The sequence below is a fragment of the Marmota flaviventris genome, chromosome 7 (assembly GCF_047511675.1).
Source record: "Marmota flaviventris isolate mMarFla1 chromosome 7, mMarFla1.hap1, whole genome shotgun sequence".
NCBI classification, from domain to species: Eukaryota; Metazoa; Chordata; class Mammalia; order Rodentia; family Sciuridae; genus Marmota; species Marmota flaviventris.
Window position 1 is genome coordinate 33562111 of NC_092504.1, and position 118543 is coordinate 33680653.

Consider the following 118543-nt stretch of genomic DNA (forward strand, 5'->3'; position numbering starts at 1 on the left):
CTAATTTTATTATATTACAGACGAGAATCTCAGGTTCACAAATTAGGCAAGTAATTCCCAAGTGCGTACTTCTTGCTTTCTTGATATTGATTACACAATGGTGTTACAAGGAGAACGAAGTACCATGAGTTCGAGGACTTCTGAGGACAGTACTGAGGAAGACTCCTTCTCACCTTTCCTCCCATTTCCAACACCATGGCTCAGGCTACAAAGCCCAGTTAAAAGAAAGTCAAAGAAAGAAGAAGGCATCGTTCCCAAAGGCCGTAGCTTCTCTCACGTTTTCGTGGCGCTAAAACGCAAACAAGGGGAGGGATGATTTCCAGCCCAGCGCAAGCAAAAGCACTGGTACGAACAGAATACAGGGCGACGCCCACTTCCACCGATCGCCACGCCCTCCCGAGCGGGCGGTTTACATCGGGAAGGCTCGCGATTCGCGCTTAGCGCGTTACGTCATTTCCGCTGTCTCAAAAGCGGGCGTCACTAAATATCATTGCGATTTCCGGGTCGTTGAGGCCGCCTTCGGCGGCGCAGGCATCCGTGTTTGCTGGTGTCCAGTCTATGGAGGCAGTTGGTGCTGGCGGCGGCGCCGAGGCAGGAGGCGGTGTCCGAGTAGGGGCCTCTGCCCCGCCAGGATGTTACCGGGCTTGGCCGCCGCCGCTGCGGCCTGCAGATGTAGCTGGTCCTCTTTCTGCCGGCTTCATCTGCGCTGCCCGGCAGCGGCCCGTGGCTCCAGCGACCGCCACGGTGAGTGTCCCACGCTGGCCGCTGGTTCCGTGGGCCGGGCCGGGCCGGACTTAGGCTCGGCGCGTCACTTCGGGCAGTGATCACCTTGCCCTTTCCCATCCCCAGAACCTTTCTTTCCGGACTCCGCCTTTAGGGGTCAGCCTGCCCATCCCTCAACCGACATGACAGGTACTCCTGATTCTGGTGCCGCCTGCAGCCCCAGCCCCGGCCGGCCTGGTCCCTGAAGCTGACCACTTTGTAATAAACAAAAGCTTAACGTGCGCTTCGTGGTGTCGGGTGATGAGCCCCTCGTCAGTGGGAAATGGCGGATCCGCAGAGTTCCTGAGCTTTTTGATCTCACGGACTCACCTTCACTTAGCACTTTTGACTGAGAGATTCTTTCGCTGCTCTCAACTTGTTTTCTTAAATTTCCTAAAAGAAAAGTGGGGGATGTCACACAAAATTACGGATTAAGAAGTATGAGGGCATCCCACAGGCATTGAATGAATCCCATTTTGGACCGCAAAACAAAAGAACTCAGTTCATCTAACAGTCCCACTGGTGAAATGTTTCCTGGAGCAGTAGTAACCTAGGAGAGGGAAAAGGTGGTTCAGATTTTTTTTTTTTCCTTACTTAAATTTGTTAGAGAGGTTTCAAATGAACATTGAGCTTGTAATCAATCAGTCATACCCTGTTTTTGCAGTAGCTTGACATCAGGAACAGATGGGAACCCTGAGGGAGAAGATAGAACTAAATTTGTCCCTAATAGAATCCTCCAGATACTTGGGAATGCAAGGATTATTTACAAAAACATTTTCAAAAAATTAGTGTTTGAAAATGTGTAGCATGTTGCGACCTTCTAATAGAAGATGGAAGTCGCAGTAATTGGGTTTGTAAATTGGCTTAAGTTGTATGCTGTGAAAATAAATTAGAATATATTTGTCTTACAAATGTAATAAATGTAAAACCTAGTTCTTAAAATATTAAACGGATTTATTTTAACAGTATAGTTCTTGGTGCATTTTGTTAGTGATAGAAAAGTGTAACTATTGAGTTTTTTTTATAGTGACAATATACCTGACTCGCTAATGAACATAATGAATCATCTGGTTATATACTATACTCCAAAAATCCTCAAGTAATTGTTTCTATTAATCAAACAGTTTGGCATTTTACAATGAAATTACATTTATTGGTTGTTAAATTTAATCTAAACTTAGTGTTGGTAAAATATTGAAATAGTGTAATTTGAAATCCCTGTTCTGTTTAGCTGGAAATTATGTACACTCTTTGTCTCATCCATCTGTGAAACATAGATAATAATTACCACTCTAACTAGTCAGGATGACTTTGCAAAGTTCTTTGAAATGTTTAGTACTACAACAATTAAAGTGGGTTGAAAACACTGGGTTTTAAATATAACCATGTTTGTGGGAATTTAGTTTAATACTGAAACACTTTTTAAAAGGGAACCATAATTATAATAAAATTTAAAAACCATAGGCTGCGATTGTGGCACCGAGGCAGAGTGATTGCCTCACATATGTGTGGCACTGGGTTCAATCCTCAGCACCATATAAAAATAAATAAATAAAAAATAAATAAGTAAAAGTATTAAAAAAAAGACCATTGGGAAAAAATACTATTTGAACTGGATGCCTGTGAGAAGAAAAGACTATTTGAAGAACCTTTTTTTTGGTTGGGAGGAAGGGATCCAAAAACAGATGTTTTACAAAGTCAATTTTTGCTTCGAAAGTGCCTATGTGCCTATGTTGCTGAGGCAGAGAGTAAAGAGAGGAGGAAAACAGTTGCTTGATTTGAAAAAAAAAAAGATGAGGCATTCCTTTAAAGGCAAAATAGTATTCAAGAGCTTTCCTATACAAAAACAATGAGAACCCCATTCTGAATTGTCTGGTAGCCACATTTAAAAATGTAAATATAAATTAAATTAATAAAATTTCCCAGTATGTTCAAAACATTTCAACCATACAATCATTTTTAAAATTGAGTTATAGGGGACAGTTCTCATTTCAGGCATGGGAGATTGCAGGAAATCAAAGGGCAATTGAAGCCTTTATAAACTTAAAAGTATCTGAATCATGAGTTACAGAGAATGGAAACTCCAGTTTTCTTCAATAACTTGATGTCACTACTCTGAGTTTGAAAATTAAGTCAGCTGTTTAAAGGGTTCTGTGTATACTTTACACATTCAGAAGCATTTTTAGCCCCTTCCTCTCTCAATTATTAAGCTGTTTTACATTTTCTTTTTATATTAAGTCTTCAGAATCCAGTATTTTACACTTCCAACAATTCTCAGTTTTGATTAACCCACACTTCAAATGCTCAATACACAGAGACTATTGGATAGTGTATTCTTGAGTCAGTATCCCTAATTTATAAGAATTTTTACAGCCGAGCATGGTGGTGCATACTTTTAATCCCATCTGCGTGGGAGGCTGATGCTGGAGGATCATAAGCTCAAAGCGATCCTCAGCAACACAGCAAGACCCTGTCTCAAAATTAGGAATAAGCACCCCTGAGTTTAATCCCTGGTACCAAAAAAAGAAAAAAAAATAAGAAAGAATAAAAGAAACTTGTGAACATTCCAGTAGAAAAATGGTCAAAGAAAATAATAAATCAGTAAAGAAATTTTATCGGCCGATAGGAATGTACAAATGCTCCAAACACTGAAAAATGTAGACATATACCTTTGAAGAATTTACTACTTATTGGCTAGTATGTACCTCATAGGGTATTTGTTGAGTGGGGATTATTCTGCAGAGAGATGCTAGGCATTGTTTTTGTAGGTAGTATTAGTCCTGAGCAAGACAGTTTCCATCTTTATTGGTCAGATACCCAAAATATGAAATCTAAACTGCTGTAAAAGAAAAAAAGCAGAATGATGGACTAGAAAGTAACCAAGAGGGGCCATTTTGTTAGTGCTGGCCTTGGACTTTTCATTTCGTGAAAGATGAAAATAAGCAAGCCAGGTTAAAATCTAGGGGAGTGAGCAGACCAGAAAGCAACGTGGAACCATGAGTACTATTCTGGAGCAAAAAGAAATCTGCTGTGCCTGGGGTATAAGGTAGGTGGAATGAAATGAAGTTTGAGAGTTGTTAGACCCTTTTAGGCCACTAGTTTAAAAACAAAAGGTAGTGTTATAAAAATACACTGTGACTACTGGGTGAAGAATGGATTGGAAAGGGTGGAGTATGGATAGAGGAGATAGGGGACTATGAAGTTATTGAGGCAAGCAGGGTTGTGTTAGGACGATGCTGGTTAGCAATGGAGATGAGAGAAATAGATTTGAGATATGTTTTGGAGAATTAAGTTGATAGTATGTTAAAAGCCTTTAGCAGGATGTATAGTACTTAGTAAATCCTCAATGGTAGATGTTTTTTATTGTTTTTAGTTTTTCTAAATGTCAAGAAGAATTAAGATAATAGCGATGCATGCCAAGATGCAGTACGGGAATTTGTTAGCATCACATGTTGTTTCCTTACTCAAAAAATAAAAAATAAAAAATGACCTGTTCCTTACTGTGTCCTAGAGAAGTCACATCATAGACGGTATTATAAGTTATGATGATGATGTTAAGACCTTGAAGAATTTCTAGATAATTTAGCAATGGATATATTTTTAGTTTATTACTATAGATATTTTTTAGTACGGAATAGTAGAAGGTATAAAGTAAAAATTATACATAATCACGATATTTAACTAGTCACATTTTTAGTAGTCAAAATCATAGTGTATTAGTCTCTTGCTTTTTTCCTTCTTATTAGAAGTTTTTAATGAAAATATAGGGACCTGCCTTATGTGATCATTTTTCTGCTAGGGAACATTTAAGTTGTTTCTGTTTCTTCTATAATAAATAATATGAAGAATAGTCTTTGCATTCTGTATGTATTTCAAATTCACACTTAGTAACCTCTTTAATAAGAATTATAACAATTATTTAATTTTTATATGTCAGTGATTTCATTGGGGTAAAAAAACTACTGAACCAGTTTTCTTCAGTAAGGAGACTGACATCTGGAAAACAGGCTACAAGCCTGATTCATGTCTTGAAATTAGCCAGAAATAAGCTCAAACTCCAAGCAATAGCTTGATTCTTGTCTTGCAATTAGCCAGAAATAAGCTCAAACTTCAAGCAATCTTTTTGTTTTTAGCTAGTGTTTCTGTAGAATCAACATATACCATAGATTGTCACTTTGGGAAAAAAGGAATTTCTTTTTGTTGTTGTTTGCAGTCTAAACACAAAGGCCAAATTTTTTTCCCCTGAAACCTGGAGTAAGTGATGGGTGACAAACCAGACTGGAAAGAGAGGACAACTAGTGATCAGTAGCAGTGGTCATCAGAAGCTATGGAGGAAATAACAGTAAAATAAAAGCAGAGAATTGTTGTGATGTTTGTGACTGGATTGATATTCCACAATCTTGATGAAAAATAGCCCTTACATATCCAGCAATAAGAAAGGCCTTGTCCAGTTTGGTAGACTACTGAGTGCCAAATTAAGGACTGATATTCCATGCATAGCTTATTTTAGATGTCACCTACAAGAAAGGGCAATGATAGTGGTAGTATTTTTTACTACATTACTGCGTACTAGAATTAATTAGTTCATAATTCTTACAACAAATGGTTGGTTCTGCTGCTGCTGCTGCTGCTACTGCTTAGTTAGTAACTACATTTGTTTGATAGTTTGACTCATATACGGTCCTGTATAGTTTTTAAAATATAATCAGTTTTGTGTCTTGATGCCAAATATATACTTTTAAAGTTGCAGATACCTGAATTTCTACTGAGGGTAAAAATTAAGAACTTTCAGAATAGTTCATTAGGAAGTTAAGATTACTAGAATAGTGTCAAAAGATTTGAAGAGACCCCTTACTGGCTAGGAATGGGACAATTTTAGAATTACTCTGGATAATGATTGAAATGGATTAAAATATATCAAATAGGTTAAACACCACTTTACGAATTCAGTCCTTAGGATCTGAATTCTAAGAAACTACCAGGACAAAAATTCAAGACAACGGGTTCAACATAAATATGTTCAGTTAAAAAAAAAAAAAGACATTCTGTTGGGTGCCATGGTGCACGCCTGTAATCCCATTACCTCAGAAGGATGAGACAGGAGGATTGCAAGTTCAAAGCCAGCCTCAGCAAAAGTGAGAAGACAAGCAACTCAGTGAGACACTGTCTCTAAATAAATGCAAAATAGGTCTGGGGATGTGTCTCAGTGGTCAGGTGCCCCTGAGTTCAATCCCTGGTACCTCCCCATCCACACCCATAAAAAAGACATTCTGCAACTGTAAAGAGAATTAAAAAACATCTTAATATGCCTCTTAGATATATATACTAAAGTATTTATGAATGAAATTATTTGCTGTTTGAGATTTGCTTCAGTTTAATATGGTAGTGTGTAGATATTGGTACAATTAGACATGTGGCAAAATTTCCCATGAGTTTATAATTGTTGAAAGTTGGTAACAAATATGTGAAAGTTTATTGTACTGTTTTTATTATCTTTGTGTATGTTTGGACTTTAACAAAATATTTTAAAAATGAATTTTGAAAAACTCTAGCATCAGGTCATAAGAAAAAAGTCATCTTCTGAGGAAGGATTATTTTAGGCTGTGGAGTAATCCCTTTTTAAATACTTTAGCACAAACTCTATAAAAGTATTTCATTAATGGATGAGAAAAAGTGTTGGTGCCATATAGTCCTTGTTGAGGAACAGTTATAAAAGTTATTTTGAATAGGACTGAAAAGTCAGAATGCCAGCGTCCCCAATGAAGAAGAAGCTTTTCTAGAGCATGGGTTTCTTAGGGGGACTTCTTTAGTTCTTGTGTCACTAGTTAATTTTGCTAGCTGGTTACATTGTGCAGGAATCTTCCATAGTTATGTTTTGTCTGCTCAGCATTTAGGAAATAGATGCAAATGGCTAAAAATATACTGGACCTCCAGCAATTTGCCAAATAAGTGAAAGTGCCATTGTGGAATAGATTTTCCAAGAAAATAAATTCCAAGCCCAAAACTTGAGTGAATAATGTTGCCTATGTCCTTTGTGCTCTTTAAATTATCTTCAGCATTCACAATAAACTGTATTTCTGATGTATTCTCTGTGCCTTTAAGAAAAGGTTTTTCTTTATTTCAGAAGGTAAATATTTGCATACACACATACATGAATTAAGATTTTTGCATGGTTATTATTAAGTTAAAAATTTCAGTTCTGAACTGTTCAACCCTTCATTTTGAAAAACTAGATTATCTATAATATGACTTCATCTAAAACTTCAAAGAATATGAATTGTGTCTAGACAGAATTTTTGAGTTCTTTCTAAAAGGGGAATTCTAAGTACTCATAGTAAAAAAGAGAGTCGCCAGAATGTAAAGACATTGCTTTTCTATCACTTTAGTGCAAAGTGGACTATATTCTCCTTTAGTCCTGCAAAGCCCACGGTCAACCCAGATGCAACAACTGAAGTACTTCATAATTAGTTTTCTTATTCTTTCCTCAATTAAAATATCCATATACAGAGACAGCTCACCAAATGTTGATCTAATTATCTGATTAGAAATAAGTGACAATATGAATTAATTAATGTTTATAATTAATTAATGTAATTATAATTACATTAATGAATCTCCAGCAAGTGAAAAGAGGGCAGGGAATAATTTTGAGTAGAAAGCTCTCCTGACACCCTACCACCTCCCTGGAGTCTTCTATTTTGAAAAATATGCCAACTTTAAAAAAAAATTTATTCATATATGACAGCAGAATGCATAACAATTCCTATTACATATATAGAGCACAATTTTTCATATCTCTGGTTGTGTACAAAATGTATTCACACCAATTCATGTCTTCATACATGATAATAATATCCATCACATTCCACCATCATTTCTAACCCCATGCCCCCTCCCTCCCTCTCCCACCCTTCTACCCTATCTGGAGTTCATCTATTTCTCCCATGCTTCCTTTCCTTACCCAGCTATGAATCAGCCTCCTTATATCAGAGAAAACATTCGGCATTTGGTTTTTGGGGATTGGCTAACTTCACTTAGCATTATCTTCTCCAACTCCATCCATTTACCTGCAAATGCCATGATTTTATTCTCTTTTATTGCTGAGTAATATTCCATTGTGTATGCCACATATTTTTTTTTAATCCATTCGTCTATTGAAGGGCGTCTAGGTTGGTTCCACAGTTTAGCTATTGTGAGTTGTGCAGCTATAAACATTGATGTGGCTGTGTCCCTGTAGTAGTATGCTATTTTTAAGTCCTTTGGGTATAGTCTGAGGAGAGGGATAGCTGGGTCAAATGGTAGTTCCATTCCCAATTTTCCAAGAAATCTCCATACTGTTTTCCGTATTGGCTGCACCAAGTTTCAGTCCCACCAGCAATGTATGAGTGTACCTTTTTCCCCATATCCTTGCCAACACTTATTGTTGTTTGTATTCATAATAGCTCTCATTCTGACTGGAGTGAGATGAAATCTTAGAGTAGTTTTGATTTGCTCTTCTCTGATTGCTAGTGATGATGAACATTTTTTCATATATTTGTTGATTGATTGTATATCATCTTCTGAGAAGTATCTATTCGGGTCCTTGACCCATTTATTGATTGGGTTATTTGTTTTTTTAGTGTTTATCATTTTGAGTTCTTTATATACCCTAGCGATGAGTGCTCTATCTGATGTGTGAGTGGTAAAGATTTTCTCCCAAGATGTAGGCTCTCTATTTAACTCACAGATTGTTTCTTTTGCTGAGAAGAAACTTTTTAGTTTGAATCTATCCCATTTATTGATTCTTGATTTTAATTCTTGCACCATCAGAGTCTTACTAAGGAAGTTGGGGCCTGATCCCACATGATGGAGATTAGGGCTACTTTTTTTTCTATTAGAGGCAGGGTCTCCGGTTTTATTCCGAAGTCCTCGATCCATTTTGAGTTGAGTTTTGTGTATGGTGTGAGATAGGGGTTTAATTTCATTTTGTTGCATATGGATTTCCAGTTTTCCCAGCACCATTTGTTGAAGAAGCTATCTTCTCTTCAATGCACGTTTTTGGCACCTTTGTCTAATGTAAGATAATTGTAATTTTGTGGGTTAGTCTCTGTGTCCTCTATTCTGTACCGTTGGTCTACCAGTCTGTTTTGGTGCCAGTACCATGCTGTTTGTGTTACTATTTATGCCAACTTTTTTTTAGTATGCAACCAGCATACAAAAAAAAAAAAAAGTATCTGTCTAGATAGATAATTTTTTTCAGAATACCCAAATATGAATGTTTTGCCTTTAAGTGTTTTTTAAGTTGCCACATAAATTTACAAATTAGAGGGAAAAAATTTAAAATGTATTTTTTCTTTACAAAATGTTCCTCTATACTTAGGGAGATACCTCCAGTGAAGGCAGGTTGTTATTGTGCACCTAGGAGTTGGTTTGAAATTAAAATATATTTTTTTTCTTTTAGAATGGTGGAATTTAGTGACAACTGGAAGTTTTGCATACATGGTTCCCTATAGTCACCCACATATTTGTGTACTGAGTCAAGTAAAATTGTACTCTACAAATGTTCAGAAAGAAGGACAGGGATCACAAACTCTCAGAGTGGAAAAAGTACCATCATTAGATGAATCAGGTATGTATAAACTTTTAGATCTTTTTTTTCCTGTATGCTTGAATGGTTTGTGTAAAATTATATGCTCCCGGGGGCTGGGGATGTGGCTCAAGCAGTAGCGCGCTTGCCTGGCATGCGCGCAGCGCTGGGTTCGATCCTCAGCACCACATACAAAGAAAGATGTTGTGTTCGCCAAAATCCAAAAAAAAAAAAAAAAAATTATATGCTCCTTGAATATCTGATAGAGTTTGTAAAAGTAGCTAGACTGGTATTTTCTTTGTGGGATCTATTAAACTGCTGCTTTAATTTCTTTAGTTTTTCTATTTATTTTTGATTCAGTTTTGGTAAGTTATATTTTTTTTCTAGGAATTTTTACATTTAAACTAAATTTTTAATATATTGGCATAAAGTTCATAATATTCTGTTCATCCTCAGTTGCACAGATAGTTCTTTTTTCATTCCCAATATCTATCTTATTATTTTTAAATAAATTGTGTCAAAGCTTTGTTTTTTTATTATTTTTCTTTTTTAAAAAAATATTTAGTTTTTAGTTATAGGTGGATACAATGTCTTCATTTTACTTTATGTGGCGCTAAGGATCGAATCCAGTGCCTCACGCGTGCTAGGCGAGTGCTCTACCTCTGAGCCACAACCCCAGCCCTTTTTATTATTTTTCAAGTATTAATTTTTTTACTCTGAACCATCATATTGTATATTTATTTCTTTTTATAATTTTTTTAATTGTAGTACACAATACTTTTATTTATTCATTTATTTATTTATGTAGTACTGAGGATCAAACCCACTGCCCCATGCATATAAGGCAAGCACATCACCACTGAGCCACAACCCCAGCCCCTCATATTTATTTTTTATTTCATAATTTCTACTCTTTATAGACTCATTTTTGCTTGCTTTAGGTTTATTCTATCATTCTTTTATTAACAATAAAATACTTTGCTTATTAGTAATGAGCCTTCCTTTTCTGAAGTAGGCACATAAGCTGTACACTTTCTACAAGTTTTGACAGATATTATTTCTTACTACTTCTCTATTATCTTTCTCTGGAACTGCAATTAGAAATATGTTAGATTTTCTAGAGCAGGTGCAGTGGAACAACACACGTAATCCCAGTGATTGGGGAGGTTGAGGCAGGAGGATCACAAGTTTGAGGCCAGTCTGGGCAACTTAACAAGACCCTGTTTTAAAAAAAAAAGGGACTAGGGATATGGCTCAATAGTAGTGGTACTGGGTTTAAACCCCAGTACTGCAAAAAAAAAAAAAAAAAAGTTAGATTTTTATACTTGTTTTTTATGTCTCTAAATTCTTTCTTCATATTTTCTTTCTTTATCTTTTTGCCTGCATTCTAGATTATTTCCTCAGGTCTACTGAGTTCACTAATTTCCTCTTTTTTTTTTTTTTTTTTTTTGGCACTGGGAATTGATCCCATGAATGCTTAACCCCTGAGCCACATCCTCAGCCCTTTTTATAATATTTTTATTGGGGACAGGGTCTCACTGAGTTGCTGAGTGCCTCGCTAAGTTGCTGAGACTGGCTTTGAACTCTTGATCCTCCTGCCTTAGTTTCCCGAGCTGCTGGGATTATGGGACGCTATTGTGCCAGGCTGATTTCCTCTTTAGTTGCCTCTAATCTACTGGTTAGTTATGTATATTAGGTTTCCAATTTCAATGACTATGTATTTCATTTCTAGAAAAAAAGTTTTTCACCTTGCTTGATCTGTCATTCCTTGTGTATATTTTCAAGTTTCTCTTTTTATTACTTTATCAAATGTGACTGAAAATTGCTATGTAAAATTCTGATTCTCACTATATTGTCATTTTCCCTCTCTATCTTGCTTTCATTTTGTATCTGTTTCCTAACTGTGATTTGCTTATTTTCCATGCAGTTATTTTATTTTGAAACAATATATGATCTTTACCTGGATAGAAGATGCTGTCTTTGACTAGAATGTTTATTTTTGCTTCTGCTTCTGTGTAGCTGCTGGGTACACAACTTGGGACAATATTAAGTTAGATTCTCTGCTTTAGATCTTTTAGACTCCATTATTGGCGCAGATTCAGACTGCACATGTGAAGGTTTAGGATTGCTTGTTCTTAGGATTTTCAGGAGAGTTTTTGTTTTTTCCTCCCATACTACTTAACACCAAAGTACAGATAAGCCTAATTATTATTGCTTTCTGTGTATGCTATTTATTTCTGGCTCACAGTTAAATTATGTATGTAGCTTTATATCTGGGTATTTCCTGTTTGACCCCCACTTTCATGTTTTTATTTTAGTTTTTTACTTTTTGGTACTAGAAATGGAACTCAGGGATACTTTACCACTGAGCTATCCCTAGCCCTTTTTAATATTTGTTTTGAGACAGGTCTCACTAAGTTGCTGAAGGCCTCATAAGTTGCTGAGACTGGCCTCAAACTTGTGATCCCCTTGCCTTACTCTACCAGAGTCCCTGGGATTACAGGTGTGTGCCACTGTACCCAGTACCCAACCCCATCTTCAGCAGAACCTAGTCTTATTCTTGGCCTTCTGCATCCCTTCTACAGCAATGACTGTGGAAGCTCAAAGAGTACAAGATTCAGTAGAAACCAGGAGAAAAGGTAGTTTTGGTTACTCGTTTATTCTGTAGAGATCTTGCTTTTATTTCATTTTTCTTTTTTCTGGATTATTTTTTGCTAGATTAGTGATGCATTTTAAAAGGTTTTGTTCCAGGTATGTAGTATGCCATGCAGCATTAAAAGAAAGTACTTTGTTTATTGATTTATTCATTAATTCACTCAGGAAATATTGAGTACCTCTTATATGGCAACAAAAGGAGTAACTCTGAGTTTATGTGTTCTTTATTACTAAAGCAGAAAATTGAGCAGAAAGATATTGTATGATAAGTACTGTGGTAGGGGAAAATTCCCTTTGGGTTTAATTGTACACTTTAAGCCAGTTTCTTCTTTCTTTTGCAATACAGAACTGCTGGGATAAATATTGTTTGATAGTTGGGTATTATAAGATGAAGGAGTATAGAATGTAATGAGTCTCTTAAGTTCTAGAATTAAGTAGTTATAACACAGTGAATAAAGAAGAACCAGATGATGAAATAATATAATTAGGGGTAAAATATAATGCTCTTCTCAGGTAAACAGACTCAGACAAAAATATTAAGTGTTGATTTCACTGTACAGAATCTTTAAAATTGACATCCATGACTAGTTTTCTTTTTACTCTGTTTACTGGAATAAAAAATGTTACATTATTTTCTTATATTAAAAGTAAATTGTTTATTGATGGTTATATTTGTGGTTCTATTTTTTAAGATTTGCTAAGGCAAAATTAGACCTTGTTAGCCATCACATAGGCACCAAGTAATTGCTTGATTGAAAGATAATTTGTATATTTAAGGATTTGAGATTGATTTTTGAATAATTCAAAGCACATGGTAAAGTTAGGAACAGCTCATTAAAAAGCAGAGACCTGCTAAGGCATCCTTAAATTTTTAAGGATCATTGAGATGTTTTAAATTTTAGTAAAATTAGTTTTAATTTTTCTAATGACAGCAGATGTGTGTTGAACAGCTAGGATTTGAGCTTAAAACAAATGTCTGGAGATATTTGTGGATAGACTATTTGGTTACTTATTGAAATCATACAGATTCTACTCTAGTGATACAGCATGAGTTTATTAAGATGGTGGTATGCAAAATAAGTATTCATACCTGTGTTTGAGCCATTTACTAAATAAAACATTCTTATTTGTGCTTCATAACACTAAATATTTAGTAAGATCTAGACAGTTTGCAGTGAGAAAAATATTCAGAAGTATCCATCTTAGAGCAACTCATTTTATTTTATGTGATTTGGTTAATTATTGTGAAAAGGAGGACTTTTCTGAAACCTTTGATGATAGACTTCAGTTTTTCAGACACCAATGTATTGAAAACTTAACTACTCTACTCTTCCCTCTACTTGTCTCTGCCTTGCTCTCTGTTCCCAAAACAAATTTTTAAAAAATTGATAAGTAGATTCTGTAGAGAAAGATGCTTTATTTAAAGTTTTATAACTTTATAGCAATAACAGTCATAATAATTATTTAATTCTTTAATGTCAGATGTTATGGGCTTCAGTTATTAAGAAAGTAGAAGTGTTTTTAAAGTAGGCTTAAGCCTATTTTAATTAACCAAATATGCCATCATAACCCACTTAAGATTTAGTCAGTAGTTAAAACCTTTTAAGAATTTTTTGAACATGCTTTAGTAATTGAAACATATTACATACAGTCATTTCCCCTATTATTTTTACTGAAAAATAATTGCCAAGAAATATACCAAAAATTACATGTAAGAGGTTTTTGCTTTTATTTCAGTTTTGCCTTTGTTCGTGCTTAGTCTGTTAATTCTTTCATATGAGTCTTGAAAGAAGGTAAGTCAGTGGATAGGTAGAACTTCTGATGAAAATATGAGTACATGCTTTGAGGCACTCATCCTATTTCTCACTAGAGTGATAGGTAAAATATAAAAAGAAAAAAAGAAAATGGAAACTATATTCTGTGCTAAAAAGAAACAGCAGCAAAAACCTCATGTTATATCCAAGAAATTGAACAGAAGTATCTGGGTTCTGGGTCTGTAAGCAGGTAGTGGTAGCTAGGAATTTGGTTTATTTAGGGTGATGGATCTACAAGTGCTGCATGAATAGCCAAGTACCGGAGTCACACTATTTGAACTTACCCATGTATCCCTATACACAAGGAGGCTATTCCATTTGCTACCACAGAGGCTGTGTCATATAAGAAGATACAGGTCTAGGGAGGAAGAAAGAAGACTGTTAACTGAAACCTGCTATTTGCTGGAATGGAGACTGAATTGAAGAATAGGACATCCCCCAGCACTGGGGATTGAACCCAAGGTCTCACACATGCTTATCAAGTGCTCTTGTACAGAGCTACCTTCCTATCCACTGCCGGCCCAGCACAGGGGTAAAACTATCTAACAGGCGATATGTGATCTGGTTCTAGAGAGAAAGATCAGATTGAGTTCTGAGTTTGACAGCATGAAGAGGGGGTGAACAGATATATACTAATTCTCAATGAAATAAAAATAATAGCAGGGGCTGGGGCTGTAGCTCAGTGGTAGAGCACTCTCGCCTAGCACTGGGTTCGATCCACAGCACCACATAGAAATAAATAAATAAAGGTATTGTTTGTATCTACAACTAAAAAAAAAAATAATGGCGGGCTGGGGTTGTGGCTCAGCGGCAGAGCGCTAGCCTTGCACGTGCAAGGCCCTGGGTTCGATCCTCAGCACCACATAAAAATAAATAAATAAGATAAAGGTATTGTGCCCAACTAAGAAATAAATATTTTAAAAAAATTAAAAAATAATGGCCTGAATTGCTTTAAAATAAGTTTAATATCCTCAGTATAAATGAAGGACTCATTCATTAAAAAGAATGAAAAGTTTTGATACACTAACTAGTCAAAATAAAACCAGAACAGATAAATATGAATAAGAGACAGCTATAAATCTTAGGAATGAAAATATAGTTACTGAATAAAAAATAAGTGGATTAAATAGTTATTGTCAATAGGAGAATTAGTAAATTAAAATTCACTTGAAGGTGCAGGGAAAAGCAGAAAAATTTTCAAAAAAATAAGAGTACTTAAGAAGCAGAGGGACTGGGATTGTGGCTCAGTGGTAGAGTGCTTGCCTAGCATGTGTGAGGCACTGGGTTTAGTCCTCAGTACCACATAAGAATATACAAAGTATTCTGTCCATCTACAAAAAAAAAAAAAAAAAAAGCATGAAACTCTAGTTTATATTTAATAGGCATTTCAGAGAAAGAATAAGAATTGGTAGGAGAAAATGGATGAAAATTTTTGTGAGTTTGGGAATAACAAATCCTTAATCAAAAGTGTATGTGTGTATGCGTATATATCTATACAAACACATACATACGCGTGTTTATTTTTTTTTTGGTAGTGGCATTGAACCCAGAGGCAGTTTATTCTGAGCTACATCCCCAGCCCTTTTTATTTTTTCATTATATTTATTTACTTTTAAACAGGGTCTCACTGAGTTGCTTAGGGTGTCACTAAGTTGCTGAGGCTGGCCTCAAACTTGTGATCCTCCTGGCTTAGCTTCTCAAGTCACTGAGATTACAGGCATGCACTCCCATGCCTGGCCAAAAGTATGTTTTGAATATTAAGCAGGATAAGTAAAAAGAAATGCACACTAGGCACCTTGTAGAATAATCACAACTTAAAAACCCAAACAAGAAACAAAACAAAAACTGCCAAAGAGAAAAGTTGAGAATGCTGTGTGTATAGTTGTTGCTCTTTTTTTTCTCCCAGTTGTTGCTCTTTTCAAGTAGACTTTTTATGTGCAACAGTGTGCAGCAAACAAAAGAGGGGGAATGATTTGGAGTATTATCCATGAAAGAGAGGAAAAATGAATGCTATCATAGAATTTTATAATGATCTAAATAATCATTCTAGAGTGAAGGCAAAATCAACATATTATCACACATATAAAGATGAATGTTACTGACCAACCCACACACATTAGAAAACTATTAAAGCATATATATCTTTAAGAGGTGGAATAAATCCAGGGGGAAATATAAAAGAAACAATGAAGAATAAGAAATGGATAAAATGTGTTGAAAAGGTTAAGTATTGATAATAGAAATAATAAATGTTCTTTTAATATTAAATACCAAAATTTTAATCCAGAGTAGTAAGGCGGGGCTGGGGCACCTCATAAAAATAAATAAATAAAGGCATTCTGCCTCTATATAACTACCCCCCAAGATGAAAGAAGTGTTCAGTGGTAAAGTTTTGTTTTCTTGTTTCAGAGAAAGGTAGAGATACTGAATAAGTATGTAGTTGCTTAGAAAATATGTTCAATTAAATAGTAGAAATATAATCTTATAAATTCCAACCAGCAATTGTGGGGATAGGGTGGGTGGAAGATATTGAAAATTTGATCAATCTAACAAATGGCAAAGTCGAAGTAAAAATAAAAGCAAAGAAAAAGGGATGGTAAACTGAAAATAGTAAGATGTATCACAAGTACAGATGTATCACAATCAAGTGGTCAGACTTAATGGTGTTCCATATTTAAATACACTCATGTTATAAATATGTATATTTTTTAGTCAACTTTTAGTGTTTTAGTCAACTTTTGGTCACTGAAACCAAAATACCCAACAAGAGCAACTTAGAGGAGGAAAAGTTTATTTTGGACTCATGGTTTCAGAGGTCTCAGTCCATGTTGGTGGACATTGATGCTCTGAGCCTGAGGCCAGGAGAAAGGAGGAAAGCTGCTCATCTCATGACTGCAAGGATGCAGAAGAGAGTGAGTAGCCAGTAGGACAATACATGATCCCCAGGGATACGCCCCCAAAGACCTCTGTTGCCTTCAGCCATACCCCATCTGCCCATAGTTAACCACCCAGTATAGTGGTAATTTCAAATTATTGATATGCTGATTAGATTACAGCTATCTTAATTATTTAACCTCTGAATATTCCTACATTAACACAGGAGTTTTGGAGGACACCTCATATCCAAACCCTAACAGAGTTAATTTTTATTTCGTTACATGTTTTCAGAGACTTTGTTTATATTCTGGATCCCGTGTTAGCTCATCAGCTCAAGGATTTTGTTCATGTGATTATCGTCTTAATGTATTATATACACCAACATTTATCCCCCTGTACTTCATCACTCTCACCTGTACGTCAAATACAGTCAACCTTTTCTTGATTCCTTTTTTCCTCTCCTGTTGAAAGTCTAGATACTTCTTTTATTCCTACTCTTCCAAGGGAACTACTCTTATCAAAAAGTTCCAATGATCTTCTTGTCACTATTAACACGATTCACTTCTAACCTCTTATTTTTTTAAAATAGATTTTCTATACCTATTTATTTATTTATTTATTTTTATGTGGTGCTGAGGATTGAGCCCAGTGCCACACATGCTTGGCGATTGCTCTATCACTGAGCTCTACCATGACCCCAGCCCCAACCTCTTCTTTTTTTCCCATGAGAAAAATAAACAAATACCTACTTATAAATCTATTTATTTATTTAGTACTGGGGAACAAACCCAGGGCCTCACACATGCTAAGTAGGCGAGCTACCACTGAGCTAAATCCCTTGAGGATTGCTAAATTGCTTGTGCTGGCCTCTAGCTTGAAAATCCTTCTGCTTCAGCTTCCCAAATAGCTAGTATTACAGTTATGTACCACTATGCCAGCTTAAATCAAATATTATTTTAAACATAAATATAGGAAAGTGGTTAAGAGTGGAGTCTAATCAAAATGACCTGGTTTTCAATCCTGACTGTGTCTTGTGTTTAAAGTACTACCTGTTTGGCTTTGGGGGGAAGTTATGACCTCTCTGTGCTTTGGTTTCTTCACAAGACTTATCTCTTGATTCATGACTTATGTCAAAGTGATTTTCTGCTGGTTAAATGAAATACACATAAAGCACACAGGAAAACACATGACGCATGTTACATGCTGAGTAAATGTTAGCTGTGATTAAACTCTGAAATTTTTTTTTATTATTGAATGAGAATATAATTTTAGCCATTTTATTTTACTTTGCAGTACTGGGAATCAAACCCAGGGCCTTGTACATGCTAGGCAAGTGATCTACTGTTGATCTATATTCCCATCCTCAGGATATAAATTTTAATAAAGGAAAATGTTTTAAAATTTTTTACAGGTATAATATTTGATACAGGTATACTATAATATTATTTTATTTGTAAGTCAGAAAATAAAATCATTATCTTATAATTTATCACTCAGCCTAACAACTTTCCCTTTTTTTTTTTTTTTTTTGGTACTGAGGATTGAACTCAAAGGCACTTAACCACTAAGTCCCATCCCCAGTCCCTCCCCCTTTTTAAAAAAATATTTTATTTTTTTAGCTATAGGTGGGCACAATATATTTTATGTTTATGTGGTGCAGAGGATCGAACCCAGTGCCCCATGCTAGGCGAGCACTCTACCACTGAACCACAACCCCAGCACCCTCCCCCTCACCCTTTTTTATATTCTGTTTAGAGACCAGTTCTTGCTGAGTTGCTTAGGGCCTCACTAAGTGGCTGAGGCTAGCTTTGAACTTGCGATCCTGCTGCCTTAACACTGGGCAGTAAAACACTGGGATTACAGGCATGTGCTATTTGATCTCATTCTTCTCACATCTCCATTTGTCCTGTGTATTTCTGCCATCCTGATTCTTGTGTTTCAGTCCCTTGATTTAAAAAGGGGGGAAGGGGGTGCTGGTACTATAGCTCAGTGGTAGAGCCCCTGCCTTGCACACTTGAGGCACTGAATTTGATCCTCAGAATCATGTAAAAATAAATAAATAAAGACATTGTGTCCATCTACAACTAAAATTATTTTTTTAAAAAGGCAGAGAATATAGCTTTGCATATTTATGTGCATGTCAGACTATTTAGTTTTGTCTGTTTTCAACTTGGTTGTGATAACTTATTTATTGTATGATTTTTTCATTAAATTTTGTTGCTAAGATTTATCCTAACTATTGGTGTATGTGTATGGTTTATTGATTTTCATGGAGATGGTTATAACGTGCACTGTTCAGGTCCATAGTGTGATTTAAATGAGTTGGTATTTGTAAAGTGCTTAGATAGTGTTTGGTACATAGTAAGGGCCTAAAGAAAGATAACTATATCATGTTTATTATTTTTCACTGCTATATGAGGTGATATATGAATATAACATGATTTGTTTGTGTATTCTCTTATGGATGAGCATTTGGGCTGTTTAACACAGAAAAGAATACTTCTCTGAACATTCACATACCTCTTGTGCCCTTGTGCAAGGGTTTCTTGAAGCCAGATATATTGACCTAGAAGAATTGCTGTATTATAACTAATGCTTGTGTTCAATCATATTAGATAATGCCAACTTGTTTTTAGTAAATATTTTTTAATTGTAGTGGACACAATACCTTTATTTTTATGTGGTGCTGAGGATCAAACCTAGGGCCTTGCACGTGTTAGGTGAGCGCTCTACCGCTGAGTCACAACCCTAGCCCCAACTTTTTTTTTTTTTTAAACCAAGGTAATTGTGCCTATAAATTTATCAGCAATGGGTTCTGTTTCCTCCTACCTTTACTGACATTAGGTAGTATCATTGTGTTACTTAGGTTTTCATTGCTGTGTGACCAGAATACCTCACCAGAACACCTTAGAGGAGGAAAATTTATCATGGGCTCATGGTTTCAGAGGTTCAGTCTATGGTCAGTCAGCTCCTTTGTTGTGGGTCCAAGCTGAGGAAGAACATCAAGGCAAAAGGGTTTGGTGGAGGAAAGTTGTCAGTTTATCGCAGCCAGGAAGCAGAGAGAGAAGGTGAGTATCCAGGAGGACAGGTTATAATCCCTAAGGGCACACCCCTAGACATGTACTTTTTTCAACCATGCCCTATCCACCTATAGTTACCACCCAATATAGTAGTCCTTTCAAATTACTAATTCATCAGATGGATTAGTCCATTGGTTAGGTTATAGCTCTTATAATCTAATTATTTCACCTCTTGCATTAACAGCAGCAACTCATCTCTAAACCCTAATGGTCATGTTTTTACTTTTCCTAATCTGTGGTTGTAAAATGGCATTCTGTGGTTTCATTTGGATTCTATTAATAATGAAACACTCAGGTTTTAATAAATTTTCTAGTTATTTGTATTTCCTTTTCTGTGCAAGTTTATTCACATTTTTTTCTAGTGTGCTGTCTTTTTCTTATTGATCTGGGTAAGTCTAAACATTCTTTATTCTAGGGGCTGGAGTTGTGGCTCAGTGGTAAGAGCACTTGCCTAGCATATGTGAGGCCTTGGGTTTGATTCTCAGCATTACATATAAATAAATGATTAAAATAAAGGTTCATCAACATCTAAAAAAATATTTTTTTAAAAAAACTCATTCTTTATTCTAATCCTTGTCAGTACTATTTGTTGGAAATATCTTCTTCCAGTTTGAGATTTTTTTCTTTCTTTTTTCTTATTTTTAATGGAATCCTTTGATGAATAGATTTCTGAATTTTAATTAGCAGTATGTGTCCATTTATGATAAAAAATATTCTCTGTTGTCACCATGAGGCTATTAATGCACTAATATTTAAGTAATTAATTGACCTGGAATTTCCTTTTGTCTATGGTAGGATTCCAGTTCATTTAAAAGAAAATTCATTCATAAAAATGAGTGATGGAAGATTAAACAGTTGTCTCAAAACTTTATTAGTCATCTTTTCTACATTGAATAATGTCTCTAGAACTGTTTTAAGTGGAAAGACTCTGTATTTTTGTTTCTTATTTTATAGAAATGCATGTAAACTTTTACCATTGAATACAGTGTTATATGTTTGTTTTTCGATTGAAAGAAATTTCTTTTGTCCTTATCTTCTAATAGGGTTTGATATTTGTACGATACTGAATTTTATTAAGTGCTTTTTCTTTAGTTTGTGAAATGATTTTATAGTTTTTCTTCTTTGTTAATGAGGGGAATAGATAGCTTTTTAATGTTTAACTACTTTTTATATCTTAGAATAAATCTAACACAGTCTAAGATATTTTTTATCTTTTTTATATATTGCTAGATTCATTGGGCTAATATTAATTATGCTTATAGGTTTGTGTATGAAAGTACTTTTAATGTAAACTTGTTTAATAAACTTTACAGCAGAAAATATTGGCGCAGAACTCAAAGCCCCACTTAAGCAAGAACCTCTCCAAGTAAGAGGTAAATATATTTTATTCTATATTTTTATTTTATTGATGATTTGAATTAAATATATAACATTAACTTATGGAGATTTTTATAGTTATATTATTTTAAGAGCAATACTTCTATTTTGCTTTTATTTAAATAGATTGACCGTAAGAATTTATTCTATTTAAAAACTTATTTTCTACAGAAGTTAATTATTTTGCATGTTGGCCAACATCTTCAGCTACATCTTTTTCAAATCCTGGTAGAGTTTGGCCATTCTTGTATGTCTTTTCTAGTAATAATTGAGTTCTGAGGAATTTGTTTGCAGCTCCGTTATGTGAAACAGACTGTTGGTTCCCATCTCCAAAGCAGCTGTTTTGTGGAGGTATCTCTTTGTGATTAGGAGCACTATGGTTTTCGTGTCAAACAAAACTTGGTTCCGTTTGTAACTCTTGAGTTTATTAGTTATTTGACTTTGGGAAGTTTGACTTATCTGAGCCTTAGTTTTCCCTCCTATAAGATGGCAATAAAAAATGAGACCTCTAAGCCGGGTATGGTGGTGCACACCTGTAATCCCAGAAGCTTGGCAGGCTGAGGCAGGAAGATTGAGAGTTCAGAGCCAGCCTCAATAAAAGCAAGGTGCTAAACAACTCAGTGAGACCCTGTCTCTAAATAAAATACAAAATAGGGCTGGAGATGTAGCTCAGAGGTCAAATGCCTGAGTTCAGTACCTTGTACCAAAGAGAGAGAGAGAGATCGATCTAGCTGGGCACAGTGGTGCTTGCCTATAATCCTAGCAACTTGAGTGGCTGCGGCAGATTTGAAGCCACTCTCTGCAACTCACTGAGACCCTGGCTTAAAATAGAAACAAAAGAAGGCTAGGAATGTAGTTCAGTTGGTAAAATGAGCCTGGGTTTAATCCCCAGTATCAGAAAAATAAATAAATAAATAAACAAACAAACAAATAAATAAGAGAACTCTTTTTTAGGGTAACTTGGGAAAATGAATAATCGGTATCAAAATAGCAGTATCCCAATGGGATGATGTTTCCCTTTTCTCCTCCCTCATAATAACATCCTTCATGGTATGGTATCAAGATTCCCATTAACAGTAATTTGGGCCATGATAAACAACAGGAATTTCTAGATATTTTGAAGGAATTTAGAAAAACAATTAAAAAAAAAAAAAACAACAAATCTTCTAAACTGAGATGTGATTTTGAGTTTTAGGGTTATTAGAGCAAAGCAGCTTAGACACCTGGAACTTAGGCAAAAAGAAATCTAAATTTCCTTATATACTTTTCTCAGGTAAGGTTCTGGGTTTTTGTTTGTTTGTTTTTAAAAATATTCTTATTTTTAAATTTAATTTTAGTAGTTAATGGATTATTACAGGAGTGTTTTTGCCCACTGAAGTGATTGATAATTTTAGGTTTGATTGTGTTCTTTCAATTTGGAAGTAGAACAGAAAACTAGGAATCACTGGATAAGAGCATAGAATATGAAGTAAATAGGTGACAATTTGAAATGGAGCTTATGAGGAGTTTTTGTTGTATTGTTCTGGCTTTTTTAGATGTTTGCTTAAGTTATTTATTTTTGTCGCATGTCTAATAAAAGTCTTGCTTTCTAAGAACTTGCTAACTTAGAAGAATGTGTAATTTTTAACTCACCAACCATACATAATTAATGCCAGATTGGTATCTTGTTATCGATGTCTCTGGCCATTTTTTTACTTTTTATGGCAGTTTTAATACTTGACAATAGGAAATTTACCATAAGTTTTAATTGATAAAATTGTTCCTTAGTTTACTTCAGTTTTCACAGTTTACAGTATGTGAAATAGTCCAGTGTCTTTTAAACATTTTTGACTGCAAGTCAAACTACTCCTTAACCTAGAAGACAGATTTTTATACATAACTGAATCAAACTTCACAAAAGTACTTATTCTTAAATATATTAAATATTCTTCATTTACATTCTATTTTGACTTTATAAAATGCTGGTTTGTCCCACAGTTTGAAAACACTGAACTAGACTATAATTTTTTCAATTGAAACTTTATTTTTAGTTAGACCCTAAATAACTTAATTGTTTCCATGTTTTAGACAGTTCAGTTTCACAGCTACAAGGTATTCATTAGACAAAAAGGTGGGCATTTGAACATAAATTACAAATGAACTATGGAGATAAAAACTGGATGGCTACAAGTGCAATTCTATCCTATTCTGCACTTGGATAATTTTTTTTTCTGATGCCATTTGGTGCATCAGGAAAATGATAACTTCCTATGGAATTTATTAGTGAGGCCCCTTAAGAATCAACATGTATTCTTCAAATATGACTTTCAATGTGCATACTTACATATTTTTCTATGTTTTTGATTTAGTCAAAGCAGTCCTTAAAAAAAGGGAATATGGATCAAAATACACTCAGAATAATTTCATCACTGGAGTCAGAGCAATGAATGAGTTCTGCCTTAAGCCCAGGTACAATATATTTTTTTTTTTAAATGTAGTATTGCGCCCTATCTAAACAATCTGGCCATATTTTTCTTATAGTGTGTTACCTGCTACTATCCATATGTGGAAAATTTCTCCTTGGTTCGTCCTAAATTGAAAAAATATTTTTGTTTCAAAAATGTTAAAGTTATTAGCACCAGGAATTGTTATGCACACCTGTAATCCCAGTGACTCAGAAGGCTGCGGCAGGAGTATTGCGAGTTTAAAGCTAGACTTAGCAACTTAGTGAGGCCCTAAGCAACTTAGCAAGACCTGTCTCAAAATAAAAAATAAAAAGGGCTTGGATATGGCTCAGTGGTTAAGTACCACTGGGCACAATCTCTGTTGCCAAAAACAACAACAAAAATTAAAATTATTAACTTACTAAACTGAATTCTACCCTAGCATGAGCAAATTCAGACTTTCTCAGCTTCTTAAATTCACAAAGGCAAGTTTTTCAGAACCTCTGTATCACCAAAGAGTCTATTGTTATGGTTTGTTGAAATTGTATTTGTCACAGATTTCAAAATTTCTCCCTCCTTTGTGGGCTAACTGGAGAAACAAGATGATATATCCCTTTTCCATCCCCTGTGGTATAGTATCAAGAAATAAGTATTCCTATAATACATTTCATAACTTTCATAATCATTAATATAACTGATTATAACATTGATGTAAAACTATATTTTTTCACATAGAATATTTCATTTGGTTCTCACAGAAATTTTGTGAATTAATTGAATCAGGTATTGCTATCACACATTCTAGACTAAGTTTATTTAGTGAATCAGTAACAGAGAGTGAGTTAGAATGTATATTTTTTCAATGCCTGGCCCAAATATTTTTACTAACATGTTGTGGTTGTTCATTTGTTTTAAATCTAGATTTAATTTCTAGAACTTAATGACGTTCTCTAGTCACCAATTTTTATTTGTAGGTCTTTCCATTGCTATTACAAAATTTCCTTAGGAAGACCAGTGATTAAATATAAAATATTTAACAGTGACTTGATGAATATGTAAATTTCATCAAATAAATTTGTACTTTTGTAAATTTTTAATTTAAATTCTTACAGGATGATACTCTAAGCCATATTCTTTTCACTTTTAACTTTTTTTTCATACATTAAAGATTAGCAGTGGTGTGCCCATAAACAAAAAAATACAAACACCTACAAGGGAAATGAATTTCTACACATTATGCTCTGATGTCTGTACTGATCATCAAGAATAATTCTTTTTTTTTTCCTTTTCACTGTCTAAAGACCATTTTTGTATATACGAATGCCACCTTTAAACCTGTCTTCAAAAGATGTCTCCTCATCTTTTAAGATGAGGAGAAGTATAGTTGCTTTTATGTGCTCTTAGTAATCCTTTTCTCCCTCCATTTATTTATTTATTTTAATTAGAGCTTTATGGTTATATATAGTAGTTGGGTTCATGCAGAAAAACTCATACATACATAGAAATCAGCTTCAGTTCATTATCTCCCCTTTTCTGTCCTGCCTTCCCCCCTGCCTCCCTTTCTCCTTCCTCTACTAGACTTTCTTTGATTGGTTCTTTATGTGATCTTATTATTTCCTCCCCCTTTCCTTTATTTCACTCTAGCATCCGCATATGAGAGAACACATAGTAATCCTTTTAATCTATAAACAATATGCACTTTAAATAAATTCAACATGTTCCTTTCTTCAGTGATCTAGAACAGCTCCGAAAAATCAGACGACGAAGTCCCCATGAAGATACTGAGTCCTTTACTGTGTACTTGAGATCAGATGTGGAGGCAAAGTAAGATCATGTGTCTTTTTTTTTTTAAGTATTTATTTTTTAGTTATAGTTGGACACAATACCTTTATTTTATTTATTTATTTTTATGTGGTGCTAAGGATCGAACCCAGGGCCTTGCACATGCTAAGTGAGTGCTCTACTGCTGAGCCACAATCCTAGCCCAAGATCATGTCTTTTTTTTTTTTGAGAAATTTTATTTTATTTATTTTTATTGGTTGTTCAAAACATTACAAAGCTCTTGATATATCATATTTCATACATTAGATTCAAGTGGGTTATGAACTCCCATTTTTACCCCAAATACAGATTGCAGAATCACATCGGTTACACATCCACAAGATCATATGTCTTTTAGAATAAAAATGAAGCCAAATTTGGGATTAATAAAAACACATTTCAGATAAATTCAGGATTTTTTAAATGACATATTTTGGAATAGAATTTTATATTTCCTAAATTTTTACTAGTACGTACTAGTTACCTAAATATATGACAGAATTTATAAGAAAATTTGTTGTTGAGGTTACTCTTATTGTTTAGATTTAATTAGAAAAGTTCCTAAAGTGTGTATTTTTCCAAAAAGACCTTATGCATTGTTGAAAGATTCTCATATTGTTTATTTAGATTTAAATATAATTACAATAAAGCCCTTAAAATAGTTAATTGGTGATGACAATGTTTTTATGTAACAGATCCTTGGAAGTTTGGGGAAGCCCTGAAGCTCTTGCCAGAGAGAAGAAACTGCGTAAGGAAGCAGAAATCGAATACAGAGAACGTAAGTATATTCAACTTAAAACTAAGTTAATTAAAAAGTAATTTGGGGGGCTGAGGTTGTAACTCAGTGTTAGAGTGCTTGCCTAGCACATGTGAGGCACTGAGTTCAATCCTCATCACACAGAAAAATAAATGAATAAAATAAAGGAATTGTGTCCCTCTATAATGAAAAATATATATTTTTTAAAAAAGTAATTTGTTGGTAAGAATCATGTTTGTGATAACTCTGCACTCTTTAGTGCTGGTATATCCTGTGTCTTTGGCTTTATTGGTTCCAGCAATCACCTGTTTTCATTTTGGGTTTTAATTTATGAAAAACTGGATCTATTTTTTTTTTCTTGATAGCTTTTTAAAGATGAAGAGAGGAAGAGAAGCCACAGTTTGTGGTTTTCATAAGTTAAAGGACTGTTAAAACTTATTTGATTTAAAGATTATACTTGTGATAGAAGTAACAGAATAGAAGATACCTGCTTTCTTACAGAAAGGTCTATTAACTACCACGTTAATTAATTCATTCAGTAGATATTTATTAAACACCCACAAGAAGCTGTGCTTGGTGCTTGAGATACAGATACAGATAAGACTCTGAGGTTACTTAACAATGTAGTAGTTTAGTAACAAAATAACTTTAGAGTTTAGATTTAGGATAAGGTAAAATATGTCTTAGAGAATTGATTAATTTACATAAATATGTATTATTAATGATAAAAGGGACACAAGTATGATTAAAAATGAATAAAGAAACAAAAAGAATAAGATGACTCCTTTCATTTTCTATAATATTCTTTTATTTTCCTGCCTGGAGATGACTGGTGTATATCTATTTCCATTGCATTTTTAAATTAATATATACTTACGCTTGTGCATTTTATTCTTTATAGATGTCAGTGTAATAACTATTTTTCTATATTTAGAAATATATATTATTTATCTTTAAAAAGCTGAGTGGGATTCATGTTTTACAATTTTTTTTTTTTTAACTTTATAAAGAAGGCATTGATGGCCAGGTATGGTGGTGCATGTCTGTAATCACAGTGGCAGCTTTTATTTTTTAATATTTTTTTAGTTGTAGATGGACACAATACCTTTATTTATTTATTTTTATGCGGTATTGAGGATCAAACCTAGTGCCCTAACCCAGTGCCTCATACATGCTAGGCAAGCGCTGTCCCACTAAGCCACGGCTCCAGCCCCATCCTAACTTATCAAGATCCTATCTTAAAATAAAAAGGGGGTGTGGAGGATGCTGGGGACATGGCTCAGTGGTTAAGCATCCCTAGCTAAGTTCAATCCCTGGTACCAAAAAGAAAAAAAGAATATGAATACATTGGTGAATTATTGAATGTCATCTGACTTTTTCCATTTTTTTTTCTTTTTCTTTTTTGTGGTGCTGGGAATTGAACCCAGTGTCTCGCACATGCTAGGCAAGAGTACTACCACTTGAGCTATATCCCTAGCCCATCTATCTCCCCCAACTTCCACTTTCTTTTTTTACACATGAGACTATTGTGAATATTTATATAGAACTGTTAATAACAGAATTTTTAGGGTCAAATTTTATATGGAAATTTTAAAATTTGATTGATCCTGAAGAATTATTCTTGAGTTTACATCACACTCATAGAATATTAGGGTGCCTATTGTACCCTTGTCAATGCTATGTACTAACAGTATTTTAACTTTTTGTGCATTGATTGGTAGCAGATGACACTTGTTTAATTTTGAATTTCTCTAGTTACTATTGAGGTTGATTATCTTTTAATCTGTTTACATTTTCTTTTCACTTATCTATTAGATTGTGTGTCTTTTAAAAATCTTTTTAGCGAGCTTTGGTGGCTTTTAACACAGTTATAAATGTTCTAAATATGAAATATTCTGACTTCAAAATTTGTTTTGCCTTTTCCTTTTTAGTGGGGAAATTTCAAATATATTCAGAAGTACAGAGGAAAGTATAGTGATCCTTCAAGTATTAATAACCTAGCTTTACAGTTATCAACACATGGCCAACTTGGTTTCTCTCTTATGAGCCCTCATCTTACTGGATTACTTTCAAATCAGTTCCAGAAACTGTATCTTTTCATCTGTAAATATTTCAGTATATAACTCTAAAGGTCAGGGTGTTTGTTTTAGTCACTTTGTGTGATGGCAATGGTTGAACTGTTTTACAAAGTTTACCCACTGCTTGCTAACCTATCAGTCTTAATAATCCTCTCAGTTGGCCCTTGGTTGAAGTTCCAAGGTACTCTCATAGCTTTAATTCTGTCAAAGAAAGTGAGTGACCTTCTGCGCTGATTTCTTTTCTTGTCAAAATTGAAAACATTTGTGTATTTTTTTAGCCGGTCCAGTTGGGAGGAATAAGGAATATATGTGAGGTACTTGTGGACTGGAATATGTAGTAGTCATTTATCTACATATTGAATGTAGATTTTCTTGCAAAATCCAAGTCCTTTAAGTCATTGGTTTGGCATTTTAAAAAGTATCAAAGGAATAAGTAAATCCTAGTATCTAAGAGCTTTGGTATTTCAGAAGAAGCAAACAGTTGTTGACTACCATAAGTATGCTGCACCTAACAGTCACAGAAGTAAAACACTTAATTTCAGTGGAAGAAATACATATTGGGGTCAAATAGCACCAGAAATTTTGATATACTCTTCAGTTATTGGGATTTTTTAAATAGGTACTATTGATACTGGTGGGGTGTCTAGTAGGGGATCCAGGTTCTTGGCATCCTGGACAAAGAATTGAGCAAGTCTGCAGAAGTAACAGGCAGAGCATGTATTTTGTGAAAGTGAAAGTTAATATTCATTAGAGTGAGTGGAGTGGGCTCAGCCGAAGAGACTGGCTCAAGACCCCAATATTTGGGCAAGCCTTGTCTTATATCCTGAGCTGTGCTTCTATGTCCTTTCCATACAGACCTGGTTGAAGTACTTGTCCCATTTATTCCCTTTGGTTACTTTATTTTCACCTAATTAGAATACAGAACCTGTTGCAGGAATTGCCATTGGCAGTAAACCCTTACTGGCAGGGAATTGTTGTGGTAATGGGATGTATCTTAAACAGGGTCATGATGACTCATCGGGTCTTATACTCCAGCAAGCATTTTTTCTTATACCCCCATCTCCACCATCTTGACATCCCTTAACTCCTACCTTAATACTGAGCTAACATGGGATATGATCAAATGTTGTTTGATGTGGGAACCGCATCAATAATTGTTTAAAAAACAAGGCAAATAAATTATTTTGAGTGGATTCCTTGTCTCTTGATAAGTTGACAGATGTTACAGATGGTTACAGGTGCTGCTTAGTCTTTGTTATTATCTTTGTTATTTAAGAAGTCAATACTAAGTGCATCTGAAGAATTATCTTTATGAATGATTTTTATGGAACTATAGACATTACTATTTTTAAAGATGTTAAAATACCAATTCTGTAAACCTGAAGTAGAATGTGCCAAGATGTGTATAGCTGATGTTGATAAAAGCCTGTGTGGAGCAAGAAAAGCCTTAGTTGAACCAATTTACATTTATCACTAGGTTTGCATAAAGTATTTGTCATTAGTATGTACTTTGTAGAAAATACCTAAATCTTTCATTTGTTATTAGGCCAGCAGTATCAACTGTGAATTTCATTCACTCTTGTGATCTTAGCTATTGTCACTCTTCTGTGAATTTTTCATCATATTAGCTCATTATTCTGATTTACCCCTACCCTTGGCATTTCAGTGGTTTGTCAGATTAACCTCAAGTTTTTGATCTTGGGATTAAATATTCAAGATTGAAATTTTTCTAAATAAGAAAGCCCACCCAAAAGAAAATAAAAGAAAGCCCACGGGGCTGGGGTTGTGACTCAGCGGTAGAGTGAGACCCTGGGTTCGATCCTCAGCACCACATAAAAATAAATAAGTGAAATAAAGGTATTGTTTCCAACTACAACTAAAAAATAAATATTAAACAAAAGAAAAAGAAAAAGAAAAAAGAAAGCCCACCCATTCATCACTATTACCAATCACTGAAAAACTTTGAAAATTAGTCTTGCGACAGTCTTGAGATTTCTTAATGCATTCATTGTAAATGCATTAAGGTAAAACAATTCTTAAATATGAAACTTATTTGTTAGTAAAGTCATTCCACAACTGATTCATTATTTAAATTATATGTAATGTTAAGCTGCTTTATGGACTTCTATACTGTTTAAAGCTAAACAAAAGAAATGTGTAGTGGTTAAAATTTCCAAGCCCAACCTATAGTTCCAGAAATGTTTTTCAGTTTTTATTTGTTGCAAGTGCAAAGGAGATTTCCATATTTCAGAATCCACTGAACTGTGCATTTGAAGAGCTTCCACGTAACCTTTAATTGGAAGTGATTGAACTGCTGTATAATGACATGCTAAAAGGCAAATATCAAAGAATTTAATAAAATTCTGTAAGTGCTTTCAAAGCAGTGAATATGCTCATTTAAAACCATATGCTTTAAAAAAGGGTTCTGTCATGATTGGAACATGTAGGGCAACTCTCTTCGTTATGCAAAATCCACATCAAGAGATTTTGGAAGCATAATATTTTGGTAGGTGAGCAGCTGGTGATTATTGATTAAAAAAATTTTATGCTTATGGATTGATAGTAGTATTTTTTCATGTATGAAATCTCAGATCATTATTACACATGAACATTTGCAGCCAATTTGGGTGATAAAGAACCGATAAGGAGAACTAACTTTCTTTTTCCTTTTTGGTGCTGTGGATCAAAAAGCATGCTCTGTGCTTTGTGCATGGTAAGCATGTGCTTTACCACTGAGCTATGTATATAGCTCTATATACATTAACTTTTTAAATCTCAGTTAAGTAAAATGTTATCTCACTCCCATCCCATCTCATTAGTAGACCTTGTATTACCAAAAAAAAATTGTACTCACATATATTTATTTTAAATTTTTGTCAAAAAGTTAGTGGAGGGGCTGGGGTTGTGGCTTAGTGGTAGAGCACTTGCCTGCCACGTGTGAGGCACTGGGTTCATTTCCTGGCATCACATAAAAATAAGCAAAATAAAATAAAGGTTAAAAAAATCAAACATTTATTTTAAAAAATTAGTGGAAATTTATTTTTATTTTTCTGTAATTATCTTTATAGTATCCTTTACATTGTCTCTTTTTTATATAACTTTGTTTGTTTTTATGTGGTGCTGAGGATCAAACCCAGGGCCTCACCTATACTAGGCAAGCACTCAACCACTGAACTATAACCCCAGCGCCTTACATTGCCTCTTGGCCTCCAGAGCACAAAATATTTGCTATACACCCCTTTATAGAAAAAAGTTTACCTACTCTATTTAAATAGTTTCATTAGAATTCTAGCCCACTTTGTTTTTGTGCTTTTGAAGGAGTAACTTGACAAGAGGATAAAATTGGAAGGTCCAAAGAATATTTAGGAGGATTTTACTACATTTCTGCATAGAATTGAGGCTTCAAAAATGACAATATTTCCTTCCCCAGATGAGCTGGCAGAATTTCTAAGTGGAAATTATGAAATAATTCATACGATTAGTAGCATCAGAAAAAAAAAGGGACATCTCTAGCAATTGGAGAAATGCAAATTAAAACTGCACTGAAATTCCATCTTGATAATTCAATTATCAAGAAGACAAATAACAATAAATGTTGGTGAGGATGTGGGGGGAAAGGTTCACTCATACGTTGCTGGTGGGATTGTAAATTGGTGCATCCACTCTGGAAAGCAGTATGGAGAGTCTTCAGAAAACTTGAAATGGAACCACCATTGGACCCAGTTATTCCACTCCTTGATATATACCTGAAGGACTTAAAATCAGCATCCTACAGCATCAGTTACGCAGCCACATCAGTGTTTATAGCAGGTCAATTCACAATAGTTAACCTATGGAACCAACCTAGGTGCCCTTCAACATATGAATGGATAGAGAAAATGTGGTATATAGACACAATGGAATATTGCTTCACCATAAAAAAGAATGACTTTCTGACTTTTGCTGATAAATGTGTGGAATTAATAGACTAACATGCTAAGTGAAATAAGCCAATCCCCCCAAATCAAAGGCTGAATGCTCTCTCTGATATGTGGGTGTTAACACACAATAAGGATTGGGGGGAGAATAGAAGTTCATTGGATTGGACAAGGGGGAGTGAAGGGAAGGGAGGGGAGATGGGGAATATAAAGGATAGTAGAATGAGTCAGACATAATTTTCATATGTTCGTATATGAATACATGACCAGTGAAACTCCACACCATGTATAACTTCAAGAATAGGAGCCTAATTAGAATAAGTTATACTCCATGTATGTGGAGTATACATCAAAATACAATGTACTCTCATGTATCATATCTAAAAAGAACAAATTAAAAAATAAAATGAAATATAAAAAAAAGGGAAAAGTTTCTTGAGAATGTGGGAGTTTATTATCAAGGGGGGGGGACAATTAAACTGTAAGGAGATCAAGGAGAAGGAAAGAGAGATGGCATGTAAGGAAAAACAAAGTAGGCAAAGTAACAGTATTTGGATTGCTCCCTTGTTGGCCACTGGAAGCACCTCAGGTTGAGCTGTGAAGTCCTTTTGTTGTAACTCTTGTACCATCACATCCTTACTTTCAGTTACAGTATGATATTGCAGGCTCATCTTTGTATATTTCCTGTCCCAGGTTAGGAATCACCCATTTCTAAACAGAACCACTTTCACCTTTACAGGAGAATACAGTTGAAATTTTTTTTTTATTAATTGGAAAAGAATAAACTTACTGGGTATTTTTTTCCTTTGACTTTTATCTTTTGTACTAAAAATACTGTTTCCTAATTTATTAACATAATTGTAATTATATTTGATTTATTCTAGAGTGTATATATACACCCAAAGAGTATAATACAGTTTCAAAATAATAGTAATATTTCTTTCAGAGTGATTTAAGATTTTTGTATTTCTGTCTTTAGTTAGTATATATCCCACTAGGGATGTGTAGTCAGTTTTAAAGTCACTTGAAATTTCTCCTTTATATGAATATATTATCAATTAGATATAAAATTATGCTCATTTATTTCTTTTTGCTTGTGGTTTTTAGAGGCAATTTTATTTTTGTTTTATAATTGTGTAAAACATTTACATGGTTCCAGAGTCAAATCTACAAAGTAAAATATTATAGAGAAATCAAGCTTCATCCCTGTCCTATCTACTTTATTTCCTCCCTATTACATAGGTAACCATGTTTAAAATTTAAATTTTTCAATAATTATTTTCACCTTTTTAAAAATAAAATGTACATATTACACACACACACACACACAGATAAAGCATACTATAAATACTTTGTGCTCTTGCTTTTTTCCTTGGCAGTAAGCCCCAGGGTGTAGAGACCTTTTTTATTTCTTTATTTGAAGTGCTGAGATTAAACTCAGGACCTTGCTCATGGTAGGCAGGTACTTATTCTACCACTGAGCTACATCCCTAGCCCATTTAAAATTTTTTTCTTTTTCTTATTTAAAAAATACCTTTATTTTATTTATCTATTTTTATGCTGTGCTGAGGATTGAACTCAGTGCCTCACATGTGCTAGGCAAGCGCTGTACCACTGAGCCACAACCTCAGCCCTTTTTCTTTTTTTTTAAATACTGGGGATTGAACTCAGAGGCGTTCCACCAAGCTACATAAGACAGCCCCAGCCCTTTTTAAATTAAAAAAAAACAAAAATACTTATTTTTTAGTTGCAGTTGGATACAATGCCTTTATTTTATTTATTATTTTAAGTTTTATGTGGGGCTGAGGATTGAACCCAGAGCCTCACATGTACTAGGTAAGCGCTCTACTGCTGAGCCACAACACCAGTCCCCCTTTTTAAATTTTGAGACAGGGTGTCACTAAGTTGCTGAGGCCGGCCTTGAACTTGGAATCCTCCTGCCTCAGCCTCCCAAGTATCTGGCATTATAGGTATGTACCACCATGTCTGGCTTCAAGATCTTTTAAATTCTCTATTTTGTGGATATGTTATAATTAATTCACTTATTTCCCCATAGGTCCTTTCTAGTCCTTTACTATTAAAAGAATGATAACATAAATAGCCTTGTATTTATATTAAAAGATATATTTAAAATACAAAATTTTGAGAAAGCATATTTATTTTTTATTGAAGTGTTAAACATTAAGGTAAAAGTGAAGAATTTGTTTTTATTTTGGGTTTAAGTAACATATATTTTTAGGTAATATTTAGAAGAGAATTTTATAAAAGTGTCTTTATGTTATTGCAATTCCAGGGCCCTCCCCACTCCCTTTTTTTTTTTTTTTTGTTACAGTAAAAAACATAAAATTTCCCATCTTAACGATTTTTTAGTGTATAGTTCATAAGTATTGAATATATTCACATTGTTGTAAAATATCACCAGAGCTTTTTTTATCTTGCAAAACAAACTCTGTGCCTATTAAATAACCACTACTCCTTTTCCCCTTCCCCAAGTCCCTGACAACCATCATTTACTTTCTGTTTCTGTGCATTTAACTAATTTAGATACATCCTATAAGGTGGAATAATATCTACTGGTACACTGATGGACATTTGGGTTTCTTCTCCTCTTGGGAAATATAACTAGTGTGCTGTTATGATCATGCTTGTTCATATAGCTCTTCAAGACCCTCTTTAGTATTCTGTTATATATATTCCTAGAGGTGGGATTTCTGGATTATATGGTAATCCTATTGATTGATTGATTGATACTGGAGATTGAACCCAGGGGTGCTTCACTGCTTAGCCACATCCTCAGCTCTTTTAATTTTTTTTTTTTAAGATAGGTTTTTGCTTAGTTGCTTAGGATCTCACTTGAGTTGCTGAGGCTGGCCTCAAACTTCTGATCTGGACTGTCTCAGCCTCTTAAGTCACTGGGATTATAGGTGTGCATCATTATGCCAACTGTTTTTAAGTTTTGTTTTGTTTTGCAGTAAATAAACAAATTAACTATATTAAATTGATGATATAACAAAGGAAAATAGAATTATTTCAAATAACTTTTTTATCTATGCTTTTTTAATTTTAAGGGATTTATTTATTCTAAATAGGTGTATATGACAACAGAATGCACTTTGATTCATTGTGCAGAGTTGTAGCACAACTTTTCATTTCTCTGGTCGTACACAATGTAGTGTCGCACCATATGTGCAGTTATACATTTATCTCGTGTAATGATGTTCGTCTCATTCCACCATCTTTCTTGCCCCCATACCTTCTCCCCTCACCTCCCCACCCTTTGCCCAATCACAGTTCCTCCTTTTTTCCATGCCCTGCCCCCAGTTATGGATCAACATTCACTTATCACAGAGAATATTGGCCTTTGGTTTTTTTGGGATTGGCTAACTTCACTTAGCATTATATTCTCCAACTCCATCCATTTGCCTGCAAATGCCATAATGCTGAGTAATATTCCATTGTGTATGTATGCCACAGTTTCTTCTATCCATTCATCTGATGAAGGGAATCTAGGTTGGTTCCACAGTTTAGCTATTATGAATTGAGCTGCTATAAACATTGATATGGCTATGTTACTATAGTATGTTATATTTTGGGTATAGATCAAGGAGTGGGATATCTGGGTCAAATGGTGGTTCCATTCCAAGTTTGTTTTTTTTTTTTTTTTAGTTAATAGGTGAACACAATGACTTTATTTTACTTTATGTGGTGCTAAGGATTGAACCCAGTGCCTCAAGCATGCTAGGCAAGCTCTCTACCTCTGAGCCACAACCCCAGCCCCATTCCAAGTTTTTTAAGGAATCTCTATGCTGCTTTCCAGATTGGTTGTACCAATTTGCAGTCCCACCAGCAGTGTATGAGTGTGCCTTTTCCCCCACATCCTCACCAACACTTATTGTTATTTGTATTCTTGATAACTGCCATGAGATGAAATCTTAGAGTAGTTTTGATTTGCATTTCTCTAATTACTAGAGATATTGAGCATTTTTTTGTATATTTGTTGATCAATTTTATATCTTCTGAGAAGTCTCTGTTTAGCTCCTTAGCCCATTTATTGATTGGGTTGTTTGTTTTTTTGGTGTTAAGTTTTTTGAGTTCTTTATATATCCTGGAGATTAGTGCTCTATCTGACATGTGTGTGACAAAAATCTGCTCCCAAAATGTAGGCTCTCTCTTCACCTTATTGATTGTTTCTTTTGCTGAGAAGGTTTTTAGTTTGAATCCATTTCATTTATTGATTCTTGATTTTATTTCTTGCGCTTTAGGAGTCTTGTAAAGGAAATCAGGGCCTAATCTGATGCAATGGAAGATTTGGGCCTACTTTTTCATCTATTAGGCACAGGGTCTTTGGTCTAATTCCTAGGTCCTTGATCCACTTTGAAGTGAGTTTTGTGCATAGTGAGAGATAGGGGTTTAGTTTCATTTTGCTGCATATGGATTTACAGTTTTCCCAGCACCATTTGTTAAAGAGGCTATCTTTTTGCTAATGTATTGTATGTTTCTGGTGCTTTTGTCTAGTGTGAGAAAACTGTATTTATTCTGTACCTTCTATTCTGTACCATTGGTCTACATGTCTATTTTGGTGCCAATACCACGCCATTTTTGTTACTATAGCTTTGTAGTATAGTTTAAGGTCTGGTATTATGATGCCTCCTGCTTCACTCTTCTTGCTAAGGATTGTGTTGGCTATTCTGGGTCTCTTATTTTTCAAATGAATTTCATGATAGCTTTTTCTATTTCTATAAGGAATGACATTGGCATTTTAATTGGAATCCCATTGAATCTATATAGCACTTTGGGTAGTATGGCCATTTTGACAATATTAATTTTGCCTATCTAAGAGCATGGGAGATTTTTCTAGCTTCTAAGGTCTTTTTCAATTTCTTTCTTTAGTGTTCTGTAGTTTCATTGTAGAGGTCTTTCACCTCTTTTGTTAAATTGATTCCCAAAGTTTTTTTTTTTTGAGGCTATTGTGAATGGGGTAGTTTTCCTAATTTCTCTTTCAGAGGATTCATCACTGATGTATAGAAATGCATTTGATATTTAGATATTGATTTTATATCCTGCTACTTTGATGAATTCATTTATTCTGGAAGTTTTTGGGTGGAGTTTTTTGGATCCTCGAAGTATAGGATCATGTCGTCAGCAAATAATGATAGTTTGAGTTTTTCTTTTCCTATTTGTATCCTTTCAATTTCTTTGGTCTAATTGCTCTGGCTAGAGTTTCAAGGACTGTGTTGAATAGAAGTGGTGAAAAAGGGCATCCCTATCTTTTTCCCATTTTTAGAGGGAATGCTTCCAATTTTTTTCCATTGAGAATGATGTTGGCCTTGAATTTAGCATAGATAGCTTTTACAGTGTTGAGGTATGTTCCTACTATCCCTAGTTTTTATAGTGTTTTGAACATGAAAGGCTGCTGTATTTTGTCAAATGCTTTCTCTGCATCAATTGATATAATCATATGATTTTTGTCTTTAAGTCTATTAGTGTGATGAATTATATGTATTGATTTCCAAATGTTGAATCAACCTTGTATCCCTGGAATTAACCCAACTTGATCCTATTTTTTAAATATGTTTTTGTATGTGATTTGCCAGAATTTTATTGAGAATTTTGCATCTATGTTCATCAGGGATATTGGTCTGAAATTTTCTTTCCTTGATGTGTCTCTGCTTGGTTTCAGTATCAGGATGATATAGCTTCATAGAATGAGTTTGGAAGGGTGCCTTCCTTTTCTATGTCATGGAATAATTTGAGAAATATTGGTATTAATTATTTCTTGTAGGTCTTGTGGAAATCAGCTGGGAATCCGTCTGGTCCCAGGCTTTTCTTGGTTGGTAGGCTTTTGATGACATCTTCTATTTTCTTGATTGAATTTGTTCTGCTTAAATTGTATATGCCCTCTTGGCTCAGTTTGGGTTGGTTATATGCCTCTAGAAATTTGTCAGTGTCTTTGATGTTTTCTATTTTACTGGAGTATAAATTCTCAAAATAGTTTCTGAATTGTCTTCTGTATTTCAATAGTGTCTATCATGATATTTCCTTTTTCATCATGAATTTTATTAATTTGAGTTTTCTCTCTTCTTTTTGTTAGGGTGGCTAAGGATTTGTTGATTTTATTTATTTATTTTTCATAAAACCAGCTTCTAGTTTTGTCAGTTTTTTGAATTGTTTCAGTTTCATTGATCTCCGCCCTGATTTTAATTATTTTCTGTCTTCTATACTTTTGGTGTTTGGTTTGTTCTTTGTCAAGGACTTTTAGATGTAATCTCAGGTTGTTTATTTGTTGACTTTTTCTTCTTTTAATGAATGAGCTTAATGCAATGAACTTTCCTCTTAGTACTGCTTTCATAGTGTCCTAGAGATTTTGATAAGTTGTATGGGGGTTCTCATTTACCTCTAAGAATTTTTTTTTTATCTCCTTCCTGATGTCTTCTGGTATCCATGTATCATTCAGTAGCATATTATTTAGTCTCCAGGTGTTAGAGTAGTTTCTATTTTTTATTTTATCATTGGTTTCTAATTTCATTCCATTGTGGTCAAATAGAAAATATTGTCTCTATTTTTTTGTATTTGCTAAGACTTGCTTTGTGGCATAACTTTTTAAGTTTTTGAGGAACATCCATATTTTCCAGAGGGATGTTTTATATTCCCACCAACAATGCCTAAGGATTTCAGTTTCTAGGTATTCTTGCCAGAACTTGTTTCCTATTGTTGTTTCAGTTGTAGCCATCCTATTAGATATAAGGTGATCTCTCATTGTGTTTTCATTATATATCTCTGATGTTTGGTGATGTTGAATATCTTTTCATCTTTTTGTTAGTTTGTTTGTATGTCATCCTTGGAGAAATGTCTGCTAGTCCATTGTCCAATTTTTAATCAGGTTGCAAATTCCAATTTCTTATGATAACTTGATATTATTACCAGCAGCTAGTAGAGCATATTTAACATAGTTAAATAGTTAGTTGTGTTAATCTAAACTGGTAAGAATATGTATGACCTAAATTTATTTTCTTAATTCCTTCAGGGCTGTTTAGAAATCAAAAGATATTAAAAGAATATAGAGATTTCTTGGGAAACACCAAGGTAAGGATATTTTTCCAATGTTTATATGTGTGTATTACACAGTAAAATACTAATTTTAGTCCATTATGAAGTTTTAGCATGTCTGTAATCTTAATCCAAGATTTTCTTGAGCACATTGTAATTTAATAAGTATTCCTTTCTGGCTTATTTTCTTGAACTTAAAAAAAAAAAACTAAATTTGGACATAAGTTTTCTAAGCATGCAGATGTAGACAAAAGTGACTTTATTTTCCCAGATAGTAACAAGATTTATATCTCTCATATACATCCTTAATTTCTTTTGTCTATTTTTCTACCCCTAACTCTGGTTGAACAGTCAGACTATTAACTCTCTGAGTTTGCCCAAGAATCTCAATCCTTGGAGGAGAAAATTACTCAGCCAATTTGATTGTTCTTTCTTTATTGTTTGACTATGCAAAATCAGTGGGTCTCAATATTATTTAACAATCTTACTAAACTTTCATAGTACATTCATTCTTCTGCTCTGTGAAATACCTACTGCATACCTTTTTCTCTCTTCTCAAACTCCCTATAGCCTCACTCTTCACTCTTAAGCTTTTGACCTGCTGAAAAACAGATGTACCGATGATCTGACTTAAAATGGTTCCGTTTATAATTTTTTGATTTTTATGATGGTGTAGAAGCATACCTATATGATTTCTCTCTTTCAGTACCTTATTCAGTGAATTTTATGAGATATGCAGAACTTCATTATAAAATAGGCCTTGTGTTAGATGATTTTGCTCAACTGTGTGCTAACACATTAAGGTGGGCTAGGCTAAGCAGTGATGTTCAGTAGGGTAGGTGTGTCAAATGCATTTTCAACTTATTTTATGCTTTTCAGTGGGTTTATCAGGAATTAACCCCATCATAAATCAAAGATCATCTGAAAATTAATAAAAATATATCATTTTTTAAACTGGGGATTTAACCCAGGGGGATTCTATCCTGAGCTATACCCATAGATAATTTTTATTTTGTGAAAGTGTCTTACCCAATCGCTGAAGCTGGTCTTGAACTTGCAATCCTCCTGCCTCTGCCTTCTGAATTGCTGAGGTTTGTGCCCTATCACACCCAGCAAAGTACCTCACTTTTTCATCACAAAATTTACTGACTTATCTACACCCTTGTCAAAATAACAAGCTTTCTTTCCTACTAGAAGTAAGTAATATTGGGACAAATATAGGAAGTTTGCCTTTCTTATCCCACCTCTTCCTTTCTCCTGAACTCAATCTAATTGGACTCTTTTCCCATCACTTCACTGAAATGGCTTTTCCCAAGTCATCGAGATGCCAAGCAGTCTGTGCCCAGAGCTCACTTTCCATTTAAACTTAGCTGGAAGGGATCTCCTGTCAAGAAGTTAATGCCATATCTGGGGAAAAGGCTACATATGCAAATTGTCTTCCTTCTTAATGGCATTTGAGACACTGCTCCCTTTTTGCAAAGTTTACAGTTTAACAATGATGACAATTAAACCCTGTTTTTCTGGCACCCCAGCGATGCAATGAGGGTATAGATTTTCTTTAATAGTAGAGCCTTTGTGTGTCTATGGGTCAGCATTGTCATTCCTGTGCTGCAAGGGCTGATGCCACTGCCTCTCTGCTGTGGAATAAATAATTTAAGCCAGAGACACCTGCCTCCTGGGAAGTGACTTATATCCTTATGCCTGTTTCACATGAACTATCATCCTCACCATATTTTTTTTAAAGTAGCTGTTGACTTTTGTGTCACCAGAGGTCTTTTGAAGACTTAATATGCCTCAGTATTTGAAAACGCCAGGTTTTGAATAGAATTCATTTCAGTTACACCCCTCACACCTTTGAGTGTGGTAAGTGGATAAAACTAGTACACCAATTCCCTCAGTGGTTCCCCTGTTCCTTTTAGGAACGTTCACTCTCACACTAAGGTTGTTGCTTTCCTACACTAGAACATATAAGGTTCTGTTTGTTAGAATTAAATATCTCTTTATTTTTTTATTTCTGCCCCAGATACTTCTTTTTCCATTATATTATTCTTTGTCTCACAGTAATTTCAAGAATAAGATATACGAAGTCACAGTGTTCTGGGTCTGCCAAAAGCATTCTCGTACCAAAACAATAGCTAACCCTCTGATAATCCAGTTGTATATTGTCCATTTAAAACATTTTCTTTTCTTTTTTTTTTTTTTCTTTTTTTGGTATCAGTGATTGAACCCAGGGACGCTTAACCATTGGGCCACAGCCCTTTTTTAATATTTTATTTAGAGACAGGGTGTCTCATTAAGTTGCTTAGAGCCTCACTAAGTGGCTGAGGCTGGATTTGAACTTGCAGTCCTCCTCCTTCAGCCTCCCAAGCCACTGGGACTACTGGCATATGCCACTGTGCCTTGTTCATTTTCTCTTTAATATGTTCTACTTTCCTGTGCTTTCTCTTAGAATCCTAATTCTGTGAGTTTCTTAAGTTAGTCCTTTAGAACACTGGAAGTACATTTATCTCCAGCTTAAATGAGTAAGTGCCACTTTTCCTGTTAGTCCTCTCTGAAATCTGTCCTAATTTTCTATACTTGTCTCAATCCAAAAGAAACTTGTTAATTGTAAAATTTTTCAAGTATAAACAAAAAATAGAAAAAAAGAGATATCAGATATTCGTTAATTACCATTATTTTGTAATCTTGATCTTGAAAAAGGGCAGTTCTATTTATTTATTTGAGACAGGGTCTTGCTAGGTTGCAGAGGCTGGCCTTGAATCAATTTGCAATACTCCTTCCAAATGGCTTTCTGTATCACTGGAATTACAGGCATGTGTCACACCCAGCTCCAGCTGCTTTTATTATGGAATTTATAGGTAGCTTTTACAGGATGCTTCTCAAGAGTGTTGTGAATCCTGGCTCCCTATAATCTCTTTTATTTTTTCAGATTTTGATTCTCCTGTTAGACACACAATTATTATAAAGGTATCCATACTAGCCCTTCCTTATTATTCTTTCTGACCTTGTTACTGCCAACATTTTCCCCTTTTCTACAATATTCTTTAGCTCAACAAATCTCTTTTTTCCTTATTATAGCATTCTATTCTGATCTTAAAGATCTCATTTCCCTTTCTTCTTGGTTTTTCCCTCCCTTAAATTCTCAAACCTTTCTTCTAAAGAAATCTTTATCTTCTACCTTAGGTAGCATGTTTTTGTTATTTGTATGCATTTTTTAACATTCTCCTCTCTACTCAACCAAAGGATACAGTACATTCTTGTTATAATCAAACACACACTCTCTGCATTTATCAATAAGCAGTAGAACTTAGAAATCTAGATCCATGATCAGAGTTTATAGCTTACTAAGTGCAAATTGAAACCCCACGGACAAGTTTTGTTTTGTATAATTCCTTCTCTTAGTCTTGAAGTACAGAACTAGGAGTACCTGACTTCACACTTTTTTTAATTTATTTTTTTTTTCTGTTTTCTTTTTAGTTTTTAAATTTAATTTAATTTTTTATTCCCACATTTTTTGTTGGTGCATTATAGTTGTACATACTGGTGGGATTATTTGTTATTTATTCATACATGCACACAATAAACAATATAACAGTATAATTTGGCTAACGTCACTCCCTCACTCCCTTCTTTTATTCCATGGGCCCTTTCCTCTACTGATCTCTCCTTTTTTTTTTTTTTTTCATTTTCATGAACAGATACCAGATAAATCTGTATTTTACAGTTAAAATTTATACAAAAGTCAAGCCCTGAAGTATTTTTTTCCCTCAGAGGAAAGTTCCAATGATTAAAAAATTTGTTAAAAAAGAGGAGAGAGAATAGTGTATAAAAGTATTTTTACTTAAAATGTTGAACCTTTGCACCACTTATAAATGAAATCAAACCTTTTGCATCTAACATTTTCTTGCCATTCAAGAGTCAAGTTTCTAAAGCTGGAATACCATTGCCAAGTAGTGGTATAAAAGGAAGGATAGTGAATTCTACACATACCTTGGATCACACAACACTGTGCAGCCAGTTGATGGTTTCTGGATAACATTTAGCAGTGATGTGATAAAACACAGTTACATATAGAGTCCAGTGATTGCCATTTATTTAATCAAGACTCCACTTCTTCATATATTTTACCATTAATAGAGAAAACATCCTTCAAAACAGAGTCATTGAATCTTTATTGTTTTAACAGCATACAATTGTTATAAAGGTATCCATACTAACCCTACCATAAAATTAATTAATAAATATGGAATTAATAATAAATAAGGAGCCACAAGGAGTTATTTTCATGTTCTGCATCTGTGCACACTTGCATAATGTGGCGCCTGTGCTCATGATACTGTAGAAGCAGCAGTTTCTAACTTGTCTTAAGTGGATACATTGGAAAGTAATAAATAGCCTCATAAAATACTACACTCTACCTGTCATAGGTGAATACTATATATTTTTCATAAAGTGTAGACAGTTCACACTGTTTTTCAAGGCAAGGCCTTTTGCTCTGGTGTTCATATGAAATTTAGGAAATACTCTTTAAAATCCTGGCTTCCAGAACTGGGTGAAAACACCATAAAAGTGTAAAACAAGCAAATACACACCCCCCAGAACAAAAACATTTTGCTTCCCTAATGCCTAAATCAGAATCTTTTCTCAGTTTTTTTCTGCAATATCAGGCCAACTTGGATCTATAGAATTTAAGTTGTTATAGACTGCCCTGCAGGACCTCTATTTCATTGAGGTCCAGTCCTTCTCTTTAAGACCTGTTGGTGCTTGCCTGCAGGGGAAAAAATTGCCATAAGTTATGGTAACTTAGTAAGAATCAAATTTTGCTTGGCATGAGCCCACTAAACCCTCAAATTTCGTCCCCTATTTGTTTTTCTCAAGGATCCAAGCACCAGTACTTTAGATTTTAAAGACTTTACTTACTTGGACTTATTCATTAAGTTGTAGCCAGCTCCCCACCCCCCTACTTCTTAGGTAGAGCTGGGGAAGAACAGAACAGAATGTATACCAAATCCTAAAGGAAAGGAGAGAACTAACTAAGCATGCCCAGCATTCCGTCACAAGTTCATCAGTTTACCTACCTCATTCTCAGGAGGCCAGTAGGAATAGGGAAGTGTCCGATGCCAACAATATGGGAGTAGCAGGAATCCCTCTTCATGGAAATCAGAGAAGTAAGGAAGTATCAAATACACTAGCAGGTATTCTTCTTTGGAACACATTGTTCTCAAGAATGCTAAGACAACCTTTCTCCAGCATTTTTTCCCCTACTTTATTAATCCCTCTTCCTCAGTTTCCCTTGCAGAGAACTCTTCCTCTTTATCCAAGCTGCTAACATTAGAGATTCATTAAGGGCCTTTTTTATATTTTAAATCCATTAGCAAGTTCCATTGGCATTTTCTCCAAAATACATTCCTAGTGTAGCTGCCTCTCACTGTGTCCTTTATTGAAACCCTAGTCTAAACCATTCTTCTCTCCTACCCGGAACATCTTTCTAATTAATCACTCTATCTTTTGTTTTTTTAGTCCACATCATAAACTGTATCTTTTAAAAACATAAATCAGACTATGTCAAGTCTCTGCTTAACATTATTCAGTGACTTTCTTTTTTTCCCACTAGAATAAAATTCAAACTAAGTAAGTAAGGAGTCTGCAGAGTCCTGTGGGATATAGCTCCTGTTTCACTGGCCCCAGTTCCTACCATTTTTCTTGCTTCAGCCACTGTGGCCTTATTTTTGTCCTTTGTACAAACCAAGCTTATTTCTGTTACAGTCTTTGAACTTTCTCATCTCATAATTGAGCCTCTTTCCCTGACTACTTGAACTCTTCCCCACCCATTGCCATATTACTTCTCTTTAATTTGCTTTATTATATTCATTTTGATGTTAGGCATTTGTGATCTATGAGATTTGTGAAGGCAGGAACTCCCTTCTTTTTTACTGTCATGTTCCAGCATCTGGAACTGTGCCAGGCATAGAGTAGTTGCACAATAAGTATTTCCTGAGTAAATGGTGGAAGGAAAAACATAAAATACTTTAATAAAGGTGTAAAGTACAATAATAAATTTATAGTAGAGTATTTCTGTGTTGATTATCAAGGAAGGCTATCAAGGAAGAAAGGTGACACTTGGCTAGACATAGAAGAGAATAAATAGATTGCAGTGGAAAAAGTAGGTAATAACAAAAAGTAGGTAATAATAATAATAAAAGAAGGTAATAACTAAATCCAGGAGAAGGAAAAAGTATGAGAGAAAACACAAGGAAGTATATATTCAAAGAAAGGCGCAAAAAAAAAAAAAAAAAAGAAAGAAAAAGAATATAGTTCCCCTGAATGTTTCCCTACTTGCTTTGTTTCGTTTGTTTTGCTTTGTTCTGGAATTTAACACACTATTTTCAGTTGAGGTCTTTTGTCTTGAGAGAACAGTCAGAAGTTGAAGTAGAACAGCAGAGTCATTGGCTTTGGCTGTTTCTTTTTGAAAAGTTAAGAAGTTGCTTAAGAAATGCAAAATTTGTAGAGTATATGAATTTCAGTTCAATATATTTTTATCACTTTATTACTAGTTTCTTTGTGGCCCATTTGGATCCTTTCTGGAAGTAGGCATGACATGAATTACAGGCAAAACACTTAAGGTCTTTTTCCAGCTGCATTTTTAATTTTCTTCTGCCCATTTTTTAAGAGGAAATTCTGAGGGAAAAGAAATAAGTAAAGCCTAGTTGTTGAGAGATTTTGATAGAAGACAAATTTTCTACTGTGTCAGAGTATTATAGTGCTTTTGTGGGAGATTTTGGAGAGGTTTTGTTTTTGTTTTTGTTTTTATAGCCACGTTCCAGAACAGCATCAGTGTTCTTTAAGGGACCAGGAAAAGTGGTGATGGTTGCCATTTGCATGTAAGTACTGAAAAATAAACTTGTAAAAATAGAAATATATTCTTTTTAATGTGTGTATGCCTGAATAGATAAAGTTATTACTTGGTAGGGAGCTATAGAGTTAGAGGTTCATGTTGTTTTAGGAGGAATCGAATAAGCCTGTATTGTTAGTAAAGCAGTGGGGGAAGAGTAGGAGTCCACAGAGGCAGGCACTCACGCTTGTGCTCTATGTACTTTTGATATTGTTAAGATCTGCATTGCTACCTGAAATTGTTTATTTTCACTGAAATTGGTAGAATATCTTTTAAAATGTTAAATCAGCCAAGCTTATTTTTTGAATAACTAAACCAACCTAGGTTACAGATACTGAAGAATATATTCATGCTTGTTTTCTCCCATTTACCTGGAAGAACATAATTATTGATTTTTTTCTTTTTCCGTCTGTCTTCTTGATTCCTGTTACATTGTTTACCTTTTATTCATTTTGCTAATCACTTTTTTTTTTTTTTTTTTGATACTGGGGATTTAACTCAGGGACACTTCTATCCCTGAGATACATTCCCCAGCCCTTTTTATTTTTTATTTTAAGACAGGATCTCACTAAGTTGCTTAGGTCCTCACAGCTGAGGCAGGCCTCAAACTTGTGATCCTTCTGTCTTAGCCTCCCAAGTCGCTGAGATTGCAAGTATGCACCACCACGCCCAGCTGATCAATCTATTTTAAGCTGTATAGCCAGGCACAGCCGCATACACAGTGGCATAAACCTACTGACTCTGGAAGCTGAGACAGGAGGCTTGAAAATTCCAGACGAGCTTCAGCATCTTAGCAAGGCCCTAAGCAACATAAAAGCATTAATTCTATAATTCATTAGTTCTTTTATTTCTTAAAAATATGTATCAGAAACTATAAGAAGACCTGGATATGTAAAGATACAATGCATGATTCTTTAAGATTTGCAGGGGTACTAAACTATAGCAAGGGCATTTACAATAATGTAAACAAGGGATGATGATGTCATGATGGGACACATGGAGAGACACAGACAGATTCAGTGGGTACTTAAAAAATATGGTCAAAGATGATACCCAAGTTTCTCTCTTTAGGCATTGGGTAAATATTGTTCCATTCACTGAGAGAAATGCTAGAAGGAGGGCAAAGTATGGACAGAGAAAATATTTTAGTTTGAGGTATCTGTAGGTCAGATGTAGGTGATCAACAGGACTAGTTCTTTTTTTTTTTTTCTTTTTTGTAGCTGTAGATGGACAGAATGGGGTTTTTGTTGTTGTTGTTGTATTTTTATGTGGTGCTAAGGATCGAATGAAGTGCTCACTCATGTTAGGCAAGCGCTCTGCCACTGAGCTACAGCCCCAGCCTGGATTAGTTCTTTTTGCTAGTAAAATAGGGATAGTAATTATAGCTCTCCTTGTTAGAGGAATATGTATAACATCTATAACCTGGTTAGTATAGTACCTGGTGCATAAAATATACTTAATAATTATTATTGTTAATGTATATTGGTCTAAGCTCAGGAGAGAGAACTAGGTTAGATATTTAGAGTCAAAAATTATCAGTATTCATATTAGTATTTAATTATTCAAATGATAATTAAAGCCACAGGAGTACTTGAGATCATATGGGGAATAGTACATATAGGGTGAAGAAAAGCCTCCATGAGAAATCCTTGAAGAATGCTGACATTTAAGAAGTAGGTGGAGGAACCCCCACTACAAAGTTGTGTCTTTGGTTCTCTGTCTTTGGACACATAAGAATTAGCGGTAAAGAAATATAGATTTGGAAAAGTCTGGGGGCAGCTCATTCCCCATGGGCTTAAGGTCAGTCACCCCACATAGAAAAGGGAAGGAAAAAAAAGTGGAGGAAAAAGAGCCTTCAACGGAGAGAGGAACAGTGAGGCACAAGGTAGGAAGAAAGCCAGGAGTATCAAAAGTGGCAAATAGAGGTTAAGGAAAGTACTAAAATATTTCTAGGACTTTAATAACAAGGAATAGTTGCTAGTATTGATAGGAACAATCTAGTAGGATGTTGAAGGGAGGAGACATTGTGTAGTGAACCAGAGACTTAGTATAAAGTGAGGAAAACTGAGACCATAGAAATAAATTAGATTTTTTTCCCAATAAGTTATTTGCCCAGTGTGGTGGCCTCTGCTTGTAATCCCAGCTACTTCGGAGACTGAGACAGGAGGATCACAAGTTTGAGGTCAGCCTGGGCTACTTAGCAACACCCTGTCTTAAAATAAAAAGGCCTAGGGATTTAGTTCAGTGGTAGAGTGCTCTTGTGTTCAGCCCCCACTATTGCAAATAAATAAATAAATAAATAAATAAATATCTGAAGTGAAGGAGAGTGGGAAGGGGAAAGGATAATTGGAGGTGTACAGTTTTCTTATTTACAAAATGTGGGTGTTAATATTTGTATTATGGAGTTGTAATATAGCATGGTAGGTGACAAGCACAGTGCCTGAGATCAGTCATGTTAGTCATTACTGTTGGAATCTGAGCTCCTCTTTTTCTCTGAGGTAATCCTGTTTATTTGAGCATTTGGGTCTTCTAGTTTTGACCCAAGGCTATATAATTCTAGGTTTGTCCTCAACTCTGGCATCTCCCTGCTCAACAGAGGTTTACCAAAGTCTTGTCTTTAATGCTGGCCTCCTGGACAATATCAAATGCAGATTCTCTTTTACTTTTCATCTTGTCCAAATGCAGAATACCCTCTTTTCTCTCACATTCTCAAAATATGGTCAAGTAATTGTTTACATATATTGTGCCTCTTTATGTGAGTACTTAATGGTACCATAAACTATATTTCTCAGATTTGTACTCTTGTTATGTGAATGGTAATAATTTCTTTTAAATTTACTTTTAATGGACTTCAGTCAATTAAATAAGCTTTTGGTGAAAATTTTTAATCTAAACCTATGCTAAATTGTTCTCTCTCTCCCCTAGCAATGGTTTAAACTGCTTCTTTAAATTCCTTGCCTGGATTTATACGGGTTCAGCAAGTATGTTTTCAGAAGCTATACACTCATTATCTGATACTTGTAACCAGGTGAGGATAAAAGCTTTTTTCTTACTAATTTTAAAATACATATTTAAGCTTTAGTCTGAAAGTTGATATATTTAAAAACAGTGATTCCTATAGTTGGTTTATGGTAGAAAAGGAAAATTGTTTTACTTTTGAGTGATTAAGTACAATTGGCTTTCTATATCTGTGAGTTCTACATCCATGGTTTCCATATCTTAAGATTCAACCAAAATTACTAAAAAAAAAAAAGAAAATTGTATCTGTACAGAACATGTATATTCATTTTTCCTTGTCATTCCCTAAACAATTTGGTAATTATATACATAGCATTTATACTGTGTTAGGCATAAGTAATATAGAAATGATAAATAATATAGAAATGATTTTTTAAATGAGAGGATGTTTGTAAGTTGTATGCAAATTATACTATTTTATATAAGGGATTTGAGCATTCAAGGATTTTATTATCCTTGAGTTGTCTTGGAATTAATTCCCCAATAATATAGAGGGTTATCATTATATTTTAAAGCAGATCATTAGGCTCTGAGAACATCCAGCAATGGAATGTGAAGTATGGCTATCAGTTACGAAGTGGTTACAGGTTTTTCTAGAAGAAATTCTTACATTGAGTAGAAATTTGTTGTCTAAATGAGTTCTTAATGACTCTAAGAGTCAGTAAATTAAGTTTTTGAGTAAAGATATAAAATAGTGGGAAATTACAGTCACATGAGTTAAGAAGACAGAAATGAATGTTCAGGGAATCTGAAGTGACTCCATTACAAAGCAGAATTCAATAGAGGAAGGAACTAAATAAGACAAAAATCTGTGGAAGTCTTATATAGGGATTTCCTTGAGTTGAGTCTTTGCTGAATGTTAATTCACACATGTGTAAGGTGTAGACATTAGTCTGGGTAAGAAACCATCATGGAGCAGCAATAAGCTGAGTAAGTCCTAGAGCTTACACAGGACTGAAATACATTCAAGTTCTGAGAGGTGAGATAAGAGGGTCCCCATTAATACCCGGTCAACAAAAGGCTCTTACCATAATAGTGGAGGTAAATTATCCTTAGTTGTAAAGGCTATTTTAATAGAACCCTTCCTAACAGACCTCCCTAGATCAAACTGATATGCAGACAATTTAATAACTTGTCAGAAGAAAGCCCTACACTCTTTAAGGAAGATAGGGAAATCCTAACATTCAGTATAACAAGTATTACATGCACAGTGTTTAGCATACAATTTTAAAAAAACCTACTAGATGGTCCAAGGAGCAGGAAACTTTCACTCATAATCAGAAAAAAAGTCAGTGAGTAAAACAGTCTATTTGATGGATGATAGAATTAGCAGACAAGGGTATTAAACAGTTATTACCTATGTTTTTGCATTGAAAAGAAATGTGAATGTAATGAGAAGAGAAAGGGAAGATATGGATAAAGAACTGAATGAAGTTTTTTGAGCTAAAAAGAAAAATGTCAGAAAAAATTCACTGTATAGAATTAATACCAGATTAGATAATGCAAAGAAAACAATTAGTCTTGAATTTGTAACAGTACAAAACATTCTAAAACCAGAGAGAGAAAAGATGAAGAAATCCATAGTAACCTATAGGATAGTATCAAGAGAACTTGATCAACTTTTAAGGAAGAAATAATAGTACATAGATTTTCAGAAATGGAGAAGGAAATTCTTTTCAACTCCTTTAATGAAGCAGAACTTTACAAAATCATTACAAGAATAAAGAAAAATAGAGAGACCAGGATCCCTCATGATCATGCTTCAAAAATCTTTAAAAATACAGTCAAATCTAACACTCTGTAAAAATAAGTATAATCTAGTGACTATAATTCCAGGAATGTAAGGTTGGTTTAATATTTATTATCAGTAAGTTTAGAAGGTTAATATGCAGCTACCAGTGCATTTCTACTATCAGAAAATCAATGAGAGAAATACGACTCTTAAAAATTTCCATTAGTAGTATCACAAAATACTAAATAAGAAATCTAATAAAAGATGTACAAGATCTTTATACTGAAAATTATAAATTTGGAGAAATTTTAAAAGATTTAAAGAAATGGAGAGATAATACTATGTTCACATGGATTGGATGCCATGGGATTAATATGTAAAATTTTCCTAAAGTAATCTGCAGATTTAATGCAATCCTAATTATAATCCCTACAGGCTTTTTATACAAATTGACAAACTGAATAAATTTTAAAATTTTATTTGGAAATGCAAAGAATTTAGAATATGTAAAGCAATCTTGAAAAGAAATTCAGAGGACTTCAAGTCAGATAAAGCTTAATAATTAGAACAATGAAATATTGGCATAAGAATTGACAGACAAGTAGCCATGCACAGTGTCACAGGCCTGTTGTTCTAGCAATCAGGGAGCCTCAGGCAGGAGGATCACAAATATAGGCTAGCCTGTGCAATTTAGCAAGACTCTTGTCTCAAAAAAGGGCTGGGGATATAGCTCAGTGATAAAGTACTCATAGGTTTAGTACCCACTACTAGGGGAGAGGGGCAGAAAGAATTGACAAATAGAACAGAATAGAGATTCTACCAACAGATTCACATTTACATTGACTTTTTTGGTGGGGGAGATTACTGGGGATTGAACCCAGGGGTGCACTGTTCCTACCCCTGCCCCCAGTTTTTAAAACTGTGAGACAGGGTCTCCCTAAGTTGTTTAGGGCCTCGCTCAGTTGCTGAGGCTGGCTTTGAACTTGTGATCCTCCCACCTCAGCTTCCTAAATTGCTGGGATTATAGGTATGTGCCATTGTGCCCAGGGAGGTACCAATGTAGTTCAGTGAAGAAAGGAAAACTTTTTTTCCTTTTTTAACAAACACTACTAGAAATTTTAGATATCCATATGGGGACAGAAGGAACCTTGACCCATATGTGTACAAATCTGAGGTGGGTCATAGGCTCAAATATAATAGCTAAACTGAAGATTCTATAAGAAAATATCTTCTAGACTCTTGGATAAGCATAAACTTTATAAATAGGAAATAAACTATACCATAAAAGTTGTTTACAAATTAAACTTCATGAAAATTAAAAACCTTTTCTTATTAAAAGACACCCTTAAGAAACTAAAAAGGCAGCCTAGGGTTGTAGCTCAATGATGGAGTGCTTGCCTTGTATGTGTGAAGCACTGGGTTTGATCCTCAGCACCACATAAAAATAAATAAATAAAGATATTGTGTTCATCTACAAACTAAAGTGAAAAAAAAAAAGAAAGAAAGAAACTAAAAAGGCAAGCCATAGACTGGGAGAAAATTAGTCACAAAACATATCTGACAAAGAATTGGTGTCTAAAATAAAGAACTTATACAACTCGGGAATAAAAGATAACTCAATTTTTTTAAAGATTAAAGTTTTGAACAGGTATTTCACAAATAAAGATACATGAGTGGTGGCCAGTAGACACATGAGGAAGTGCTAATACTATTAGTCACCAGAAAATATATACTAAAACCACAGCAAGACCCTCTGTTCATCCACTATAGTGGCTAAAATTAGAAAGCCAGACAATCAGATGTTAGTGAAGATAGAGAGCAGCCAGATCTCTTAGACATTGCTGGTAGAAAGAAAATGGTCCACTGTTGAAATGTTTGGCATTCTCCTATAAATATATGCCTTTCCTGTTGACCCAGCAGTTGTACTCCTAAGTATTTACTCAAGAGAAATGGAATGAATGTCCACAAAAGACTTGTATGAGAATGTTTATAGCTGCCTTACATATAATGCCCAGAAAACTGGAGTCCATCCAGTGCCCATCAACATCAATAGGTATAAACAGTCAATGAAATATTATCTGGCAATAAAAAAGAACGAACTACTTATCTAGTTGGTAGCATGTATGCATCTCAATACTGAAAGAAGGTAAACACAAAAGAGTACTTATGATAAAATTTGAACTATAATTTAAATTTTTTAAAATGGTTGTTTCTCTTGTGGGGGAAGATTAAAAAGAGGCATAGGGGAACTTTGGGGGATGATGGAAAGGTTCTGTCTTGATAGGAATGTGTTACAGAGCTGTGTACATTTGTTAAAACTCAAAAAAATATAAACTCAGAATTTGTGTATTTCACTGCATGTGAATTTTTTCTCAAAAATAAAAATTTTTATGCCAAGCATGATGGTGCACTCCTGTAGTCTCAGCAACCCATGAGGCTGAAGCAGGAGGATCACAAGTTTGAGCCAGCCTCAGCAACTTGGCAAGACCCATCTTAAAATAAGAAATAAAAAAAGCTGGGGATGTAGATCAGTGGTAAAGTACCCTGGGGTTCAGTCCTCAGTACCCCCTAAAACTTTTTTTATATACAAATGATGTTACTGAGTAGAAATTCTATAACATTAATATTAGAATTAGTATTAATTTTTAGAAGTTTGATAAATAATCTTCTGCTTTTATTTTCTAAAAGGCCTATTTTTTAAAGAAATTCATCCAAAATATTTAAAGACAAAATGATATGATGCTAGGAATTTGTTTCAAAACATTTATGAGGAAATAGATATGAATTAGATAAAATAGATTTCATCATATATTTATGGTTGATGATGCTTAGAAATGGAGGGGTTGAGTTTATTGAAATGGTCTGTCAGATTTTTTGAATTGTTTTATCCATCCACCCATCTGTATATTAGAAAAGCAAAGTGCAAAAAGACATGTAAATTGCGATAAAATATTTAAGCATGCACACCCCTTTCTGAAATAGGGCACAAACATATTCACAAAAGCAATATAGAAGCTGGATGCTCACCTATAATCCCAGGAACCCAGGGGACTGGTGCAGGAGGTTCAAAAGTTGAAGGCCAGCCTCAGCAACTTAGCAAGACTCTGTCTCAAAATAAAAAGGACTGGAGATGTAGTTTAGTGATAAATCATCCCAGGGTTTAATCCCCAATACAAAAAAAAAAAAGGATAAATTTAAAAATATACATAGAGATAAAGATAAACGTGTGTGTGTGTGTGTGTGTGTGTGTGTGTGTGTGTGTAGAGAGAGAGAGAGAGAGAGAGAGAGAAAGTGTCTGAAATGTACTCCAGACTCTTATTAAATAATCCCATCTCCTGTATTACTTAAATTTCTTTAAAGTGAGCATGTATTAGTTTTGTAACTAGAAAAAGAAATGAATTTTTGTAAAGGAATAAACAAAATAAGAAAAAAAATAAGTTTGAAACCATGTGGTATTAAGTGCTTTAAGAACTCCTGAGGGGCTGGGGTTGTGGCTCAGTGGTAAAGCGCTTACCTGGCATGCGTGAAGCACTGGGTTTGATCCTCAGCACTACATAAAAATAAAATAAAGATATTGTGTCCACCTGAAACTAAAAAATAAATATTAAAAAAAAGAACTCCTAAGTGAAGAGTATGCCTTAGAGTTTTCAAAAAGGCTTCAATGACAAAGATTTTAATTGGACCTCATACAGTAGATGGAAATTGTATCTCTCATATCCTTTTGAAAACTGTTCCTTTTGAGATCTATAATAACATTTCTAAAAATTTAATTATTTGCAGTATTTTAATGCCATATTTTTTCTTCTTGAGCAACAAAACACTTCCAGCTTTAAATTCGACCTTTATCTCTAATGATGATTTAGTTTCACAATTTGAGAGTTTGTTTTGAAAGCTTTTCTGCTAAATAATATACAGCACATTATTTAATATTAACTCACATGAGTTTATTGAACACTTGAGTTTTCAATGTAGTAAGTGTTTAGAAGAAGACATACTCCTTTGTCTTGTAAGCAGGTCATATGCACTAAAACAACTGGAAAGGAGGTAGGGTCATGGCTCAGTGGTAGAGCACTTGCCTAGCTTGCATGAGGCACTGGGTTCGATCCCCAACACCACATAAAAAACTAAATTAAAAAAATAAAGGTTTTGTGTCCATTTACACCTAAAAATATTTTTTAAAAACCAAAAACTAGAAAGATCTGCCAAGACAGCATTTAACAGCTGCATGTATAGTAATGAAGGAATGTCAAAGGGAAGGTTTGATTATGGAGCAGTGAGCACTGATGATGCTTCTTTGCCACTAGATGTTAGTACTGTGTTGTAGTGGTTATATATACATTAACAAGTGTGGGGTGTGTGTGAAAGATAAATGTGCAGGAAAAAATCTAGAATGACACCTACCCAACATAACTGTGATTCTACCTTACCTCTGAGGGAGAACAGGATTACGGATGAGCTATGAGGTCTGATTTTTATATGAATATATGTGGCACAAATTTTGATTTATAAAATAGTTATTGAGTGCTGGGGTTGGGCTCAGTAGTAGAGCATTTGCCTAGCATGTGTGAGGCACTGGGTTCGATCCTCAGCACCATATAAAAATAAATAAACTAAAATAAAGGTCCCTTGATAACTAAAAAATCAAAATTAAAAAAAAATATTGTTGATATCCCAGACTTTATTACATATGCAATCTGAATATTAAGGATTTAAAAATGATTAAATCCTCATCAAATATTTCATAAATATTATAAACATATACATATGTATACATGTATATATACATTCATAGCATAAGGTGAGTTCATCACTATTTTAATGTACAAGTTTAAGAGATCTATATTTCTATTTATTTAGGATACTAGGGATTGAACTCAGTGGCACTTGACCACTGAACCACATTCACAGCCCTTTTTTGTATTTTTTGTTTTGTTTTTAAATTTTTTATTGATTTTTTTTAAAATAAATGACAGCAGAATGTGTTACAATTTTTACTACACGTATACAGCGCAATTTTTCATATCTCTGGTTGTATGTAAAGTATGTTGATACCAAATCCTGTCTTCATACATGTACTTTGGATAATGATGTCCATCACATTTCACCATCCTTGCTAATTCCCTGCCCCTTCCCTTTCCCTCCCACCCCTCTGCCCTATCTAGAATTCATCTATTCTTCCCATGCTCCCCCTCCCTACCCCACTATGAGTCAACCTCCTTTATCAGAGAAAACATTCACCATTGTTTTTTGGGGATTGGCTAACTTAGCATTATCTTCTCCAACTCCATCCATTTACCTGCAAATGCCATGATTTTATTCTCTTTTATTGCTGAGTAAAATTACATTTTGTATATATGCCACATTTTTTTTTATCCATTCATCCATAGAAGGGCACCTAGTTTGGCTCCACAGTTTAGCTATTGTGAATTGTGCTGCTATAAACATTGATGTGGCTGTGTCCCTGTAGTATGCTCTTTAAGTCCTTTGGGTATAGACCGAGGAGAGGGATAGCTGGGTCAAATGGTGGTTCCATTCCCAGCTTTCCAAGGAATCTCCATACTGCTTTTCATATTGGCTGCACTAATTTGCAGTCCCACCAGCAATGTATGAGTGTGCCTTTTCCCCATATCCTCGCCAACACTTATTGTTGTTTGTCATAATAGCTGCCATTCTGACTTGAGTAAGATGATATCTTATAGTAGTTTTGATTTGCATTTCTCTAATTGCTAGAGATTTATTTTGCATTTTTTAAAAAATATTTTTTAAGTTGCTGGTGGGCCTTTATTTATTTATATGCAGTGCGAGGAATTGAACCCAGTTCCTCACCCATGGTAGGCAGTTATCACTGAGCCATAACCCCAGCCTCATATTTTGTATTTTATTTAGAGACAGGGTCTCACTGAGTTGCTTAGCAGCTCGCTAAGTTGCTGAGGCTGGCTTTGAACTCAGATCCTCCTGCCTCAGCCTCCTGAGTCATTGGGATTACAGGCATGCGCCACTGCGCCCAGCTATATGTTCCTTTTAATTTACTCCCATTTTCTTAGTTTAATTCACTGAAGAGTCACCACCTGTAATTTAGATAATTCACCCTCCCTCCTTGGGAATCTGTCTTTTTTAAAAAAAAGGACTTATAATATTCTGTGTATTTATGGTAGGATTTCCAATATCAAAACGTAAAAATCCAGTATCTATTTGTTTTGACCATTTTTAAGATGCTTTATTCTCTATAAATTTTTTATAATTTTTAATAAAACTCATCTTTGAGGAATTTGGTTATCTGGAAGCCTTATATATCTAATTATTTGGTATTATACTGAAATACAGGAAGGTCCTGAATAAGTCAATTAAAATTATATAGGGCATTCATGTAGAGGCTTTGCATTCTTATTAAACAAATAGTTCTAATGAGGTAGATAGTTTTATAGATTTCTAAATTCACATCAAAGTATAATGGATGGTACTTACTACAAGCAAGCATACTTATATTGAGAAATTCCAATGGATAACTCTTTAACAATGTATAAAATTCAGAAATTAAAGAAGGGAAGGAAAGTTGAAGGCAAGAAAGAAAGGGGGAAAGTGGGAATCTGGCTATTAGAATTAAACACATGTTAGCAATTTACCATGTTTAGGTTTTTGTTTTTTAAGAAATAAAACTTTGAGTTGGGGTTGTGGCTCAGTGGTAGAGCGCTTGCCTTGAACGTGCAAGACCCTGAGTTCGATCCTCAGCACCACATACAAAAATAAACAAGTGAAATAAAGGTATTGTGTCCAACTACAACTGAAAAATAAATATTAAAAAAAAGAAAGAAAAAAGAAATAAAATTTTGTGTGGGTTGCATACTGAGGATTGAATTCAGGTCCTTGCACATGCTAGGTAAATACTCTTATCACTGAGCTATACCCCCAGCCAAGATATATAATCTTAGTTATTATAAGTTTTTCATCTTTATTTCTTCCTTTCTATTCCCCAGATAATCAGTGCCCTGTGCACATTGATGTGTGTATTTCCTGTGCATGGTTTTGCTACAAATATACAAATTCGTATACACAGTGCATACTGTCTAAAACTTTTTACTACTTTTTGTTTATACAGCTATACTAGTTATTTATCTTGTAAAAAAATTAGATACTACAGACTATCCTAACAAACTTGAGTTATAAACAGTTAAGTATAGGTAACTTCAGACCTTTTCTTGTGCTTAATAAGTAATTTATTAAAACTACAGAACATGAGTTGTTTTATATTCTATGTACTACCTAATTTGCTTTTCTACCTGCTTCCACTTTGTAGTAGGTCTAGAAGCTGTTTACATGTCAGTATAAAAAGCTCTGCCCCATCCACATTCTTTTAAAGTATTGTAAAAGTAATTTAAGGTTTATTACTTGTTTTCCCAAACTGATGGATTTTAAAGTTGCTTTTGTGTTTTTCATCTTTATAAATAGTGTTGTTTTGAGCCCTTTGAGATTCATTTATTTTTCTGAGTACTGAAAACTAAAATTGCTGGGCCATTGGACATGTGTTATGGAGTTTTCTTGTTGTCAAAATTGGCTTAATCATATAATATTTTCCATCTTGCTAATGATTATTTACGCTTTTTCCTTCTTCTCCATAGGGTTTACTAGCATTGGGCATCAGTAAGTCTGTTCAAACACCAGATTCTACTCATCCGTAAGAATATTGCCTTTTTGTTTCTTTTTTTTGGCAACAAGTTGTTGAAATCAAAGGAACTAAATTTTAGAAACCTCCTGCAATTTATATATCTGCAATTTGTAAAAGATCTGACCATTTCTTCTACTGTAGTATCTAAAATGTAGGACTAACTGTTGTGCCTAAGTAAATTTAAGGTATAATTGAATATGAATTTTAAATTATTTTAATGCTTTGAAACACAGCATGAAGATCTTTTGTTCTCCACATTTGATAATAATAAAGCACTTATTTGGGACTTAGAGTTCTGTTTTATTTCGGTCCAGGAAGCATACTTCAAATGTAGACTAATAGGCTGCCCAGTCTAAAGTTTTGTAGATAACTTTCATTAAATATATACTTATTTTAATCCTTTTATTTTTATTTTAAAATATCTTGTTTATAATTTAAAATTATGTATTTGTAAAAGAGTATACATTTTAGAATATATTATTTTGAACCATATCAATTATTTGATAGTTTTTTCTTTTGCTTTTAACAACCATCTAAAATAAAATATTTGAATTTTACATGCATCATTATGTTTACTAGTTTTATTAATAGAATTTGATCAATCTTAGAATGAAAAAAATGCACTTTGGCTGGGTGCAGTGGCACACACCTATAATCCCAGCAGTTCAGGAGGCTGAGGCAGGAGGATTGTGAATTCAAAGCCAGCCTCAGCAAAAGCAAGGCACTAAGCAACTCAGTGAGACCCTATTTCTAAATAAAATGCAAAATGGGGCTGGGGATGTGGCTCAGTGGACGAGTGCCCCTGAGTTCAATTCCCTGTAACCCCCACAATGCACTTTTATTTCTGTGAAGGTGTCTGTATCTATGCTTTATAAATGCCTTTCCCTACTTGAAAGAAAGCACTCCTGTTATAAATAATAACATTTTGAATATACTATAATAATCAATCAGCTAATATAGAGAACAACTAGTTCCCTAATCTGCTAATTGTAATAGCAGATTAGCTATTAGCTAATAGTAAAATTGCATTTTACTATCTCCAAAAAAAATTTTTCCTGACCATTGTTATATGCCAAATATTTAAAATCAGAAAGTAAAAATTTTCAATTTTATGTTGTGAAAATTTCTTCTTAGGCTATTTTTAGTTATTTACTTTAGTGCTGCCCAATAGAATTTTCTGCAGTAATAAAACTATTTTTTATCTGTCCACTACTTGTGATTATTGAGCACTGGAAATGAGTCCAGTGCTAATGAATAACTAAATTTTGATCTATATTTAGTTTTAATTTAAATTTGAATAGTCACATGTGGCTAGTGACTTAGCACATTGGACAGTGCAGATCTACATGATAAATTTTTCAATAAGAGCCTAAAATTTCTTGAAAACAACTGAAATGAAATTATGCCATTTAGCCAGGTGTGGTGGTGCAGGTCTATAATCCCAGTCGCTGGGAGGCTGAGGCAGAAGGATCTCAAGTTCAAAACCAGCCTCAACAACTTAGTAAGGCCCTAAGCAACCCACTGTGACCCTGTGTCTATAAAATATTTAAAAAGCTGGGGATGGGGCTTAGTGGTTAAGCACCCCTGGCTTCAATCCCCAGTACCAAAGGGGGGAAAAAAGTTATGCCATTTAATTTAGATCCTAATTTACTTTAACTTAAATAAATATGTATATACTATATTGCTTTGTAGGAAACTTTGGAAGTAAGTTTTTCTAAATCAAACTGGTAAAACGAGGAATTTTTCTATGGCAAAATTAAATCTTTTTTTAAAAAAAGAGTAGTTTTGATTGAAAATTCTTATTTGAATTTGCATATGCCAAAAGGGTACAGTAGAATTTGGGTTTGGGAGTAAACTTCCCAGGAATTATTCTTATGAAGAAGTGATTGTTTTTCTCATATATTTTTAACTTCCTTGTATGATACTTACACTAAAACAAATTAATGTACATTTTAAACAAAATCCTTAGAAAAATAATTACAATTTTAAGAAATTAGCCATAGAACCACCCAGAAAACTGAAGCTCTTGGTTCTAGTAATAGTTGACAGTTACTGTTTGCTAAACTATTCAGAAGCAGCAATAAATTGTATATACCAAACTGTTTAGTTTTGAGCCTCAAATTACAGGTAATATAAATCACAGATTGATCACAAGACCAAAATATTCCACTAGAAGCTCTGTTACAAGGATATTTAAATGTCATCCAATTCATTAAACATCTGAATGTATTTTTTTAAATGTTCATTTTTTTGTTTTAGGTGGTCACAATATCTTTATTTTTATGTGGTGCTGAGGATCGAACACCAGTGCCTCGTGCATGCCAGGCCAGCGCACTACCACTTGAGCCACATCCCCAGCCCCACTGAATGTATTTTTTGAAAATTAATTTTGATAACATAATAGTAAAGAAGTCCTAGTAAATCAAAATACACTATATGGAAAAAGAACTAGAAAATATCTAATTTAAATGACATTCTCTTTACTTTTATATTACTTTCAAAGATCTTGCAGTTTTTTTCCCCATTTTATATTTAGCTTTTCTGTTTTGTATTTGGCACTTAACATTTTGTTTAAATATAAAACTTTAACATTTTGATGTTCTAAGAATTTTTTTTAAAAAAACTATTAAACACATGTTTTGAAAGGAAATCACTTTTAGTTTTGCAAATTGTATTCTTTTAATTTTTCAGGTATGGATTTTCAAACATGCGCTATATTTCTTCACTAATTAGTGGTGTTGGTATTTTCATGATGGGTGCAGGACTCTCTTGGTACCATGGAGTTATGGGATTGCTTCATCCTCAACCAATGGAATCCCTTCTATGGGTAATCCTCTTTTCTTTTCTTCCCTCATTTTTGAAGTAATATGACATAATGACTTAAGCACGGTAGAATGCCTTTGTCATATTGGTATTAAAGAACAGGAATAACATACCTTCTTGATTGTGTGATGTAGGGTAATGTATCTATAGCTATGTTTTTTTTTAGAGTAAGACATCTAAATCTATATAATATTTTGTGATATTAAACAGAAGGATCTCTATATGGAAAGTTTTTTTTAAACTTTTTTTTAGTTATAGATGGACTTTATTTATTTATTTATTTATATGTGTGCTGAGAATCGAACCTAGTGCCTCACATGTAGTAGGCAAGTGCTCTACTACTAAGCCTCAACCTCAGCCCCATAAGGAAAATTTTTAAGCCTGACCTTGTTGATTAGAATCTTTGGCAGTTCTATTAACTTCTTCTGTTTTGATTTGCTGTTGAAGAACAAACACACCTCTGTTCTCTTTTAGTTTTAAGAATAATCTCATGTCAATAATTAAAATATCCACTCTTATGTTACTAGTCATAAATTGGAACTGCATTTAAAAGTTAAAGCATCTCCTTTTCTCAGTAAGAAGCCTGCCTGCATTGAGGGATTGGAAAGATAGAAGGACAGTCACCTTCTGTATGGCCCTGCCTTTGTCTCCTTCCTTTCTCCTCTTCCCTAAAGGCAGCTCCAAGGTTGTGATAGGAGACAAAAAAGTACTGACACAACAGTTTTATTTTGCTTTGATTTCCCCTGGCCTTTGTAGATGTTTAAAGCTTTCTTTGTCTTTCATGAACATTTCCTGGAGATTACAATGCTTGGCTGCTCTGACTAGCTCCCCTGACAAGCACAAATTTCATAGCACTTCCTCTAACTCAGACATTATTTGAGGTTGCCCAGCACTTGGCAAGAATACCTTTGTTACAGTTTATCTTTTTCCAAAAGAGTCCTATTCAGGGCTATATATCTGGGCCTTATGTTTAGTCTTTTTTTTTTTTTTTTTTGTATTGGGGATTGAATTTTGGGGCACTTTACCACTGAGCTTCACCCATGGCCCTTTTTATTTTTTAATTTCAAGACAGGGTCTCACTAAATTGCTGAGGCTGGCTTTGAACCTGTGATCCTCCTGCCTCAGCCTCCTGAATTGCTGGGATTACAGGCATATGCCACTGACCCAGCTAGACATCTTTTAACATGCCTTCTGTGGGAGTGCAAATTTTTCCCCAAACATAATCGCCTACTCCGCTGACACAGCTGACACAGTCTTGCCTTGAGATTTCTTGTTCAAGGGAGCTTCAGACATGCTATCTCCAAACTCCTGGAACACATATCAAGCTTTCTGAGCAACCTCAACAGCTCAACTGCTTGCACTGAAGAAATCTTGACTTTTGATATCCTTAACTTCCAGCTCTTCTTAAATAGTCAAGTGGGTATAGAGCTGGGGTTGGGTGTAGTCTAGAGAATAGAGGTCTCAGATTGGATCTATCTTCTGTGCAAAGACTGGAGGTACTAACAGTACTTCATTCTAGAATGTAGGGGTACTGTAATTTTGTTTTCTGTTTTGGGTCATAGACTAAGATAGAGTCCCACTTAACATCTTATCTATGTAATAACAAGCCTATTAAACATGGTATATAATAGCAAGCCTATTAAACTACGCTTATTTACATTTGTTATTGACTAGTTTCCCACAGTTTTTATTGGTCAGTTTCTTACAATTATACATTTCATATAGTGAAAGTAAACAAACATATATCTCCTCCAAAGATTTGGCCACTTTGTAGATATAGTGCCTCTTTTTTTATTTTTTAGTCGGACACAATATCTTTATTTATTTTATTTTTTATGTGGTGCTAGGGATTGAACCCAGGGCCTCGCATGTGCTAGGCGAGCGCTCTATCAGTGAGCCACAACCCCAGCCCTAATATAGTGCCTCTTAATATCTAATTTGCACATCCTTAGAGATTAATGAGATCAATTTTCAATTGTTTATAAATTTTAAGTTTCTAATAACTTATGTATCTCTGAGTAAACAAACAGGGTTGCATTAGACTATGGCTCTTTGTTAAATAAATAATAGGTTCCACATATCATAAACCAGTTTATTAGAAATTATTTTGAGATCTTTGTCTCTGATATATGCTTTTTCATTTTATTGGGTAATAAGTATGTCTCGAATCAAGAAAAAGGTGAAAAGATTAAAAAGAGTTATTAGGAAGTTTAGCTACTATTTTAATCATAGTAGCAGTAATTAATTTCAAGTTGTCAGTCAGATTCAGTGGAAAGAGCCTGTATCTGTCACTGGGAGGCCTGTGTTCTAGTTCTTATTCTATCATTTTCTTTATACTCAATCAAGTCTCTGAATTTTGGAAAATGCCAGTTTTTACAACAGAATTATAAGGGTTTGGGGCAAGGTTTGAAACTTTTAAAACCTCTGTTTCAGGAAAGTGTAGGTGTCTAGAAAGGTATGTTGAAAATTCTATAGGTGTTTGGTTTAAATTTTATTTAAAATTTTTAAGAAAATTTAAGTATGTCCTGGACTGCAAGGAAGTACTGCTACCAAAAGAAATAATTGATTATTTTTTATAACTAATTGCCTTTCTGAAACAGGAGTTTTTTCATACTGGACATTCAGACAAAATCCAGAAGTTATTTGAATACGGGTGTGGATCTTAACTGTGTCTAGGGTCCACAACCCTAGATTTCCAGTGTTTGTGTTTGTTTGTCATTGCCCTTGTTTGAATTGTTTCCTGTCAAAGATCCTTACCATCTAGCTTGGATTTGAATTTTTCTGTTTTAGATATGACAAACTTTATACATGAAAAATTGTGATTCTTGAGTGAAATACTGAATGTATGTTTTAATATTTATTTTCTAGGCATATTGTATTTTAGCAGGATCATTGATATCTGAAGGAGGTATGTGCCATCACAAAGTCTCACTGTACAGTGATATATATTGAGCATTCCATTGCTATAGTTTAAGTTCTGTTGATTAAAGAAAACTGTGGAATAGGAATCTAAGGTTTGTCTATTTTTAGGTAAAGAAGTCTTTATATAATGTACTGTGGTTGTTCCTGTAACGGATGTATCAAGAGGAAAGTGTGTTTTGTTCTTTAGTACTGCATAATGCACAAAACATTGGAATACAATATAAAAATATAATCGTACTAGAGTTTTAAACACTCAGCTTTTAAAATTTCAGAAATACACACCTATAATTGTATTATGACATAGAACTGCTAATACGGAATGAAACTTTTTAATTCACTGTTATACCCCTGAAGCATTGTCATTTTGTATGTGTGGCATTCCCTTTGTCTGGTTTTTAAATTATATAATTTTTAATTGACAGATCATATTTGTATGTACTTATGGGGCCCCTCATCTTTGATGGACTATAAAATGGTGATGATATCACCTGCTTCAAAAGACTGGGAGGATCAAAACTGACTGTGTTGTGTTGCCAGGTGTGGTGGTGCACACCTGTAATCGTAGTGGCTCAGGAGGCTGAGGCATGAGGATCATGAGTTCAAAGCCAGCCTCAGCAATGCAAGACCCTAAGCAATTCAGTGAGACCTTGTCTCTAAATGAAATACAAAATAGGGCTGGGAATGTGGCTCGGGGAATGGGTGCCAATCAGTTCAATCCCCAGTAACAACAACAAAAAAGTGACTCTGCTTAGGTGGTACCTGCCAAATAATGGCTATGCAATAAATTAAGTCTGTTGTTATACTCATTTAATGATTATGGTTTAGAAATATGAGATTCATTTTATTATAATGATTAATTGAAGTCTTGATAATGAGTTCATATAGAACTTTTCCTTGTTGCCAACCCTGCCATTAAAGTGCTGTGCTTATTATTAATTTATCTTTTGAGAGTTTGGACGTGTGAAACCTCTTCCTTGCTAATATGAGTGCTTTTCTTTCAGCAACACTTCTTGTTGCAGTAAATGAACTTCGTAGGAGTGCTCAGGCCAAAGGAATGTCATTTTATAAATATGGTATGTGTTTTAGAAGCCAGATATCAGTGTCTCCTTGTTTATTTTCTTAAAATGATCTAAAGCTATTGCTTTGTGCCACTTAGATGGATATAAAATATATCTCAGTGTTTTCCCTATGTGACTCTTACTGAATAAATCAGCCATTTGGAAAAATGTGCACTTGGAGCATATGGGTACTTTCTGTTTGGATTTGACTTAAGTGAACTATTGCATTTCTATATATGCTTACATAACCTGAAAAAGTAATTTGACTTTATATGGCATTTATTGTTGACATTTAAGCCAAAAAATTATGTTTATATTAAACAGAATTTTTAAAATTATGGTCTGTCATACCTTTTTATCTTACTTTATAGTTTGATTTTAAATAGATGCTTACTAAAATGTCCTCTGATAGTAACAAGTTAGATTTTTTACAAATTTTCTTATCTCTTTCTTCATGATTAAGTAATGGAAAGTCGTGATCCTAGTACAAATGTTATATTATTGGAGGATACTGCAGCAGTCTTGGGAGTGACAATAGCAGCCACTTGCATGGGTCTTACTTCTATAACAGGTAAATATTTCTTAAATTACAGATATATTTATTTGTACTACGTACTTCTCAAATATACGGGATTTTTTCCTTATATCATTGAATAATTTTAAACTAATTGTTAAATATTAATTCCATGCTAACCAGTTATTTATGTAAGATATTTGGGCAGTAAAAGTGTTCAGGTTTCTCTGAGTTGCAAGTTTCTCTAATTTAAAAATAAGGAATCCTTGGGATTGGGATTGTGGCTCAGCGGTAGAGCGCTCGCCTAGCACGGGCGGGACCTGGGTTCGATCCTCAGCACCACCTACAAATAAAAGCATAGTGTTGTGTCCATCTACATCTAAAAATAAATAAATAAAAATAAGGAATCCAGTGCGGTGGCATACTCCTATAATCCCAGTGACTTGGGAGGCCGAGGCAAAAGGATCACAAATTCAAAGCCAGCCTCAGCAACTTAGGTCCTGAGCAACTTTGTGACACCCTATCTCAAAATAGGGATGTGGCTCAGTGCTTAAATATCCCTGGGTTCCATTCCCAGTAGCAAAAAAATAAATTAATAAGGAAAGGTATTAGTAGAAGATTTCTATAATACTCTAAACCCTTGTGGCTATAACTTTACCTATAAAAGTATAAATAACATTTGTCCTAGTAACTTTATAAGTTTATTAAGATAGTATGAGAGAGAACTAAAAAAAAAAAAAAAAGCCAGTAATTCTAATAAATAGATATTGTGGCTCTTGTTCACTTGTCTTTTCCTGTTCTTAAGTCCAATAGTAAGTGTTGTTGCCTTTATATTTCCTTAATTCTAAGTTGGTTCCATCTTCATTTTGATAGCTAGTTAGGTCTTTTCAAGGGCCAGTACAATACAGGTAAGTCAGAAAAACTATTTTATTTTCTAAAATGAAAGAACCATTTGGTATGAAAGGCTTAATATGTGGAGTTGGAATTCTCTTGGAATGGAGCTTCTTCCATTCTTTCCCCTTTGTTCTTGCAAATAATTTTAGGTGATTGGCTTCCAGTTCTGCAATGTTTCTTGAAGAGGTCTGAAATACAAATTGTTCTTTCTCATTTTGAATGTACCTTTTGAGACTAAAGGAGCATTTTCTTATGTTCACTGTGATCTGAAGTATTTCTGAAAGTGTTGATTTTATATCCCTTTGTTTTTCTGGTCAACCTATAGTTTGGGGTCTTTTTTTTTTTAACATAAGTTATTAGTGAAAAATTATTTAAGTTTGGATTTGTAAAGAGCATATTTGATCTTGAGTTCTACAACCCTCAATAGATTATGCTTTATACACTTAGTAGAGATAAGTGAGTGTATTTTTTAAATATTATATTTTGGCTACATGTTAATAAAACTAGTATATAAATTCAGATTTCTAGTGAAATAAATATATTTTATCAAGCATTAAAAGTTAAATATTATTTTGATGACATTTTTTCTCTGGAATAAAAAAGACTTATAATTATAAAAGCCATGTAGGTAAAATTTTTATAAAAATTTAAACTGTAGCTTGGCATTGTGGTGCATGTAATCCCAGCAGCTCAGGAGACTGAGGCAGGAGGATGGCAAGTTCAAGGCCATCCTCAGCAACTTAGTGAAACCCTGTCTTAAAAAATAAAAAAGAGCTGGGGATATGGCTCAGTGGTAGAGCACTATTGAGTTCAATCTCCAATACTGCCAACAAAACAAAACATTGGAGGGCTTGGGGAGACACAAAATGCTGAACCTCACCTTTAGAATTTTTTATTCAGAAGGTCTGGGATGACAGCTGAGAATTTTTATTTCTATCAAATTCTCAAGTGTTACTGATAACCCCTGTTACAGGAACCAAACTTTGAGAACCACTACTTTGTGGTACTAGCTAATTATTATCCTTGGTTGAATAAGATCACCCATATCATATTCTGTAGTTCTTAATTTTTTCACAGGATTTTGATAGGAAGGAGGCACAAGAAGATTTTATTTCTTTCAGATTTTGATTCCACAACAGTTTTTTTAGAGTACTACCTATATATCTAAAAGAAATTGACTCTTAATTATATTATTATGTATATGGTATGTCTTCTGAAAATACTCTGAACCTTGACCTATATAATGACCAGACACAAGAAACAGGTCCTAAATAATTAAGCTCATAACACTCTTAGGTAATATAAAGCAGGTTGTACTGTTTCCAATTTTGTAGTTTAGTCAAACTATTAGGAGTCATTAAATGAGGTGACTAAAGGAATTGGGAATTAATTTTATATCCCTTTATTTATTAATTTTGATCGTTTGCTCTCTAAAGTCATTGAAATAATAGAAAATGTTAATTCACTGATTTCTTACATGCTTTATTTAGGCAATCCATTGTATGACAGCCTAGGTTCATTGGGTGTGGGCACCTTATTAGGCGTGGTCTCAGCATTCCTCATCTACACCAACACAGAAGCACTCTTGGGACGATCCATACAACCAGAGCAAGTTCAGCGGCTTACTGAACTCCTGGAGAATGACCCATCAGTAAGGTTAGCCTTATTCTAGTAATGTTGTCAGGACTTGTAAAAACATTGAAAGACTGGAATGTTTGGCTCCAAAGGAAGTTTTGGATTCCTAACCTTTGAAATTTTCTAATCTATTACTTTTCAGAGTTATTGTCTTGGAAGGAAGCAAGAACACTTAGTTTCCTTTTAAATTTTGTATTGTCTTTATTAAAATAAGTCATAGGTGATAAAACGAGAATAGAAGTTTTGCAAAGTAGAAAGTTTTGGATCCTTAATGTGGAACCACTTAAAATCAAACCTTTATATTTATATTTACCTTATATTTGTATTGTAATTATAAGTTGAATATATTAAATGTGAAATAGTATTTATTCATGGGGAAATAATTACCAAAGTAAATGTAATTTATATTGGTTTTGAAAATGAACTTTTAATGTATTTAAATTTTTTCCTTATATTCTTTTTATATTTTTATTTATTTAGTTATTTTTTATTGTTATTTCTTTTATAGTGGTAGATACTGAACCCAAGGCCTCACACATTACTAGTCAAGTGGTCTACTAGTGATCTTTCCCCCATTCCCTATCTTTTAAATTGTGTAAAACTAACTAAAGAACTGAAGATTTAGGAGATAACCAGAAGAGTTGTACTGTTTCCAATTTTGTAGTTTAGTCAAACTATTAGGAGTCATTAAATGAGGTGACTAAAGGAATTGGGAATTAATTTTGTATCCCTTTGTTTATTAATTGCAATCGTTTGCTCTCTAAAGTCATTGAAATAATAGAAAATGTTAATTCACTGATTTCTTACATGCTTTATTTAGGCAATCCATTGTATGACAGCCAGGTTCGTTGGGTCTGGGCACCTTATTAGGCGTGGTCTAATAAGGATTTTAATCTTTATTAGAAGAAATATTAGAATTCTCATGGTGTTTTTTAGTGAAATTTAGCAGCAGTGTGGTTTCATAATGAAGTGGAAAACCAAAACTTTAAAATCTTAATTTGGGGGGCTTGAGGTATAGCTCAGTAGTATAGCATTTGCCTAACATTCTTGAGCCCTCATTTCCATTTCCAGTACCACCAGATTTAATTTGTTATCCCCCTGCCCAGTGTCTTAAGATGGTAGGTTAAATTTTTAATTTGATGTTACTTCTTTTTTTAATATAGACATTTCTAGATATAAATTTTCCTTTAAACACTGCTTTTCTGTATCCAGAAATTTTGATAAGTTGCATTGTTTTGATTCATCTCAAAGTAATTTCTTATTTCCCTTTTTTAAAATTGAATTTTTTCTTACTATATGTTTTTTTTGTTTGTTTGTTTTGTTTGTTTTAGGTACTAGGGACTGAACTCAGGGGCACTTAACTACTGAGCCATATCCCGAGCCCTATTTTGTATTTTTCTAAATTTAGAGACAGGGTCTCACTGAGTTGCTTAGCGCTTCACCATTACTGAAGCTGGCTTTGAACTCACAATCCTCCTGCCTCAGCCAAGCTGCTGGGATTCCAGGCATGCACCATTGTGCCTGGCTGTATTTTTATTGTTAATTGACACATAAGAATTATATATGTTTATGGAACACAGTATGATATTTCCTTCTGTGTCTACTACACCTATTAGCTATTTTGAAGTATACAATTAATTGTTGGCAATTACAGATACTCTACTGTGTTATAACATTTGAAATTATTTTGTATCAAACTACACCCCTGTACCAATTGGTCATCCTCTCTCCAACCCTCCCTAATTCTCAGCATTTAGTAATCACTACTGTGTTTCTATAAGATCGACCTTTTTAGTTTCCTTATACAAGTGAGAACATGTGGGTTTTTCTGAGTGTGCTTATTTTACTTATATTCTACTATGTATACATACCACATTTTCTTTGTATAACCATTGATTGATGCCTAAGTTGATTCCATATCTTGACTGTTGTGAACAGTGCTACTATTAGCATGGCAGGTGCTGTAATCTTCAACATACTGCTTTTCCTTTTTGTTTTTATTTTGTTTGGGGGTGATATTTAGGAATGTATTTTTAATTTCTAAGTATGTGTGAGTTTCCCAAATTATCTATTACTGATTTCTAATTTCGTTCAGTTGTCATCAGAGAATATACTTCATAGTATTTCTGTCCTTTTAAGTTTACTGAGGCTTATTTTATGACCTATATATATTCTATCTTGGATCATATTCTATGTGCACTTGAAAAATGAATATATAGATGTTTGTTAGGTTTATTTGGTTTATAGTGTTCAAGACTGTAGTTTTCCTGTTGGTCTTCCTGATTTGTTCTATCCATTAGAAGTAGGGCCTTGAAGTCTCTAGCTATTATTGTTGAATTGTTTGTTTTTTCCTTTATTTCTTTTTTTGTTTCATTTACTTTGGTGCCCTATTGTTTGACATGTATGCATTTATATTTTTCATATATTATTTACAATTAATGTCTAAAAGACTATAAACTGAAAGATTGGCCAATCTGAAAATTTCTGCAAGAATGAAAATCTGTGGATTAAATTATTTGAGAAAATAAAAGTAATCCAGAAAATTCATGTAATTTTTAAAACAGTATAGTAGTTACTTTGCTGTGTGACAAATTAGCTCAAAACTTAATGGTTTAAATAACCTTTATTATCTGTTTCTATGAGTCAGGAATTCAGGCCCTGCTTTTTTGGGTTCTCTACTTCAGACTTTTTCAGACTATAATCAAAGTGTCATGTCCTAGAGAAGGAGCTACTTCTAAGCATATTTAACTTACAATTGTTGGCAAGATTGAGTTCTTTGCCACATGGACCTCCCCAACATGGCAGCTTGCTTAAGCACTGCATGCAGACTGATAAGGCAGTAGGAATTGAATATGAACAAGAAAAAAAGTCACAGATTAGTTAATTGTTGGAAATGACATCTCATCACTTTGCCATATTCTCTTTGTTCGAAGCAAACCACTAGGTATAACCCATATTCAAGGAGAGGGGGATCACACAGGATACAGGAGGTGGGGTTCTGTCATTGGGGAGCATCTCAGAAATACCTGCCCAACTTTCCCATCTGGAATTATATATAAGAACATGAGAAATGTGTTGGGTGCTTTGATGCATGCTTGTAATACCAATGACTCAGGAAGCTGAGACAGGTGAGTCACAAGTTCAAGACTAGCAACTTTAGCAAGACTCTGTCTCAGAAATTTAAGAGGAGAGGATGGGGATGTAGAGTTTACCCCCTGGGTTCAATTCCTAGCACTAAGAGAAAAAAAAAAAAGGACAACAACAACAACATGGGGGTGGGGGCGGAATCAGAATATATTTACTAGCTACTACTTAAGTTTTAATTAAATAACGAAATGTATTAATACTTTGTGAGGACTGAAGTAGATGTGCCTTTGAAATAAATGAATAAATTACATATTACTTCCTACCAGTCTGGACAAGTTTTATTTTTAACCTGAGATTATATAACTTTATAAATTATTTATCCTTATTTTACCCTAGATAGTTGATAAATACAGCTTCTTTATTTATTTGGATAAAAAATTTTGGACACAATAACTTGCTCAAGATCATTCAGAAATTAGTGTGAAGTGCAAAGTGCTTATAGTCTCACTTAAGCTTCTTCTCTAGTACATCTCTGTGTTCTCAAGATTCACAGTGTTTTGTTATTTCTTATATATCCGGTGAAGAAAAGATATTATGGGATCACAATTGAAAGAAGAAAATTTCTCAACTGTTTTCTAGGAAAGATTTAATTCTTAAGGGTTAGGGCAGGAGGAATGAAAAGTAGTTATACGTGAGCATCCACTTTACTTTCTGAGAGGCAGATGGTGTAATATAAGGACTCCAGGCTTGGATATCTAAAGAGCTAAAGTGTTAGGGAGTCCTATTCTATTAGTTACTAGTTGACTTACCTTGAGCAAGTCACTTATGCCCCTCTGGAACTGTTTCGTCGTTTATAAAATAAAGATATCACCTTACCTATTTTATAAAAGTCATTTATTAAATGCCTACCTTATGTTTAGTACTATATTAAGCATTTTATATATGTGTTAGCTCATTAGTCCCCTCATCAATCCTATGTGGCAGTTATCAGGAGCCCATTCTAAGAATTTTTCTCAGAGTTGTACAAAGACTATTAAAGAAGTTTGTGAATATAAAAGTTATTGGTAGGGCTGGAGTGTACCTCAGTAGTAGAACACTTGCCTAGTATATGCAACATCCTGGTTTAGATCCCCTGCAGCCCACATACAGGCAGAAAAGTAATTAGTGTGCTTTCTATGACACCATTATCAGCAACACATTTTTTGTAAATGGTATTAAGGAAATGACTAAATGAATATATGGGACAAAAGGTTTATGAGATAACAGCAACATTTTAGAAAAACAATTTAGAGTTAGTGTTCTTAATACATGAGCTTTACAACTTACATGTATGGAATAATAAAATAATATTTGTTATATTTGTACCATTGTATGCACAAAAAAACTAAACATCTAGTGAAATTTAGTAAGTGATAGTAAATGATACTTAGTGGTGAATTCTCTGAAGCTATCTTAGTCCTTATTCATTATGGTTAGGAAAAAAATCAAGAATTCTAGACTTTTTGCCATTAGAGTATATATGTGTATATGTATATAAATTTGTATGCATTGTTATTGATTGCAGGGCAATTCATGATGTTAAAGCCACAGATCTGGGATTAGGTAAAGTAAGATTTAAGGCAGAAGTAGATTTTGATGGACGAGTTGTTACAAGATCATATTTGGAAAAACAAGATTTTGACCAAATGCTACAAGTAAGTTTATGTGTCTGTAATTTTCTTATATATCCTATGCTTAGAAAACTTAAATTCTAAGTAAATAAAACTTTTTCTGTTATTGATCTTAAACTCACTTCAGCTGTCAACATCTTAGATTCCAAAATTTGACAGAGAGCCTTTTATTTACTATAGAGTAGGTTGGAGGAGACAATAGAAGAGCAGACTTTTGAAGTTATTCATGCTTGCTATATGCCAGGCATTTTAGCTGTTTTATCTCATTTACTCTTAACCCTGAGAGGTAAAGAAATAACATTTTCATTTTAAAGTATAGATAAATTAAGACAGATTAACTAACTTGCCTGAAGTTTCAGAGTCTTGTTTATGAATTTAGATCTCTCAAACTCCAGAATGTGTGCTTTTTTCTTTATATTAAGCAGTCTCCTCCCACTTTTATTTGAATTTTGCTTTCCATGCTTTGGTTACCCATAGTCAATCACGATTCAAAAATATTAAATGGAAAATAACGGAAATAAACCGTTCATAAACATTAAATTGCTTTTCTGAGAAGTGATGAAATCTTGTGCTCTCCTCCTCGGACATGAATCGTCTCTATATCCAGCATATCCTTGCTATCCATGCTGCCCACCCCCACTTTGGCAGTTGAGAAGGAAGGAGGGGGCCACATTCACATAATTTTTATTACAGTATGTTGTTACAGTTGTTCTATTTCATTGTTAATTTTTGTTGTTACTCTTTTATTGTGCCTAATTTATAAATTGAACTTTATCTTAGGTGTGTGTGTGTGTGTGTATATAATTATATAGTTTTATGTATCTCCTGGGATCTTGAATTTATCACTGTAAAAAGGGGACTGCTGTAGTTTAAAAGATAATTTACAGAATATAATGAACAGTGTAGATTATCACCACGTGCCTTTGTCAGTTGTTAATATTTTGCTATATGGGTTGAGTGTCCCATCTCAAATATTTCAGATTTCAGAAATGTTTCATATTTTAGAGTTGTTTTTTGTTTGTTTTTAAGATCATTTGCATAGACTTGGATCAAACATCCCTAATGTGAAAATCTGAATTGCCTTTTTGTCATCACTTAAAATGTCAAAGCATTTTGGATTTTTGGACTGGGGGGCTCAACCTGTACTGTTAGAAGATCTTAAAAACAGAATAAAGCATTACAAAACCAGCTCAAGCTGGTTTCTCTTCCTAAATCACATTCTCCTTCCTTCATTCCTGGAATTAATTATTATGATGAATTTGGTACCTACCATTTCCATTCATATTTTTATATTTGTCAGCATGTTTTAGCATAATATAAAGCAACATTTTGGATGTTTAAAATGATTTCATATTGTATGTGTATCTCTAAAATTTGCTTAACAGCATGTTGTTATATAATATGCTATATGAATATGCTGCAATTTATGTGTCCTATCTGCAGTCGATAGGCATTATATTCTTTTCAGTGTTAAATTATTTTTAAAAATTCCATGATGGCATTCTCATACATGCTTTGTACTTTATATATGCTTAAATTTCTTTAGGCTAGTATATAGATAGCTAGGTTTAAAATAGGTGAGGGCCACTGAGCATACATTCTTGTCTTCAACTTCCAAAGGTATTGCCAAATTTTTCTCCAAAGTATGTCGATTCGATTCCCACCATCAGCATACCAACATTTCTGTTGCTTCACATTCTTACTAGATTATATTGACAGAATTATCTTTCTTCAGTTTGTCTGTACATTCTAGGAGTTTGTACATTCTAGGAAGGAGGCTATCAGGGTTTGAACTCAGGGCCACTTGACCACTGAGCCACATCCCAGCCCTATTTTTTGTATTTTTTTTCTTTTTTTATTAGTTGCTTAAGACAATACAATGATCTTGACATATCATACATTTGATTCAAATAGGGTATGAATTCTCATTTTTCCACGTGTACAAATTGCAGGATCACATTGTTTACACATCCATGTTTATACGTACAGCAATCCTAGTGTCAGTTGTATTCTGCTGCCTTCCCTATCCCCCCTCCCCTTCCCTCCCATCACTATTCTCTACCCATTCTACTGTGACACTTATCTCTCTCTCTCTCTTTTTTTTTTTTCTTCCCTTCCCCCTCACACCATCGTATATGTATTTTGTGAACCCATGAGGGTCTCCTTCAGTCTTCCGTGCAATTCCCCTTCTCCCTCCCTTTCCCTCCCACCTATTTTTTGTGTTTTAGAGACATGGTTTCACTGAGTTGCTTGGCACTTCACTTTTGCTAAGTCTGTCTTTAACTCACCATCCTCGTGCCTCAGCCTCCTGAGCTGCTAGGATTACAGGAGTGTGCCACTGCGCCCAGCTATTATAGTACTCTTTTCCTTTGTGCTTTTTATCTTGTATGATGAAGCCTTCATTATCCCATTTTCACAAAAATACTCTCTTCTTCTAAAAGGTTTATGGACTTCCATCCTTAGGTCTTTAGTCTAATTGGAGTTGTTTATTTAAAGACCTGAGGTAGAAATTGTCTTAACCCTGATTTGTGAATACTCTTTTATATTTTATAGCTCTTTAGTATTTTATAGAGCTACCTCTGTGTAGCATTGTACTCAATCTTCTTGAACTGAGTTTCTTGGGAAATAGGTGATCCATTGCCTGTATCCTAAAGTTTTTTAAACTTTTTATTTAACTTATCAGTGTTTGTCATAAAATTCTAAAAGGAATTATCAGTGTACCACTGTGATTTTTTTAAATTTTATTTTGTTTTTCTGCTTTTATTTTCTTTACAGGAAATTCAAGAAGTGAAAACTCCTGAAGAGCTAGAGACCTTTATGCTTAAACATGGAGAAAATATTATTGATACATTAGGAGCTGAAGTAGATAGACTTGAGAAGGAACTGAAAGTAAGATATATACATTCATTATAAAAATATCATATTGAGGGGGCTGGGGATGTGGCTCAAGTGGTAGCATGCTCGCCTAGCATGCGTGAAGCACTGGGTTCGATTCTCAGAAACAAAATAAAGATATTGTGTTCACCTATAACTAAAAAATAAATATAAAAAAAGTATTGTATTGAGGGCTGAAGGTTGTGGTTCAGAGGTAGAGTGCTCGCCTAGCATGCATGAGACACTGGGTTTGACCCTCAGCACCACATAAAGTAAAATAAAGACATTGTGTCTACCTATAACTAAAAAATAAATATTAAAAAATATTATATTGATAATGGCAACTATTTTTTGAGTATTCACTCTGGGCTAGATATATCACATGCACACTCTTAAACTCCCAGAAACCCCATAATGGTTAGCTATTTATAGGCAAAATGATTAGGTTAGACAAATTGGATAACTGACCTGAGGAAGTAGGGGAATTACGATTTGAACCTGTTATTCAGTTCCAAATACTGTATTTCTAACGACTGTTCTGTTTGCTTAGTTTCTAAAATAGCAAAATTGTTTGTTTCTTTTTCTTTCTTTCTTTTTTTTTTGGTGCTGGGGATCAAACCCAGGGCCTTGTACATGCAAGGCAAGCACTCTACCAACTGAGCTATATCCCTAGCCCGGTTTTTTGTTTCTTTTTAAATAAGCATTTTGAAAGTTCCTAAAGAAAGATAAAAGGGAAACTTTTGAATGTGATCAAAAGTTAAAACAAATAAAATATGACCTTAAAAATACACATTTAGGCGGGACTAGGGATATAACTCAATTGATAGGGTGCTTGCCTCACATGCCCAAGACCCTGGATTCAATCCCCAGCACCACCAAAAAACAAAACAAAACAAAAATTTACACATATAGGGGTTGAGGTTGTGGCTCAGTGGTAGAGCATGTGTGCCTAGCATGTGTGAGGCACTGGGTTCGAGCCTCAGCACTTCATAAAAAATAAAATAAAGGTATTGTTTCCATCTACAATTAAAAAAAAATTTTAAAATATACAGACACCTTGATTTTAGTCCACCTGATTTTTTTGATGTTTATTTGTATTAATTTGGAGATTTTAGTTGTGTTGCTGAACTATCTGATCAGGTTGCCTTTAAAAATGTCTCTGTTCTTAAATTGCCATTTATTGACATTTGAGTTCTGTTTGTTCACAGTGCATAAACACTTGTAAATGACCTTTAATATATAATATAGTTGGTGAAGGCAGTGCATTCTTCAGTTGATGTTGACCATTCTTTAGTTTTGTTAAAAATTTGAAGGGAAAAAAAACTACTCTGCTTTACTATCTTTGTGAATTTAGATAAATGATTACATTAATAGTAAAGAAGACTTTGTTAATATTGTTGGCATTATAGTTCACAAACTTACCTGATATAATTTTTGGAGTTTTTAAATGAGCATTTCTCAAATATTTTGGTCTTAGGACTCTTTTTATTCTTTTTTTTTTTCTAATTTTTATTGTTGGTTGTTCAAAACATTACAAAGTTCTTGTCTTTTTATTCTTAAAAATTATTGAGAATCCAATATCTTTTATTTGTTTGAGTTATAGTTACTGATATTTTCAAATCACACATAAAACTGAGAAATTTAATAATATTTATCCATTCCTTTCTACATAAGCATATGTTACTATATATAATATTTTAATGAAAAATAATTTTTCCAAAATGGGAAGAAAAATAGTTAAAGGAGTGATATTATTTTACATTTTTAAAAAAACTCCCTTATACCTACCAGTATAAGATAGAGTTCCGTATCTGCCTCTGCATTTAATGTGTAGTGATTTGATTATTTTGGTTGAAGAACATGAAGAAAAGGGAGGAATATTCTTACAGTCTCTTAACACAATTCGAATATTATCTTTTGATGCTATATCCAAATCTGGCAGCCAGTAAGGAATCTGAAACCTTATCAGTGAACTTCTCACAAGTTACTTGTGCAGTTAGGGGACACTTTCTATAAAGACTGCCCTTGCTTCCAAATTCCAATTGTGAGTTTTGAGAGTGCCAGGACTACCCAAAGGTCTGATAATTCACTTAAAGGACTCCCAGAACTCATTGAATGGTGTAATTCTCATAGTTATGGGGTTCGTTGTGGTGGTGATGGTGGTAGTAGTTGTACTAGGGATAGAATCCATGGCCTGTCGTATGCTTGGCAAACACTCTATCCCTGATTTACATCCACATCCCCATTGTTAGGGTTTAATGTAGGGAAAGAATACATATAAAATTAGTCAAGGGAAGAAGGACATAGGATAGAGATCCAGGAAAGTTCCAAAAGTTGGAGCTTCAGTTGTCCCTTTCCTGTTGAGTCATGGACATTACTTTCCTGGCAATGGAATGTGATGGTAGCATGGGGTGTTGCCAACTAGGGAAGCTCATCTGAGACTTGATGTCTATAGGTTTCATTGGGGACCATGGTTGACTGCTTGAGTAAACCCTTTGACTCCTACTCTACCAGAAGTAGTAGATAACTGTGGGACCAAAACTCCTCGTCATAAGTCTCATAGTTAGACTACAAAGTGGCCAACACTCTCCAGATAAACAAAGACACTCTTAGGACATTTCATGGGTTTAGAAACCACCTCCCAATGATTGAAAGGGAAAAAAAAAAAAAAAAACAGTTCTTTTTTTTAGGTAAGATTAATTCTCTAGTATGCATTGCTATGCTATGCTAATATCTATCAGTTTGTCTTTGTATTCTGAATATATCTTTTACCTGTGCATGATTCTATAACATAAATTGGTATACTGACTTATGCAGATCCTTTGAATGGTGTTCACGTTATTTTTTAAAAATCAGTTTATTCAGCTCACAACTGAATAAATCACAGGAGTACTTTCTTGTGATATTGTACCTCAGTATGATATAGGGCTTTATACTTCTCAATTTTTTTTTTTTTTTGCTCATTTTGGGCTTAAATCTGTTAATAAATAAGCAGCCTCATATACAAATGAAGTGTATGAGTACCTTTTGAGGTGTTAGGAATGTCTTCTCTGCACTTTCCCCACTCACAATTTCATGTGCACAAAAATATACATGTGTACATACACAGGCAGTCTTTCTGAGATGCTAATGAATAAAATCCCAGGAGTAGTAGACTGCTTTTTTGTTGTTGTTCTAATTAGTTATACATGATAACAGAATGCATTTTGATTCATTGTACACAAATGGAGCACAGCTTTTCATTTTTCTGGTTGTATGTGATGTAAGAGTCATACCACATGTGCAGTCATACATGTACTTAGGGTAATGATGTTCACCTCATTCCACCATCGTTCCTGTCCTTTCCCTCCCTCCCCTTTGCCCAATCAAAGTTCCTCCATTCTCCCCACACTGCTTTCCCCCCACATTATAGATCAGCATTCACTTATCAGAGAGAACATTCAGCCTTTGTTTTTTGGGATTGGCTTACATCACTTAGCATGATATTCTCCCAGTTCCATCCTGCAAATGCCATAATTTTATTCTCTTTAAATGCTCAGTAATATTCCATTGTGATTATGTGCCACAGTTTCTTAATCCATTCATTTAAATCAATGGATGTGTAACTGATGTGATTCTGCAATCTGTATACGGGGTAAAAATGGGAGTTCATAACCCACTTGAATCAAAGTGTGAAATATGATATATCAAGAACTATGTAATGTTTTGAACAACCAACAATAAAAATTAAAAAAAAAAGGTTGGTTCCACAGTTTACCTATTGTGAATTGAGCTGCTATGAACATTGATGTGGCTGTGTCACTATAGTATGCTGATTTTAAGTCCTTTGGGTATAGACTGAGAAGTGGGATAGCTGGTTCAAATGGTAGTTCCATTCCTAGTCTTCTAAGAAATCTCCATACTGCTTTCTATAGTGATTGCACCAATTTGCAGTGCCACCAGCAATGTATGAGTGTACCTTTTTCTCCACATCCTCGCCAACACTTATTGTTGCTTGTATTCTTGATAATTGTTACTCTGACTGGAGTGAGATGAAATCTTAGAGTAATTTTGATTTGCATTTCTGTAATAACTAGAGAAGTTGAACATTTTTTCATATATTTGTTGATTGGTTGTATATCTTCTGAGAAGTGTCTGTTCAGTTCTTTAGCCCATTTATTGATTGAGTTATTTATTTTTTTGGTGTTAAGGTTTTTGAGTTCTTTATATATCCTGGAGATCAGTGCTGTATCTGATGTGCATGTAGTAAATATGTTCTCCCATTCTGTGGTCACTCTCTTCACATTATTTATTGTTTCCTTTGATGAAATATACTTCTCCATTTTATCACAGTATTTTTTTAAATTTTTTTAATGTGCTGAGGACTGAACCCAGTGCCTCACACACATGTGAGGCAAGCACTCTACCACTGAGTCACAACCCCAGCCCTGTATCACAGTATTTTTAAAAGTGGACTGTCTAGTGAGGTTTAATAAAATTGACACATTTTACTAGTTTATGAGGGGTATTTTAAAGTGAAAGTGGGTTTTTTTCCCCTTGAGTATGTAGCAGTAAAGGAACACATTAACAACTAATACAGTTCCATTTGCCTTGAACTGTGCAAAGGTGCCAGTGGTTTTACCCACCATTGTTTTTATGCCATCATAGGAAATAGCAGCATCTTAGTTATGTATTATTTACTATGAAAAGTTTTAAAAATTTATTTAGTATTAAGTGTACACAAAATCTTTTATTTATATGTGGTGCTGAGGAACGAACCCAGTACCTCATGGATGCCAGGCAAATGCTCTACCACTGAGCCATAACCCCAGCCCCAAGTTCTAGAATTTTAAGCCAAAAATATCACCTATTCTAAAACTCATTGAAATTACTCAAGAGATGGCTAATGGCTATGCAGAATTATAGTATTAAAAAGAAGTATTCCTAAAGTTCAAACATTGAGCTTCAGTTGTCCCCTTTCCATGGAGTCAAAAGTAACTATTAATTAGTAATTTGTTAATTATTCAATAACATTAAGTAATTCAACAGTAATTACAAACTAAAATTAGAAGAACACCATGAGGGGGCTGGGGATGTGGCTCAAGCGGTAGCACGCTCGCCTGGCATGCGTGCAGCCCGGGTTCGATCCTCAGCACCACATACAAACAAAGATGTTGTGTCTGCCGAAAACTAAAAAATAAATATTAAAAAATCTCTCTCTCTCTCTCTCTCTCTCTCTCTCTCTCTCTTTAAAAAAAAGAAGAACACCATGAGATATTTAAAAATGAGGGACTATCCAATATATAAAATTTTAGTTTTTGAAAGAAAATCAGTTTATTTTCACGAGTACAAAGAATTCTATTCATGTACTCCTTTTTTTTGGCTTAAAATTCTAGAACTTGGAGCTGGGGTTATGGCTCAGTGGTAGAGCATTTGCCTGGCATCCATGAGGTACTGGGTTCGTTCCTCAGCACCACATATAAATAAAAGATTTTGTGTACACTTAATACTAAAAAAAATTTTTAAATTCTAGAACTTGCCTAATTTTATATAAAGATATTAAAAATAATAAAATCTAATTATAAATTCTGATACTATAAAGTGGAAGTTACAAAATTTTTATAAAATTGTAAAAAGTATCAATTTGTAAAATATTATTTTGAAGTTTTTTGAACCATCTGTTTTAATTTTTTTCCTTTTGTTCTACCTTTGTGTTTTAGTGTGTGGGTTGACCTGTCTTCCCATCCCTTCATGAAGTTTTTTATATTTGAAATGATTTTTTTTCCTGCAAGGGAGATGAAACAATTCCATTGGAATTAATTCAGTGGGAGACTGCCATAACATTTGTAAATTCCTTTAAGTAATGTTTCAGTTAAATGCTCTGCTCTTTATCTGTGCTCTTCTAGTTGCATTCTCCTAACGGCATTTTCTTGACTTCAGCCTACAGCATTGCAAATAAAATCACACGATTTGGTTTTTATCTCTGTATGAGTTGTTGAAATAAAATCTGTCTGTGATCAGTAAAATGGTCCAGTTCACATTGAGCAGTATGTGAGACATAGTAGTTCCAAAAGTATTTATTGAATAAAAGAAAATTTTAAGTGGGGCACTAATTATTGATTCGTTAGTTCTGTGTAACAAATAGCAGTTCTACTATGCCCGTGATGTCTTGTTATAAAGTAAACATTGAATTTTCAGGATATTAATACTTTTTCTTTTATGCATTCATTCAGCAAATGTGTGTGCATACATTTTGCATTGTGCACATATTTTTTTTACAAATGTTGTTAGTTTTCTATCTGAAACCTATTTTCAAAATTAGAGAAAATTAACCTTGGGGTTCTTTTCCTTGAGATAAGATTTTTTATCACAGTGATTTTAAATAGAATAATACCATATTTCTCAAGAACAGCTAAATATTTGATGTCATACTGGGATAGGTAAGGGTTTCTTTTTTTTTAAGAGAAAAAAATAAAAAATTTTTATTCTATTTAAGAAGTTCTGGAGACGGAATAGTGTTAGGTAAAAAAAAAAAAAAATTGAGAACAAAACTGTTCTCTGTGTTTGGGTAGCCCTGACCACTCTCACCCTAGGATCCAAGAAGAAATTACCCCCAGGCACACTTGAACAAAACTTAGTTACAAGAAAAATTCTTGTGTACAGTTTTGTTTTTTTTTTTTTTTTTAGTGTTTTATTAGTTGTTAGTGGACCTTTTTTTTATGTGGTGCTGAGAATCGAACCCAGTGCCTTACACATGCTAGGCAAGTGCTCTACCACTGAGCCACAACTCCAGCCCTCTTGTGTACAATTAATAAAATGCTGTGGCAGAGCTAAACTCTAGTGTTTACACCAGATTTCAGTTTTTATAACTTAATTCCTTTAGGATAAGTAATACACGTGGCCCCAGGATATTAGTTTTTAAACTAGAAGTTATTAATCCTGACTGATCATTGGGATCACTTAGAGCAGGTTTTTTTTTTTTCCCGCTAATTTAGTTTTACAGTTTTTATCAAATAATGCCCAAAGTTCATAGTCAAACAGAACTGAGAAGCTTGTAACAAAGATAAGAATCACCTGCCTCATTCTGCTTATTCCTTAATTCTACTCTCTGAGATGGCTGTTTTTAATATTTGTAGTATTTCTTTTTGTTTATATGCCATATTTCTATGTAAATCTTATACTGCTTCTCCTGATTTAACATTATTTATTTCCTCTTTGCTGGGTATAGCTTTTATATACTCCTTTTATATACTCCTGTACATCTTCTAGTCTAATTGGGGGACATTATCCCCCAAATAGAGTTAGATATGTCCTTCCTTTATATACCCTTAGTAAAAAGAAGCCCAAAACCTTTACTTTACTCTGTAGTAGCAGAGTATTAACTTGCCTGCTTACTTATCCAGATCCCTTACTAAACATAAATCTATTGAAGACAAATACTGTTTTTTGTTATAGAATTGAAATTCCTTAATCTAGCATATGGTAAAATTTAACAATCTGGTTGCTGCCTGTCTTTTTAGCCCTTCTTGTAGTCTCTGTGCCAACTCCACCATAGTGCCACAATCTACTTTCTGGGCTCTCTTCCTTTGCTCATACAATTTTTTTTCCTACCCAAACACTCTTACTCATCTCTCTAGAAGACTTACCACATTCGTGTCTAACTTAGATTATTATGTCTTCAGTTAAATCTTTCTGGATTGCATGAGCAAAAATAACTGCACTCTCATTTTTATTCCTAGTGTTTAGTATACTGTAATAGGAGACTGTATTAAGGCTTGAAATCTATCCCCATTATATCATTTACTAAGAATTTGACCTTACATTAGTTAATTTCTTCAAACTTCAGTTTTTCTAGGCATAAGATGGAAATAATAATAATGTTATGATAAGGATTTTAGAATACACACATCTGTACATAAAACCTGTAGCACAGTACTGAAATGAATAAGTGCTCACTAAACATTAAATGTTATTCTGTAATACTTTATATCATAGGTGAGAATTGCTTCACTTATCTTCATGGCTGACCTAAGTCCTTTAGGGTCAATATCAGTCTTATTTAATGATCATAGCTTCACTTTCTAGCATAGTACCTGCCCCAAGACTAAACGGATTGGTATTGACATCCATCAAATGAGTGGTTATGAATTCATTGTTTCTTATTACAATTGTTTTGCAGTGATTTTCGTTTTTATCACAAAAGACAGCATATTTCTAATGCTTTGGCAATGCTTGGCACATACAAGATCCTTAATGCATTTTGCATTTCTTAAGACATGAACAGACTCAGGGTGGTAGAACCATTTACTGTACTGTTTGTAGTGTGTCTGTTCACCTCTTTGCCTTTTTCCTTATGCAAATATTTCTCTGGTTAGTATGCTATAGTAAAATAGTTTGATCAAATGTTTCCAGTAGCTCTAGTGATCAAAAGAAATTTTTTTAAAATAGAGGTTTTATTTTACTGAATAATGTGATAATTTTTCTTTCCAGAAACGAAATCCTGAAGTTCGGCATGTAGATTTGGAGATACTTTAACCTTGATGGGGTCTTGGAAATGAGCTTGTCTAGCCATTCTACAAAGCACGTTTTCCTGCTTCTTCCCATACTAAAGGAGTCAGCGCCATTCAGAAGCCATTTCCTTTTTCAAGACAGAGGAAATATTTTATGTAAAGAGCAATTGAACAGGCCACAGAACTAAAACTTCTTTCTTCTAATCATGTTTTTTGTGCTTCAGTAGGGGACACTTTGGTTATTTCAGTTGTTCATAATTTCATTTTAGCCTGTCAGTGTGTATTATACCTTGCAATCATGTTTTCTTTCTTCACATTGGTAAAAAATAAGTGGCATCCATAGGATTATAACTTTTAATTTTGTTCCTACTGAAGATTTTACTCCATCAAAATCTGCCAATCTTGACTATTCTGGCTAAATTTGGTTCAGGGTTTATAAACAGTCACTCTCTTTCAAAGTCTGTCTTTCCTAATACAATGTAGAAATTATTTCTTTCTACGCACCTTGTTATTTTGACCTGAGCATTGAGAAGAGTCCTTCTTTCCTAACCTAAACTCTTTATCCAGATATTCATTCCAGAAGTGGTTTAGTTATTACTGAATTAAGTGAAGACATTTCAGTACTCTTTTATATCATAGAAGTTGCCATTTTGTAAAAATTTCTCATTTCTCTTTTTTTCCCTTATTTGGTTTAATTTTTCTAAAGTTAAGAGATATAAAGTAATCCTAAACATTTCCATGGGTCAGTGTAATGGTTGTTTCTTTTCTTTTCTCTCTTTTTTTCTTTCTTTTTTTTTTGGGGGGGGGGTGGGATAAACCGGCTTCAGTACTGTAATGTTTATTTTCTGGGAGATAATGCATTTATAAGCATTTTAATATTCTGCAAAATGAACTAGAAATATTTATAATTTTACAGACAGGACAGCATTTCATTTTTAATTTATTTAAATGGAGGCACTACTTATGTAAATTTGAACTGTGGGATATTTCTTGCTTTGAGAGAGAAGTAAATCTCTTACACTGAAACTTATGTCATGATTTTGTATCATATGGTAGTCGTCAGTGTATCTGTGAGTTTCTTGCAGTTACAAGTGGGCATTCAGCATAATATATTGGGCTATAACATATTATTGTAAGTAAATAGTTTTCTAATGACCATAAAGTATCAAGGTGAAGAAAACATGTAATTCAAGTAATTAAAAATTTTAGTGAAAAACTACAGCTGTCTCCATCAAAACAAGTCATATGCACTTTAAAATGTCCAGGTAACAGTGAGCATTGTTCATGCCAGAATGGTGGCTACTGGTCTTTGCTGAGTGAGACCTGCAGACCTAACTACCTGTGTGAGGTCAGGGTCTTAAAGCTAATATGGAAGTTTATAAATTATAGCAAATTGTAATCCTGGAAACAAAAAATAAATCTTTGACTAAAGGGTTTGTTTTGGTAATTTTTAATCTAGTACTGTCATTTACTGGAAGATTGTGAGAATTGACATTGTACTTCTTTTGGTAATGCTCTACATTTTAATAAGGTAACAATTCAGTCTTATTTTAATATATAAAATCATTGAGCTGGGGATGTAGCTCAGTAGTCAAGTGCTTGCCTTAGCATGCATAAGGCCCTTGGTTCAGTTCCCAGCACTAGAAAAAATAAATAAACACACACACACATATATTTCCATATATCCAACATTTATCATTTGATTATCTGTTCTTATACTTTGATTCCTCATCCCTAGTTTTTTTAATCTTTATTATTTACCTGTTATGATTACCATGCTATACATTCTGCCTTCTTTCTCCATCCCCTTTCCCACCTGCCATTTGTTACTATATGTCATTGCTACATGGGATAGTCCAAATTACATACAACTTCCTACAAGTAAAATTACTCTTAGGTTTTTCACAGTTAGATAAGAATAATTAACTTGTTTTTTAAGAGACTATCAAAGTTGATGCTCAGAAGTTATTCCAATTTTTTTTTTTAAGAATTCTCTAGAAAAGGCCAATTCCTACTATGTCTTCAGATTTTCTAAACTGATTTTGGTTGAGGTCATACTATTCTTAAGTAATTGAAAACTTATGTTGCTGTTTTTTTCTACTTCTAATGTTTTAAAGTTTGTTTACATAAATTTGACACAAAGGAGTACAAATGTCTAGAAATTTTGAGGATTGCTGTGAAATCAGGAAATGTGTTTTATCCTTTTTTTTCTTTTTTCCTTTAAACTAGAGTCACATTGCAAATTTAAAACCAGGGGATTTGGGGCCTCTTTCTTTAAGACAATATCTTGTTTTACCAATCTCTTGTTTCTGTCTTTTAAGTCTTCCTCTGATCCTCCATTGCATTTGAACATTTAGTGTATAATTTTTTTTTTTTTTAGTTGGAAACATTTCTTTATTTTATATTTATGTGATGCTGAGGATCGAACTCAGTGCCTCACACATTCTAGGCAAGCGCTCTACCTCTAAGCCACAATCCCAGCCCTAAATTTTTTTTTAAACTTTTTTAGGTACCAGGGGATTGAACTCAGGGGCACTCAACCACTGAGCCCCATCCCCAGCCCATTTTGTATTTTATTTAGAGCCAGGTTCTCATGAGCCACTGGGATTACAGATATGTGCCTTAAGTATATGAATTTTAATGTTTTCAAGGGAAATGTTCTTTGTTGGAGAATAATTACAGAATTAATGTTGGACAGAATGGAGGAACAGTCAAGGACCCAAGTTGTGATATATCTGTTTTCAGCTTTGGCTATTAATGGATCTCTAGCTAACTAGACATAGCAGCCCCAAACTTTCTTTATAAGTACATTTTCAGATTATGGCCATGGGAAGATAAGAAGTGAGGACCTATTTTTAAGTGGAACATCTTGGTGGTCATTAGCATTCAATTTCAGAGAGCTATGTTCTGGACATGTACTAAGGAATCTGTGAGAATCAGACTGGAGATTTTTTTTAATTTTTCAAAAACAAAATCTTTGAACACACATACACACACACACAGACTCTCTCTCATTTGCCCCAAATCACCCAAAGTAACAAAATGTCATAAGTCAGGTTTTTCAACATACGGTTTTCACTGTTCTCATAATTATCTCATAATTTGGATAATGCTTTTGCTAAAATTACACCTTCTAAAGAAAGGCTTATGTTTTAAATCTGATAACTTTTGAGGTAGAATGCTGGGAACTAGAGAAAATTGCAAAGGCATTTGGAATTTATATTATCTTCTTAGATTGCATTTGTCAAGCCTTGGCAGCATTTCTTTTAAATGTGATGACCCCCAATTTGCCAAACTGTCAGGAGTCAGTGAAGCAAGGAATTGAAGGTAAAATGTTGATTCAAAGATTGTCTCCCCTAAATCCCTCATCCCTGCTTCAAAATGGAACTTTGGAAGGCATTTATAAAGAAGATTGGTCTGACAGCCTTTATATTTGCATTTTTTACTTGCATCCCTAGACTCGGTTTTATGGTAAAAGAAATTTTTCATTTCTATTACATTATAATTCATCTGTCTGATTTCATTGGCAGATTAAGATGGTACTGGTCCCTCAGGATGCTTTTTTTCCTTAATAAAACATCATATGTAAATAAGAACAACTCAGTAATTTAGGACACTTCCCCCCTGCCCCCCATAAATGAAGATTTGTTAAACATAGATGTTTCTTTACCTCATGTACTAAGAATTAAACTGTATTATATTGTACATTTTACCCTAAAACTCATGCCTATGTTTTTTGAACAGATTTTTTTTATTCAGTATGCTTGTTAATTTGTAAGGTTTTCCTGGTTTTTCGAAACTACACTTTAATTATTAATATACTCTATGATGTCATATGTTTGGTAAAATACAAATCCAAAAAGTTATATCCCTTAGTGATATGTATTGTGCAATTTGACAAAATTAGATTGCTTAATATTTTAATTAAGCTGTGTGTATATGTAACCAGAGATCAATCCAGAGCCTTGCATTCTAAGCATGTGTTCTACCACTGAGCTACACCCCCAGCCCACAAAGCTTTTTCTTCTGAGATGTGTTTAATATCTTATATTTAAATAAAAACACCAAAAGGTACATCCTAGAGCCAGCCTATACTGCAGTTCAAGTTGAATTATATACTAATCCTATAGGAATTCCAACTATATTTTTTTCCCAGAGAAACTAAACAAGAGTAATTATTCAAAGTAATTTGGCATTTGGGGAGGGTATAATTCCCTCTTTATATTAAAAAATCTATTGAAAATAGAAGCAAAAGAGTTTAGAATTTGCCTAGCCAAATACAGAATCCTTTGTATTCAAGTATCTACAGAAGCTTTAAAATAAGAGTTAAAAGTAAAAACACACCTGTTTGTATTAAGATAGTTACCAATAGGATAATTTAAGCTCTTTATGCCAGGTCCTGTTTTATGTGTACCAACACTTTTAATCCTCACAAAGAGCCAGTGAAGGGCTGTTATTCACATTTTTGCAAATGAGGAAACAGATAAAGTAGTTAGTGTCTGAGGCTACTCAGCTGTTAAGGGACAAGTCAGGATTTGAATTCAGTGTGGTTCTCACTCAAAGCATATGAAATGAAATGTTAATAGAAGGTAAGGCATTGTCAGTCATTTAAGAATTATTTATAGGCCATCCTAGAGACCATAGGCTAAAGATTATATTTAGTTCAATTGTCAGTCATTGATTTGAACCAGGAAGAAAAAAAAATTAAGGAAAAATGTGGAATAGCATTAATCGAAAAATTTTGCAGTTTTGTGATGCTAAGGATTGATTTCGGGGCCTCACACATGCTGCTCACTGAGCTACACCCACAACCCCAAAATTTTAAAAAATAAAATTGTATAGATAAAACATTCATGATTCAAAATTAAGATTCTTCTCACATTGTCCCAACTCTGACCCCAGCTACCCATTTTTTTACCTAATAACAACTGATATTGTAATTTTGTGATGTATCCCTACAGATATTCGACATCAATATTCTCACACACGTTTGTTACGTATATTTCCCCTCTTCTATGAATATGGCAAAATACTGCATACATTAATAAATTTCATAATTTACCTTTCAGTGTTGGGGATCAAACTCAGGGCCTCATGCTTGGGAGGCAAGTGCTCTCCACTGAGCAAAATCTCTAATCTCTGTCTCATAATTCAAAAAGTACACAATTTCCGGAGTTTTGCATTCACTTAAAATTACTAAATATTTAAGAAGATGTACATTATAGTGTTATGCTTTGCCGCTATTAATGTTGGGCTATATTAAATAAAAATCCACTTCTTTAGTTGCATTAACCATATTTTCATATGCTCACCCATGGCTAGGGTCTACTATGTTGGACTTTGCAGATAAGAGAACATTTCTGTTCTCTATTAAGGACTATTTTGATGTGGTAGATTAAAATAATACTAATCTAATATTTGAGATCATCTTTATAGTGTCCAAAAAATAGTGCCCAGATTTTTGTTACTGAAGACAAGGAAAGAAATTATAGTTTAGCTCTTCAGAAATGTATTGATATAAATAATTAGTACTTGGGCTTTAACTTAAGGTTACCAGCTGGTTAGTAAAAAGTAAATTTCTCATCTTGAAGTGTTTGAATGTGACTTCATCTCTCATAATCAACATACCAAATATTAAGAAAGAAGTCAATTCTTTTTTTTTTAAAGAGAGAGTGGGGGAGAGAGAGAATTTTTTAATATTTAATTTTTAGTTCTCGGCAGACACAACATCTTTGTTTGTATGTGGTGCTGAGGATCGAACCCGGGCAGCACGCATGCCAGGCGAGCGCGCTACCGCTTGAGCCACATCCCCAGCCCCTGGAAGAAGTCAATTCTAAAAAAGTTATTGATCCAACAAAAATTCTTACCCAGGGGGCTGAGGCTGTGGCTCAGGGACAAAGCTCTTGCCTCGCATGTATGACGCACTGGGTTTAATCCTCAGCACCACATAAAAATAAAGATACTGTATGTTTATCTACAACTAAAAAATATTTTTAAAAATTCTTACCTAGATTGATAAATTTTGTGATTCTGAGTGTTCACGTTAGCTTACTAGGTTGTTGAGCAAATGACTAAATAAGCATGAAACCATTCATCACCAAAAGAATTCAGAGATGAAAATATGGGCTTTGTGGGCCCAGGTGGTGAGAAAGGAGGAAGCTTCAAGTTATTCACAAAATATAAATTCCTGGAAGTGTATGTCAGATCAGTCGGGGCAGGCAATGGCCAAAGGAGGCAGATTTAAAAGGGCCGCTGAACAGGCTTTATTGAGATATCACTCCCCGGGGGAACTCCATCAGACCCACAGAGGGGACAGGGGAAGGGTCTGAGGAGAAACCGCGTGGAAGCTTGACCGGACTGGTCTTTTATGGAGCTTACAGCAGGAAGGGAAGGGCTTGGGACAGGAAAAGGTGTTTCTAGGGTCCCTTGCCCCATTGGAGTTGGTCAGGGGAGTTGGCTGAACTCCAGGATTGGCCAGGGGGTCCTGCTGATTGACAGGTGTTAGTCAGGAGATCTGGCTGATTGACAGGTGTTAGTCAGGAGATCTGGCTAATTGACAGGCATTTCCAATGGCATCTGATTGATGTTCTTTTCCTGCGCGGGCTGCTTTGTTCTAAGTTGCCACTAAGTCTCCACCAAGTCGCCGCCATCTACCTAACAGTGTAAGTATTTCTAAATCTATATTTTTAAAGGTAAGAGGAGTTCACAATCTAGAGAAATCTTTCTGTAATATGCTTTTATCTGCTTTAAGTCCTGTTTGAAAGAAATTGACTCTAGTTTATTCCTGGAACTACTAGATTATATTGCGATCAGTAAAGAATTAAGGGATTGGGTGATAGATGACCTGACAGAGACCCCACTTAAACTTCCAAGAAATTACTAAAATTGATCCAATTTTCTTAAACACCCTCTGTGTGTATTTAAAAAACTGTGTCAAAATTTGTTGAGTACTTATAATAGGCCACCTGGGATTTCCTCTAGATGCCAGTTTAAAACCTCTGGAAGAAGGAAGCTGAAGGCAGAGCTGTCGGCCAGATAAACTGAGTTATTCCTGAGAGTCAAGGGGGTGGATGTCCCATACTGATCAGCAGTGTTACTTCATGCCTGTGGCCTTAGGATCACTAATACCTGCCTGGATCAAACCAAGCCAGAGATGGCCAGGCTATTTCTGGTACAGAAGATGTTGCAGTCCTACTTTGAGACGATAGTTATTGGGCAGTATCCTGGGCAATGCCCATAAAAAACTAATATGCATGTGCTTTTACTGGATCATTTAAGCTTCCTAATTTTGATTATGTAGATCTTCACCGAATTCCTGTGTTTTAATAAACACACTTATTTCTCACATCTTTGAAAGGCAAACGACGATCACCTCCCCCAACAAAAAAATCAAACCTAAGAACAAAAAATCCTTCAAAGCAAACTTAAATGCAACAATGTCTTTCACTTACTTTTCTATTTATGTACTTTACCTTGTAGCAAAACTCAAAAAAGAGTTGACCATACTCTGAATTTGATACCCAACACTGCAAGGTAAATTACAAAGTTGATTAATGTGTACTTTATTTTGCCATCTTCATAGAATGGGAAATATACATAATAAATGTGTGTGAGAATACAGATGTCAGATATCTCTGCAGGGACATCACAAGCTACTTTATCTGAAGCCCACTCCAATCTGGTTTTTGTCAGTGTCCCTGCACTAATCTGACCTTGACTTCCTTGCTATTAAATATGATGGTCAATCTTAAATTCTCTTTCTGCTTGACATATTAGCAGCATTTGACATAGCAAATCTTTTGTTTCCTGAAATTTGTTTTCTGGACTGTCCACCTACTTTTCTGGATGCTCCTTTTTAGTCTCTTGCAAGTCCCTCATTCTCTCTAACTCCAAACATTAGAGTGTCCTGGTGCTCTCTCTCTTCTTTGTCTATATTCATTCACTGATTGAATTCTCTACCTTCAATCTGGGACTCATACCCCATTGCCTATTTGACATCTCTTGGGAGGGGTCTGTATTATATGGTTGTTCCCAATTATTCACTGCCTTTATGTAAAAATGTACTTCTGTTTTATAATCATTCCATTGCCATATGATTTGCAGTTAACTCTCTGTGGGCAAAATACAGTTATTTGCCCCACTGACATTGGGTTTAGTCATGCAACAGACTTTGTCCCACAGAGTGAGGGCATAAGTGACATATGTACATCTGAACAGATGTTTTAAGAGCTATTGTATAATTCTACGATTAGTGTTTTTGCAGTTCTATGAGAATGCCGTGTTCTACATAGGGGCTATTCTTTCAGACTAGGTGCTGAATGAAAGACATGAAATGACCAACCCATAAACAATACCATTTGAGCATTAGATCTGGGGCAGACTAATATGTCAAACTTGACATATCCAAAAACAAAACTCCCAATTTTCTCACCTCCCCTTCCAAAACACTTCCTTTCCAAAACATTTCCTTCCTAATAAGTGACTTCTTCATCCTTTCATTTGCCCAAAACCTTGAATTCATGCTTGGATCCTCTCTGATTTTCATGCAATGGATGTTTGACACTTTAGCAAAATTCACTGGCTTTACCTCCAAAATAATTCTCGTCATCTCTATTATCTTAATGCCAGTTATTATCATTTCTTCTCTGAACTACTGAAATAATCTCTTAACTGGTTTCCATCATGAACCTAGCCCACATATTCTATTTTCAGCACAGCAGATCATGATCTTTTGAAAATATATCCAACCATGTCATTTCTCAAAAATTTCCTATGGCTTTTCATCTCACACAGAATAACAAAAGTATCAGCCAGACTTACCAGCTCTTCCATGATAAATCTTCCCTCTGCTCTCTGACCTTATTTTCTACTCTTTTATTGTTCGAGCCAGAATGGCCTCATTTCTGCTTTTCCTATATTCTACGCTTGTTCTCAACTCAGGCTCTTTGCATTTTCTGAAATATTCTTATTTTGTCAAATATCTGTTTGACGAAATAGCATCACCCTATCATTGAGGCCTTTCCCACCACCATTTATGAAACAGCAAACCATTTCAATACCCCCTCCTCCAAATCCTCTTTCCTTGCTTTATTTATTTATTTTTATTGGTTGCTCAAAACATTACAATGATCTTGATATATCATATATCATAATTTGATTCAAATGGGGTATTAATTCTTATTTTTACCACGTGTACAGATTGCAGGGTCATATTGGTTATACAGCCACATTTATACATACTGCCATACTAGTGTCTGTTGTATTCTGCTGCCTTTCCTATCTCCTTCCTATTCCCCCTCCCCTCCCCTCCCATCATCTCTCTCTACCCCATCTACTGTAACTCATTTCTCTCTTTTTTTCCCCTTTCTCCTCACATCCTCTTATATGTAATTTTGTATAACAATGAGGGTCTCCTTCCATCTTCCGTGCAATTCCCCTTCTCTCTCCCATTCCCTCATACCTCTCGTCCCTGCTTAATGGTAATCTTCTCATGCTCTTCCTCCCTGCTCTGTTTTGAGTCGCCCTCCTTATATCAAAGAAGACATTCGGCATTTGTTTTTTTAGGGATTGGCTAGCTTCACTTAGCATAATCTGCTCTAATGCCATCCATTTCCCTGCAAATGCCATGATTTTGTTATTTTTTAGTGCTGAGTAATATTCCATTGTGTATAAATGCCACATTTTTTTTTATCCATTCATCTATTGATGGGCATCTGGGTTGGTTCCACAGTCTGGCTATTGTGAATTGTGCTGCTATGAACATTGATGTAGCAGTATCCCTATAGTACACTCTTTTTAGGTCTTTGGGGAATAGTACGAGAAGGGGAATAGCTGGGTCGAATGGTGGTTCCATTCCCAGCTTTCCAAGGAATCTCCATACTGCTTTCCAAATTGGCCGCACCAATTTGCAGTCCCACCAGCAGTGTACAAGTGTACCCTTTTCCCCACATCCTCACCAGCACTTGTTGTTTGACTTCATAATGGCTGCCATTCTTACTGGAGTGAGATGGTATCTTAGAGTGGTTTTAATTTGTATTTTTTCATGTATTTGTTGATTGATTGTATATCCTTCTCTGAGAAGTGTCTGTTCAGATCCTTGGCACATTTGTTGATTGGGTTATTTTTTTTTATTGTTTAATTTTTTGAGTTCTTTGTATACTCTGGATATTAGGGCTCTATCTGAAGTGTGAGGGATAAAAATTTGTTCCCAGGAATTAGGGTCCCTATTTACCTCACTTGTTGTTTCTCTTGCTGAGAAAAAACTTTTTAGTTTGAGTACGTCCCATTTGTTGATTCTTGATTTTAACTCTTGTGCTATAGGTGTCCTATTAAGGAATTTTGAGCCTGACCCCACGAGACGGAGATTAGAGCCAACTTTTTCTTCTATCAGACGCAGAGTTTCTGGTTTGATCGCTACCTCCTTGATCCATTTTGAGTTAACTTTTGTGCATGGCAAGAGAAAGGGATTCAGTTTCATTTTGTTGCATATGGATTTCCAGTTCTCCCAGCACCATTTGTTGAAGATTCCTTGCTTTATTTTTGACCACAGCATTTATTACCTGATATACCATACTTTTGTTTATTTTCTGTTTATCTCTGCTAGAAACAAGACACATAGTAGGCACTTAATAAATAACTACTCAACAAGGTATTGAGTGGTTCATGCATGATGCTAGTCTCTAGGGGTTATAAAGACAAAAAATGCTGACTTGGCCTACTGAGGCATTCAGAGCCTCCTTAGTTTTTAAGAAGGGACCATACAAATGATTACAGTACAGCATGCTTTTCAGATTATCATTTAAGTGGATTAATCTTCACACAGTGAAACCAGATTTATGAGCTAGACACTCTGATACACTGCTGACTTGGGGTCATCTACCTAGAGGGTATTTTTGCAGTAGATATTAAGATCCTGGAAAATAGCCCTACTCTTTGATCTAGTCATTCACTTATAGAAATGAAGCCTAACAAGATAGAGTTGCTTCAATATGTCAAATTTTAGGAGAATGGTTGAATAAATTAGGGCATATTGGTAAGAGAGAATACCATAGTCCCCCCTATTTGTGGTTTTCTTTTCCAAAAATATTGACCAGAAACATTAAATGGAAAATTCCAGGAATAAGTCATGGGTTTAAAGTAGTGTTATTGGGAGAAGCAGAATGAAATCCCATCTCACAATGACATCACTGTTCAAGCTTTGTTCCACCTGGCATGTGAATCATCTATTTGTCCAGCATATCCATGCCATATACACTATAGCCTCTCATTAGTCAGCAAACATCTTGTTAATCAGACCCACTGTCGCAGTATCACAGTGCTTGTGTTCAAGAAACCCTATTTTTCTTTACAATGGTCCCAAAGCACAGGAGTAGTAATGCTGGCAATTTTATTAAATTATTTTATTAAAATTTCATGTTATTATTATTGTTATTCTCTTTCTATGCCAAATTCATATATTAAACTTTATCAAAGACACGTATGTATGTATGTATGGGAAAAAACAGTATCTATAGGAATTGGTATGATTTGAGGGTTCAAGCATCCACAAGGAGTCTTGGAACACACCCCCTATACATAAGGCAGGATTACTCTATGATACTCTTTTTAAGCATTTTTTGTTTTGCAGAACATTTAGTACTGTGGCAAAATGCTTATGATAGAGAAAAATGTAAGAATTTCACAAACTGTTACTGTTAAGTTTTGGGATTGGAATGGGACACCAAGAAAAGTTTTTATGAGCAGTTATTATTTTTTAATTTTAAAAAGTACTCAAGATTCATTTTTAGTAAAAGTATAAAAACAAGATACACTACTACACTCACAATAATCCCAGTTATACATATAGAAACACATGGAAAGAAAACATACTAAATACTAATAATGCTCATATATAGGCAATTTTTCTTTTCTCTACCATTTACAGATTTCCTACAATGAACTTATTTTTTATAATAAGAATTTGAAAGGACATAGAATTCTTCAATCTTGAAATAATTAAAAACATTAGAGGTATATAAACTAAGGTGTGAGAATCCATAAATTACAGCCTTAACTTTTACCTCCTTTCACTTGGACATTGAGAACCAAAAATTTTAAAGGGAAAAGACAAAAAGAACAGGTTTCCTTAAAGAACTTTAAAATTTGTTTTTAATACCATTGGACTTAAAGCCTCCCATGGTAAATTCCAACTCTGGTAATAAGGGCATATATTGTTGAGACTTGACATGGTCATTTGCTTAACTCTATTTAATCTGAAATGATCTTGGATCTCACTATGACTCATAAAAGTGAAAGGATCTATTTGTCAAAGAAGAGTAGGATAGTCATCTTAATAAATTGAGGAACTGAAAAATAACAGTTGAACTTAGCCTTTAATTATTGAATTCACTCAACATAATTTTTTGAGTGCCCATGCCTAGACACAGCTCTACTTGATAACTACCAAAGCATTAAGGGTAGTAAAGTCACCCTGAGGAAGTGCCCTTGAAAAGCCAGGCACAGATAAAGGACAGGAGTGAAGAGTGCTCTAGGCAATAGGGACAGTGTATATATAAAAATATGGCTGCTGATTTTCAGTTGATAGCTGTGTCTAATTAGGCTGATAGAATCTTACTCCAACAGGAGTATCAGAATGCATTTTCATTCCTGAGGACCCTTCCCTTGGTGTTAAATAAAACAAACTGTCTTCAGCCTTCAATAACAAATGAATTCCATTTTGCTACACTTCTGCTGGATCTAAAGAATCACAATAGATAAGAGTCTCACACCGTTTTGAAATGGTATAAATAGTGTCTCTGGTGGTTCAGCATATTTAACTTGTTTCCTTCTAAGTGTGGCTTCAAAATATTGTTCCTTGCTGTAGTTCTGAATTGTGATTTATTCATTTTCAGTAGAAATATTAAATAAATCTGAGAAAACTCTGAAACTGATTTTTATTGTAATTCTCTTATTGAATTTTAGTTGTAGCTTTAAGATGATTTGGTAAGAGATGAAAGGCAAGGTGGCTGTTAAACTAAGATTGAAGCAATTTAAAAATTTATAGGCAGTTGTATTTGATATAGAATTTCTCCATTTATTCTAAAGTGGAAAAAGTTTGGACCTGCAGAAGGAAAGACATAGATATCACAGCTGTTTTCCACCTTATTTGTTCCATGGGACTAGAACTGCCCACAAACTTGCCAAGTTTCTTCTGGGATCTCCAGCCCTCCTTGCTTCTCTGAGGCCCTTGGGACTTCCCCTGTTCTGAAAACAGGCCTAGCATGGCAATAGGACCAACCCTCAGGGTTTAGCCATGTCTCAGATTAGAGTTTCATTTACTAAATTTTATGATATCTATCTCTGATCCAACTACACTTTGCCAAAATGCTTTTGAAGATGTATATTACAAAATAATTTTGGGATTAACTTTTTCCTTAATAAAGACAGTCATTGCCAAATAAGGTGGTGCATGAAAGGAAAGTGACCACAACACTCGGAGTGACCAAGAGATCTTTTTGCAGCAGTGCAACAGAGGAGAAAAGAGAGAGGGGGAGGGGAGAGCATGCATGCAAGGGAGAGATCAAGAGAGAGAGACAGAGCAAGAGAACAAGAGAGCAAGAGAGAGAGGGGCCCAGCAGGAGGGAGTTTTTATAGCCCAAATCTAATGGGGCCTCTGGGTCTGCAAGCTGCCTTGTTGGCACAAGGCGGGGTTGAGTGTTTAGCCTTGAGTGGGGGTTGAATGTTCAGCTTTGATGCAAACAGGTGATAAAGGACCAGACAGAGAGGGGTTTGAGTGCGTGGGCCATCCTGCAGCTAACATTTGTTCAGCCTGTCCTGCAGATAACATAGTTCAGCCTGTTCTGCACCTAACAGTGCATACCTGTAATCCCAGTGATTTGGGTGTCTGAAGCAGGAGGATTGCAAGTTTGAGGCCAGCCTTAGCAATTTAGGGATACCCTGTCTCAAAATAAAAAATGAAAATGTGTGGCGATGTGGTTCAGGAGTAGAGTGTGTCCCTAGCATGTACAAGCTCCTGGATTAAAAAATAAAAATTAAAAAAGACAGATATGGACTGGGGTTGTAGCTTAGTGGCAAAGTGCTTGCCTTTCACGTGTGAGGCACTGGGGTTGATACTCAGCACCACATAAAAATAAATAAAGGCATGCTGTCTATCTACAAATACAAAAAAAAATAATAATAAAAAATAAAAATAAATTCATTATTATTGTTTCATTGGCATTTTTAATTATATTGTCTTTTCATAAGATTCTCTAGAGCTTTGCTTCTCAAATAGTAACATGCATACAAATCACTTGAGAATCCTGTTAAATGTAGATTTTGTGGTTCAGTGGGTGTAGAGACCCTATATTCCTGGTGATTACTGATGATTCTAAAGCTGCTGGCCCATGAACCACACTTTGGGTACCAAGATCTAAGATTATTTTCAGATGTCTGGCTCTGCAGTGTGCTGGCTCGGGTATATCTCATATCTTACAATAGATCTAAAGATGTATGGATCACGTTTGTGGTGGTAAAACTGAAGCAGCTTTGTAAAGAAAAGTTATTGTAAATTCTCCTGTAAAGGAATATATTCTTACCTCCTTTACTTTAGAATAACTCTGGAATTGTATTCACAGTATGGCCACAAAAATAATGTCAATAGTATTTTAATAAATATTTAAAATTATTCTAATAATGTTACCATCCTTAGGATATGTTTGGTACACTTGCTACTTGCTTAAAGTATGAGTATAAGAGGATCAATGAAATGATTGAGAGCTTCATCTTTTGAAGAAAAATTTGATGTTTCGGAAGCAGTTAAAAGAGTTGGATCTAAGACTGATGAATATGGTAGATGGGTAAGCGGGCTATTATTTGGGGTCAAATATAGGGAATACTATGACAATATTTATTTTATGTTTGTGGCTCATCAATTCATTTTGTAGGAGGAGCCCTAATCATTCTTGAACATTATTAAAATAAGTTCATGTTCTTTCAAGGTGATTACTATTTTTAAGAATAATACTCACCTGAAGATATAAATTCTGATGGGTTGATTAAAGAAATCAGTCTTAAATGTTATCATCTTGGCTCATTTTAAATATTCTTCCACCATAAAAAGAAACATCCTTCTTGAGGTCATATATATAAAGGTCATAGGGCTTTAAGGCATATTTGTTTTTAAATTCTACTCTATATGTGTGACCCTTAGTTAAATTGTTTTATATCAATTTGCTAGTAAATAAAGATAATAACATTACCCAGGATCATATATATTATATATAACATGTAAAATAGTATATTGTTTTATATATACATAATAAGAGCCCAATAAGCCTTAGCTGATATTATTATCATTATTGAAAGTATTTCAAATCATTCATTCATTCATATAATCACTTAATGTGTACCTTTTCACACTAGGAAATTGGCGGGGGGCACTAGGGATTGAACTCAGGAGCACTTAACCACTGAGCCACATCCCCCGCCCTATTTTGTATTTTATTTAGAAGCAGGTTTTCTCTGAGTTGCTTAGTGCCTCACCATTGCTGAGGCTGGCTTTGAACTCACCATCCTCCTACCTCAGCCTCCTGAGCTGCTGGGATTACAGGAGTGCGCCATTGCGCACGTCTTAGGCATTTTTACATATATCTTAATTCTTATACTTCCATTTCTTTATATGAAAAATGAATTTCTATTGAATTGTCTTCTACTGTAAACAATAAAATGAGACAAAATAGGTAAAACACTGTTTTCAGATGTTGAACAGTAGGCAGTGCAGGATCCCTGGGAGAAGATGGAGAACAGAAGAGGTAACTAGGACCTGGCGAGAGTCTGCTGCTGGACGCATTTTCTAGGCTGCAGCACAGATAAAGGTGACTAACCCAAACAGAGCCTAGAAATCTTGCTGAGTGGAAATTATACTGGAGTTCAAGAGAGAGAATTTGTCAGTATTAGAAAGGAAGTATTATAGTATTAAAAAGGAAGGAGATTTACAGAGAGAGAGAGAGAGTGCTTTATGTATTTGGAGAGAGATTCCCATGAGTCTTTGGTTGAGTCTTGATGTGAAACTCCTCAAAACTGGGAAACATCCATTGAATACTAGTGGATATAAATTTCCAGAGGTCATACAAATCTGAGAATTGTTTTATTTCAATCAGAAGAGGGAAAATGTTTAGTAGATTCCTTGGAAGAATCATGATAGTGCAATTAAATTGGCCTTAGAATAAAGCCTTCTTTGGGCCTTCCTAACATAATGCCAGCATCCAAAGAATTAAACTGATCTGTAATTTAATTGCATGCCAAAACAAAATCCAATACTTTATCAAGGAATACAGCCAAATCTAGTGTTCAACAACATAAAGTTCAGAATGTCTATGATCTGATCAATAATTCCAGAGGGGAAAATGATCCATAGCTAAGAGAAAGAGCAATCAATAGAAAGAAGCAAAATGATGGAGATGAAGGAACTAGCAGAGACTTTAGAACAGCTATATAAATACAAATTTTTCCAAGAATGTAAATGAAAACATGAACATAATGAGCACAGATGTGAAAAAATAAACATACATACATATATAGGGTTATGTGTATGTGTGTGTGTGTGTGTGTGTGTATAAAATAACAATTTCAAAATGGAACTCCAAGAAATAAAAAATACCATGTTATGGTTTAGATGTGGTATCCCCCAAAAGCTCACATTGTGAGACAATGCAAGGAGGCTTGGAGAAGAAATGATTGGGTCATAGCCTTAACCTAAACGGTGAATTAATTCCTGATGGGATTAACTGAGTGGTGACAAGGCAGGTGGGTATGCCTGGAGGAAGTGGTTCACTGGGGGTGTGGCTGTGAGGTGTATATTTTGTATCTGGAGACTGGAGTCTCTCTCTGCTGCCTGATCACCTTGTGAGCTGCTTCTCTTTCCCACACTCTTCTGCCATGATGTCCTGCCTCACCTTGAGCCCCGGAGGAACAGAGCCAGCCACTTATGGACTGAGACCTCTGAAACTGTGAGCTCCCAAATAAACTTTTCCTCCTCTACAGTTGTGCTGGTTGGGTCCTCTTAGTCACAGCAGTGAAAAAACTGACTAAAACATACCATGTCTGAAAAGAAAAGTGCCCTGGATGGAATTAATTGCAAATTAACCACTGCAAAAGACAAGTTGAGTGGAAGTTGGAGCAATATATACTATCCAAAATCAAGCACATATAGGAAAAAAAAAAAAGCAGAATCTATGTAACCTGTGGGGAAATAATCAGATTGCTATGGTTACCATAAAAAGTTACAAGAAAGGCTGGGGTTGTGGCTTGCCTGTGCAAGGTGCTGGGTTCGATCCTCAGCAACACATAAAATAAATAAAATAAAGGTATTCTGTTCATCTACAACTACAAAAAAATTTCAAAAAATAACAGATTTATTGTCATACAGTTTTATAGGTGAGAAGTCCAACGAGGGTTTCATTAATGTGGTTTTCACTGGGCTGCATTTGTTTCTTAAGACTCCAGGGAAGAGCCCATTGCCTTGCCTTTTCCAGCTGCTGGAGGCCGGAGGCTGCTTGCGTTCCTTTCTTTGACTCCTTCCTCCATCATCCAAATCATCAACCCTTGTGATTACATTGGGACCACCCAGATGTTCCAGGAGAAATTTCCTGCTTTTTTTTTAAGTCAAAAATACCTTTTTTGCCAGGTGTGGTGGTGCATGTCTATAATCCCAGCAGCTCAGGAGACTGAGGCAGGAGGATCACGAGTTCAAAGCCAGCCTTAGCAATTTAGCAAGGCCCTAAGCAATTTAGTGAGACCTGTCTCAAAATAAAAGGTAAAAAGGGCTGGGGATGTGGCTCAGTGGTTAAGCGCCCCTGGGTTCAATCCCTGGTGCCAAAATTAATAATAATAGTAGTAGCAGTAATAATGATAAATTCCTTTAAAAAATCCCTGGTGCTACTACCACTATGTACAGGTAAATGAAATGATGTAATGAAAAGAAAAAAAGCTACAATTAATCAAGGACCTCAGGAATATATACCAATTGACATTACATTGCATTAATCAATAGCTGCACTTTTTGTAGATTAGCTATGACAATCCTGCACAAAAAAAGTTTCCTGTTTAAGCTGCAGTAATTTTTCTGACTATGGAATATTATTCTTTCTGTAGCAAATCTTTGCAGTTCACCTAATATTTGGAACAACCATCTCAAAGAAATCTGAAGCCTTCCTGACAACAACTAGCTTTTTCTCCTGCTAAGAACTCTAGCCCTTTTCTGCTGCTTTTAAAACCTTCTGTTACCAAATCCACCATGTTTCCACCACCAGATCTATCATCACCACCATAATCTCCCTGCTTTAAGGTCCTCTTCTCTGTATTTTATTAATTATTATTACTTTCATGATGCTGGGAATTGAACCCAGGGCCTTGTGCATGCGAGGCAAGCACTCTACCAACTGAGCTATAACCCCAACCCCTCTTCTCTGTATGTTAACATGGCCACAGATGCAAGGATTCCCATGTGAACATCTTGGGTGAGACTTCCAAGATGCCTTCCAATTTGTAAGTAAAGTGTCAGAGGAGAGGAGAAGGAAGGCATGATAGAAAATAAATTTGAAAAAATATGGACTGGAATTTTTTCCAAATAAAATTAAAATATAGATCTACCAATTCAAGCGTTCAAATCCCAAGCAGAAATGTAAAGAAAAACCACACTAAGATACATCATAAAAAAACTTGAAAGACAGCGATAAAGAGAGAAACTTAAAAGCAGTCAGAGATAAAAAGGATACAAGTACAAAGAAGCTCAGGAAAGAGACCCTTAAATATGAAATACAGGAAACTTCCTGTATTAGTTAGGGTTCTCCAGAGTGGCAGAACCAATAGGAGATAGATGATAGAATATAGATGATGTGATTTATTGGGGAAACTGGCTGACATGGTTATGGAGGCTGAGAACTCTGACAGTGTATCTTCTGCAAGCTGGAGACTCTGTGGTGCTCATTGCATGGCTTAGTCCAAGTCTGAAAATCTCAGAACCAAGGATACCAATGGTGTTATTCTTGGTCTGAGGCCAAAGGCTTAAGACCCTGGGAGGGTGGAGATTGCTGGTGACCAAAGGTCACAGAACCTGGACTTCTGATGTCTTAGGCAAGAAAAGGGTATCCCAGCTGCTAGAAAGGGTGTAGAATTCATCTTTCTCTGTCTTTTGTTCCATATGGACTAGTAGCTGATTGACACCCCCCTAAGATCTTCCCCACTTAGTCCACTGAATCATCTTCTCCTCTGGAAACACCCTTACAGACACAGGGACAAATAATGCTTTACCAGCCCCCTAGGTATTCACTCCTCATTCAACTGACACCTAAAATTATCTCTCACACTTCACATTAGAAACTATACAAGCCATGCTGGTTCCAGTGGCACATGCATATAATCCCAGCTACTCAGGAGGCTGAGGCAGAAGGATCACAAGTTTCAGGCCAGCCTGGGCAACTTAGTGGGATCCTGTCTTGTTAAAATATAAAAAGGGGGCTGGGGTTGTAGCTCAGCAGTGGAGCACTCGCCTAGCACATATGAAGCTCTGGGTTTGATTCTGAGCACCACATAAAAATAAATAAATAAAGATATTTAAAAATTATACATACATACATACATACATACATATAAAGGGATAGGGGGTATTGCTCAGTGCTAGAGCATTTTCCTAGAATGTGTGAGGCCCTGGGTTAAATCCCCAGTACAAGAAAGAGAGAAAGAGATGGAGAAAGAGAAAGAAAGGAGAAGAGAAAAAAGAAAAGGAAGGAAGGAAAGGAAAAGAAACTCTGCAAGCAAGAGGAAAATGGAATGATATCTTTAAAAACCAGAAGGGATGAAGGTACTGAAATATGCAATTAAATTATAAAAATATTTTCTTATTTAAAAAATTACCTTATTAGCAAAAGTAACAATAGAAGGTGGTGTTTATCAAAAAGAGAAAAACACCAAAAGAGCTTTTATACCTATAGCAGCATGCTATTGCTTAAAGGCAAACTGTGATAAGTTGAAGATACACACTCTAAACTTATGAACTCTAAAAAGCAACCACTAAAAAGAGAAAATGAGGTATATCTAATAAGCCTACAAAGGACATAAAATGGAATAATAAAAAAATTCAAAACAAGGCAGAAAAATAAGAAAAGGAGGGAAAAAAGAGATGGAACAAATAGAAAGTAACAGCAATGTGGTAGATTTAAATTTAACAATAATCTATAATCACACTAAATATAAATGGCCTAAACACATAAAAACAGAGATTGTTAAGATTAGATTTTAAAAGCTAGACCCAATTATACAATGCCTATAAAAAATCATAGTGATTATAATGATGCCCATAAGTTAAGAGTAATAGGATAGAGTAACTTACACCATTCCAACACCAAAAGAAAGTTAGAATGGATATATCAATATCAAAGTATATATTTTTTAAATTACCAGGGGTAAAGAAAGACTATTTCATGATTAAGAGGTAAAGTTTTTAGGTCATAATAATCCTAAGTATTTTTCTGTCAAAATATTGAGCTTCAAAATACACAAAACAAAAAGGGACAGAACTAAAAATAGAAATTGATAAATCCACAAAATAACCATTTCATAATAATTATCAACTATCAACTAACTTAACACTATCAACTAATTTCACCTAGTTGACATTTTATAGTACCTTCCTTCCAAAACCAGTAGAATTAACAATCTTTTGAAAGGCACTTGAAATATCTACCAATAAAGACCATCTGCTTGGCCCAAAAACAAGACTATCTGCTTGGCCAAAACTTATAACCTTTTATAAGTTATAACTTTATTTTATTTGTTTATCATTATTATTTTTATGTGGCACTGAAGATTGAACCCAGTGCCTCACATGTGCTAGTCCTGAGGGCATTGTGGTATGACTATATTTCAAGGTAGACTGGGATAGGTTAAAGATGTATACTACAAATCATGCAGCAACCATTACACACACACACAGAGTAAATAAGTCAATAGTGGAGAGGAAACTGAATCATCATAATCTTGAATTAATTCAAAACAAATCAATGAATAAGAAAAAAATGGAATAGAGAGACAAACACAATAACAAGCTGTTTGTTTTAATTCTCATATTAATTTGAAGAGGTAGGAATTATTTTACAGGTAAGGAAACAGATTCAGACAGCTTTAAATAATTTTTCTAAGATGATACACCAGAATGTACTAGGACTGGGATTTGAATTTAGGTTCCATGTATTTCAGCTTCTACACACCTTAAGATGAACATATTGTCATGATTGTGTGTTGCGGGGGGGAGGTGCGTGTGCACATGCTTGCGTAAGTGTGAATTTTAGCTGTTTGTGTAGAAAAATTGAAACCTGTCTTCATTGAATGTTTATATGATTGACATTTAAATTTGCATGTGCTGATATAATTAAAATATTTTTGCTTTTCAAATTACATTGAAGCTATATGAGAGAATTATTTGAGTGTTTTTCCCATCTGTATTCACAGGACAGGATATGCCTAGATTCTCCACAGTGAGGGACTAGAGTGAGATGCTGTTAGGAACCAGAAACACTGCTGTACCACATTGTCCCATGGAGCATAGCTAGAACAGTCTTAAGTCATTCTCCAGCAAACCTCTTCAGATCTTTAAAAGCTTTTTGTTGTGTGCATCCTTTTTTTTTTTTTTGTTTGTTTTACATACATATATTTGAGTATAGTATACTATGAAAATGTGAGAAATATTTTATAGCATTGTGTTAGTCATTTTGTTGTTGTTGTTGTTGCTGTGGTGAAAATACCTGACAAGAACAACTTGGAGGAGGAAAAGTTTATTTGGGCTCATAGTTAAAGAGGTCTCAGTCCATGGATGACTGACTCCGTTGCTGAGAGCCTGAAGTGAGGCAGAACATCTTGGTGGAAGGGGATGGGAGAGGAATGCTGCTCACTGATGGCAGCTGGAAAGCAGAGAAAGAGAGAGAGGATGAAGCAGGTAGAAGAAAAGTCCCAGAAGCAGGTAGAAGAAGTGCTTCTTCTAGTGAAGTACTTCCTCCAGGTAGGCCCCACCTCCCAGTAGACCGTTCAGCAATGAATGGCTTAATCCATTAGATTAGTAATGAGGTCATCTAATCATTGTCCAAAAGTCTCACCTCTGAACTTTGCTGCATTGGAGACCATGCTTTCAATGCATGAGCTTTTGGGGGACATTCCAGATTCAAACAATAATAAGTTCCACAATATGCCAAGTACAGGACTAGAGCTGAGTCTGTGGGGGATACAGATTAGAGAATCACACAAAACCTGGCAGGGTGGAGGCACCTGTGTTAGTCAGCTTTTTTGCTGCTGTGACTAAAAGACTTGACAAAAACAATTTTAGAGGAGAAAAAGGTTATTTGGGGGCTCGTGGTTTCAGAAGTCTCAGTCCACAGGCAGCAGACTTCATTCCTTAGGGCGTGAGGTGGGGCGGATCATCATGGAAGAAGAGTGTGGTGGAGGGAAGCAGCTCACATAATGATCAGGCAGCAGAGAGTGAGACTCCACTTACCAGGTACAAAATATATACCCCAAAGGCAACCCCCAAATGACCCACTTCCTCTAGCCACACCCTGCCTGCCTTCAATTCCCACTCAGTGAATGCCATTAATTCACTGATTGGGTTAAGGCTCTCATGACCCAATCATTTCTCCTTTAGACCTTCTTGCATTGTCTTACACATGAGATTTTGGGGGACACCTCACATCAAAAACATAACAGCAACTGTAATCCTGGCTGCTCAGGAGACTGAGGCAGGAGGATCTCTTGAGTCTATGAGTTTGAGGCCAGACTGAGGAAAATAGCAAGACCCTGTCTTAAAAAATAAAAGAACCACACAGATATATTAAATTCTAACATTGTCATATTCTATGTAGGAATGGAATACCATGATACAAAATAGGATAATCTATCTGGAACAACATGAGGAGAACTAGGAATTCCCCTGCCCCACAAACATTTGAGAGAATGTTGACCCTAGTTATGTTACCTGTTTTCCTTTCAAATTTCTGGAATTTTCTTGTGGTTATTCATTGTTATCCACATATCTAATGTAAATAGCTATTTCTTGTTTTATCATACTCTGAAACTGTCACAAAACTACCAACGTAAATAAATAGGCATCTATCATTTTAGTTTCATACAGAGTAATTTCAGTGCCCTAAAAACCCTCTGTGCTCCCTTTATCCATGCCCCACTCCCAGCCCCTGAGCAAACTCTCACCCTTTCTCTGCTTCCATAGTTTTGCTGTTTCCATAATGTATTAGAGTTGATATCATATAGGCTGTTCAGATCATCTCCTTCACATAGTACTATGTATTTAAGCTTCCTCCATGACTTTTTATAGCTTGATAGTGCATTTCTTTCAATGCTAAATAATATTCCATTTTCTGGAATAGACTATAGTTTTTGGTCCATTTATGAACTGCAGAACACCTTGGTTGTTTCCACATTTGGGCGATTTAGAATAAAACTGCCCAGTATGATGACAAACACCTGTAGTTCCAGCAAAATCAGCAGAAGGATTTCAAGTTCAAGGCTAACCTGGTAATTTATTGGTAAGTAAATAAAAATAAGATGAGCCAGGATGAGGCTCATCAGTGGAGTACCCCTATATTCAATCTCCAGTGGAGGGGGGGTGGGGGGAGAGAGAGAGAAGCTGTTATAAACATTTGTGTATAACTTGTGTGCAGGTTGTGTGGATGGTAAGTTTTCATTTATTTGGGTAAATGTCAAGAACATGACTATGAATGCCAGAGAGTATGTTTAGTTTTGTAAGAAACTCCAAATGTTTTGCCAAAGTGGCTATGCCACTTTGCAGTCCCACCAGCAATGCCTGAGAGTTTCTGCTGCACCACACCCTCCCCAACATCTGGTGCCCTAGGTATCCTGTATTTGGGCCATTTTTATAAGTAGGTAGTGACATCTCATGGTTGTTTTAGTTTTCATTTCCATAATGACCTCTCCTGGGGAGCATCTTTTCATAAGTTTATTTACCAACTGTGTATCTTTGGTGAGGTATATTTTAAGGTCTTTGGCTCATTTAAAAAACTGGATTGTTTTCTCATAGCTGAGTTTTAAGAGTAATCTGTGTATTCTTGCAAACATTTTCTTTGGCAAGCATTTTTTTCCTCATTCTATAGCTTGTATTTTTATTCTTTTGACTGTGTCTTTTACAGAACACAAGATTTTAATAAAGTCCAGGTTATCAAATCTTTCTTTCATGGATCATGCCTCTGGTATCAGATCTAAAAAGTCACAGCTAAACCCAAGGGCATCTACATTTTCTTAAATATTATCTTGTAGAAGTTGTGTGTGTGTGTGTGTGTGTGTATAATATATATATATATATATATATATATATATATATATATATATATATATATATATATATTTGTGTGTGTGTGTGTGTGCTGGGGATTGAAACTTGGGCTTTGCATGTGCTAGGCAAGCACTGGACCACTGAACTAGCACCCCCGACTGCCACTTTGAGTTTTACAATGTAGTTCTTTGATCTATTTTGAGTTAAGTTTCAAGAAGGGTGGAAGGTCTGTTTCTAGATTCATTTTGTTTTTTTGGCATGTGGATGTTCAGTTGTTCCAGCACCAATTGTTGAAATAACTACTTTTCCCCGTTGTATTATGTTTGTCCCTTTGTCAGAAGCAGTTGACTATATTTATGTGGGTCTATTTCTAGACTCTTTATTCTGTTCCATGGATGTATTTGTCTTTTTTTTTGCCAATACCACACTGCTTTAATTACTATAAACTTTATAGTGAGTCTTTGTGGGAAGCCATTCTCGCACGTGATTGGGCACCTCCCTGATTGGGTGTGAGGTGTTCTGGCTAAACTGTGTCGAACTAATCCCCACCCTCTCTAGGTGCGAGAGCTCTTCCGTGTGGGGGTGTGACTGACCATTGACCCTGAGACCAATCACTGACCCTGACCTTGGAATGCTGTCCCCCTCGATCTTCACTGGATGGAATTTTCCCTGAATTTCTTGTTCCCCAATAAAAGGCCATCCTCTGGCTTGCTCTCTCTCTCTTTCTCTCCTGCTAGTCCTGAGTAAGCCTTGCTGCCCGCCACCCCCCCCCCCCCCCCCCCCCCCCCCCCCGTGGTTAGAGGCAGGAGCCAGAGGGAGGGCCCTCTCAGACCTCGTCAAAGAAAAAGGTAATTGAGTCTTGTGTGTTTATTTTGATCTCACTAATATGAACCTCTTGTATGAAGCCAGCGTGCTGGTCGCACAGCTGAAGTCTTTAATTCAGTTAGTGTCCATCCTCAGATTTTATTCTGATCCTTCAATACTGAGTGGGTTACTCTGTTCTTGTCTCTCCATGTCAACTTTAGCATCAATTTGTCAATATCCACAAAATGTCTTGACTGTGATTTTGTTGAGTTTATAAATCTAATTAAGAACTGACATCTTCACAATATTGAATGTCCCTGTTCACGAACACAGAATCTCTCTCCATTTATTGAGTTCTTTTGCCGGTTTTGTAGTTTTCCTCATATAGAATTTGTACATATTTTGTTTGACTTATACCTAAGTGTGTAATTTTGGGGACTACTAATATAAATGGTATTGTGTTTTCAATGTCAAATTCTACTTATCTATTTCTGGAACAAATGATTTATTTTTTCACAAAATATTTCTAGGGTGGTCTCTTGAGCAGGAAGGGCCATTATCTGCAATTATTTTGAAAGTTATTCATTCTTTCCACACTATTAAAAGAGTGAATTTTTAAAATTTTTTTTCTTTTTAATATTTTTTTAGTTGTCAATATATATTTCTTTATTTATATGCGGTGTTGAGAATCGAACCTAGGGCCTCACACATGCTAGGCAAGTGCTCTTCCACTGAGCCACAACCCCAGCCCTAAAAGAGTGATTATTAACAATGAAGATTTACTATGAACTTTTCATTATATCAGTCTTTTGCCATAGGAAAAACAACTCAACCAACTCTTCAGGCACTCCAATTTTTAATGGATGTAAACCATTGTTAAAAGCTATAAGATAAGCTGGAACCCATGGAACCTATACAGCCCGTTACGAGGCACACTAAGATTCTCTCACATTCATCGTGAGCTGTTCATGGGAGAAATCAAGCAGGGCTTGGTACCAAGATTCCTTTCCCTGTTTCACCAGGACCTATCCTTACAGGGGCTATTTCTGATTCTCTGGCCTCCAACCAGAGGCCACTTGTGGGAACACAGGGACCAGCTGCAGCAGATGTGAAATGTGCCCTAGCTGCTCTTTGGAAATCATCTCATACTCTTCCTCTATATCGCATCTTTTTCTTGGTGATAGGGATCTGGGGTCACAGGGTCAGGGTCCAGGAGTGACCACTTGCTTAATTGGCCCAGGAGTGATCTTCAGATGTTTAAAATAAAATGAAATACAAAGCCATTGATTATTTTATGGTCACTTAAATTTATAAAAATAGCTTTATTTTTAGGAACAAATTTAAATGGCCGCATTTTAAATATTCTCTGGAAGTGAAGTATTTTCATGGTTAGGCACTTTGTACCTAGGCAATAGAGACATCTGCTCACTGCACAGATATCCTTGCACAGAGTAAAGACACTCAAACAATTCCATTTGCTTTCCTGATTAGACCAAAGGGGAGGGAGCGGAGGACAGGGACATGCAGGGAATGATGGTGGCTGAGCCTGCAGTATGTGCCTGCTTGCAATATAAATGGGCAAGCTTGTCTGGCTAGCAGAATGGGAAAGATTGCTTCTAGCACAGAACCATTGTCCTTTAAAAATGTCTCCTTATAAGTGTTTTTTTAGTTACTGTTTTAAAATATTTAATATGCCAGATTAAAATTTGGCATAATTTTGAGGAGGCATTTGCATTAATTTTGGGGGTATTTTGGGGAGCAAACGGCTTCATTGTAACATTGATTATAGCACAATGCTTTATTAATAGCAGAATTTTCATTTTTGGAACAGGCTCATCCATTTGTTTTTCTGATACTCTCTTTCTGGACTAATAATGTGAGCATTTCATTTTAACATTTTGGAACAATAAGTTTTGCTACAATGCTTTTCTATAAAGACAAGTGTTTTCAGAAGAATGAAAAACTATTAAGATATACCATTAGGGAAAAAGTGATTTTGTGCAAAGAGGGTAGTGGGAGTTCTCAACATGGAAAATGTTATGGTTTGGTTCTAGAATGTCCCCCAAAGTCGTTTTGAAAACATGGTCCTCAGTATTGTGAAGTTCAGAGGCAGGGTTCTTGGGAAATGATTGGATCATGAGGGCTCAGATCACACAGGTGGATTAATCCACTGTTGACTAAATGGATTGCTGGAAGGTGGGACCTAGTTGGGGTCATGCTCTGGAAGGACTTAACTCTCTCGGCTTCTGGCTGCCATGAGGTGAACAGCTTTCCTTTACCACACCTTTCTGCTATGATGTTCTGCTTCAGCTCAGGCCGGAGGCAATGGAGTCTGCTTACCATGCACGGAGACCTCTGAAACTATAAGCCAAAATAAACATTTCCTACTTTGTTTGTGTAAGGTATTTTTGTCACAGACCAATTCTTTAGGAATTGAAGAACTTGGAATTTCTTAGAAAAATCCTTAGGGTTTTTTTTTTTTTAATGAGGAATAAGTTCTTAGTTTTGATCTTGACTCAAAAGTTCATTCTAACATTGTTTGTCAAGATAGACTACATTATACTTAGTGATGAATTAACTCCGAGACCTCAGTATCTTAAAACCACGGCTACTTCTCACTCTCAACCCCACCGGCACCACCCGACCACACCCATCTAGTTCAATCACCTCTGTCAATCCACAGACCTGTGAAAATTAATGTAATTGTCTCAATCCACTGAGTTTGTGGGTAAATCGTTACACAATTATTTAAGAGTTCTGTGGTAATAGCTAATATACATGTTCAACATGGCAGAAGGAGTTAGGTTGTTGAACATTTGTTTTTTTTAAAATTCTTTAGGTTCCAAACCCTAGAAAAATTTGAGAATTGCTTTTATTTATTTATTTTTTATTTTACAGTAGAAGGCATTTTGACATATTGTACACAAATGGAGCACAACTTATCATTCCTCTGGCCAAGAATTGCCTATATGCACAATGAAGAAAAAATTTTCACACAAACAAAATACTGCCTTAGAGTTCTTGAAATATCGAAATTCAGCCATAACAAAAGCAGATGTGTAAAAATTTCAACTTCTGGAAATCACTCCTAAAAACAACTGATATAACAGTTAAAAAAAAAAAAAAAAACAGTTACTTCCCAGCTGGGCACAGTGGCTCACTCCTGTAATTCCAGCGGCTCGGGAGGCTGAGGCAGGAGGATTGTGAGTTCAAAGCCAGCATCAGCAACAAAGAGGCACTAAGCAACTTAGTGAGACCCTGTCTCTAAGTAAAATACACAATAGGGCTGGGAATGTGGCTCTGAATGTGCCTGAGTTCATTTCTCAGTACACACACACACACACACACACACACACACAAAATAGTTACTTCCCTTTCCAACTTACATTAGATAACAAATATTTGTTCAGAGCTTGCTCTGCTCAAAGGCTCTCAATGAGGACACAGAGAGGGAGGGTTCAGGTCTAGAACTTCACAGGTCCTCACCTCTAAGCAAGTTCCTCACTTTTCCTTATCAGACTCATTCTTACTGCAAGCAAAGAAGATGGGAAGATGCTAGCATGACTAACAAGATAGATTTCAGGTGGATCCATTGGAAGAAATAGTTTGAAATGTTTTTGCTAGCGTCTTGCGGGTGAGTGGCAGGAAGAGGCAGAGATGTCTTATTTTTGAAGTTAATTTGAGAATCTGACTGCTACAATTTATGTTCTAGGAAGCATTCTGAAATAATCTCAACTTCAACTATTTCCATGTAGAAATAGGTAGTTTATAAGAAACTTGAGCAGGTTACTAGAACTTTCTGTGCCTTACTTTCCCATAAGTGATAGTAGTTATCTGTTGAATTAGAAGATCTTCAAATTTCTTCTGCCCACAACTTCTCACACAATTACTAATGATACTGCAAAGAAAAAGGTTTCCTTTATAATTTTCACCAGGATTATGCACTTCTTTGCTTAGATTCATGGGGACTCCCTCCACTGACATATCTTTACAGGAAAATGTGAAAGGATGAGGAAAGGCCCCAGTCTTTACTGACTTTAAGCTACCATGCATTTCACACATCAATGCCTAATTTTGACTTTGACATTCTTCTGTACTTGCAGAAAAGGTCTACCCCAAATGTACCAGAAACTGAAAGGGTGATTATTTAGCATAAAATGTTAATTCAAAACACAACATAAGCCACAATCACACATAATTATGTTTTTCAAGTGAGCTGAAAATCCTTCTGTATTGCCAGGAAGAAAAAAAATATCTGACAGACTAGATATTCTTATAGCCAGGCTCCTCGCATCTCAGCAGGGTTCAGATTTCTCCCTAGAATCAGTGGACAGTGAAAAGTCTGTTTTAAACCACACTGTTAGGAAGTGAATCCTCAATTAAAGAGAAAGAAGTCTATATCTATAGTTCTATTTTTCTGGTCTCTCTTCTATTAAACCTTTTGGCCTACTTTTTATTAGATTTCATTTTAAGTACTGATATTCTTAAACATTTTTGTGCCTTGATAAATTTTTATTTTTAATGCTAAAAATGAGAGGGGGGGGAAAAACCCCAAATTAATCTGGTCTGAAAAATTTTTAAAAATGTTTATGTTTATTTTTAAGCCACAGTTTAACCCAATTTGATAAAACTGACAATTTTTATGTACAAAAACTAATAGATTCTATCTTAGGTATCTTTTATCCCGCCCTACTTATTTATTTATTTTTTATTTTTTAATTTTTTTGGTAGTGGAGATTGAACTCAGGGGCAACTTGACCACTGAGCCACATCCCCAGCTCAATTTTGTATTTTATTTAGAGACAGGTGTCACTGAGTTGCTAAGCGTCTCCCTGTTACTGAGGCTGGCTTTGAACTCGGGATCCTCCTGCCTCAGCCTCTTTAGCTGCTGGGATTACAAGTGTATGCCACCACTTCCGGCTTAAAGCAGCAATTTTTTTCCTTTTTCATGTCAACTTTATTTCTAAAAATAAAATGCAAGCATGTTTCTTTAACATCAGGACTGATTATCTTGGACTGTTGGCATAGACAATGAGACTATCTCTGTGGAGCTTTAGGACTGAACCAGAACTCTTTTTTTCAATATATATATATATTTTTTTAATTAATTTTATTTTTTAGATTCAATATTTTTTAAAAAAATTTGTTTTAGTTATACTTAACAGTAGAATGTATTTTGGAAAATCATACATAGAGTATAACTTATTCTATTTAGGGTCCCATTCTTGTGGTTGAGCATGTTGTGGAGTTACCCTGGTCGTGTATTCAAATACAAGGCTAGCAAAGTTATGTCTGATTAATTCTACTGTCCTTTCTATTTCCCTCCCCACTCCCTTCCCTTTGTTCCCCTTTGTCTAATCCAATGGATTTCTGTTATTCCCTCCCCACTCTCCCTTGTTTTGGGTTAGCATCTATCAGAACATTCAGCCTTTGGTTTTGTGGGATTGGTTTATTTCACGTAGCATATTCTCCCGTTCCATCCATTTACCAGCAAATGCCATTATTTCATTCTTATTTGTGGCTAAGTAATATTCCATAATGTATATATTCCACATTTTCTTTATCCATTTATCTGTTGAAGGACACCTAGATTGTTTCCATAGGTTGGCTATTGTAAGTTGAGCTGCTATGAACATTGATGTGCTGCTTAACTGTAGTGTGCTGTTTTTATGTCCTTTGGGTATATACTGAGGAATGGGATAACTGGGTCAAATGGTGGTTCCATTCCAAGTTTTTTAATATATTTATTTTTTAGTTGTAAGTGGACACAATACCTTTATTTTATTCTTTTATGTGGTGCTGAGGATTGAACCCAGAGCCTCACGTGTGCTAGGTGAGTGCTATACCTCTGAGCCACCACCTCAGCCCCACCATTCTAAATTTTTTGAGGAATCTCCATACTGCTTTCCAGAGTGGTTGCACCAATTTGCAGCCCCATCAACAATATATGAGAGTACCTTTGTCCCCACATCCTCACCAACATTTATTGTCACTTGTATTCTTTATAATTGGCATTCTGACTAGAGCTGGAATCTCAGTGTAGTTTTAATTTGCATTTCTCTTATTGCTAGAGATACTGAACATTTCTGTTTCTTCTTCTGTTAAGTGTTTGTTCAATTCCTTTGCCCATTTATTTTTTTTTAAGAGAGATTGAGATTGAGAGAGAGAGAGAATTTTAACATTTATTTTTCTTAGTTTTCGGCAGACACAACATCTTTGTATGTGGTGCTGAGGATCGAACCTGGGCTGCACGCATGCCAGGCAAGTGCGCTACTGCTTGAGCCACATCCCCAGCCCCTTTGCCCATTTATTAATTGTGTTATTTATTTTTCTGGTGTTAAGTTTTTTTGTATAATGCTCTATCTAAGGTACAGGTGGTAAAGATTTTCTTCCACTCTGTAGGATCTTTGTTCACATTCTTGATGTTTCCTTTGCTGTGAAGATTTTCAGTTTGATACCATCCCTTTGTTGATTTTGATTTCACTTCTTGTAGGAATTTTATTAAGGAAGTTGGTTCTAAGCCTACATGATGTAGAGTTGAGCCTACTTTTTCTTCTCTCTGGTCTAATGCCTAAAACTTGATTCACTTAGGGTTGCGTTTTGTGCACGGTGAGAAACAGGGGTTCACTTTCATTCTATTACATATGGATTTCCAGTTCTCCCAGCACCATATGTTGAAGAGGCTATCTTTTCTCCAACCTATGTTTATAGCAACTTTGTCTAGGATGAGATAACTGGACTTTTTGTGTGTGTGTCTCTGTCTTCTATTCTATGCCATTGGTCTTCATGTCTGTTTTGGTGCCAATACCATGCTGTTTTTGTTACTATAGCTCTGGAGTATAATTTAAGGACTAGAACCAGACAAGGGACCCAAGCATGACAAGGGCACTCAGGTGTGTATTTTGGTCTACTTAGGCCAAAACGGAAGATGAATTCAAGTTTGATCAGCTTAAGCTGGAAGTCTTAAAAGTTACTGTTTTATCAGACTAATCATTGCACTTCTTTACTCAGTTTTGGAAGTCTTACTATGTTTAAAGATCAGTTTAAAGGAACGGTTAAAACGTGAGCTCACGTGGCATTAGACTCCCTGCATCAGCTTTGTGGCTTTACCACTTCCCCTGTAACACTGTGACGTTGCATATATCTCTTTAAGTATGTTTCCTCGTCCGTAGGGTGATATTAGAGCTTACCTCCTTCATGGGGTCATTAAGAAGATTCAGTGTGATAATGAACTTAACCCAATGATTTAATAAATGTTGACTACTCAAATTATTAAGAATTAAGGTGTCCTCTGTGCAGAGTCAACCCTCAGTATTTCATCGAGGTGGAACCAGAGATCTTTGAACTGACTCATCCCCATTGTTGTATTGAAGATCTTCCCTTTCTCCCTTCTCCACCTCGCTGCTTGTTCCAGGAGGCAGCCGTGAATGGACATCAATGGGTTCCCTAGCCCTCTGGTTTCCAGTATTCAGCTAGAGAAGGGAAGGAAAAGGATCATCAATTTCCCTGGCTCCTTCCCCACAGGGTCTGTAAAGTTTAACCATGCTCATTACAGAGACCACATTTCCTGGGAGGGAGGCCTTTAAATCCAGGCCACCAACACTCCTAGCCTGTCCTCCTCAGGCAGTCAGACTATGCCCTATTAGAACTGGGTCTGGATTCTATGCTTTCACCTGTATTATCAGCCCACACTGCTCATGCCACTGTACCACGTGTCTCTGTCAAACTCTTGGTGTGAATCCTTCTCTATGTGAGGTCTGCACAACTGCTTTAAAAGTGTGTGTGGGGGTGGTGGTGCTGGGATTGTGGCTTAGTGGTAGAGCACTTGTCTGATGTGTGAGGCACTGGGATTCAATCTCAGTACCACATACAAATAAATAAACAAAAGTCTATCAATAACTAAAATTTTTTTTAAGTGGAGGGGAGGAAGAGAAAAGGAGAAATACCAATTCAACCAGGATTTGGAAGCACACCAAATCATACATGAATTCTTTCTCTGCACTGGCATATACCATGGCTGAGATGGTCAAATTTAACTGTTGGTATGACCGGCACAGGCTCAGTGACTTCTTTTCAGTTATTTTATAACTGAACCAGCCTTCTGACTATACCTTCATTTGGGGGAACAAATTGTCCAGTAGAACTCATAATCTTTCTCATTGTGAATAGCTCTTTGTCATTTTTCTCCGAATAGTTATCGACCAGCCCTTGACTGTATCCTTCAGCCCAGTTCTTGAAGACTGAATCAAGTATACAGCCAATCAAGCACACCAGGCTCTTGATAAATATTGCATCAAGGGATGATCAATTTAAGGGGGAATATATCATATTTGGTTCCTTAATTATGTAAATAGTATGTTGAGCAGCAGTCTCTAAAATTTGCTGATCTAGTATTTTGACCATTATGGACATTTCATTACGAATGAAATACAATATATGGCCTTCCATAAACTCCATGTTTTCAAGGTTCATCCATGTCGTAGTGTACTATCCGTCAGCCCTTCACATCATGTTTTCAATTCTCCTGCTTGAATATACCCATGATTGGAATTTCTTTGTCATATGATAACTTTTTCCTCCCTCTGGCCTTGGGGATTGACCATGCTACTGCCCTACTACTGAGCTATGCCCCAATCTCCATCCTTTTTTGCAGTATTGGGGATTGCACCCAGGGTGCTACTACACTCAGCTACATTCTGGGGTCACCAGCCACCCGCCCTGCCATCCACTTTTTAAAAAAAATCTGAGACCAGATTAGCTTCAAATGGGATCCTCCTGCCTTAGCCTCCAGGGTAGCTGGGATTACAGGTGTGTGCACCCACACCGAGCCCTATGGTTAATTTTTTAAGGAACTGGCAACCTGTTTTCCAAAATAACTGCACTGCCTTTCTTTCCTACCAGTAATATGAGGATTTTAATCTCTCCACATGCTCACCAAGTTTTTTTTCCCCCCACTTTAGCTA

At 35.0% G+C, this 118543-nt stretch overlaps 1 protein-coding gene and 2 non-coding genes across 3 annotated transcripts; all 3 read left to right on the top strand.

Annotated features, from left to right (window-relative positions):
- Nucleotides 1-492: 492 nt before the first annotated feature.
- Nucleotides 493-85876, top strand: Slc30a9 (solute carrier family 30 member 9). The gene is made up of 18 exons (XM_027938467.2): nucleotides 493-744; nucleotides 9203-9370; nucleotides 21068-21127; nucleotides 23480-23579; nucleotides 25286-25378; nucleotides 26071-26153; nucleotides 39152-39210; nucleotides 45988-46055; nucleotides 48992-49094; nucleotides 58433-58488; nucleotides 61171-61306; nucleotides 64171-64210; nucleotides 65226-65297; nucleotides 65746-65853; nucleotides 68181-68346; nucleotides 72977-73106; nucleotides 75858-75971; nucleotides 84426-85876. The coding sequence occupies exons 1-18, from the start codon at nucleotides 633-635 to the stop codon at nucleotides 84468-84470; spliced, it is 1713 nt and encodes a 570-aa protein (XP_027794268.2). The 5' UTR covers nucleotides 493-632; the 3' UTR covers nucleotides 84471-85876.
- On the top strand, nucleotides 30625-30763 carry LOC114100830 (U11 spliceosomal RNA). The gene has a single exon (XR_003584147.1). It is a non-coding gene; the product is annotated as a U11 spliceosomal RNA (small nuclear RNA).
- LOC114100815 (small nucleolar RNA SNORA38) lies at nucleotides 47755-47884 on the top strand. The gene has a single exon (XR_003584143.1). It is a non-coding gene; the product is annotated as a small nucleolar RNA SNORA38 (small nucleolar RNA).
- Nucleotides 85877-118543: the final 32667 nt, after the last annotated feature.

Bases quoted from the DNA above. Each gene is read 5' to 3' on its own strand.
- Slc30a9 (XM_027938467.2), top strand. From the start codon at position 633: ATGTTACCGGGCTTGGCCGCCGCCGCTGCGGCCTGCAGATGTAGCTGG. The intron at 58,489-61,170 runs GTAAGAATATTG...TTAATTTTTCAG, and splicing joins ACACCAGATTCTACTCATCC to GTATGGATTTTCAAACATGC. The intron at 75,972-84,425 runs GTAAGATATATA...TTTTCTTTCCAG, and splicing joins GACTTGAGAAGGAACTGAAA to AAACGAAATCCTGAAGTTCG.